Source organism: Pithys albifrons, chromosome 7 (assembly GCF_047495875.1).
Source record: "Pithys albifrons albifrons isolate INPA30051 chromosome 7, PitAlb_v1, whole genome shotgun sequence".
Taxonomy (NCBI): domain Eukaryota; kingdom Metazoa; phylum Chordata; class Aves; order Passeriformes; family Thamnophilidae; genus Pithys; species Pithys albifrons.
In genome coordinates, this window is record NC_092464.1 from 37,560,003 (window position 1) to 37,704,181 (window position 144,179).

General features: G+C 38.3%; 6 protein-coding genes and 1 long non-coding RNA gene across 11 annotated transcripts; 2 read left to right on the forward strand and 5 right to left on the reverse strand.

The window, feature by feature from the left end:
* Positions 1 to 2,790: 2,790 nt before the first annotated feature.
* Positions 2,791 to 16,506, reverse strand: EFHB (EF-hand domain family member B). The gene is made up of 13 exons (XM_071561255.1): positions 16,258 to 16,506; positions 15,982 to 16,044; positions 14,982 to 15,125; positions 12,920 to 13,100; positions 12,220 to 12,330; positions 10,334 to 10,460; positions 9,876 to 9,959; positions 8,041 to 8,108; positions 6,515 to 6,666; positions 5,489 to 5,696; positions 4,905 to 5,111; positions 4,210 to 4,391; positions 2,791 to 2,937 (listed from the first exon to the last, which is right to left on the reverse strand). Exons 1-13 carry the CDS (start codon positions 16,504 to 16,506, stop codon positions 2,791 to 2,793), a joined length of 1,923 nt encoding a protein of 640 aa, XP_071417356.1.
* A 5,556-nt stretch (positions 16,507 to 22,062) lies between these two features.
* RAB5A (RAB5A, member RAS oncogene family) lies at positions 22,063 to 38,553 on the forward strand. Of its 2 annotated transcripts, none has more exons than XM_071561068.1 (6): positions 22,063 to 22,276; positions 27,992 to 28,244; positions 31,496 to 31,647; positions 32,610 to 32,732; positions 34,584 to 34,677; positions 37,071 to 38,553. In XM_071561068.1, exons 2-6 carry the CDS (start codon positions 28,082 to 28,084, stop codon positions 37,184 to 37,186), a joined length of 648 nt encoding a protein of 215 aa, XP_071417169.1. In that variant the 5' UTR covers positions 22,063 to 22,276; positions 27,992 to 28,081; the 3' UTR covers positions 37,187 to 38,553. The 2 variants fall into 2 exon arrangements, with proteins under 2 accessions (XP_071417169.1, XP_071417170.1); XM_071561069.1 differs by lacking the exon at positions 22,063 to 22,276 and adding an exon at positions 23,357 to 23,509.
* LOC139674567 (uncharacterized) lies at positions 23,309 to 49,798 on the reverse strand. The gene is made up of 5 exons (XR_011698321.1): positions 49,562 to 49,798; positions 48,836 to 49,396; positions 48,130 to 48,264; positions 46,079 to 46,149; positions 23,309 to 23,483 (listed from the first exon to the last, which is right to left on the reverse strand). It is a non-coding gene; the product is annotated as an uncharacterized lncRNA (long non-coding RNA).
* PP2D1 (protein phosphatase 2C like domain containing 1) lies at positions 38,172 to 41,622 on the reverse strand. The gene is given in 3 exon segments (XM_071560263.1): positions 38,172 to 39,283; positions 39,286 to 39,775; positions 41,617 to 41,622. Coding segments are annotated over 3 exon segments (681 nt in total). The 3' UTR covers positions 38,172 to 39,098.
* On the reverse strand, positions 43,116 to 44,285 carry LOC139674116 (protein phosphatase 2C-like domain-containing protein 1). The gene is given in 2 exon segments (XM_071560264.1): positions 43,116 to 43,330; positions 43,333 to 44,285. Coding segments are annotated over 2 exon segments (657 nt in total). The 5' UTR covers positions 43,775 to 44,285.
* A 1,401-nt stretch (positions 49,799 to 51,199) lies between the features above and the next one.
* Positions 51,200 to 86,843, forward strand: KAT2B (lysine acetyltransferase 2B). Of its 4 annotated transcripts, XM_071561070.1 has the most exons (18): positions 51,202 to 51,601; positions 59,934 to 60,060; positions 62,647 to 62,792; positions 63,278 to 63,367; positions 65,124 to 65,305; positions 67,515 to 67,706; positions 70,170 to 70,276; positions 70,920 to 71,045; positions 72,459 to 72,595; positions 73,989 to 74,197; positions 74,963 to 75,089; positions 77,392 to 77,502; positions 79,077 to 79,220; positions 80,378 to 80,492; positions 81,231 to 81,267; positions 81,578 to 81,641; positions 81,739 to 81,823; positions 84,868 to 86,843. In XM_071561070.1, the coding sequence occupies exons 1-18, from the start codon at positions 51,380 to 51,382 to the stop codon at positions 85,059 to 85,061; spliced, it is 2,415 nt and encodes an 804-aa protein (XP_071417171.1). In that variant the 5' UTR covers positions 51,202 to 51,379; the 3' UTR covers positions 85,062 to 86,843. The 4 variants fall into 4 exon arrangements, with proteins under 4 accessions (XP_071417174.1, XP_071417172.1, XP_071417173.1 ...); XM_071561073.1 differs by lacking the exon at positions 81,739 to 81,823 and having other exon boundaries at positions 51,200 to 51,601; positions 81,582 to 81,641; positions 84,868 to 84,954; XM_071561071.1 differs by lacking the exon at positions 81,739 to 81,823 and having other exon boundaries at positions 51,201 to 51,601; positions 84,868 to 84,981.
* Positions 86,844 to 88,149: 1,306 nt separating this feature from the next.
* On the reverse strand, positions 88,150 to 93,324 carry SGO1 (shugoshin 1). Its single transcript, XM_071561075.1, has 9 exons — positions 93,029 to 93,324; positions 92,568 to 92,710; positions 92,297 to 92,484; positions 91,804 to 91,908; positions 91,296 to 91,360; positions 91,029 to 91,138; positions 89,602 to 90,453; positions 88,948 to 89,119; positions 88,150 to 88,707 (listed from the first exon to the last, which is right to left on the reverse strand). Exons 2-9 carry the CDS (start codon positions 92,701 to 92,703, stop codon positions 88,629 to 88,631), a joined length of 1,707 nt encoding a protein of 568 aa, XP_071417176.1. The 5' UTR covers positions 92,704 to 92,710; positions 93,029 to 93,324; the 3' UTR covers positions 88,150 to 88,628.
* Between the last annotated feature and the right edge of the window lie 50,855 nt (positions 93,325 to 144,179).

Consider the following 144,179-nt stretch of genomic DNA (forward strand, 5'->3'; position numbering starts at 1 on the left):
TGACTTTTATCCAGTGCTATTTTTATAAAACTCAATTGGAATAATTTTACCTAAAGTGTCCAGAAATTACTGACCTTTAACAAAATTTTTACCTTTGTTACAATTTGATGTGTATTAGTTTTGTCCACAATGTCTCGGTCAACATATTTACAATTGCTGTAGTTTTTTAAATATAACTGTGAACAGAATAAATTCTCTTAAATAATAAATTCATACATTTGCTCTTAGAACACATGGCTTTTGAGTCATAGTGAAGATTATTTTCCCAACTCTTCTTGCAAAAATTTGTCTTAGATACAGCCCACGGGTTAGTGCAAGGTAATATGTTGCCCTGGTTGAATCACCTAGAATCACACTGCAATACAGTACAAAGGAAACCTTTAATTTTCTATCAGTTGGAATATATTGAGGGAACCATAAAAATCACAGAACACAACTTGCAGCTCTAAAGCCTCAAAAAACGTCACTGAATTCACACATTGGGAAGTCAAACAGAAATGAAATATGAAAAACTGCACCAAGGCTCTGTGTACACAAAGCATTTAAACAAAAGTTAACAAAAGGATTGGAAAACTCCAGAGTTGTGTCTGTGTCACAGTGATTAAATCTTGTAGGGGCTTCCTATGAATATTGTGATGAAAACCAAGCACCTACAAGCAGAATTTACAGCTCTGCTCACTAATTAATCATCTAAAGCTTCAGAGGGATAATGAAATACTTCCAGTTAGTTAATTTCAAACCAAAACTTGAAAGAAAATCTTTAGTTAGAAATATATTGGCAAAAAACCCCTAAACCTTGATTCATCAGTCTTTTTTATTCAAGACTTATTTAGAAGACTGCCCAAGAGCAACATTAATTCCATTAATTTAACTGACAAAGGAAAATATTCTACTGAAAGTAGAGGAATGTAAGTGGGTATCTACAGTAGATTCAAAATACAGGGTACACAGTATTTCAAGCTGAACAAACATAACAGATCTCATATATATATACATATTTACACATATGCACACACAAATCCAGTAATTTTTTGATTTATCTTTTTCCCTGAATTGAGTTTAAATCTTTCATCTAAAATTTTCTATTGAAGGAGAAAAATATGGGTTTTTTTTTAAATAATTCTATCCAAAGCTTTTGTAAGTGTGCTGCAACAAAGGCAAAGGATTCTTTCCTCCCATGTTATATGAGCAGAAGAGACACTTTAGAGAATTTCATTGGAGGTAGCAAAATCCTAGCATAATAAATTCACCTGAAATTAGCCCTACATTTATCTTTCTGTCATGATTCCACTTGGGACAATCACAGTCTGCTCCCTGTGTGCTTCCAAGTGCACACGGAGAGTTCCAGAAGGATGGAGGGGTAAGGCCACAACAGTGCAGAACAACATTCAATCACAGCAGGAAAGAAGCTGCTTTCATCAAGCAGCATTTCCACCACCTGCTCCATGAAGATACAAGAAAGCAAATTCTTTCTATTTGATGTAAGACAGCTACTATTAATGCTACAATAATAATGTACAAGAGGGTCCAGTTTGCAGATTTCACATAACAAGCTAGTAAATGACAAGCTCCTAGAGCAATGGCAAAAGAGGAATCATAACAATCATGTGAGGAAAAGGTAACAATGAAATTTTAAGCTGGTATTACACATGCATTTCTAGTATTTAAGATATCAGAACTTTAATTTTAGAACTCATTAATTTGTCTGGCAACATTCTCCGACTCTTACTAGGGTATTTAAAGTGATATCCTTCCTGAAATTCTGTATGCTTAAGATGACATTAGGAAGGAACTTTCTTTTAAATTAATTTGAAAGCCTAGAAGTAATATTTCTCATTGTTAATAATGAACAATTTCCATTTGTTTTATACCAAGTTCACCATTGTAGGTGAAGAGTTAACAGATTTTAGTATTACTTGTTTTATATTGATTATTCTTTTTGGACTTCATATATATTCATTGAGATTTCCATAATGATCCTCGAGTGTTTTTCATTTATGACTCTTCCTCTTCCCAAGAAACTGCATTGGTCACAGATGAACAGTTAAGGCTCTGAAAACCCTCACAAACTTTTCTGGTTACCCAGCCTGTTTTTTTAAGTAATGAGCACATACACCTCTAGATATCTATTCTTTTTTCTTGTTGTGAAAGCTGAAAACTAGTAACTAAGTTATAAGCTTGTATAAAAAATATGAGCCCTCTGACACACAACTGGGCACTTCTTAGCCCATTGGTTTTTATGAAGTCTCTTGCATGACAACACTTTAGATCCCACACCCATGGGTATGTAGTTTCCTTACTATTTTACTGTAAAGCACTTTCTCACATGAATTTTTAAACATGTCAAATATTTTGCCACGACCAGATCTCTGTTGACAAGAACTATGGAACATTAGAAGTAAGGCAAAATGCCATTCTATTACAATAATCTTTAAAAGGTCTTGAATAGCTGAAACATTTATATTTAGTACTTCAAAAATGTCCTTCCTTTATAGGAGAAAAAAATAAATTAAAAATGTAAATTGTAATATAAGATAAATATTTCCATTCAATTTACAAACATGCTGTATCCTCTTTTATTCCTATGGATATCAGTTCCTACTAATGGTGATAATGTACATGTATGTGGTGAACTCATCATTCAAAAGACTATATCCAGTGAATTCCAGTTCAATAAAAACACATTATTGAAAATATTTATTGTATTCAGCATCAGAATTATGACTGATGTCAATTGAAATAAATGCAATGCCCAGAGACTAGAATCAGAAATGGGTTTTCATGTTTGATTCATGCTATCTTGAGCAGTATATTCCACATATTTTCTTTGCAATCACAAAGCTCTTTTATCTCATGTTTCGTACACACTTTCTTCCATATTTCTTCAAACCTTTCACCTGAAATGTCCATGCCAATGTTGTGGAGAATTTGTGCAATCTACAAAAATAATACAAAATAATATCATTCATGTAATTCTGGTCAGCATTTTGTTAAACTATATAGAGTCTGACTTTTACATATATCAGTAATCTTTATTTGAAAAAGAATATTTTCCCACCCTTAAATTAAAACTACAGACCACATCCTGTATCCTTAACCAAAGAAGTTACAATTTAAGTAAATTCAAATCTTATTGTGATGAAAACTGTACAAAACTGTCTGTAATTAATAAAGTAATGTTGGTACACTACTTCAACATTGGAAAAATCAAACACAGAAGACTCAGGAAAAAGGAAATGTTTTTTTTAAAAGCCCTAAGTCAAGTTCTGTTTATCCAATGTATTTTTCTGTTTTGTTGTTACCAACATAAATCATACTATATATTGGCTGAATTTCACGGTAAGAATGCTATACACAAGATCATCACGTGGTACAGATATCATCTTTAGGCCTTGCTATAATTTTACACTGAAGTAATTTAACAAAAGGTCTTTATTCCATATTTTCTCACTTGAATGCTTCCTGCTGCATGCCTCATTACACTCACCTGTTGACTCATTAGAGGAAGGTAACTTTAGAAGAATATGTGACTTGTGCTTCTGTTAGTATTAGCAAATATTTGGCTTCTGTTTCATATGTGTGTGTGTGCATGTGTATTATATTTATGCTATAGTGTGTTATATTTATGCGAGCTTTGATAAAGATCTTTAGTGCAGTCAAATCAACCTTGTTGGTCATCTTTCTCTAAAACTATCTTTTGTATAAATATAGGCTTGATCCCCAGTACAGCAAAACTTCAGCTTTATCTCAGCCAGTAAATCTATGAGTTTATGCCAGCTGAAATTGCAGGAGGAAAACAGGGACTGAATTTTGTTTCTTTAAGCATAAGCGTTGTTTCAGTTAAAACAGTAGTATTTAAATCAGTAGCCCATGAGTAAATCAGTAGTAGTTAAATCAGTAGCCCATGAGTAAAAAAATCAAATATCATAATTAAAACATGGCTAACTTTGCCATTAAACCATGTTGCTTGACACCTTGCTCAGAAACTGAATATTCTGGATCTCAATAAAATTAGTATCTACCGTCTTGATGAAAAATTTAGAATATGAAGAGTACATATTTTTCAGATAGTTAAAAGGATGTAAAGAAAGATGGTAATCCTGCAACAATGAATTTTACAACCTGTTTATCTGATAACTTGACTTTCTACTTCCACATGGCTAGCGGAACAATTATCTTGGAAGAACATGCTGAAGAAATTCACTATACCTCTGCCTTTGGTCTCTTTTTTAAGAGCTCTCTCTCATGCACTCCCTTTTGACTGAAGACAGAAGGGAACAATGATGCAAAACCACTGCCCTGGTCACCATAATTAGTTGTGTCACTGAGGCGGCGAATTCGAGGAGCAGGAATATCTGAACGAATAGTTGGAATACCACACATTGGATAACCTGTGGAAATCAAACAGCAGGCAGCATGGCAAAGCCTGTAGGTAAAGACAGTGCCAGGGAGGATAAAACATTTTGTTTGAAATAAAGAGAAATGTGATGCTTCTTCTCACATAGGTTCAATAATAAGTAATATATTTCCTTTCTTGTATCTTTTTTTGCATTTTTAGAAATCTTTGCTTCAGCTACATCATGAAGTATGAAAAAAACGGAATCTTGCAGGAATATTCAATTACCTATCCAGTATTTTCAGCTGAAAGTATTTTAGGTGTTTCCAAGAAGATACGATTCTCCTAAAATTACTAGCATAATTTCTTAAAGACATCTAGATTAACTTTCATGTTTTGAATGGATTAACCATTTCAACTTCCAAGCCACAACCTTAAACAAACTTAGTTTAGATAAATTAATTCACTGTTGTAGATTAGTAGAATCTATAGCAATACTTTTTAACTTTGCTCCTGATTTTGTCTTAAATAATGCCGAGAAGTGAGAAGCACAGTCCACTGTACTTACAGGACATTGGGAGACCACCTACTACAGCATTGTACTGAGATGATGTTGTTTGATAACTTGCAAATACACGGTCTGTTTCTTTTGTAAGCATTTTTGTTGTCTTTTCTGGGCTTTCTGGTTCTTTTAACATGAGATCTTCCTGCTTTGGCAGTGGCTTATCTTTTCTCTCTGTGTCTTCAGGAACAAGACAGGCACCTAATTTTTTCCCTATAAACAAAAGTTATGGTATGGCCAGGATACACTATCAACACATATAGACTAAGAGGTAAAAAACAGTGCTTGAAGAACTGTAAAGTAGGTCACATAATTCATCTGCATTTCTCATAATAATTCTAAGAAATGTTTTACTCTCTCCTGACCTATAGTATTAAGGAAACTTCCTAGTGACAATCTCAACATGCAACAAAGAACTCTAGGATTCTGAAATGCATCTGTTCCTGAGGCTCTGCTAGTGGTAAGCAAGGTAAGTGCACTCTCTAAATCCTAGCCTTCTAGAGAAGCACTTATTTTCAACACAATTACCCTTCAACAGCTAGTCTAAGAACAAGATCATCCTCACAAATTCTCAGTATTAAGGCATCTACCTTTTGTAATTATTTTTTCTTCAAACTCTTTAACAGCCATTTTGTCTTTCCAGTTCAGAAAGTTTGCAAACTCCAGGTAATTAATCAGACCATCTTTATCCAAATCACAACAGTCAAATAAGGAATCCAGGAGCTCATCATCTAAATTCAGATTAAGCTGAAAACATGACTTTCGCAGGTTGTCCTTGTCTATCACTCCATCACCATTCTATTAGAAATAAAATAAAACAGTTATTACATTCTATGATTCTATAACAGCCATGATAAAATGACCCTGCTAAAAGGAACATATACGCATGTTTATACAGATACCTATACACAAATAGCACGAGACACACCATTTCAAGGAGCATAACATTGCTGAGTACAAAAATAAACTCTGAGTAATTTAGAAATTAGAAAACTGAATATAAAAATGTCAAAAAGTAATTTTCAACTTAAATAACAAAGTGATTTGAGAGTAAAAGTATGACAGGGTATTGTGACAAGGTAACAATCTAATGACAAACACTGCAGAAAAGCCAAGATGTTTTTGAAAGTAAGATATCAATCATTCCAACCATTCTGTATACATTACAATTAATGTAACATATGAAATGTCAATTAGAATTTTTTAACAGAGAGAAAAAAAAAGGTCTGAAATTCTGATGCCTGGCAGCTCAGTCAAAAAGTACAGCTTGGAAGAAAATATGAACATAATCCCTTCACAACCGTTTTCCCTTTAAGAAGAAATGCCAAATTTTGATGTGCAAAAATTGCTAAGATTACTCCTGCTCACATGTCCCTTGCTTGCTCTAACATGGGTCTTTCAAATACTATTGTGAAATGCTTCAAATACTATTTTGTTTAATTCAATATCATCTCACAGCAGATTAAATGCAACATAATTATGAATTTAACTTGTTTTTATATGCTTCACCTATAGTTACTTTGCCATGCTTATGTTTCTTTACATCGGTATCCCCATAGCAGAGGAGCACTAATGTCATGCATTCCTTGACATTTCTAGTTTTTCAGAGTGCTAACCTTGTCATAATGTCTGAATGCTTCTAGTAACACATCAAATTTCTCAAACTTATCTTTCTTCAAACTTTGCCGAACTGCAGTCAAGACAGCTTTTTCTCTGTCCTTGCCACGGAGGAACTCACATGGAACACGGGTATGAAGAAGATCATAAACTATGAAAAATGAACAGTTCCTCAATTAGTTGTGCATACACAGAAAAGACATTTAAAAATATGTTTGCATTCTTAAGGAAAAGAATTTAAGTTTCAAGAGGCTGATTTTCAGCACAGCTAAACATCTGACACAGCCATTTCATTACAAAATCAATGATCTGCATAATGACTTCTCTAACCATATAGTTAATATCAAATATTTTGAAACATCACAATGTAGATTCATAAATCTACCCACTGCTTCCAAAATTTTCTGACAGCAGTAGGAGTTACTTAATGTCCAGATAATTGAGAAAAAAATACCAACATAAATTATTAATCTACCGCTTTCAGTCCTCCAGATATTTACAAGACACAATGTAACATTTCAGATAATTATAGTTCTGTGGTTTCTAGAAATACAATGTACTGTTTTTATGTTACTGTTCCAATTTTCTGTGTATCCTAAATTCAATAATATTTTTAATCTCTTTGGCATACTGAGCTACAATCTTTATCCAAATCCCCAAGACCCTGAGGTCACTCCCTAGAGTGCAAGTTAACGCAAAGTTTTTTAGTAACAAACATGAGTAGTTCACCTAATCCACTTCTAAAAGCAGTGTATGTGTATTATTTTCTACTTGTTAATAATGAATTATTTGGTTCAGTTCCTTCTGCTCTTATAGGACAATCACACCTACACATTTAAAATATCTAAATTTATTACACTAGATAGTAATACATGTATAAAACCTTATGTGCTCTTTGAACAAGATTTGTCTGGTCTTGAATAATTTAATAATTCTGAGCCACTTACATTTTTTTGCTTCCTAACTACTGACTGTATTCCCTATTTATTAAGCATAATGTTAAAACAACATCAATCCCAACACTATTTGAGTTGACTAGCTTTCAGAATTTTGTCATAATGATTAACTCTTTTGTCATTTATTTTAACTCTGCTTTCTGTCTCCCTGCAACCATCGGAAACTTATTATTCTTATTTATTGCTTGTTATTTTCTTTTTTTAGAGAAGTGCTGGGAAAATTGTTGAGAGGGAAGACACATCATTGATTTCAATAGTCATTTTAATTTGTCACAGTTTTCTGCCATTTACCATTTTGTTACATTCAGACAGCGAGGCTTTAAAAAGGAAAACAAAAACCACCAACATAATAATTCAAACACACTAAAGTTTCTTTATTTCTGACATTTATTTTTTTTCTCCACTAGCAGCTTCAATTCTCAAATTTTCCCTCAAAAAATTTACTTTTAATAAATTTTTGTACCTTAGCTCTAAGGCAGATAGGAAAACTATATACTACAAAACCAACAGCAATTACTTCAGCATAGTTTCATCACCAAGATAAGATTTTATTCTGTCCTTGAACTTACTATGTTCATCTGAAGAGTTTACAAGTCCAAACGTATGGTCTGGGGGAACATTCATAGTTTCTGCCATACTGTCAATAAGGACATTTCTTTGTTAATTGTCAAACAGTTTATTAATAGCCAAAATGACAGCTCTGCTACTATCATAAAAAAAAAGTGCTAATTGTTATATAATTAGGGATGATACACATAAATGCATGTGATACACCTGGAATTTGTTTATCAGTACTTTGCTTCAAAGTTACCATTCCAGAAAAGCATCCCTTTACAAAGCTGATTAGAACATTAGCTGTTTGGATATTTATGCTTATTAAAAGGAAAAAAAAATAAATTCTATGATACTTTTTTCCCTAAGACTGACAGAAATCTGCAAGAAAAGTCCCTATAGTATAGACAAATAATAGGAATGTTTAGGACAAGATCACCAACTGAAATGTCTCTGCATAAATTACTTTTGCCTAAAGAGGAAAAATTGAATCACCTCTCTGCTTTCCACGTACAATTTTGTGTCTATCAAAACCAGCAACCAAGTCAATATACATCTGTAAAACTTGCTTCACTACAATTTACCAGAAACTGAAGATGCTGTTGGTGACATTAAAAAACTGCTTGTTATATTTTTTAATTTGAAAAAGTTGCAATGTTCATTTTATGTTTAATAATTAAATAATTAAAACTGATACATTAATCAAAAATCTCCATCAAAATTGAAAAGATAATCAGTGCTTTGTTCTAGAACACAAAACAAATGAACACCAAACCCCACACAGAGATGGAAGCACTGTAATCTAAAAACCATTGTGTCTATTTTTCTTTTATCATTTTCATATCACACATAGCATGTAAAATCCACTAAATAAGATTAGGTTAGCTTGTATCTGTCCTGTAACATTACTGCTGCATTTGAGCTTGCTATGCAACTCACCCCTTACTGATTACACTGCCTCATATTGCTCATGCTCCAGGTCTGTCTCAGCTGGGACACAGTGAAGCAGAGAGGAGAAACAGACTCATATTTCTGTTACATGTAATTATGAGCACAGTTCTGCAGATCAACTTAAGCCTTGGATCTTGAGTTTAAAATTAAATTTTGCTACCCAACGCTGTTGTTTGTGAGCCTACAGACACAGTTTTGCAGAAATCTAGAGCATACAGCCTTCTGTACACTCAGGAGCCTTAGAGTTGTAGCACACCTGCATCCTGACCACACTATACCTTAAGATTTCTATGGCACTTCATAAACACTGTTCTGTAAAATTACAAAGCTGTTCCAGAGCACCTGAGGTTTATGAAGCATTCTAATGATTCAAATGAGATTGCCACCTGCTGCTAGATAATAACACAATTTAGTTCCACATCCTTTTCCAAGGAAGTAATGAAGTGAGATTATAGGTGATATAACAAAGATGACCAAATATAGTGTCAGAGTAAGCAAAATCATCAAATCTCAGAACATTAGGTGAGACATTTCAGTTCTTTCAAACCTTTCTAACTCCAAAAGACCTGGGGAGCAGGGGGCCGGGGCAGGTAGGGGACATCTTACAGTGTGCTTGTAATTTGCTTAGTATAAATTTGGTAGATTCAGATATAATTTGGTAGATTCAGATATAGACACTTAAACAGTAAGACTTAACTTCACCACACAGTCACAGCACAGACTTCATTAGTAACTTGTGTACTTAGCCTAATTAAGGCAAGTAGAAGGTCCCTTTCTCTAACTGAGGGCTGCACTGGAAGCATTGAGCACAGTTATAATTTTTCCCAAGACAAAAAAATACATTGGAGAAGTGGCAAACGTAAATGAATTCTGTTCTTGGAAAGTATCTTGGATTACTTACGGATCCAGGACTTTTCCGAGCTGAGGTTGAAATTTTTCCTTGAAATCATCACTTTGTTTTGATACAAGGTTAGCTGCTCTCTTCCTACAAATTATGAAAATAACTCCTACACATATTTGTTTAAAAATATTCTAGAATTTTTTCAATAATATTTTCTATTATTATACGTTAAAAGAAAGTGGCAACTCCTCCGCAAGACAAACTTAGTAATTGAAAAAATCTTCCTATTTAAAATCAAAGAACTTTATGTAATGCATAAGATATGCCAAGTGCTGTTATACTATGGTAAAAGTGATTTGGATAAACAGTTCTGAAAAATCACACCTTGCATTTTCTGTTGAGTTCAATACCGCTAAGTATGGGATGGTGAGATGGTGAGATGTACAATTCAAATATGAAGACTCACTCTTCTTGAGAATTCAAACCACTAATTTACTAGTTAGTTCATTGCAACTTACGACTCCAAATCAAAGACCCATTTTAAGGTCTTGGCTGTAATTCGCCCATCTTCAAAGTGAGGAGTTTCCATTCCATATACAAAAGACTTGTTGAAGTGCATATTATACTTCCTATTGACTGCTTCTCCTGCAGAAAAAGCAAGCATTTCAACCTGTATAAAACACCTCAGGAAGAAAAATGTACCAAGTAGCTTTATCCTTAAGATAAAACAATGAAGAAACAAAAGCAAATAACTAACAACCCTGTTCAATTAAAGATAATTTATGTTTATTGAGTAGTTAGGAATAAACTCATTGTCAAAAGTGAAGATAAAAGGCAAAATATAAAGCAAAAAGTGCTTCAGCGGTAAATAGTTGGATGTTCTTTTATGTCTTATTAAAGCAGAATGAATGAAACCAGGTAGCCTAAGTGGTGAGGGTCACTTTATAATGTCTGTATCTGAGCAGAGACGTGTACTGTTTGATTTACTATTTGTCTTTAAAATTGCAAAAAGTGAAAAAGTGTTTTTGAGGTGCTGCACTTTCAGATATACTCTCGCTATGTCTTTTTGTCACAGAAAAAACCTGTCATTCTATTTCTTCAAGGTCTTTTCAATCACTTTTTGAAAAGAATGACAACTGGAAGTTTTAAAAATATTATACACTGAATGCTTTCTAATAAGGGCTTCACCTGGCTGTATGGCAGGATAGAATTTTTATGCTATTGCTGGGGCACAGGGTTGACATTTTTTTCTCTTTTTGTGGCTTGGCCTTTCCATGATTTTGTAGATGGAAGGTTCAAAGGAGACAGAAACGTATAATGATTAATTCAACCAAAGCACCCAAGAAAGTCAGGGAAGAGGGGGAATAAAATTACAAGTTTGGCCAATCTATATGAATACTACTTGTAGTGGAATTTCTCAGTGATACAATACTATAATTTTGCCTCCATAACTGTCTCCACATAAAATTTACATTATTACAACTGAAAGAGCTGTATTACAGTTTCTTACATGTTTGGCCTGCACCTGCAAAACTCTGGCTACTAGCACAATAAGGAACTCTATTATAATAGTAATCTTACAGAGCAGCAATTTAAGTCTTTCAGCCTAAGTGGAAATGATGAAACTGATTAAAATAGAAGTGGCTGCAGAAGTAAAACATGTACATTGTTTTAGAGTGCTATTTGTCTCTCTGTTCCTGTGCAGACCTGTGAAATAAAGGGTAACCAGCCTTGGGCAGACAACATCACATGAGCACAGCCCCCAAAGGCCAAAGCAGTGCAGGCACAGCCCACTGGAAGGGCAGAGACAGAGGCTGTGAAACAGACTCAGGTAGGATGCTGTAGGCTGAGGAAAATTGCATTCCAGATTGACACTCAGCAGCCTGAAATTCTTTGTAACCAGAGCTTGATGCCGAGCTCCTCATCAGAAAGTCTGGCTGCTCTGAAATTCTGTTTGGATCCTAAGAAAAGAGAGGAACCAGAGCTGAAAGTACTGTAATGGTCTGGGCTCACAGTCTGTGTCTTTAAGGCTGAGATTGCTTTCAGTGGCATGGACAATGCCAAACTCGGTAAGCCACCAGAGCATCTATGAGTTTCTAGTTGGAAATATTCAGCTTTTCAAACAGCATTCAAAAGAAATCAGGCTTCCAATTCCTTCATTAAGTTCTTTACATCATTTAAAATGCCCACCATGAAGTGATCTACAGTTCTAGAAACAGATCATGCTCTCTCAGATGCATATTTTTTCATATAATTACCTTTAAAAATACTTTATATTGTATTAATACAGTGGTAAAATGAATAGTTTATGTCTCAAAAAATAGCGTATGTCTCAAAAAATAGTATGTGTTGAACACATGTAGAGGAACTTTTTATGGGGTTTCCTATTAGCCTCTGAACTTACCGACGTCATAATCCTCATGTGACACAACATACAAATCATGTCCTTCTCTGGCTTCTTTATCCACTTCCTCAAAGGTTTTTGGTGGATTTACAAGCAGTCCAGCTGGTATATCTGGAAAGAAATGAATGTATGGTTGGGGGAAGTAAGGGAGGCAGGTGTTTTGTTTGGCTGGTTCTTAATTTTACAGTATCTTGTTAGAAAAGCTGTTAATACTGTGGAAGAATTATAATTCTTACCATATTTCTAGGCAATCTATAGTCAACCTATAGTTGATCTAAAAACATAATGACATGAGACTAGGGAAAAAATCACAAAACCCAAGATGAACAAAACTTTTGCAAGAGAGCTATGTGTGCAACACGTATGACTTCCTCTAGTCCATGGAGGAAAAATGCACAGAAGTTCCTTTCATTAGACCTATTAGAATTGTTGGATAAAGGAAGGTAAATTGACAGCTACGTAAACAGTTCTCCTGGGAAATCTATAAATACAGATCAGGGAACAGCCAAAAGCCCTACCAGTTACTGTGTATTCTTGGTTGCTCGTTTCTTCATTATAACTGAAAAATACATTTTTAGGTCTTTCAATAACTGTTATAACAATTTTTCTGTTGAAATGGAATTGCTGGAAGCACAGAGTATGTACTAGATAATAAATTGCAGATCATCTTGTATTTACAAGAAATGTGTTTTAATGGTACCTTTGATGGTTTTTATTCCAAATGTAGTATTAATTATATCCAAACCCTCAGGTAACATAGAAGAATGTTCATGTGTTCTACCCAAACGTTGCTCACGATTACTATAGTAGATTGCTTCTTTCATGTCTTGTATCTTTTCTTGAAAATTAGTTTTAGGACTTGGACATATCAGTGAAGCTACCTAAAGACAGGACAAACAAGAGGCAGGAAAACCAGCAAAATTAGGTCATTCACACACCAATATGACTACCCACACACATATACAAGAACAAAAGTTTGCTCAAGTGTTCTAATGAGATCTTACAAGGTTACACCGATATAATTTTATCCACCAAGTTGCAAAACAAAACTGTATCTTGAGAGAAAGCCACTAATAATCAATGCTATGCTTGATGTCTTAAAATCTAGGATTATATAGATTTTAAGTATAAGTCTTTTAGCACTTTTAGTGTTACTTTAGCTGACTACTTTTGTATTAGATTTCTGAAATATTGTTTAATGTTCCTCATCAAGAATTCCAGTGAATAAAGACTGTAGCAAGGCAAAGAACATCTTATCTGAATAAAATGTTCTTAGAGTAATACACAAAAGGCACAAGATTCTCTCTATATAAGAGAGTCTAAACTATCAGAGAAGTCCCTGAATTCTTGAAAATGCTCCAAGCAGGACACCGAGACTTGAGGAAGACTTTCATGGGAAGGAGATATGGGGTCTTTGTGACCCTTGACTCAAATCTGAGAGTCTATGGGAGGTTCTGAGGATAGACAATTTTCAGGCAAGGTGTATCCCCATGAGGTAATAGTTAGATATTATAATGAGATTATACCAGAAGTTTGTAAAACCTGTGTGTGTTGGTATCTTTGTGCACCTAAGATGTCTTATTAAAGAGCTGTTTTTTACCTTTCTATACTAACATTGGCCAGAGAATTATTTCTTCAATTTTAGGCAACATGCTAAATCTCTAGCTAAATAAAATATTTATTTTGAACTTTTTCTTTATGCTACTTTTTCAAATTGTTAATTTATACATTTTCTGACGGCAATCTTTCTTTTCATAGCACATTTAGAAACTAGAGTCAAATTATATGAGCAAATATGACCAAAACAAGTGATTTGCTTTTTCAGGCTACCCATCAAAGTAATGGGGACTCTAGAGAAGGGTTATTATTAGACTTTCATTGAACGTTATATAAAGAAATATTGAAAAAAGTAATAGCAAATACAATTGATCCAAAAGCACACTTAGCAAACTCACCAGGGTTACAACTCTTCCTCCAGTTAATATGCAATTAATAATGCAAAGTGTTCAGCAGACAGTACAGGTTAAACGCATCAATCGTAAACATAAATATAAAACTTTTGAGGAGTGACAGCAAAACCTGGTTTTCTTTCGTTTAGGATATGCCTAATAAATGTCCTACTCAACATCCTCTAATATCAGGCCTTACTTCCTTCAAAAAAGTGCGTTTTTACTAATACAACTGTTATTTTTACAAATGTGAACACTATGTGATAAAATCACCAATGATCTCTTCAGTTGTTTGACTACAGATTACAAAAATAATCTCTGAAGAATACACACAAAATAGTCTGACATGCCCAAACCATCCTTTTTTAGCTAACAAAATAATTTTCAACCCAAAGGTAAGGAAGAATACATAATAATTACACTAAAGTTTAAGCATGTTCTCAGATAGCAGTTTTCTTGCTAGGAGCTCAACTGTTTTTTATCTCTATAATCCCTAAGAATAGAGCAGCAAAAATTGTGGGTAGACAACTGTCCATTAACTTAAATCTTAAAACAAATATTTCAACAGTCACTACAAAAATTAAGTCCCTGTAAAAAGTCACCAAACTTCAAGTGTTTTTCAGTTTCCATCAGGCTAAATAAATCATATGATTTGACTTCAGAATTCATGTAATTCGTAACAGATGTGAAATACTGCACTATAAATCACTCAGCTATGTACCTTCATCTCTTATTGTGAAGAAATAAGTTGTTCTTATTAAGAACACTCTTATGTGGTTCATTCTTAAACAAAAGTAAGAGTCACAATCTTACACTGAATGAGGAACATGACTTTATGCCGTGAGTCAAGTGAGTTGCAATGTCAGGATCATCTGCTCTGCCATAGAATATCACTTTAGCACCAGGAGCTGGATCTGTTGTATTTCGAAACTTTCGCACAGTAGTTGGAGTAATGGGCTACATATAAGGCAAAGCAAAAACAACTTTACAGAAGGTGTTCACAAAACCTTAACAAAAATAAAATGTACTTGCAGACATTTTAGTGTGATTCCACAGAGGTAAGAACAAAATATGAGGATGCTTTAGGGCTATACCACATACATATGCTCCAGCAGATGCTGATATTGTGAGCCTGAGGTCAACATACAGCCTAAATTGTATCAAACCAGTGTTTCTAAGTTTCAACCCTTCCCACAGTTAATTTGGGTAACAGCTACTTCATGCATGCTTTATAAAACATAGATGTTACACTTACCAATTTCAGAAACTTTTAACTCCATTCGCAACAATTAGACCATCAATGAAGCAATTTTGGAAATCATTTAAACCACAGTCTGGGGGGATTTTAAATTATGATTTCAAGGAAGAACTCCATTTATGGGATCCATTTGTGTCTCAGCACTCTCTGACTCTTCAGGGGCATCCTTGTAAAGAACAACCTCCATCAGAGTTCATAATAATTGCTAATAATAATTACAATTGTATTACCAGAGGAAAAAAATGTCGAAACCAATTCTATTCAGTCCCAACTGAGCATACATGGTGATTTTGTTAAACAGGTAGAGTGAAAAGGACCTGCCAGTATTGTTTTTCAATCCTGCCAGCTATTCTTTATGATCCCACGTGACAAAAACTAACACTGAAAACAAAAAATAATAGTTTCTAAAGAGAAGGGATGTAGACAAAAAATTAACAAGGCTTCACTGGTTTAGTTTTTTTAAATATTTTCTTTTTTCTGGGCTTGTCTCAAAGCACACTCGCTAATGGGAAATCATTACTAAAGTGTCATAAGGAGCGTTTAAAAGCGACTCACCCTGGGCAACACCTCGGTGAGGCAACTCGCGACCGTGTCACGCGCGGGATGCAGCGCTCCAGCCTACACAGTGCAATCAAAAAAACAAGGCATTACCAAACTCACTGTAATAATTCACACAACTAGACAAACTGCGATCTCACACTACACGCGGGATGTTGTCTAATTGTCCTCGTTTTGATAAAGGAGGAGGGGGAAGCAGCCATGCGCATTTTTGGGGGAAGAGGAAAGGGTCGCAGGGAGATGCGCCCGCTTGTTCCATTCCCGCGGCGGGACCCGGCAGAGAAGGGCGGGCGGCTCCGCGGTAGTGGTGAGACCCCTCCGCCAAAGGCACTCACGTCCGGCGTGCCCGTCCCGCCGAGGCCCGTCGGCGGCTGCCCCTCCATGGCTGCCGCTCCCCCCGCCCGCTCCGTAACGGCGGCCGTGGAGGCAGCGCTCGCGCGAGGCGAGCGGCCCGGACGCCCCTCGCAGCGCTCCTGCATCGCCCCCGGCACCCCCGTCCTGCCCCACACAGCGCTCCGCCATCGCCCCCGGCACCCCCCTCCTGCCCCGCACGGCGCTCCGCAATCGCCTCCGACATCCCACCACCGCCCTGCATCTCCCACCCCTGGGACAAATTCAGGAAATAAATTACACTGGGGCTGTTTTGTAACTGTCATGGTTCAAAAAATTAGTTAAAGCTCAGTCACAGAGATAGCACATTTCTTAAGTCCTTGAAAACCTATCAGCTTCCAGACAGATGGGCATGGTCTTCTTGGGGTTGAAATGAGGTCTTACATGGTCAAAAGTCTGATCAAATATTAAGTCTTTATTATTGTAATAAAAAATACAACCCTTTTCACAAATGTTGTCAGGTGTATAAACATACGAATAAAATATTGTGTGCTGAGACTGTTCCTCCTGAGGAAACTGCAGGTCCCACACACTCACCACCACCGAGGTGGGTGACAGCATCACCTGTGTGTGAGTGCTCATTGTTTGTCTTCAATGAGTCAACACCTCATATATCTGTATTTGCCTTTGAGGAACAGATGTGGAGTATTTCAGAAAAGCAGCTCGAGGAAGACTGAACAAGACTCACTGCTGTTTAGCAGACCCTCAGCTCTCACAAAGACTTTTATTCTCAGATGACATTTAGCAAACTCTCACTTTCTTCTTAGAGAGACATCAAAATTTAATCACATCCTGCTCCATTCTCTATAGTCCTATGACAGCAAGACCAATTTTATAGAAACATACAGGCCTTAATCATAATTAACCAACAAACATTATCAGCTCTTACCATTTTAGTCTCTGCTCTAACATTTGGTCAGGATTTTAAATGAAGGATGCCAAATTAAAATTGAAATCTCAGGACCCTTTCCTACAAAAGGAAGATGAGAGGGCTTGGGCAGTAGAGGTGCCTGACAACATGCTCTGGCTGTCAAGGCCATTGACAGCACACATCATTGCTATGATCGGCTAACTTCCAGCACACGTGAACAGAGCTTGGTCTTCTCCTGCAAGAAGCCTTGTGTTGGTATCAGCCATGATCTAGCTGTGGCCATGCTGTAGGCATGGCTGTACCACAACCCTAATAACATCCATGATCACTTGGGAACTAAAGAAGCTCTTTTAAATTCTTTATGTGTTCAGTTCATTTCCTATTTAAATCATATTTGTTGTTACTTAGAATGCTCCTGCAAAATAGTTGGTAGTTTAATAAATAAAATGCTTGGTTATGTCTTGCCTTGTGATCCATTCATCTGTAAGGTCCAATTTCTATCTAGTAAAGGCTAAACAGTGATTTGAACAAAACTGCAGGTATTAGAAATCTGGGAGGAATTTGATCTCATTAGGAGAAGCAACTGGGTAAGGATAAAGCTGTCAGAAGAAGAGGGAACTATTTATACAGAGGAAGAGCAAAAATCAGACAGCAATAATAGGGCATAGGAAACTAGGATGATTATTATCCTTGTGTTTGTTGCATTTCTAGATGACTACCTGTGTTCAAAGTATTATTGGTTTTGTACATTCTATACATTGCTGATTTATTTTTACATTGTTTTTTCCCCAGTAGGTGGCCACACTTGCTAATTGAAAGAATCCATTCAGCCCCGATGAAGTATGTTGTGTCAAAGGAAGAAAAATAGGACCCAGCCACGTACAGAGAATGCCTATTGCTGAAACAAGTAGAGCAGAAGTCCATGGCCTTCTCTTTTTGCCTCTCTATGGTTGTTTTCAGCAGAAATGGACATCCCTATAAATCATTTTGAAACTTACTAACAATATACATTCTTTCCTATAAATCTTCTCATTTTAGGAATCAGTGTCATATTCATTCTTTCTGATACTGAAAGTTATTTCATCCACAGGAAAAATATTTGTAGGGTGGGAAGGATCTGTAAATTTAAAAGATAAGCTGATGAATTAAAAAAACCCAACTAAACGCAATTTAAAAAAAAAAAAAACCTCTACTTCAGCAAGAATTTGTTATCTCCTATGTTTAAAAAGTGAGAAATCTGTCTGGAAAAAGTTGAACTAAATTTTCCATTCTACAGCAGCAGTTTTTTCCTCAACAATAACTTGACATTTCACTATTTGCTGATATCCAATTCCCACAATCTGGTGCCTTTTTCTGTCTTGTTTAGGCTAAAACTGAGGAATGGAAACTGCCTAAACCCCTGCATTTTACTTTCCTTATGAAGCACAAACACCCCATGTTCTGCAACACAATTCTCACTCTGAGTATGGTGCTGGCATGGGCGGCAGTCAAAGCACTAACTTTGTCAATTCCTTAAGGTCTCTGAAGGTCAGAGAACTCCATGTAAAACACTGCAAATTTTGTGAAACACCTAAGGACATCAGCTATGTTGATGCACTTTCCTGTCACTATTGCCTGGTCACTTTCATGGTTTTTATTGAACTTGTTTACACATATAAAATTTACTCCTTTCTATATGCTGTACCCATTTATATGCTATGATATGACAAAACCGATGTAGGTACAGAGAAAATACAGAAAAGCAGAGATAGAAGACAGAAAAAAAAAAGGATATTTGTAGCAATGCATTCTCAATACATGGAGTTCAAACAGACTAAAGAGATTCTGCACATCCCCTGAAGTCAACTTTCATTTATTATTACAGATCTAGCATTGGATTTAAACAGAAAAGGGCTGAGCAGAGAACTCTGCAGAGAAATTTTAAAATAGGTGGAAATCCGTCTGGTGAAACCAAGACCCACTAACATAAATTCATTAATATCATTCAGCATAGTTTCACTTTTGGTATTTGACATATGACCCATGATGAAATAAAATCTGATCACTGGTAGGGCTATCCATGTGATTTCAGAGCTTTCTTTAAACATCTGTTTGTCAATACTATAACAGAAGAAGCTCATCCTCACAACCAGCATTCACAGAGACTTGCCAAGCCCAAAATACAGTAATGGGAACTTGGTCATTTGATTACTGCCACAGCTCTCTTGGGTCTATTTCACACATTCAGGGTGCATCTTTGCTGTGTGCTGACCCTCTGCATAAGGGTCAACTAGCTGCAAACAATTTGTGAGCTTCACAGAGCAAGAGAAACACACTATAGCTGTTATGACTGTTGTGGTCTACCAGTAAGAAGCATGTAACACAGGCTTCCTAACAGTGCACCGGGGTTGTAGCTCCACTGTTGTAGGACCTGAGTTTCAGAGTGCATCCATCGCATAATCTGAAACAGACTGCCTATATACTTAACAGACAAAAAGCATATGAAATTTCCATTCATGCCAGCAGTTTCAGCAAAGTGGTCTACTGCAGCACATATGAAGTCTGCTCAAAGCATTTTGAAGAGAAAAATTATCTCATTTCTCATGTGAAAGTAATACATTATCCCTTTTGCCCACTTTTCTTAGTGCAGCTGTATCACATGAATAGAATTCCTTTATCAAAAATTCCACTCAGCCTTGAACTTCAGATACATCTGATAGTATGATAAGTATTCCAATTCTATAAAGTATTTATTTATAAGTGTAACTATGATCCCTACATATAGATTGTTATGGTTCTTGTTTTCTGGACATGGCTGCATTGTGTTTTGTATTTTCTCTCATTCTTGTTGTGCAAACTGAGCTCGTGGTTTCATGTTGCATCTAACTAAAGCTTACTCCCAAACAGGTGGTTCTTGGCCAGTTGTCATACTCCTTTACTCTCATCTGCACCAGATCTAGAGAGCCTGCAGACCCAGCAGAGCTAGTTCAGTCTGCTGTGATCAGACTACAAAACTATGTCTTTTGGTGAGTAATTTTTGCATGACATCATTGGTTGATCCAACTCATTCTGTAGCTGTACGATGCCATAACTTTAGAGGTTTTATCTTGTAGCTGCAAACAGAAATGGACTTCCATTTTATCAGTACTACTTCATTTGACAAGATTACTTGAAACATCAAATGTCATGTATGACATGCATTTTTTAGTGCTGCTTTAGAAATATTTCTCTGCTTGTAAAATATTATAGCCTTGAAGAATGAGAGGGAAATCAACAAATCGATATCTGTTTCTGTTTTCCTTTTTTTTTTTTGTTTTGGTTTTGTTTGTTTGTTCTTTTGTTTTCACCTTCCCTAGTATGAATCTATCAATACTTTAACATACTGAAGTGAATGGAGTAATATCAGTTTGTTGTTTTTCTTTTCATCTTCTTCAAGTCTGCTTTTACATAGACTTTTCCATTGGTACACCATTTTGGTCTCAGAGTAATAATTTCCCCATTCTGATTTACTTAGTTGAAATTAACCAGTTAAAGAATGCAGATTGTTAAAAAAGAGATAAAAGCTGTGATGTGATTGATTTAAACTTTTTTCCTCTGTAATCAGAATATTTTTAAAGTACCAGCAACAACAGGAGGAGATAAACCTGTATTGGCAAGAGAACTGACTGGATAACTAACACTAGAGGCATATTAGATGAATGAATGGCATACTGGAGTCTCACTTCTAGCTAACACTGACCACAGGCTTTCCCTAACTTAAGTTTTGCTTCATTTAAACACACATGGTTGAACTAAAACATATTTTGAGAATATGGCAGTATCAGCTCTTGATTAAGTATTTCCTGTGATGGAGTACCTAAACATGGAGTATCTGAAACTGTATCAATATCAGTTACTAAATACCATTATTGATAAACATCTTACCAGGATGGTTTTTTTATTTCCTTCAAATGCCAACCTTGTAAAATCTGACATACTGCAGAAACACTTTAGCATGACTGTTCTGCTTCCTATACAGCCAACTTACAGTCTGTGATCAGCTGATCCTCCTCCTTACTCACAAGGTCATACTTGAAGCTATGATGCAATCAAGACATTGTTTATATCCATCTACAAAAGCAACCATGGCTTTTCTATGATAGCAACCTGTCCTGTCAGGTTTCTAGCACTCTGTCAATAATGAGTCAGCCTCTAAGGCTTTATTGGTGGGTGTTCAATGTTTAAAAAAGTTAGGCACATTCCCAATTGCAATTCAGATTTTCCTATCTAGCTCCTCTTTTTCAACTCATTCAACTAACAGTTTTGGAAAACGGTTCTTTCAGGGAATTAAACCAGGACTTTTCTGTCTGTGTCATCTGATGTCACTGGGACAGCTCAGTGGCCTTCTCCAGGCAGCACTGCCCCTACAGTTCCTAAAGGATTGGCATGGAATCATGGAATGGTGTGGGCTGGAGGGTCCCTGTCCTATCACCCCTGAAATAAGGAGGAACATGAGCATGGACATTTTCCACCAGGCTAGACTGCTGAGAGCCCCATCCAGCCTGGCCTTGAACGCTTCCAGGGACGGGATATCCACAACCTCTCCTGGCAACCTGTTCCAGTGCCTCGGCAACCTCACAGTAAACGAAAGATGGAAGACGGTGGGAAAACATTTCGGTCGCTCGCAGAGACTGTTCCCGGCGGCGCTGGGGAGAAGCAGGAGGTACTGAACAGGGGTCGGGGAGCGCCGGGGCGAGAACGGGAACACAAGAAAGAAATGGGACGGGAATAGCGCCACGTGACCGAGAGAGCGAACCGGAAGAGCCCGGCGCGTGCGGGCCGTGACGTGCGGCGTCGGCGGAAGTGCGTGTGCGCGGTGCGAGCGTGTTTGGGTCGGGGCAGCGGCAGTGGCGGCGGGGCTGGCACAGCTCGGCCGCGCCCCCGCCCCTCGCCCCTCCGAGGAGCCGCCTCCGCGCTTCCCCTGCTCCGCCCGCCCTGCCCCGGCGCGCAGCCAGCCCCGCCGGACGCACTGACAGCGCTGCGCCGCCGCCCCGGCTGCCCCGCCCCGGCCAGGTGAGGAGGAGGCGGCGGCGCGGGGGGCCCGGCGGCGGGAGCGGGGCGGGGGCGCCTGTGGTGCGGGGCCGCAGCCCCGGGCACTGCGGAGCGCCTGCCGAGGGGCGGCCCGGCCCGGCGTGCGAGCAGGAGCGGCTGCGCTCTCCCTTCCCGGCTCAAAATGGCGCCCCCGGTTTTCCCACTTCCCCTTATTCCTGTGCCTGGAGGGAGCCGCGGGGGAGGGGAGGTGGCGGCGGGGGCTGGAGGGGCTGGGCCCAGGGCAGCGAGGAGCCTTCCCGGAGTGCAGGCGCTCCTGCCGGGTGGTCTCGCTCTCTGGGGCGGCGGTGAGGGTTGTTGCCCCGAGTTGCTTCTGAGATGGGAAAGGGGAGGTCGGGTGATGTGCCCCTCGCTTTCCCTTTCACCTGCGGTTGGGGCAGGGACGATGGATTAGGTGGGAAGTAAAAGTACTCCCAGTAACGCGTCGTTATCGGGGGGACCACGACAGGCCTAATGTACTGCTATGTTCTGCATCACACTGAACTGGAACTAGATATAGAGGTAGAGTATGGTGGAAGAACAAACGTGTGCGGTTTTACATTTTATAGGAGAGCTACATTGCTTAAGAACTATCAAAATATTTCAAACAATAGGGCCATAGAAGGCTGTTCTTTCAGGATTTTTGATGACTTTTGTTTTTCTGCCTTATGCCTCTTTCAGAGCTTGGGGATGGAAAATAGAGGCTGAACACCTAATTAGACAGCTGAAATTTATCAGCTTCTTCCATGTAATGTTAAGGTCAAATAAAAAGTGTGGCGTTCATGTGTTTTTCTGGTTTCATTGTGACTTTTCAGAGTTACAGTCAGGCTAGATTGCTTGTAAGTATTGTTCTTCCATAAGAAATGTCAGGACAAGGTATATGTTGGCTGAAGTGAGGTGGCTGGAGACAATGGTATTACAGTCATCATCATTGCTTGCATTTCCTGTATGATAAACCAGTTTATCTGAAAGCAATTGGTACCATTCATCATTCAGATGAGCTTATGAGGTGCCTATTACCTTTAATGGGAAGGCTGTGACTTTTTTGCAGGGACTGTGTTGATTCACTCATTGAACTTACTGTCTCATCATGTTTCAATATAAATTGGCTCGCATGTGACAAGCGTGTTGCTGGTTGTCCACATCACTACCTTGAACCCTGCAGGAAGGTGCCACCCTGGTTCTGCTGCACCTGGAGGGGAAAAAGAGAAAAACTCGGTTAGTAGGAGTGACTAATAATCAGGGTCTTTATTTACTGCTTTTGAAAATATTCAAGATAGTCCAGTATAAAGAAATTTAAAGTAGACAGAGGTTGCAATCTCAGCATTGTATGGTCTATGTCTGTTAAAGAAGAGTGAAAAAGTTTATTAGAAATTGATGCAACAATAAGTGTGTTCGTGGTGAGAAACACTATTGTTTGCTATGAAATGGAATATTCCAGTTTTAAATTTAACATTAATTTTTTGTTGTGGCCTTTGTATTTGATAATGCACTTAATCATATTAATTGTAGGAACAGTGCTTACTGTCTTAATCTCTTCAGTAGCCTGGCTTTTGTCACAAGTGTTACTTTGATACCTCAGTACTCGCTGTCTCATAGTTGAAAATAGGCGCAGGTCTGTACACTTACATGACTGAATTATGCTATTAAGTTGAGAATTTTTAGGTATTGGCTCAGGCTGTTGATATTTTGTACACAGACTCAAACATAGTAAGATTTATGTGTGTTCTATTAAAATACTCAGGACTCTTCCATAAATAAAACTCAGACTATGTAGCAGCACACAAATTTCTCCTTTAGAGTCATGAGAATACCAAGCATCTGATAAATTAGTTGGTAGCATTAGCAGGGGTACTTTGCTAATAATATACTCCAAGCTTTGTGTTCTGGCATTTCAGAACGGAGCTGCTGTGCCTTGGGGATATTCAGGAGGAGTGAAAGTTGCTACTTACTAGAAGGAGCTATGCATTTTAGTGTCTAAAACTACAAAATGGGCCTTATATTAAACTCTATAAAAGTAAGAAAATCTCATTTCTCTGCATGTGAAGACATCCATCTTAGAAACTTTTAGTAGCTTTTTAGATTAGTAGTTGCATAACTCCCAGATGTATCAGTTTAAAAGCTTGGTTCCAGTCAAAACACTTGTGTACTTGCTTTTGTGTAGGTGAATGAAAAGTTTTTGCCAGGGTTTTCTTTCTTCACATATTCCCAGTGTATCGATTACGAAGTGTGTATAACATAAAATTTTGGGCGAACAGAGAGGGAAGGCAAGGCATGTTAGTGGGTCTTTTCCAGGAAATTTTCACCAGAGTTGAAGGTAAAATATAGGTGTTGTAGGCGAGCCCTTCAGTAAGTGTCCAGAATTGTCTTGAAAGTGATCTGTCAAGAAACACTTGAATTTTCAGTGTATGTGTAGGGTGCTGCATATTGTACTCCTCTCTGGTTCTCAAGACTTGTATTTTTCTGATGAATTGAGTAACAGGAGGATGTATGAGAGTTGAGGCTTGGACCATGGTTGGTACCATTGAAATCTACTCCTCAATCCTTGTGAGGCACTGTGCTGAGCTCACGTACATGAAAGGAACAGGCCAAAAGCATTCTATGATGGCTGTGTCAAACTGCAGCGCTGCTTCCCTTCAGATTAAGGAAATACTTTCCTTGCTTTTTGTGTATGAATGCTGTGATGTTTTGAACTTCAACTACAGAGTTTCAACATCATCTGAAACTTCAAAAGATGATGATTTCCATATACACTTACAGAAGTGTTAGTGACTACCTTAACATACCGAAATCATCTGGGTGTGCTCTATCAGGTTTTCAGTCTTGCATTTATTTTATCCTGAGCTGTTAAAAAGTGGGTGGCATGACTGTAGTAGGTTTATTATTAATTTATTAGTAACATTGATGTGACTATCAAATGAATGAGGTTTGCGGGGTATGTCTCTTGGATTTTGCTACAGCTTGACAGCTGGTTATTTTTGTACATGGTATCTGACTATCTGGAATGACTTTGAGAGTGGGATGCTGTAAGGGTGTAAACTTTGAAGTTCTCCATTTGCTACAGCTTCTGTAGCTTGGGCATCTATAAAAATTGAATAGTATATTTTTCTTGACAACCTGTTTCAGCTTTGTGTTCTGAAGGAGTTTTGGTAGGGTAGTGATTACTGTTTTGTAAGTGATATAAATCTGAATAACTTGAAACTGTAAATGGCCAGTTGAAACAAATATATAGTATGAGTTAAATCAGTCTTGCCTGTTTTTCTGTCATACCTCATTTTGCTCTCACTATGGGGAACAGTAAACACTGGTCATAGCAAGTAACCAGTGTAGAGGGTTGACTGTGTGTCATCTAGGAGTCACTTGCTCCCAAGAGTACTAAGTTGCACGGTCACTGGATGTCATCCTTGATGTCTTTATGAATGTTGCAGAGTCTGGAAAAACATGGGATGTATTAATATCACAGGGGTTTTAATTATTTCATGATTGTCTGAACACACTAGAATGCTACTGCAAGCAGATTTTTTTTTCATTTTAAACCAGAAATAACTTAATTGTCTCCATTAATTTTCCAAAGGAAAAGATAAACAAATGGCTAACAGTATTCTGAGCTACCTATATTTTGGCTATGCCTTATTTCTTTCTCTATTGTAATATAATTAGGAAGAGATTAACTGTTGTCACTGATCCATTTTTATCCAAATTGCTCCACAACTTCTGATACATATTTCAGCAGCGTAGAGAGGGAAGAGTCTTGCCTGAGAACCAACACACCAGCAGTGCATGAATTGTTGTTTTTTGGTATAAGGTTAAAAGGTCTGGTATTTTTAAAATAGCTGGATATGTTCTTGTATTCTGAAATATTGCACCAAAATTAGTTTAATGAGTAAGAGTCTGAGTATGGAACTTAATTGTGGCGAGATATGCAGAGGCTTTTTTGCTTCATAGGAACATTCTTTCACTGTGGTACGCTTTCACATATTTGTAGGAACATATATCTAAAATGTGATACTTAGTAGATTATGTAGTACAACTCAAATTTAAATATGTATCTTTTGATTTTAGGATGATGTAGTACTCAGTAGGACACAAACTCAGGACAGAATACAGAATTGTAATATGCTTCTGGAAGAAGCTAAATTATTTTGAGAGATATGGGAAGAGGAGCAACATGAGCAAATAGGAGTGTTTTTAAGATATTGGAAATATTTTTTAAGACGTGTATTCAAGTTCTGTTTACACTGAGAAACAGAATAACCATTTTTCAACTGGGATGTAATTCAGTAAATAGTGCTAAGATTTTTGCTTTTGTTTATTCCATGAAAATTATTTTTTAAGGGAGTATCTAATTGAAGGATGGAGTTCTGCCAGAGTGCTGAAGCACCTTCTGAAAACAAGGTTTTTCAGGACTTGGATTGAGTTTACAAAAGGGAGAGTTAGGAAGGAGAGTGGAGGCCAGTAGTGCCTGAGCTCAGTGTATGGCAAACTGGAATGCTCAAGTGCCTGATCTGTGTACTGAGGGTGGCTAAAGGCTACTGCTTGGTTTAAAATGTAGTTGCTTTACCACAAGGAATAACGTATAAGAAGTAATTTGAAAGTGTTGTGTTTCCTTGTGTTTTTGCAACTAGGGGGATGTTTTTGCATTAGGAGAATGCACTCCAAACTAACTTGCTTGCATCCTGGATATTGGAAAAGCTGCATCCCCACAAAGTGTAAACAGTTCCAGTAAATAATCAACTAGAGTAGGACAAAGCTATAGGCTGCTTTGGGGATGCCTTTTGTTTTGTATCTGCTGTTAAGTGTGTAAAAGCATAAATATTAGGCTCAGAAGTGATACCAGCAGAGTCTAAATGGTTGTCTGCCTGTATGAATAAATACTGGAGGTGCGTGTTTTTTAAGGAGTTGGAAAGAAGAGGAGGCAGACTAAGGAATGCACTGTTCCTAGTTGTTCTTAATGAAGATATTTGTGGTGAATATTGATCTGCTAAGATACGTACTAGTATTGAAAATAGAAATCTGTTGTCATCTGTTGTCTCTGGTGGCTTTTACTGAGTGATCTGGAATTCTTATTGGTCAAGAAAAATCTGATTTTCTTCATGTGGAAAGCTTTACTGTTGCTTCTCAGTACAATTGTTAATTAGAGGAGGTATTGGTGGTTTGTATGTGAAGATCTTCTGTACTTTTATTTAAGGAAATTGCATTTGATAGAAGTGAATTAAGTACAATTGCCAAGAACTTATTGTGATATTTGAGTTTACCCAATTGGCTCAGGTTTTTAGCATCCTTTATTGGTGCAGGCTTTGGAATATTGGGTAGCAATAGCATAATTATGGGAAAAATTATTACTTCTTGTCATTGGATATTTTCCCAATCATTTGAAAGTCTAAATCTGTTGTATTATACTTGAATCTGATATCTTAAGGAATAAGATACTAAAGTCTTGCAAGAAGTAGTATAATTGAATTTTAATGTCCTAATCTGAAGCTTTAATGGGAAGACTAGGTATTAAAGAAGATAATTAGTTCATTTATCATAAATTCTGGATATAGTTGACAACTTACCAATGATAGTAGCTGTACTCTGGACTATTGAGTTTGGTAAATATTAAGTGAAGTTACATGTAGTACCTGTTTCATTAGTGAATGAGATTTTTTCGTACTTAGTTTGTAAATCTAATACCATCCACTGTCTTCTCACAAATAGGTTGTTACTGGCAGAAGAACCACTGAGGTCTGAATCCTGGAACTTGCTTTCAAAAGCTTTTGAAACAAAGGACTTTTTTCTAATTTGGACATGGCTAATCGAGGAGCAACAAGACCCAATGGGCCAAATGCTGGAAATAAAATTTGCCAATTCAAACTAGTACTTTTAGGAGAGTCTGCAGTTGGCAAATCAAGTTTGGTGCTTCGTTTTGTAAAAGGACAGTTTCATGAGTTTCAAGAAAGTACAATTGGAGGTGAGAAAATTATCTTGTTAATTTGTTTCACATTGGGTTTATATTCTGTCCTTGACTTTGACAACCTTTAATGTAATGGCACTTCTGCAGTGGGTCATTGACAGAGGGATCAAAACTCAAATCTGAGCCCTGTGTCTGTAATTGAGAATTATAACTTTCTAAGAGAAACGTAGTCAGCACATGGCTGTAGCAAAGTAAATGTGTTCTTGAGCTGCATAGTTCTGAAACCTGGACTCCATGTTATATTTTGTTTGTGAGTGGATGTGTGGCTATTTTATTTGTGATGTATGGTTAATGCATGAAACAACTGCTTAAGAGTTAAGAACTTAGTTCCTTAAAAAAAAACCAGTGCCGGATCTTCCAAAAAGTTTATTTCTGCATCCTGGCTTTGCTTTTGATTCGGGAGAACTTGCTACATTCCTGAATATACCTTTCTTTATTAGTAATCACAGATTATTAATGTGCTGGGTTTACATTTTGTGACTTCAAACAAAACAGATTCTGACTACTGAATTAATAAAAAAATCTGTGCAACTGTGAACAGATTTTATGCCACTCTTCCCCTTGACAGATATATGTTTTACTGTATTTTGAAGTTGTGTGTGCTTTGTGTGCGCTTCCTCCTTGGATAAATTTAAACTTATCCTAAAACTACCAAATGACATACAGACTTAAAAAAATATGGATTTTATGGTTTGATAACTATTCTCCAGTAGTTGCTGTTGCTGCTTGCATGAGTCAGTCTGTTCCATTGTAGTATTTATGTGAAGCCCTTTCAGTGGTCTGTTTGTCTCTTCACACACCAACAGTTGTTGAAATGTAAAAACTCTACAAAGCTTACAAAAATAAATAGAAGCTGAGTTTCATCGCATTCTTCTTTTGCCCTATTTCTAGCTGTTACACAAAATAAATACATGTATCTGTCAGCATAAATGGAGAAGCACATATTTTCTCCTTTACCGGTCTTACTAATCACACTTGTCTTTGTGCATTTTATAATAGCTTTAGGTTAGGTGTTAGTGTGAAAGGTTTCTGTATTCCCTCATACAGCTATATAATAACTTGGAGAGCATTCTCAAAGATGTATAGTGAATTAACTTTCCAGTATTAGTGAGGGGTTTTGTTTTTAAAATAATGGTTAAAATTAAGTAAAATTCATTGTTCCATTTCAGTGATCTCCAATTCATTTAACCTCCCTTCAATTTGTTCTCATTGTAGTGTTTGGGATAACCCAAAACTTGTTACATTGTTTAAAATCTATAAAGAAGTTAAATAGCCTAAGTTCAAGTTCAGGTATACAGCATTTAGTGTAATCTGTGTTAACTTGTGCCTCTTCTATATAAAACAGGAAAAACAAAATGCCATATGATACAGCTGAGAGATAGTAAGTGCAGCAATGTTGGGATTCAGAAAAAGTTGTCTGTGTAGCTTGTACTTGCCTAAGGCATAATTTTCTTTGTATACAGAAGGGCCTTTTAACAAAGAGAGGCTTATGTTCATTGTGAATATGAATAAAAACATCTGAAAGGGAGTGCAGTTAAAGGCAGACATGTTGGATGGTGCTGGTGTGTTTTTGCCACTTCAGAGTAGTGTGGCAATGCCTGTTAGTTGCTTAAGACAAAAGTCTGGCTGTTAAGGATGATAGGCTTTCAGTTAATTAACACAGCTGATTATTTGTCAATTTACTATGTCCTTGCAGGACAGAAGGAAGTTACCCTTTTTGCAAAGCTTAACTAGTGTTTTAAGGTGGTTGAAATGTTGCTTTCAACAAAAACAAGGATGCCAGACAATAAACCCCTTGTTTTAACTCTCTTCCCAAGTACCTTCATTTATGGAATGTAGGTACATTTTTCTACTAAAAGAATAATGTCTGTAAGAACTTCAAAATCCATTTGCATTTTATCTCTGCCTTGGACAAACATAATATTGAGCTGATTCTGAGGAGAAAGCCCTTAGTTTAGTGCAGGATCTTTAGGTTGTTTTCACTCTCCTTTGGTTCTAGGCTACTTAAGGAGCTGCCAGTGGAGCCTGTTTTACTGATGCTTGGATATTTAGCGTTTAGAGAGTTTCAGGAGGATTTAATATTGGAACATCCAAGCCTTTACTTTCTCCAGCCTGCCTGCTCATGTGTGATGGATGCTAATACCCCTGAAGCAGGAGCACCTGACACTTAAGGAGTCAGCTTCTTGTCAGGGTTTAACCCCAGGTGGCAACTAAGTTGCAGCTGCTCACTCACAGCTGAAACAGGGACATTTCTCTTTCCTAGTTACAGTGTCCCTTACAAAACAAGGTTAGCTTGGCTTTTCTGTAATGAGTTGAAGGGTGCAGCCATTTTGGAATGATTCATAGGCTATGATGTCTTGGAGTATGTAGGACAGGATAACATCCCAGGTATGCAAGTGGATCATTGTCTCTTCAGACCTTTGATTTAAATTGGCCACAATCTGTCAGTATGCCCAGTGATGAAAGTCCCCATTTCAGCCAAGTAGTGGGCTTTCCTTAGTTTTTTAATACTAATTTCTATATTGTATGGGTACTTGCCTCCATATTTTTAATATATGCCTTAATCTGAATGAAAAATCTTTACTAGGAGTGATTGTTTGAAAACAGGTACTTACTATTTTCTGTAACTGGAAGAACATTATTTATGCTAATGCATTTGGCTGTAGTGGCAATGGATACAAGTTGCCCTGAAACTGCAGGCTGTCGAAATTGTGCTGAAATAACTCATGAGATCACTTGCAGAGTCACGCTGCCTTAAGAACAAGAACTTCTGAGAAGCACTTTTCTTCCATACCTGTTAGCTAAGATGAAGTTGTCAGGAGCTGAAAATCGAAGCTTTAAGATAGTATTGGAGTGATGTCAATGTGTAGAACTGAAAATGTCTGAACTGTTGGATTATAGCATGATGGGATACTGTTACTGGTACTCTATAATACAGTCTGTTGAAGCAGGATGAAAGATATCTAGAAGGTTTAGGAGAAGGCTTATGGTTACTCAGATTCACTATTACAGGAAAAAAAGGGAATCTTTTCCACTTCTTCTTTCCTTATGTCTTTAACCTGAGGGAAGTCTGTTTGTTTAAATAACTCCTCTGTGTTGATCAGTTACAGTCTGTCAGCTCATGCTTGCATCAAATCTGCTATATTTTATTAGGAGGAAATCATATTTGCATCTCTCTGAAGATAATTTTATATGAATATAGAGATATAAACAGAATTCTGGTTTCAGCACCTCTGTCTTTTTTGTAGCTGCTTTTCTAACCCAGACTGTATGTCTGGATGATACAACAGTAAAATTTGAAATTTGGGATACAGCTGGGCAAGAGCGGTACCACAGTTTAGCACCCATGTACTACAGAGGAGCACAAGCAGCTATAGTGGTATACGACATTACAAATGAGGTAAGTACTACTATATTAGGGAGGCACAAGGGGGATTTGGAAGTTAGTCTTGCAATGAGTCTTAATTTTCCTCACTGACTTGTGTGAATCAGTTCATGATTTTGTAGACTCATAAAATGGTTTGGCTTGGAAGAAATCTTTAAAGGTCATCTGCCGTGTGCAGGGACATCCGCTAGACCAGGTTGCTCATTTCATATTGGATGTATAATGTTAATTTGTGTCTGTAAACTTTTCTTGTCAAAGGACCATTTCTAGGTTGTTTTGTTTTTTGGGTTTTTTTGTATTAAAAAGCAAAAAGGGAGAAAGTAAATTCCATTGTAAAAATGTTCCAAACTCACCTTTAAATCAGTTCACCAAGTTTGAGCCACATTGTGGGTGGCAATTTTATTTCTCATAGTGAAAGACATTATTTTAATATTGTATTACTGCAAGTATGAGTTGGAAAGCTGGCACAAGCTGTTGAGACCAAAACCTAAGGTTACATAATTTCTTTTTATTTTAACTTAGATCAGATAAGCTTCACTTGTTTTAAATGAAATGAGACTTAAAACCCCAAAGTCTCACAAACCCCAGAAATCATGTACCATAATGAACAGTGCTCCGTAATTAGAATGTAATTTTGAGACCCTCTCAGTATAGCTGTTTATGCACTTGGTTCTTCTAGAGAAATTAAAAGTCCCATCTTCTCTCTTAACTACTTCTCTTTCCCTACTCTGTCTGCATAAAGGTCTTCCTATCTTTACTTACCTTTTCAGCATTATCCCAACTAAGCACAGTTGAGAACTAAGGTAGGAATGTTTTATTTTAAAAGGTCAGTTGGCAAGTTGGAGTGTGCCTTTGGACTAAGGTATCAGTCTTGCATTGGTCTTTTGTTCTTGAAGTGTAGATAACAGAGATGGGGATAATAGGTCAGTACAAAAGGATGACAAAACTCAGTTGCATCATTTTGCAATCATTAACAGGAGTCCTTTGCCAGAGCGAAAAATTGGGTCAAAGAACTTCAGCGACAAGCAAGTCCTAACATTGTAATAGCTTTAGCAGGAAACAAAGCTGATCTAGCTAACAAGAGAGCTGTGGATTTCCAGGTATGTACAAAAACTTCTGTTCATAGAAATATAATTTTGTTTCAATAGATAGTAAATAAATCTGGGAGGAGTTTATGTGCACAGCCTGACTAGTTGTTATGGAGGTCATGCTGTTAAATATAAATGTCAGCTGAGACTAATTAAATTACATATATGTTACTGAAAAACCTATTTCTGCACAAGTGATACGTAGCAACAGACTTTTTTGAATAGTTAAATTTGAATTTGAGGAATAACTCACTTGAGTATCTTTAAGGCTAATTTAATATCTGTTCTTCAGTGTGACCTCTGTCTTCAACCCAAAATTTACTTGTATCTCGAGTTTCAGTGGAGGAGATAGCAGTCACTCAGTGCAAACAGTTCTATCTGACTTGTAAGCTGGAGAATTTTGATTATCATGATACAAAGCTAATTGATATGCCTAACTTGCTTAGACTGTACTGTTGAAGCAGGGTTCAAATTGTCATTGTGCTTTTTATGGCATTCTTTTTGGTTTAGTGGTTATAGCTGTGCTCTCACTGCTGTATTGTATCTTCTAGAAAGTTTAGCCAAGTCCTCAGAAAAGAGATTCCAAAGTGAATAAAAATCTTACTGCACATAATTTTGGTCCATTCATGATTGACTGAATTTGAATTAAGATAGTATTTATTAGTCATTAATTGTCTTACGGTTTTTAACCTGTATTTGGTGGCACTGTGTGAGATAATGCTGTATATAGTAATGAATCTTTGTAACTGTAGAGAGTTGAATTACGAGGTTAGCAGGGGTGCAGATGTTTTTCTGCCAGAATTCAACAACTCGGTTTTCTAATTTCATGTCAGTTGTAACATGAAGCTGTTTGTCAGAAGACCTTTGTGTTTTGTGAAAAAGTGTGGTATTAAACAAAAACATCATATATGATTGCAGTCAAAAATGTAATCAAATTTAACTACCAAAGTAGGCGTACCTTTACTATTTTTTGAACAATTAAAATTTTAATATTTTTCAAATGTTAAGGTTTTTGCTAATGTGGATTTTTGGGCTTCTTGCAGACTTGGCAGTCCTTTGTTGTTGCAAATCACAGATTTCTAGGTATTTGTTAATGTGGTATTTCAGGTATAGTAACATAGATCTTAGGTGTCACTTAAATAATCATAGAATGTTGTAAATTCTTCTTTCCATCATAGGTCTTTTGTAGGTTGGCTTCTTTGTAGATTTTTTTAATTGAATGTAAAGCCAGTTACATACTCAGAAGAAGATGAGGATTCTCAGCTGAATTGACTAATAGGATATGGCAAAAATGGTAAATTTCTTAAAAGCAGTGTATCAGATGGAAATTCATACTGAAAAGGGAGATAACATGACAAAATACTTAATGCTGCTTATGTGTTATAATTGTGAATTTCTATCAGGATAATGAAATGGTTCTGATCCATCTGCCTCAGTGCTTGAAACACTTGAGATAGTTGCAACCTGCCTTCTTTCCAGGGTAATAAAGGACTTGCTGACATTTGATGGCACTTCTGGAGCTCATTTGTTCTTGCTGTCAGAGCTAGTGTTCCTGGATTGGGGTTGTCCCTTTCATAAATATTTTCATGTATTACTTAGTTTTACCTGCCATGTTTCCATCTGGATATTTTTAAGATTAGTAAGAATTTTAAAGATTGTATTTCTAATTGTTTAGCTACTTGATGGAGTTGTAACTTCTCAATAGCTAATGAATAACGTATTGTCACATGAGTGTTTCAACAAACTGTCTTTAAAAATGGTATAGAAATTGTTCCTTAGTAGCAATAGAAGTACTACGTGTAGTGATTGTGTGATTTTTAATTTTTTTAAAATGAAGTAATGTTTTCTTATTTTAACCTGCAGGAAGCACAGGCTTATGCAGATGACAACAGCTTATTGTTCATGGAGACATCTGCCAAAACATCTATGAACGTAAATGAAATATTCATGGCAATTGGTGAGTGTATGAACAAACTGAGAACATTAAGGGAATTGTTTTCATGAGATTTAGGCCATTGCAATCTTCCTAGCCCAAGATTTTTGGGTTTGACCTTAGTTAGTTCTGGCACTGAAGTTTTGTTTTTATTTGTTTCATTTTGTTAAGTCAGATATCTGAAATCCTAAATGCAGGTCTCTAAAATCCAAAAGTTGTGCCAAAAATGGCAATGTGTGCTTAAATTCAGATTCCAGGTTACAAGTAAAGGATGCTGCATGTGAAAAGTAAATTGACTAATATATTTTTAGACCTTATATAGTCTTAGGAATTTCTGTAAAGTTGGTAACGTGTAATACTAGAGTATAAATTATTAAGAAATTTTATGTATTCCATTGATATACCCAAAATTGTATTTAATTATTGATAAACTTTTGAAAGGGGAGAAAAAAGAAAGAATGCATTTTTTAGGCTGGTCACTAATCTATGAAATAATAATCTTAATCACAGTAGGAGCTCTGCTACTGTAAAATAGTAATGTGTAGCATCAAATAACCTCATTAGATCTGTGTTGCATGTTGCACCACAGTGACCTCTCCTTTTTTGTGGAAAAAGGCACTGCTATTAAAATTAAATGTTTCTAAAGAGCTCTTATCCTCTGCTTTTCCAGTCAGGAAAGTGGAAGGTAATTTGTGGTGTGCTTCAAACTTCCAGCAGATGCAAATTAAATTATCACTATAGCAACACTTTATAACTTCCTTCATATTAACTATAAATACTTGGGGAGAAGGGATGGACACAAACATATAACTCTATGACAGGAAAGTATATTTTTCTCTTAAATGTTCAGGATAGGCCTACATTTAATGATAAAGAAATGCTTAATTGCACTGTTGGTGAAGTTGCAAAACTGATGTGTTTAATAATGCAGTTTGCATCCTGTTTAAAAAAAAAAGAAAAAGAAAATTTAATCACCAAAATATGTTGGCATTTTTTTGTAATTTGACATCTCAACAATGATTCTTACCTGTCCATGTTTTAATTAAGTATACAATATAAATTTGAGGAAAACAATACCCAGTTAATAAGAATACCCAGGTATTTTGTCTGCAACATTGGCTATGGGAGTATTCTTTTACATGGCTGGGGCGAAATTCAGCTTTGTCAGTGCGTCAGAACAAGATCTGTGCAGCACTGGATTCTGAAAGGAAATCTTGATGAGGATATAAGTATTGCATGGAATTTGGAATGGCCTGCATAGTGTGGGTGCAATTCTCAGGACCATGTGTAAGTATCTTAAAAACTTGGAGAAAATGAAAAAAGAGAACACTTACAATTGTGGGATGCAAGCTACAGCTGCTTGTAAATTGACTGCATTGGAGTTCATTCAGAACTTCCAGTAAAAAAATAATAATAATTGAGTTCTAGATACAGTTCTAGAATTCAAAATGATAGCGCTTTGAAGGCATTTTTCTGCTGGTGCTTTGTTTCTTTGTACTGTCTCAGCAGCTGAGTACAATGTGAATTCTTGGGTTTTATCACAGATCTGGAGAACGCTCAAGTTGGAAGGGAGCTCAAATGATCCCTCTGGTCCACCCTTTTGTGGGAAAGGGTATCTAGATGAGGTTACCTAGCACTGCAACACCTTGTTGATGTGTGCTCTGCTGGTCTTCTGGTGCATTTTGTTCCTTTCAGGGAAAGCTGTTCTTTAAAAGGCTGTCCAAAGTAATTACTTTGGAATGAAAGCATGCATGTGCAAGACAGACCCATGGAAGTCTTTATGGACTTCTATCGTTAAGCAATTTTCTGATTGAAGAAATCTAGGAGAAGCTACCTGCTCAGAAAGGTTACCGTTGTCACCCTTATTTTTCATGTCAGGACTGGAGAGGTACCTTGGAGCTACAGAGGCAACATAGAAATTACTGGTCAATTGACTCATAAGAGCTGGAGAGAAGACACAGCTTGAAAAAAAAAATAGGAGAGGCTTGATCTGGTGCTCAGGGCCATTTTATATTTTGTGTGGAAATACTTATTCTGGCTAGGAATCTGGGAACTAGTTTGACCTATTTCTGTCTGTGTCAGGCCTTTTCAATGTTTCTGTATCTTTTCGCACAAACATCCTGATCTTAAAGCCTGTTCTGTGTGGGTGGATTCCCACAAGAGCTGTCATTTGCCAGCATAGTACACCTGTGTGCTCAAGTTACTAATGCATTTCACTCTTGGAAATCATAGATAAGGCAGTTAATCTTTAAGAAGTTAAGTGTTTTAACTTCTTTCATAACCAGTGCACTGAATCAAATGAGATTATAGAATGAGTATACTGATATGCTTATAGAATAATAATGTGTTGACTTTTGTGTACTCAGGTGAATTAATAAAACCTCAGTTTTAACTCTTACTTCCTGTTCATTTTACAGCAAAAAAATTGCCCAAGAATGAACCACAGAATGCAGGAGCCAGCTCTGCCAGAGGAAGAGGAGTAGACCTTACTGAACCCACACAATCACCCAAGAGTCAATGTTGTAGTAACTAAAAGATCGATTGCTTTAAACTGTTCTGAATATTCTTCTGCTTTCTAACTGTTAATAACCATGGAATTGGAGTGCTTAACCTGGTCCAGTACATCTTCCAAACAGCGAAGAGACTTATGATAAGTCAAGTTCATGATACAGAATTTTCTTTTGACCTAAAATTATAACATGCATGTATCCACCACTGGCTGTAATGTTTCAGCAGTAGAGGAGAGATGGAAGCAGAATAAACTTCCTTCAGTTGAAAGGTTTTAAAAATCAGTTGTTATTAGGGGTGTAGAAGAACTATTCTCTGTGGACCTAATTGGCCAGTTCCTGTAGCCTCAATATTGATCACTGTTACAATAAATAGAATTGGGTCTTTTCATAATTCTCAATTGTGCTTTAAAACCATTTTAGAAACAGGGTCTAAAAATGAATTACTTATCTGAAGTATTGATGCAACCAGTTGTTTCTGCAGGTATCCACTGTTTAGTTTATACATTCCATAGTTTAATAATTTAATTACAAATACTTGCATTAACAATTTTATGGATCCTATGCTTGCCAGAAAGTGGAGTTTTAGTTGGTACACTGTATGTAAATTATATCAACCTGGTTAGTTATCTTAATGAATTAGTGATGAATCAAGTTTAACTTCATTTCTAATCTCTTCAGAGGATACAGACCAGTAAATTCAACGCTACAAGTTAGGATGATATGGGTTTTTTGTCCTCTACAAACTGTAAGAGCTCTTCAAGTAAAACCACAACAAACTCGGTGTCTGTGACTTTTCTTGTTTCTGATCATTGCTGGCCATTACAGTTTGTTTTTCCCCTAAGGAAAAAAATAGTGCACTAACAATTATGTTCATCCAACTTGATTTTAAATTTGGATATTAATGTACTGTAAATAGGTACTCTGCATTGTAGTCTACATTTGTTTAATACTTTCTGTAATATTTAAGAGTTGCTTAAAGGTATACAGAATGTACAGTTACTTAAAGCTAACTTCTTTTCTCTCTAATCAAAGGGGGTTCTGAGTTCTTCCTTTATGGCTAGAACAGTAATAAATGATGCTCCTGTATCTGTAACATAAGTACTGCTATCTGTCAGTAATGAACTTCGCAACTTTGTTTTCCAAAGTACATTTTATTTTGATCAGTCCAGTATATTGCACTAATTCTTTTAGTTATTTTCATTATATGAAATCTACAAAGTGTGTCAGAAGAGATGAATTAGTCTATTTAAATGTTGAACTGATAGAAACTTACTTGTGCAGATTTAAAATTTGCAGTAATCTGGGTTTAGCAAGGAAAATGACAGTTCACCAGTGTTTAGTTTTATATTGAGGTGCTCAGGTTTGAATAAAGTGGTTTAAAATAATTTGATTACTGTTTCTTATTGAGAGTTTCTCTTTTATTGTATTTGTACAGTTCCAGACAAGATGTCTGATTTCCTTTATGGGTCAGCATTTAAGATGATTACAAGTAGATTCATGACACAGCTAAATATAAGCCTGTCCTGTGTATACTCTGGCACTCCACCTATCCTATGGTAAATTTTTACATTTTGAGGTAATTTGGTCTCTTACCACATTCATATAGAAATACAATCAAAATAGTACTATTATCTCTTTAACTTGAAGCTAATGCAGTCTTTGCCAGTTGTTCACTAATGTACCTTGTTGCATTGTTGCAGTGTCTCAGAGTTGACTGTGCCTTTTCCTGCAGCTTGTGACTTGCAATTTGTCACAGAATACATTGGAGGCCATTTTTTCTGCCAGCTGTGGACTTGAGTCACAATTAGATTGTGTGGTTTGTATCTGTTTCATGTCTTTGGACCCTATTGCCAGTACATCTTGTTGCAGGTGTTTATGGCTGTGAGTTGGACCTATCACACAGAAAGTGACAGTTTCTTCTTGCTCTGAAGTCTGTCACTGTGAATGAAAAGTCTTAGTTAAAATTTTCTGTCCTAAAACGGAGTTTTTCAGAACCATGTTGTGTGCTAGAATTTGAGTGGTTTCTCTCTTCTTTGAGTTTATTTCATGGTTACTGAAAGACAGTTCTGGTTTAGCTTGATTTTTGTGGTCATCAGTTTCCTTAGAAACTCCATCTTTACTTGTGTATAGTTCCTCCTAGAACATTTTCACCTTTTTTTTTTCTGGTTGCCTTTTGAGTCACTGTGGAAAATATTGTAATACAATATCTATATTCCATCTTGAAGAACATTAATAGCATTTGAGTCCTTTCAGTTGTCTTCAATGAGGGACATCAAATACCGACACACAAAGTCCTGTTTTGTTCAACACCATTCATGCTTTCTCAAATAACAAGTGAATGTTCTTAGAGCTGGTGCAAGTATTTAATTGTAATACAAAACCTCCCAAAGGCCATTAGAAGCAAAAATAAGAAACTGGTGGGTAACACTGATGATAGGGACAGATATAATATGAGGTACAGGTATAATGGATCTTCGTTTTACTGCATCTTGATGATGTCCACGAGCTCTTGTAGTTCCTGGGTACCCCTCTAGTAATTCATGTGGTGTATTAGTGCTGGTGTTTCCACCATTCTGAAGTATGTGTTTTCTCTCACTTAAAAGTGCTGTTCTCTTTTGAGAGCATTTTTACATAAGACTGCATGTACATCATCTACAACTGAAATATTTTTCATTAAAGCATACTGTTGGGGTTTTTTTTAAGGTACTACTGTTGCAGTAACAGCCTTTTGTTAAGGACTGGGAAAAACCCCTCAGATTGTAGTTGAATAATCTACTGCCATAGGCAACAATATGTCCATCAGTAAATCCGGTTGTATTTTACATCAAAATTTTCTATGGTGTTTTTTTTTTTTTAATTTCATTATTAGAAGACTGTTTCAGAACCTTATTCTCCTGACTGCAGATAAACTGAGGACTCTTATGTGACATTTCATTCAGGTTAAAGTGAAGTCTGCTAAAAATGTTACACCTTGACTGGTTTTTAAGTAAGATTTTTTTCTCAAATACTTTTTCACTCATATGAGAGTTGTGCTTTTCAAAATTATGGCTGCATAAACTCATCAAGAAGTTTCAGGTTCACACTGTTTCTAGCAACATGTAATTTTTAGTACCTGAAAATAATTTGGACACAGTGTAGGATTTTGTTTACTAACATGATGCCTTACATCTCTTCCTTGGTTAAAGCACCCAAAGGAACAAGAGTTCTTACAGTCATCATGGGAGGTCCAGGACTAACTTCTTTCCTTTAGGAGGAATAGGTATTTTACTTATCTGAACAGTTCTGAAATCTTGAGAATTAAAAGTGTTAGAAATAGCAACACTGCAGGGGACTGGTCTTGTCAGACTTGAATGCAGAGCATAAAGGAAAGTACAACAGTGCTGTATTGTTTGAGATCCTCTATGGCTGTCCTGGGAGACCATTTGTTGTGTTACAGGAGGTTACTGGTCTGCTCCTGTGTGTTAGCATAAGGGCAAAAGTGATGGATGTCTTACAGAAGGAACTTAAGTGAGGTATGTGGTAGCTCTCTAGACATGAAGCTGGCTGCAGTGTGTTCATTTATATTGTATTTTTAATATCATCTGCCTAGACTAGGGGCACAGACCTCTGAGAAGTGTGTGTAAGTCAGCATTGCTTTTCCAGTAGTGTTTCTTGGGCAGTATTGGCAGTCTGGTGTAGGAGACGGCTAAGTGTAGGGGGTGTGAAGGCAGATTTCTCTTGAAGGTGATTCAGAATATCAAAGTGAAGGACACAACTTTTTAATTAATTACAGAACATAGATGCCTTAAGTTGTGCTCTATGAATGTTTCTTTGTACTTGCTCCCCACTCCTTCCACTGATTTCCAGGGAAAGCTACAAGAATGTGTAAAATACCCTTTGAACCCTTGGAGTGAGACAATCATCTGTAAGCCTAACAAAGGGCATAATATAACCTTTGTGGAACAATTTGACTTCAAGAAAGAGTAAACTCTGGTCGCTTTTGCATACAAGTCTGTACAAACCAGAGACAGAGCAAAAGAATCAACAAAACTTAACTGGCCTCTCAGTATAGGACTAAACGAAGAATGAGCTGGCCAGTGTCACTCTGCTGCTCCATGTATCTGTCCATCCTCTTCAGTTGCTTATCTGGAGCTGAAGGAACATGTCTCTGCTTATGTAAGAACACACTCCTGGGGGGAAAATGAGAGTTGATGTGCAAATCTTTTTCTTTGATGTGATATATTTGGTGAAAAATTAAGTGTACTAAATTAATGTGGTTCAAAAATGTGTATTTTAATTATAAGAGCTTTAAAGTATCTCAGGTCGACTTCACACTTTAACTCATTAGGAAAGCTTGAGTTTATGATATCTTTGAGTGCAGCCAGCAATTCAATTATCAGGGAAGGATGGAGAGAGGCGTATAGCAAGAACCAGAAGAAATTCAGTAGAGAATTCACCCAGCCCAAGTTCTTACCTTCATTAATCTCTTTGGAATAAAATTACTTTCTTTCACAATAAGGTGAAAGCAAATGCATTTGAAAACATTGCAGCCTTTATGTGAGTTAATGCTGTGTTCCATTAGAGGTGTGTGCCTCCATCTCCTGAAAGAGTAACAGACTAGGGATAAACTACCAGTTTTGATACCTTTAACAGTAAAGTTTGAATACTTGCAAAAAGCTTGTTTGAGGTACAGTATGACATCAGGAGAAGGGAGGTGGAGGGATACACCACAGTTACCTAGTTCAGTGTCAGTGCATGATCAGGTTGGTTTACAGACTTGGTGTTTTTCAGACTAGCAGAGGAATCCAATTACTGTTAAGCCAAAATATTTTTTTAAATATTGAATTAGTTTTTCCAAATGTGGAATATGATAATTTACTTTATTATTTTGCCTTATAAAAGCAAGCCTCTCAAATGGTTCTCCCTTTTTCTATTCATCTTTGACCCTCTTGATTAACTTCAGTAGAATTTCATATGCAGAAATATGAAGAAGTCTTACAAGGAAGAGAGAGAGTGCCTCTGTTATGTCAGTTGCAGTATCAGCCCACTCCTTACTAATGCCAGGGAGAGTGATAGAAAAGTAGTATGGTGTTGGGCATGAGCTTCAAGCAGAGACTGGAAGACACTACAGAATGTGAACTGTAGATACAAATCCATTTGAAACTATTCACCCACTAGGTTTTTTATATAATTCTGCATGTGCACTCCTTCGAGGGAAAGCGAGCATCTTGCTTGTAATCTTAGAGCTGTCTTATGACCACAAGAGGACTTAAATGGTAACAAATGTCACCAGGTGGGAAAGATGTAATGACTGGAGTTGCTCATCTCCAAGAGCTTTGTCTAGTGTTCCCTGGAGCAGGGGTAGGTGGAGAAGCATTAGGGATGTATCAGTGTTTCTGACTGTAATTAATAATTGATTTTCTATACTAAAGAAAGGCAAAACAATGTTCTACTTCACAAGGAAATAGGTCTGAATAGATCTTCTGTAACAACAGTAAAAGCCAACCAATTCCTATTTCAGAAACTAATAATTCAGATGATTCCCACAAATCATGTTTTCAGTTTGCTGGTAGCAAGGTGTGGTGGCACTTAGTCCAATGAAACAAATTAATAAAAAGAATATTTTAAGCATGTTTCACTGACACAAGGAATTATCATCTAAAATCAGAAGATTTGTGATTGCCTGCCCTAAAATGATGACAACCTCAACCCCTTAATATGAAAAAAGTGCGCGTACTACTCTTACAGAGGTCACTTGTCTATTATGAAATGCTTCCTAACTCTTTCACATTAGTCATTTGATTTCACTGCTTTAATCCAAATATCATGCTCAGGCTACTTATCTAATAAGCTGAATACTGTTGTCTGATAGCAGTATCAGTTGCAAGGAAATTTATCATGTCTCCTTCACATTGTCAAGCTAAAGGTATTGCTGCTTTTTATCTCCAGACACTGACTGCCAACAAACAGTGTCTAGATTAGTTTATTATTTCTTTTATTGGATGAATGAAAAAAAAAATCCTGGTGTGTAATGTACATACCTATAATAGCAATGTGCAGTAGTCCAGCAACACCTTTGGTGGTCTTGCCAAATGGCCTATGCGTGTTATTTGCAGAATGTTTCCTTTCTTCTACCACAGTGCTCTCTGTCTCTTCGCTGGGAACTCTTTCCACCAAACAGGTAACACTGAACAGTCACTCCAGTGCATGTTGGAAACCTCATTCCTTCCCAGTTGTAAAAATCTATGCATTCTCCAAAAGGACTTGCCATACGCTTTGCAAATCCATTCGTAAGGGTTGATCTTGTTGGTCTCTTAGTTGCCTGGTTTGTCAGGGAAAATTTTCTTTTCCCTCCAATCTGCCTTCATTACTGTGTGGGGGGAAAAGTCTAGAATTTGCTCTTTGTCCTTACTATTTTTGTAGGAGGAATCTATTTGAGAAAGCTGTTCAAGAAATAAAAGTTGGAGCTTTGCTGCAACTGTCACACTGTGACAGCCATCAAGAATCTTCAGAGAACACGTATCTGACCTGTTTCCACAGTTGTCCAGCACAATAAACCTATTCTGTGTAATTTGAATTTGAGACTGGAAGGCAGCAAAAGCCTTTTCACTGCTGTCATTATGATGATGCATTCAGGCCCATGAAAAATTAGGACTAATATATTGTGAAAATCTGGTAAGCTGGTTTTTTTGACAGTCTTTTAAATATTAATCAATTTTACATTTAGTGTATACAAAACCCCCTTGGATTATAGACTGGAAATGGAAAACTTTCAGCAAAATGTTGGTTTGACCTCAGTAAACTTAATTCTTAACCCTCACATACATTTTATAGATGTTTATATCTCTGTGAATGAGTGTAAGTGCTAATAAATCACAAATTTCAAAGCACTGAAACAGTTACAGTTAATTACAATGTGTAAGTAACCAGGATAATGTACATAATAATTCATGTAGCAAGATCCACTACAACTCTTCAGTTGTAATAACTCTTCTTATAATTATTAAAAGGGTAGCCCTGATGTTAATTTTTTAGAGTAGGCATAATAGATTAATAGCTGAAAACCTTGTAAAATAGAATAAAAAATTAAACATTTCCTTTGTTGATCTCTTATGAAGTAAAAAGATTAGTCTGTGTTTCCTTCTTTCCTTGCATTTCCCTCATCAGGAATGGACACAGACTCAGACATTTTTTCTGTCAGGTTAAAGGATAACAGTGAGATACTGACAAGCACAATACCTGAAGCTAAAGCACTCTCACCCTCAGAGTGCGAAAGATAAAATTCAGCTTTCTAACTCACTGCAGTGAGCCTATTTAGGGAGCCAAACCCCAACACACTTTAATGTTCTGAGATGAAAATAGAAGCAGATAAAAATTTAGACGTACAAGAAAGGGGAGCAAACCACAGTTTGAGACTGTACATATTTTCAAGGGCAAAAAATCATATTTACTGTTTCTGTCATAACAAAGAGCCTCTTGGTCAGTGCTTAATCCTGCTACTTGGAAAGGAAGGCTGCTCCACCTCTGTCATACATTGGTCTGTATATAGGGACAGAACTAAGGCAGAGCATGAGCCTCATACGGCAGAGGATACCATTTTCCTAGTAAATCATGTATTTCTGGAAAACCTTTCTAGCTATAACACTTGGAACTGCTTGCTGTAAATATAGTAAGGGAAGATTATTTTCTGTTTCTGAAGTTTGGCACTACAATCTCATTTTTTAATTATGAAAATGGAAAATGTCTCTGAGCTTTGAGGATCCAGGACCTAATTTGTATCCAAACAGAAAAGTTCCATATGCAGTTCTCTCTCTGTGACACATGTCATTCCCATCTCCACCCAGAGCATCCTTCTTCCTCACTTACCTTTGGCACCATCAGAACTTAACTTGCACAATCTAGTCCTGAATTCCTTCCTCTGTGAGATTTGTGTTTTTTATTATTTGCTACACACTTGTGGTCTTAGAAAAGGGCGACTGCTATTGATGCTGAAACCAGCACTGGAACGATGCCTGCCTGTGGGTGACAGGAAGAGGCAGAGAAGGGCTGTGTGATGTAAAATGGAGGTCACAGTCTCCCTGAGTTTCTAATCACAATATTATCAACTAATATGCATAAGCAGGCCTCACTGCTGCAAATTCTTGATGAATGAACACCATCTTCTTTGCCTGTTTTTAGCTTCTTCCCTGCTTTACTTGCTCATGCCTCAGCCAGCACTTCCTTCTCATTCCTGTTTTTCCCATGTGCCTGTGATGTCAGGACATGGCTTCATTGCCTCCATGTGTTCAGCCCACGTCCTGTCCTCCTGACTGACCTCCCTTCCCTCTGCCCTGTCACACAGTTTGGCAGAAGCACCCCCCCATGGAAAACTGTTTGCAAATGCATCACACCCACTTACAGAAACGATGACAGTGCTGTCCCTGAATTGCAGCATGTCTGATGCCATCAGCACCTGCCAAGGGGTCACCGCGGGTGGTCAGTGGGGCGGTAGCCTTTGTCTGGTTGACTGTGCTGTGCAGTGCATGCCTGGCAGCACAGTCAGAGCCAGCCTCTGCTGTGCAGCTGCTGCCCTAGGAGGTCCCAGCTTTACATGGTCACCTTTGGCAAAAGCAGCAAAGGGCAAATACCTTAGGTAAAACCCTTACGTAGCCTTTCTTAAACTCACATAAGACCTCTGAAAAACTCTACACCTGAAAAGACTAATTCATTTGCTAACTCAGCAGCCATTCCCTATACCTTTCAAAACTTGTAGGAGAGCTGGCACTCTTGTTCTCTAAAACCATCTGCAGAGGCAATGATGCAGAAGAAATAAGATATCTCCCAAGTAAGTCAACTTAGGTATGCATAGTATAGCCTACTTACTGCATTCCCAGAAGCAATGATGCAGTTTCAAGAAAGTCTGGTTATGAAAGGTGTAGGAAGAGATAAAGACTAACCTGGTGAGTCATGGAACCAAGCTGGGGGCAGAGCCCACATTCAGGACTTGGGAACACTCCTGCGTCTAGATCTGATGATAGCCAAGAAAGAAGGAAGTGATTAATAATTAAAATAATTATGGAATAAATTAATATAATTAGTCTCCTTATTTATCTTCCTAATTGTCCAAAACTTTAATCTTGGGATTCCAGGCCCACTGGTTTTGTGTCATCCTACAAAATAAGACTCCCCATCATTACCTCTTCTTGGGCAAGAGTTACAGTTTGTGACACTGACTACTTGGGAAGAGGTGCAGGTCCTCAACTGGGAGGAAACATCAAACTGGGAAACGGGAGCAGCAAAAAAATTACAAACCTAGCTCTTTTTACATTACAGATACTTTGCACTTGTTCTTGGTAGACAGGTCAGTCTTGGTGGGCAGAGGTAGCAGCCCACCAAGTGCTTATGTGAGGCAGAGAGGCAGGAAAGCATTGAGTGGGGATGACAAATCTGCTGGCCTTGGCACGGAAGGGGAGGTACAAGAGCCCCCTTCCCTCCCATGCCTGCCAGCAGAGCCTGTGCCAGTCTCCCAGCGGTCTGTCAGGCTTCCAACAGCAAATGACCTGCCCTACATGGGGATGAGGTGGTTTACAAACCTATCAAAGCACAGGCGGTCAAGGATGCTAGGTGGGGTCCTAGTGATTTGTGGGGATCTCTGCCACAAATTAAGGAGCAGGAAGAGCAAAAAAATATGTTAGAGAAAGGAATGAACAAAAGAATTGTGGGGAGTCAGAAAAAAAAGAGAACGTAAGGAGAAAATGGATAGTACATGCCATATTTGTATGAAGCAATCCACAGCTCTCACTACCACAAAATAACAGTGTAAGCCCATGTAGTGACTGCTGATGACTAAATAACAAACAGCTTCTGAACTTCACATTTTGTAAAGGTACAAGTGAATGTCCTGTGCTGCACGACTCCAGTCTTTAATTTTCTCACTTGGTTTGTGTTAAATCAAAACTCTGACTACAGTCAAGAAGAGCATCTTCTGGGTAGGAAGCATTATAAAAACTTCTAAATGCTCTATCACTAACTAGATGTTTGTGTGACCGAAACAGCTATGAATGTTGCATGACAGTTTTTTCACATCTTTTTCCTTCAAAAACTGCGTAATTGGGGTGTGAAGTATCCTATAGCAGACAAAAAGCTAATGGGAAGGTTTGCTACTTGCATTATTAAAGTCACATGCAAGCGCCATGAGAAGCAGATGAGATGCTAGAGTACAATGAACAAAACTTGAGCGCTGCTAATACTTCCAGTAATTCATAAAATATTGATAGCAGTCCAGAATGCATGGTGACCAAGAGGAAGGCCACTTCACCCACAAATAATATGCTAACTAAAGGGACACAATAGGATTTTTTACTCACAGAAATTCCCTGGAGGAACAAGAGCTACGCTTTTCATTCTTGCATTGAATGGAAAGAGTAAAAACAGGTGGGAACACTGGAAAAAAGACACATCTTGAATAAAAAGAGGTAGACTAGGTTGGGTTGGGCATGATGGATCTGACTAGGCTGACAGACAGGGATGAGGGGTAGTCTCCCAGAGCTCAGCTGTCAGCTGGGTGGTCCCTGTCAGAGAGGTAGCATTCAGCATTAAGCTGCTATTAGTTCAGTCATTCTTTAATTTATGTGAGGAAGATAGGCTCCAAAAGCCCTAAATCACAACTAGATAATAACCAGGAGTCCAGCACACCCTAAACTGCATTTTAATTTCCTCTTGTGACTCAAGAATGCAACCACCTCCTTTACTGGAATAATAATAATGTACACACTCTTGCACTTAAGCCTGTCAGGTGTTCACAGTGAATTTGTGCGGGAGCAGCAAATGTGAGATGCATGTCTGATCTGCTGGGAGCAAGGGCGCTGAGCGGGTACCTCCTCAGGGCTGTCAGCAGTCTGAGAGAGACCTGAAACCCCCAAGAACTGGCATTCATGTCTCACCCAGCTCCTGCATTGCTTAATTTGATGCAGATGAGTTGTCTTCCTGAAGTCACCTGGCTACTCACCTGAGTTTGCGAGCTGAGCAATACAGGCTGTCTGCAGGCAGCCAGGATCATCCGCTCCCACCAGTACTTCCTAACGTGGGTTTCCAAGTCAGCTTTCCTTGTTGAAATGCACTGACATGCCCTGAAGGACAGAAACTGAAAAATGTGGTGAGGGTTTTTCAGACAAGGCTTTGAGTTTTAATCCAATTTAGTATCTTCATTGTGCATGTTTCATGATGAAAAACAAGCAACAGGGGGATCGTGTGGTTTTCAGATTTATGCTTGTATTATAATTAGAAAATTAGTATGTGCTTTACTTGGGAATTCAGCCACCAGAAGAAGTCAGCTTGGATATATGCAATTGACAATGACATGTATCCACTCGTATGTCAAAGCATAGGGAAGGGTTTTTTTTGTCTTTTTTTTCCTACTGTAGTGCAACCTGTCATGACCTAATTGCATTCAGTGAAGCCACAAGTCAACACAACCCATGTTACAGTCCTGTGTTTCCACATGGCAAATGGTCTTTTCACAACTTATTCTTATCAAAATTGTGAATGTAATATTCACCTTTCACTGGAGCAGTTTAAGACAAAATCAAGGTTTTTTTTCTTTTTGATTTAAAAATATATTTGCACAAAGGTAGAATGTGAGCAATTATTTAAATCAGGGTTAAAGTTAAAAACAAACAAACAAATAAACAAAAAAATCAAAAAGAGAGACTTACCTATTTGCAATTAGAGTGATTTCTTTCTAAGCTGCTCCTAGCAGGCAGCAGTGCTGCAAGTGTAGTGAAATTAGTGTTTACAAATGTTACTATAGTAACTGTATCTGTAGTCACCGGCTGGTAGACTTACTGTTCTGGTTATCTACTAAGCAGCAAGGTATAATGGAAAAAATATAAGAAAATATTGGAAGACATCTGTGCTCTTGAGGATTCAAGAAGGAACTGCAGTAAAATTATTTTAATTTTTTTTTGTCTTTATACCAACCAGTGCCTCATTCTGTGTATTACAACAGAGTTTTTCCCATTAGGCCCTCATAAACACACCATGAAACATAAAGAAACATTCAGGTATTTAAATCAAAGTCAGTATCTGCTTCCTAAGAACTTTCACATTTAATTTTACTTTAATGGAAATAATAAGTTTTCTGGCTTTCAAGGACCCTGAAGGTGAGGTTAAAGAATAAGGTTATTCACTTAGTGATCCTGTGACCATTTGCCTTTGCAGTTTCAGACACCATTGCCTGCCGAGTGGCCTTAATGAATACCGGCGGAGTTACCTACCTGTATGGAAACAGTAAAGGTATTTTCAGCATCAGAACTTATAATTTATTATATCAAGTGTGCAAATTTAATGTTGGGTTAAATAGCATTAACTAATAGGTTAAAGGAGAAGCTGGTAAATTGGGAAAAACAACCCCACCAAAACAACAGCAATAAAAAACGTACGGGTGGATTTAAAGGCTGCAGCAACTCCCAGGAAAACAAGGAGTCTTCGTTCAGGAGTGGATATTAAGTTGTCCATCGGAGACAGCATGTTGTTACAGATGCGCTTTTTGCTCGTAACATTTGCTGCCGAGGAGGTGTCGTGGGAAAGCTGAAAGTGAAACTAAGCGAGAACAGTTTCATTTTCAACTCGAAAAAAGAAACCTAGCCGCAATAAAAAAATGCAAAGAATTTCTTAGGTGGCTGCTACCATACAGCGGCTGTTATTTTAAAACATGATTTGGACACTTTAAAAAATGACAAAGAAAATTCTTTCTTAAATTTCAGAAAACATGGATTGTCTTAATCACGTTTAATTTGCTGACAAAGCTTGAGGCAGCTGCCGGCACGGGCAGCTGCTCCTCCACCTTAAAGAGTCCGCCTGAAAGCCGTGGGGATGGCAGCAGCCATCTTACGGGTCGCTGTCACATCTCTGCAAGGGGAACCCGAAGTCAGCCCCGTCCCCCGCCGCGGGCTGACCGGGATACCCCCGCTCCAAGGAGGAGCGGTGGAGCCGGGGAGCAGGTCCCGACCCCCATCAGCACTCTGTCGATTTTAAAACTTCACCAAAATTAAAATAGAAATAAGTAAATAAACCAACAGACCCCCTTGTTTCATGAAATACTCTAGCGTTTTATTCCATTGTTTGCCTGTCATTTAAGGAATGTGCAAGCTGGCCGTATAACCCCTGGACCTCAGAAGGGGAGGAAAGAAGGAGACCAGAAAAGAAAGGGCTTTGGCGCCCATCTTTCCACCCCACCTAATGCTACCGCTAACTCTGCACAAGTCTGGAGTCATCTTTGCTTGCCTCAAGCAAGGTGGCACGGTCCTGTGCCTGCCAGAGCACTCTGTGCTGGGATTGCCTTCCAAACTCATGCTGCTACTTTAGGTTTACACATCAAAGAGCCGTAGATCCCACGCAAACGCCCAGCCGCAATCCCAACCTTCTAAACCGTGGTGCCGTACTACAGAATTGCACTTTGTGGTTTCTCCCGACTCAGCCACGTTTTTACATACGTGCAACGGGGCAGAACCGCCTCAAACCCAATGCACTTGCTCCTGCATAAAAAGGTAAACCCTTTAAGACATAAACTAACCTACTGTCAACACTTGTTTCCGGATACAAAACAAAAATAATCCAAACAAACAAAAACAAGAAAAGCCCCAGAACCATGACACGAAGAACTGAGCAGAGAGTTTTGAATTATCCAGTGTTTCAAACTGACCCGTATTTATATTTTGAATTAGAAATAGTCGGGGGGGGTGGGAAGTGGAAAGAGCCCCTTAAAGGCGGTCTCAAAGTGCACGATGTGGAAACGCAATGGTTAAGGCAAACAAAGTAGGGGAACTCTGAGGGGCCACAGAGGCTGCAGCGGCAGCACCGCGGACTCCCCGCGCTTCGGGACCGCTCGGCATCGCCAGCGATGTCGCCTCTTATTAGGGCAACTTTCCGCGCAGCCTCCCGCAGGGCCGGGATGGCTCCGTAGAGGCTCCGCAAGCCGCGGGTGCCGCCACCGCCCCTCCCGCGGGGGCGCCTCCGCCCCGCGCAGCCCCCGCGCAGGAGGCGGGCGCGCCCTTGCGGTGCGCAGCGGCGGGAGGCGAGTGCCGCTCCCCCCGCCACCGCCGCCGGCGGGGCAGGAGCCGCCCGCGGAGCGGCGGGTGCCTCCTCCCGCCCCCCGGGGAGCGGCCGGCGGCGGCGGAGCGGCGAAGGGGAGGGTCTAAGGCCGGTCGCGCCGCACCGCGCCGGCTGGCCGGACGGGCGGCTGCCGCCGCGCCGCGGGCATGGCGGAGCCTGGCGGCGCCGGGGCCGGGGCCGGGGCCGCGGGCGGGCCGCAACAGGGCTCCCCGGCCGCCGCGGGGGCGACCGCCGGGGGGCCGGGCCGCGGCACCGCCGAGAGCCCCGGGGGACCCGGCTCGGCGCGCACCGCGGGGAAGAAGGCGCAGCTGCGCGGCGCGCCGCGGGCCAAGAAGCTGGAGAAGCTGGGAGTCTATTCCGCCTGCAAGGTACCCGGCCGGGCCGCCGCGAGCGCCCACCCGCCCACGGAGGGTGGGGATTGACAGGAGAGGAAGGAGGGAGGCGGCGGGGAAGGGCCGTGCCCTGCCGGGTGCGGAGGCGGCCCGGCCGCCGTCCGGCGCTCCCCGCGGAAGTGGCGGTGCCGGTGGATCCTTTTCCCCCCAGAGCTTTCCGGCTGGCAGTCGCAAAACAAACCCCACGCGTACCTAATACGGGACCGCGCGGGCAGTGCCGCTTCCCTGCGGTCCGACCCCAGCGCCCGCCTGTCCCTCCCTCCGTCCGTCCGTCCGTCCTTCCGCGGGAGGCGGCGGCGGGCGGGGCAGCTCTCGGTGCCGGCGGTGAGCGCGGGGTTAACAGCTCTGCCGCAGCATCTCACTTGTAAACATCCCGGCGGGGAGTGGGAACGGCCGCGGGGGGCGCGGCCCCGGCCTGCTGACCCGTAGAAGCCGCTGCCCTGAGCCGGCACCGTCGCCACCGCTCTGGCAGAGGAGCGAAGGGGCGCGGCCTCCGCGCTTGGGAAAGTTGTGTCCCCGCCGGTCACGTAGCGCCGGGCCCGTGCCCGTGCGCGGTGCCCGGGCGGACGGCGAGTTCCCCCGGCCATCCGCACCCCGCAGCAGCGGCGGGCTCTTTTCCGTTGTCTGCCTGGCTCGCATTCAGGAGAGCTGTCCCGGTTTTCCCTCCGCAAGCACCTTCTGTGCACCTGCGATTTTCTTCTTGGGAGAAGCAGAACTCGCCTGTTAATTGCAGAGGGAGAGAGCTCGGCCACAGCAGTGGCTCCCGCCTTCGGAGTTCTGTGGCCGCGGGCATTGTTGCCTGTGCGCACATGCGGGGCAAAGGGATGAAGCGTTGTGCTCAGAGCACGGGCCGCTGGCTGCACTGCTGCTGTCAGGGCAATTCCTGGATGCACACCAGGGCTGACATGTTGAGATTGGCAGTGCTGATGTCAAATCCCCTACTAATGCTTTCAGAGTTGAGAATAGCTGTTTGTGAGAAATGTGCTTTTTATTTTCTCGGTTCTATTACGTGGGCGGATGTTAAGATGTAAAGGCCAAACTAAATGCAAACATACAAGAGGAAGCATCTTTGTAGGGCTCTGTAGTCCTCTGGTGGTGAGAGAAGCTTTAACTGTTATGCTGAAGGCAATGCACAGTGCTGTCATAGGAGGGCAAATTACACGTTGCAATTTCTTAGCTCTTTCTAAGTGTTCAGGCACCTACACTTCAACTTTGGTGCATAGATGGGACATTGCAAGATTACACCGGTGTCAGTAAAGAGCAGTTGGTGTACTTGAACCTAGTGGCCCTTGCTGTGGGCTGGGTGGCATGATTTGAAGCTTTCCCTGTGCTGAACTCCCTTTGGACCCCCATATTTTAGTTACCAAGATTTGCTGTTAATGGGTTGTGAAGTGGGTACATTTTTCATGGGCTGTTAGAGAAGTCCATGTGTGTTTGAATTACTTTTCTTCCCTGGTTGGTGCTGTTTTCTTTCCTCTGATGTACCTCCAGATGATGTTTTTGAGGATAAAAGCCACCTTCCATTGTACTTTGCCCCACAGAGGTAGATGTGCTATCAGGAAGTGCAGGCAGCCTTGTCTCTCCTCCCAAACTCTTTTTGCTTTTTCAGGGACTCACCGGCCTCACAGGTGTCATGTTGTAATGTGTTCATGTGTAAACGAACCTACTATTTGGGAAGGGAGGAGGGTCGACCCCTCTTTCCTCTTGCAGGACTTGCTAGGGTGCAGATCAGGGACAGCTCATACTGTCGATGCTCTGCTGGGGTATTCTTGCTGCTCCTTGTCTGTGACAAGACCTGGATGCATATCCCGTTGGCATTGCACTGATGAACAGAGCAGGACCCATGGCCAGGAGCACCCCAGGGCCTCTTCCTCCTGCCAGGATGTAGGCGCAGCTCCAGCTTAGCACTGTTCATATTCAGATTAAAATGCAAACCCTACCTTTGCTATTTGACTTCTCTTCAGTACTTCAGTGGCAGGCAGCTTGCTTTCAGGTCTCATTACAGAGATGAGTAGGCACATGGGAAGCTTTTTGTAAACTAACCAAGCAGCTTCTCTTGTGGGATAAAGGGGGATGAATGAAGCAGGGTGGAAGGATGTTTTATTTTTCTTCCTGAAGACCTGGCAGGTGCTCTAGAATGACACTTTTTGGCTTGTAACATTAGTGGTTTCCCAGAAACTGTAGCAGTGCAGAGCATAACTTTGACTTTTTCTTCCTTTGGGTTGCAACTTCCATTTATTTTGCATTTCTGTGTGAGTGCGAAAGAGTGAGAGAAGGCAAAGAGTTACACCATCTCCACAGGGGACATCTTCTTTATTCAAGTAATGACCATACGTGGATCTTGTGTAAATCTACATGGAACTGTACAAACTGGAGTGCTAAAATATGTAGTGGCATCCCTCAGCATCAATCACCTTCTCCCACATAAACTTCATTACAAAATTCAGCATGCAGATTTATTAGGAGCTTAATCATAGAGATGTTGAGAGTAACAAAGTCAGGGAGTGTCTGTTCACTAGGGATGAAGGTGGAGAGGTCAGTGACCATGCAGAGGGTACGTCTTAGTGACAACAGCAGAAATGCTGAGCAGAAGAGAGTGAAAGGCACTGCTCTAGATCAGGGTACTTAGTCCCCAAGAGGGACTTCCTGGTGCTTTTTCAAGTCACCCCTTCTCTTCACAGGAAATAAGGGCAAAGACTGCTAGTAAAGACATCTTCAGCATGCATGTATCTTGAGCAGAGCAAGACAAGTTTAGGGAGCTGCAGCCAAGGTTAGACAAATGTGGGCTTTGTTTCTTTGATAAAAGAACTGAACAGGAGCATTGTAGCTGTTGGGCCGCTCCACTTTACTTGTTCCCCTGTGAGAAAAGGTCTGGGTGGAAGGGAGAAAAACCCTTCTTAAAAGGCCCAAGTTTGAAGGAGGAGGGTGGCATTCTGAACAAGAAGATATATATTAGGAGTTGGCACAGTTTTCATGACTTCTGGAGGTGCACAGTAGTGTTCCATAAGCAGTTTTGTATTTGGCACTTGGAATATCTGTGCACCTATGAATGCCTGCATACATCGTTTTGGTTTTGTCCAATGTGAAACTGAGCATTAAGCATGCAAACTTGCAGCACTTTATATAAAAGCAGCACTATGTGACTTACAGACACAAATATATCTAATAAAGATGTAGCAGGAAATCTGCATTTTTTCCCCTATTGCTTTACAGTATGTGCAAATACAACTCGAGTTCCAGTCTCACTGGGAGTTTTTCTTATGAACAAAGTGAAACGTGCTCATTTAGTACACTAAGTTTTCTGTAAAATTGGTAATTTCTCATTGTATGTATCTTGCAGTAGTGCCTGGATGTTTGTAAATATAATTAGAACCCAGCAGCCTAAGGCATTTGCACAAGTAACAGGGAACAATACCTCTCTGATGAACGACTTTGTGCTTTAGATAAGCAAAGCAGACAGAGTGAGAAGGGTTGTGATGAGATGCCATGGCCAAAGACTTATAGCAGGTGAGCAACTGGCAGAGGTGGTTCCAGGTTCCATGCTCTAGACCGTCTACTAACCCTTGCTAGAGGCACTTCTCACTTCTTATCCTTGAGTGACCTCTGTGGAGTCTTTCCACACATATGAAAAGAGTTCATAAGGTAAACTTGTACCGCCTTTGCAGTAATGATTTTTCCCCCTGATTTTTACAAGGCAGATTAAGGGGAGGCAGACTTAGCTGTTTTACTGCTGGGCTCTGTATAGTGTAAATACAACTCCTTGAAGCTTAACTTGAAATATATTAATGTTGTTTTCTATAGAAATGTATAAGAGATATACAAGACATCTAAAGCTTTTTAGGATCGTTTTTGTAGTGGGGTAAATCTGTTTTATAACCCCTTACAGGCCCAATTAATGTGTCTTCTGTTAAATTAAATAGGAAATCTACTATTAACTTTATAATGTAGGAACTGGGTGCCTATTATTAGTAAAAGCTTTATATTGCAGCCTAATTTTTTTCTGTAAGTGAGTCTGGAAAATACATGGAATGAAATAATTGGATTGATCAGTAAATGAAGAACATGTCCTTAGAGCTGCCCATTGAACTGATTATTTTGTATCGTTAAAGATAAATGGGTCAGCTAATTTCCTGATACATATGAGTGGCTCTCCAAGCACTGTCTAGCTGTCCAGTTGCTGAGTACTGGACATTCGAGTAGGAAAAATATGTATTTTAAATTCACCAATGTATTTGTTACAATTTGTGTGATGTTCTTTGAAATCATCAATTTGAGCTTGTTGCTTGCAGGAAAAAGCTTATAGGGTATTTTGTGTGGCTTTTGTGTTGAGAGGATGAATATTTTTTCTAGAGTAATTATACTTGCTGGAAATAGAAAAGATCTGTGATGTTGTATGTGTATAATCTGTTGAGTCTACTTTGCATCTCAGTTACCAAACAGGGCAACCTGTATGATTTTGAGTTGCCAAGAAAAGTCCAGCACAACAGCTATTTGAAACTCTGTTTAAAAATTGGTGGGGTATTTTACTGTATAATTAAGTTAGCTTGAAGTTTCCATGTTCTTAGTTCATTTCACTGTCTGAAAAGGGAAGGAATGTTTAAGTCCGTGAGTTACTGTAACATTCTTCATATACTCATTATTATTTGGATACGTGGAATCTACTAAAAAGGGGCTGAAATATGCAATGTTGTAACTTTCATGCGTTTCCTTTTGAAATAAAAATACTAGCAAGTTTTGTTAAAATGTACTGTATATTTTCACTGTACATTTTGACCTGTTATCGATATCTTCAATATATGGAAGGAAATGGTAACTTTAGTTTGCCTAGTGCTGTAGTTTTCACTGCCTGGGGCTACCAGACAGTTTGATTTCCCACATTGTAACACTCCACCAAACATGGGAGGGGGGAAAAAAGAGAAAATATTAAAATTATATCAAGCAGTGCAAAATCTAAGTAATTTCTGCCTTTTTTTTTTTTTTGTAGTTGTTAATATTTGTTTGGGGGTTTTTGTACGTGTGTTTTTTGTTTGGTATGTTGTTTTTGGTTTTGTTTTGTTTTGTTTTTTAGAGGGGGCATGCAGGCTACAGTGTGTAATTGTTGTGTTTTATTATATTGTACTCACCCAATTGTATTAAAAACCACCAATGAAGGTGCAGTGTTCAAGCTCCCTGTTTGCCGAGATGACAGTCTTGTTGCAGAAGTAATTAAGGAAGAAGTCCCCAGCTCTCTTCAGTGGATTTGTCAAAGCTCTACAAATGTCCCAGAAAAAAAAGCTTCGAGGACTTGATGTGCTAGTCAAATGCTTCTTTTCCTTCCTCCCATAAAACTCTTTTAATTTTAAATTAAGTTTTTGCAGAGGTGAAGTCGTACTTCATTTGTTAATGAAAAGCAGATGCGTGACATTAAAAAAAAAAGGAATAAAGAAAAAAGCTGAAGATAGTCAAAGAAAGTATTGAATTAACAAAATGCTGTGAAAGATTTAAAACAACTCAGCAATTTAAGCCATTGAGGAATGTGCATTGCATATTCACCGCAAAATACTTGCACTGTCAACAACTACAATGAAAGCTAAGTTTTAAAGAGGACCTTTTGGGTTGTTTCCCCTTAGTTAACAGAACATTTATGCTGATTTTGGTGTTTTATAGCGAGATTAACAAAAAAACCCCCAAACAAAACAAACCCCAACACCCTAGTGCTTGTTTGAGAATGGTCTCGAGTAATTTTAACAATACAAATTAACAGCTGCTGCAGAAAGATCTCACGAGGAGATACCAACGAGGGCAGAAAAAAAATTGCCAGTTGAACACACTGGTTTTATTCTTCTGTGGGTGGGTTTGATATTTATTTTTGGCAGTTTAACTGAGCTGTTATCACGATTCGTACATCTGTTTGTTTGCATCTTTGCTGCTAATTATTGTGTGAGACTAAAGTTTGGGTAGTTACTGTTTATAGTTTTTGACTTGATAGTAAACATTGTTTGTTGAGCTTCTGTGAAATACACTCAGAGAAAAACTCTCAAAAAGCTTGTGCCTTGTTTGAGGACATGTTTCATTGTGGCATGATTTAAGACAATTAATAATAAGCATTATATTATGCCAGTAATTTACAATGTTGAGCATTTGTCTGGACAGCTGCATGGAAGAATAAAACCTTACTTCCCTGAAATAATAATAAATCATTTTTTTGTTTGACAACTCCTTCACGATTGTCTCTTGTGTTATCTTTGCCAATAATCTCATTTTCAGATTTTTTGTTTGTTTATTTGGGGTTTTTTTTTGGCGAGTTTTTCTATCCTTGTCTTAAATGCAAAAACTTTCATGGCAATGTTGCCTTCGTACAAACAAATGTGTATAGTTTGTTTGGCATCAGTTTAGTCTGCCTTGAGGTGCTAATTGAAATTTGGGTGTCAGGTCATCTCACAGATGTCCAAAGTCCTTGCACCAGGGGAATCTGTGGTAGGAAGGTATCACTCAGTCACTGATTTCTCTAGTCATTAAAGAGGTCCTGTAGGGCTGGTAGACAAACAAAAGTAAAACTGACAATGCCTGGGAAATGGCAAGAGATGGTTTCTGCTGCAAAAAATAACACTGGACTGCCTTCAGTTCTCTGCCAATCATATTATTCACAGAAAACACGATAGAAAAAGAACATAAACTTCACCATAAGTCTTTTCAGATTGTATTTTAGGAGACTTAAAAGAATTTTTAAAAATATTCCCCTCATTTCATTCTGAAACCTCCCTGCTTTCACATTATAAATACATGGAATGGCAGGTGGTCTGCACCCATGCAGTGAGTTTGGAGAGCCAGGAAGTTCAGGTAATGCAGACTGTCCCTTTTTCAAGGGAAATGTGTGGAAGTGGATTTCTGAGTCATCCTGGGGCTCTCGCTGCTGAAAATGCCACTCATGATCCTTGATACCTGCCAGACCGGCCCAGGGTGCAGGCAGAAGCTGTAGCACCCAGTGCCAAGAGCTCAGCTGGATAAATGCTTAAGCATTAGAGATGGTAAAAACATCACGTGGTGCTCAGCAAACTGCAGGCAGCAGTTTTTTTGGTGCTCAGGTTGCTGAATATTGAAATTAATTGAGAGGAACAATTTATCAGCCATCTACAAAGCTGTCATTGTTGAGGGCTGTCAGGCTGTGATCCTTTCTGCTTCTTCTGGATGCTTCTTCCTTAGGTAGGATGGGATTTGGAAACTTAAAAGAAAAATTAAAGAGGTTCCTGAAATAGATTGCATTAAATGTATGCAGAATTGATTTTGAAAAATGACACAGTGCTGGATATATTAACATCACAATTTTTGCTACTGAGATTGTTTCAACCATAAGTATTATGCACCAGTTGGCATACTTTCCGCACTGAGGTCTTGGCAGTGCAATTTCCTGGGTGTCTTTTTACAACCCAGTGCACAGACATCTCTGAACAGTAGAAAAACAGACTTTCCTTCCAATTGGAGCTTCAAATAGGAGTATGAATGATGTTACAAGTACTTTGCCATCAAAGTAACTGCAATCTTTTGGATTCGCAGAAGAAAATCTGCTTTTGTAGAGCTGCTCTTTGGATAACTGGAATCATTGCTTTGAACTTCTGAGTGATATGAGACACAATTACCAAAGTTGCAACCCCTCCCTTCACGGTTTTACCTTTTAGCTGCAGTGGTGTTTTACACTCAGTAAGCATAAGTAAACTTTGAAGGAAAAGCAGCAGATTACAGTGGAAGTGTTACTGTCTTTGACATCTGTTGCTTTTGTGGCCAAGCGTTGCGTTAGCATTCTCCGTAGTGCGGTTATTGCTTGATTATTTCAGCACTGGTTAACCTTGCTTGGGTTGTCATGGGCATGATTCCTTCTTGCAGGTGTAGCTGATGAGGTAGTCATAAATGTTTTGCCTGTTAGGTAACCTGTTTGTGTTTAAGTCATTAAAACTGTCTCAGTGGTAGGATCTGTACATGTTGATATACTAGTAAATGCTTGAATACTTTCACTAGAGTGAGGGCTTTCTGTAAATGAATTAGACAGGATTTGTGTGTGTGTTCTTCTTACCAGAACTGTGTTAACATCTCTGTTCGGGGTACTATTCTATTTCCAATTATTTCTAGAAAATAAGGGCTAGTAATGAGGTCAATAAAAATGCAAACCCAAGCAAAACAACAGCAAAACACCTCAAGGCCCCCTCCCCTCAACAGCAAGCCCCTTCTCTGCTAAAAAAGCGAGTTGACAACTTTTACTTCTTTTTATTGCTTTGAAAAAACGGTTTCAGTAAGTTTTACAGTGTTGGTCGATATCCATTTGCTTTGATTTCAGGCCGAGGAATCCTGTAAGTGCAATGGCTGGAAGAACCCCAACCCGCCGCCCACGCCGCCGCGGGCCGAGCTGCAGCAGGCGGGGGTGAGCCTGGCCGAGCCGTGCCGCAGCTGCAGCCACGCCCTGGGTAAGCGGCTCCGCCCGCCTGCGCCCGCACCCGTGCCCCAAACTGCTGCTCCTGCGGGATGGAAGGTGCCATGGCAAGATGTAGAAATGGGGATTACGATTAGACGTAAATGTCAATAATTTAGATTAAAATACGTTTAATAAAACGTGTTTAATGTGGAAATGCCCTAAAATTAGTTTTGGATAAATTCAAACATGGTGCAGCTTCTAACAACACAGACATTCAAAGTTCTTAAAGTGCAAAAGCACTATTAAGCTACACAGCACTTTTAATACTTTGTGTTACATATGCGTTAACCTCATGTAGATTGATCTGTCAGCTGCCTTAGTTACAATGTGAATGATTCTCTCCTGTAAGCTGTATTAGGTTTCCTTATATTAGAATAAATTTAAAGTAGTCTTGAAAGCAGTTACTCCTACCTACCATAAAACTGTGTCTTTTCCATGTCGCATAAGATAATACTGAGGCTGTACATCTTGGCATTGTCTAAGTTATTGTGCAGACAGCTTGCGTATCTTGGAAGCAACTGCTCAAAATTCACTGTTTTCACTGTATTATTTTAAAAATTTATGCTTATCCAAAATAAAAGCTGATGACTTTTTCTGTATTATATTACAATCATAAAGTAGTGTGAGTTGGAAGGGATGTTTTAAAGGTCATCTGGTCTAACCTCCCTGCACTAAGCAGGGACACCTGCTAGATCAGGTTACTCAGAGCCCCATCCAACCCGACCTGGAATGTTTCCAGGCATGAGGCATCTGCCAGCTCTCTGGGCAACCTGTTCTGGTATTCTACCACCCTCTTTGTAAAAAAACCTTTTCTTATTTCTAATCTAAACCTAGTATTTTTCAGTTTAAAGCCATTGTCCCTTGTCCTGTTACAACATGTCCTTGTAAAAGTCCCTTTCTGGCTTTCTTGTAGGCCCCTGTAGGTATAGAAAGGCTGCTCAGAGGTGTCCCTGAAGCCTTCTGTTCTCCGTACTGAAAAACTCCAACTCCCCTCAGTCTGTCTTCATAGGAGAAATGCTCCAGGTTGCTGATCACCTTTGTCACTCTCCTCTAGACTTGCTCCAAGAGATATGTGACCTTCTTAGCAAATACTGAATAAAAATTGAGCTAAAATAAAATTCAGAAGTAATTGAAAAGAAGCAGCTGCTATCTAATTTTTGTTGCTGTCCAAAACTTGAGACAGTGAAATAAGAAAAAGAAAATTTAAAACCTTCACAATAGATAATTTATTTTTTTTTACTTTTGAAAATAATATTGTTTGTATGGAATACTTTTTTTTAAATTGAGATTTATTTTCTCTATTCTTTTTATGCTTTCATTCCATGCAATTTATTTCTAGGCTTTTCAGCAGAGTTCTTTCCTTTCCTGATATTCCCAGTCTCTGGGTTTGCTTGCAGAAGATTAAGAAATGCATAGTATTGCAGAAAATTCAGTCACTGTAGCCAAGGTAGTTTCAGCTTTGCGTCACGCACCTTCTCTGTGCTGCATCTGTTTATGCAGTTAGGATGGCTTGTGTTACCTGTCCCTTTAATTCCAATTGCCAATAAATATGATTGTTTTTGAGCCAAGCGTTATTTTTCCTCGCTGCCTCCCTAACTGAGGAGTCAGATTTGTGTTAAAAAGATATGTTCATTTAAAAAAGTAAATATTGATAAAATTTATTAAAATATAGAAAAGCTTGTATGCCCAAACTTTAAAGTAATTTTCCATTTCTCTGAAATGGTATTTTGTTGTCCTTTCAGAGGAAAGGAAAAGCATACTTTGGCCTGGAGTCAGTGAAGATCGTTGCTTTTTGTAATGCAAATATCTTCTTTCTGGGAATTGACTTCTTGTTTTACATTGCCTTCTCCCTTCCTGGGGCCAGTTGTTCAAACCAGCTTGAAATGAATGCTTCGCTTTATATGTAGAAACCTCAAGCTTTTGAAAATTACAGATGTGGAACTGTATTTACCTTTGCAGATGATAAAAGGGACTTTATCACTTGGAAATTGCAATACATGTAAAGATGCTTTTTTGTAAACTTCTGAATAAAAGAGCATGCACTCTCTGCAAAATCTCTGTTAATATAGTGTGCACAAAGCATAGCTTGATCTTACATGATATGAAAGTAAGAGACTTAGCCAATTATTTTGCTTTCCAGGCCAATTTTCAGAGCTGATGTTTTTTTTCACTTTTAACAGAATATGCTATTTGCACCTGGATTGCCTAATTTATGGGAATTATGGATTTATTTTCTTTAGTCAAGAAACCTTATCTCAAATGGACAAAAATATATGTAGTTACATAATGCAACATATTAACACAAGCGGGATTTGGGTGGTCTGCTTTAAGTCTTAGATGGTATGATTCAAAGCAGCTGTCATTCCTCTGCTGTGGAAATTACGCCCCTGGACAAGCTTTACAAATTGCTGTGATGTGACAGGTTTCAGTTTCCTCTGATAAGATGTTCTCTTTTATTAGGTTATTACAAGATCAGTGGCTTTACAGTTATGGTTTAGTTGGAGATCTCCCGGGGTATACTTTTGCTATAGGTTCTCTCAGTAGGCTTTTTACAAGTTTAAATTTTTATTTCATTTAGCTGCGCATGTTTCTCACCTGGAGAATGTGTCTGAAGAAGAAATGAATAGGCTTCTGGGGATTGTATTGGATGTGGAGTATCTGTTCACCTGTGTCCACAAAGAAGAAGATGCAGACACCAAGCAAGTTTATTTCTACCTGTTTAAAGTAAGCTGAACTTGCTTGGGTTTTTCGCTCTCTCACACATAAGCCAATTTCACTGCCTCTCATGCATGGAGGGACTTCATCTGGTGGGATATTTTTAGTCTAGGATGATGCTCTACTGAGTAGAGCAGTGTGGGCTGGACGTTCTGGTACTTGCAGTGTACTGATTTTTATTCCAAACGTCACGCAGATGATTGAGGAACTGACCCTGAGTCCCATCTATAAACTGTGCAGCCTTCTTCACTTATGTGTAATAAAGTCAGTTGACATCAGTGCTAACTCAGCTGCCATTGTTTCTTCAGCTAAGTCTCTTGTATGCATTTCAAGGAAGGTGAATTTATAGTGAAGGCTAGTATTACAAATTCAGATGACTAAACAAGCAGATACAGAGCCAGGAGATTTTCAACACTGCTCGCTGTGTGTTGTGCACTTGTGACTCTATGTATGGAAATATACTAATTTTTTTAAAAATTCCATGTTTTTAACAGCTTTTGAGGAAGTGCATTTTACAGATGGGAAAACCTGTAGTAGAAGGATCTTTGGAAAGTCCCCCATTTGAGAAACCTAGCATTGAACAGGTAAAGAGTCGAAATGTGGATTTGGTTGGTCTGGTGGTTTTCTTTTTGATTTTTGTTTGGCTGTGTTTTTTTCTTCTTTAATGTTTGGGTTTTTAAAATTTTATTTACTTTTTATTAATATTTAGTTAGGGGTTGGGAGTTTTGTTTGTTTGGGGATTTTTTTGGTGAATTTTCTTTTTGGTAAATGTATGTGCTGTTTTTGAAAATGGCATTTTATGCATTTTTCAGGTATTTCTGTGTATTGTTTAGGACAAAGTAGGGGCTAGGAGACTTCTGCTGTGGCTTCTCCTTTAGTGCTGGTACAATAGTTACATTATTTGGCTTGTCTCATCATTCATCTTATGCTTTAATGAAACTGACTTTTTTGTGGGTTTAGAGAATTAGCTTGAAATGCTACTTTCATGTGGGCACTTCTAATCTTTCTTTGTTACCAGTGATGAAAAATGCTGTTGAAGTTTTGAAATCCAATATTAAAATGACACTTGCCTTCTGTAAATCAAGGAAAATGTTGCAATCCAGTTCAGTGAGATCATAGCCTTCTGTTTCAAAGGGTACACAACAAAAACCAAAGCCACAACCAAAGAATAACCGAGGCTTTTGTAACTCTCAATGGATAAAGAACATATGACAAACTCAGTTTTTGTTTAAGCAAGCTCCCAAGAATGCACTTTTGGCAGACAAGTGGGTCCATTAGCTCCAGTGGAACTATGAAGAGACTCACATACCTCACTGAATCAGGAGCTCAAAGTTTTCCCATCAGCGGATGAATGGATGCTGTAAATAGAGTATTTTAAATGTGAAGGCTGTTATGTATAGTAATTATTTCTTGTAACTGATGTGTTACAATTTAGAAAATCAAACCACTTTATTGCTGAATTTCTGAGAAGTCTTCACCTGGAGTTCTCCTTTAGTTTGAGTATAAACAAAAAATAAGTGTATGTAATCTCCATATATTCCTAGTCCTTAAAATACACTATAAAAAGGTATATATCATTACAATATAATTTTTTGTCACATTCTTTGTACTGTTTGTTCAATTTGCTTAAGAAAATAAAGCATGGAGGTGAAAGAGTAATTCTTCTTACAGTTTATTTTGAAATAATTTTAGCTTTTAAATAGACCAATATTTTCAATTCTGTTTTTAGCTGCTCGGCGACTCAATCAAACAAAATTATTTGCTAAAGACAAGTGTTATAATTGATTTATAATATATATGTAATGCAGCAGTTTTAGTCACATATTTTAACTATGATGATTTTTCTTTAAAGTGTACAGTACCCAAAGTGCAATGAGGAGACATACTTCTGAAGTACTGATGCCTCTTGAAGAAATAATATGATGTGTAGGCACAAACTTAACTAGGAATCCACAAGCCCTCTCTAATAAAAAGTAGCCAGAGAGTTTTGTAGGTGATACTTGATTTATAGAACATATAGAAGAAAGCCCACCAGAACTTTCTCTGTTGCCTGACTTTGAGAAGCGAAGAAAAATAAAAAACTTTTCTTCTCTACCTTTATGTCAGTTGCTGGAGGTGGATTACATAAAAATGTCATATCTGGATGTACCTGCTGCTGTGTACACAGGAACCAGCCAGTGGCAGCTACATGAGTAGCTGACCAAGGAGTTCATTGTCTCCAATATTTTTTCCCCATGTAATGCAAGTTCAGGGTTGATAAACATAAACTGAGGCGTGTTTGAGGGTGCTCCTGCAAAAATTATGACTAAATAGTTAAACAGGATTTTCTTCCTTCTTAAGGGTGTGAATAATTTCGTGCAGTACAAATTTAGCCACTTACCCTCGAAGGAAAGGCAAACAATAGTGGAACTGGCTAAAATGTTTCTGAACCGCATTAACTACTGGCACCTGGAGACACCTTCTCAGCGAAGACTACGATCACCCAATGATGATATTGCAGGGTATAAAGTGAATTATACCAGGTAACACTGCTTTTGCTTGTTACAAGTCTTCCTTACAAATAGGGCATGTACAAACTTCAGGAATATACCAATACCTTTGTGCTATAGATGTACCTTGTGAATTTTTGCAGTCATGGAGTTAACATAGAAACCTGAGGATTTTAGTGAGACTTCATCAGTTTCACACACAACCTTGTGTTTTGAGAGGTGTGCTTTATCAGCCAACAACAGGGAGTAGGGGCCACAACCATCTCTATCTAACAACACTTTTGCTCATTCTGTGTTTGCAAAATGGTCTCCATCTTCATAAGATATGAGCTTTACTTAAGATCCTTGTTATTCAGCTCAAAAAAAGAAAAAGAAGGTAACATTAAGCATTGTAAAGGATAGCTGTTTGAAACAAAATCATAGAAGAATTGAAAAATCAAAATAATTTTGCAAGTGCTTGAAAGCTAATTGGGAATAGATAAAATGATAGTTCGTGTTGTAATAAGTTGTTAGAATTCAAAGGAATAACATAGTTACTGGGGGAAGAAGAGCTAGGATGAACACTGTGTGTCTTTCAATTTTCTTTTTCTCAAATGGTAGTGCAGTGCCTTCTTTAGTTAACGCAGCAACAGCAGCTAAGTGCAGGCAGCTGATAGCTAACCTCTGTTGTCAGCGCCCTGTTTCCCAGGAACTGCCAGGGACACTTTCCCTGGCTGAGGCTGAGCATCGCCTTCTGGGCGCATTCCTGGTGGCCTTTCCTCAGACACAGAGCTCTGTGAAGGTGAACAGCAAGCCCTGGTGTAATTTGAGGCTGTGGCTAGTTAAACAGCAGACTCTGCTGTCTGAGTCCAACTGGGATGTTCTCATGACCTGTCACGCTGGGGCTCCTAAGACCATGCTTGGTGCATGTTTCAACTTCATTTGTTTGTGACAAGAGATTTCAGCCAGGGTTGGTAGAAACTAACTTTTATTAGGAATCAACTGCTAATTGGCTCTGGTTGGTGGCTCTTGTTGTTAATTATTTTGTCCCTTGTGGCTTCTCAAACCCTCCTGCTCACAGTCCCTAAGGTTTCCTCTGACCCAAGGTGCTGTGTCTTACCATCAGATCTAACATGTCATTGTGAACCTTTTTCCTTTGTGCTGTTTGAGACGTTGCTCAGGGTGCTGCTCTGCACCATGCACTTCCTGAATTTTTGCAGTCACTGACTTAATTTGAAAACCTACAGATTTGAATGAAACTGTATCCGAGTTTCACTTGCATCCTTGTGTTTTGAGAGGTGTTCTTCATCAGCCAAGAACATGGAGTAGGGCTCTGTGAACACTCTGTCTCACAACTCTTTTGCAACTTGTGTTTGCAAAGATTAAGGCACAAGAGTTCAGACGGCCATTTTCAGACAGGCTGGACTTTGGATCTGGATGAGGAAACGCAAGTAGGATCCAACACAGTCTGTTTGCATCCAATTCTTAACATTTTCCTTCCATTGCTGAAGCTTTCATAATGGTTGTGATCTGATTCTGCTAAAGCTCCAGATAAAAATGACTGTTCATTTACACACAGATACTGAAATCCTGTTTGTAGTATGAACAGATATTGTGACCTACATAGGCAGTGTACTCCTGTATTATCTCTGCAGTACCATAATCCCTTTTCCAAAAAGAGAAACATTACATGTTTTAACTTTCATATGTACTTCTTAATTCAAACTCATTATGGAGGGAGATACTGATTATGAAAGAGTAACAAGTCAGGGTGCAATGCGAAAAAGCCAGCTGGTGGGAGACTAGGATGGGAGTCCAGTCAGACTGGGATGGAGCTAGTTAAAAGTGTCACCCCTTTTTCCTCTATGTGGGGAAATGTAGAAGTTTAAAGAGGGAAAAACAGGCCATACCGAGGGTCTTTGGAACCAGAGGCAGGAGATTTGTGAGGCTAAATAAATAAGATGTGGAGAGAATCCCTGACATCAACATGAATTTTCGGTAATCTGCAATTATTTTCTGGAACAAGAGCACTTTGTGGAAACTAGACTGCAGGGAAAAAGAATATATGGAGACTTATTGACTGGCATTTCTTCAAAAAACTAGGCAATATGCATGCTGCTTAACTCTGTCCAGGCTTGTTGTGGAGCTGATTTATACGGTCATATAGCTCTAAGCTGTGTTATAAATGCTGTGGGTAGTGGTTTTATTGCACCAAATCATATGTTAGATGGTGATAATTATCTGTCTTTTTTCCTCTTTGCAGGTGGCTTTGTTACTGCAATGTCCCTCAGTTCTGTGACAGTCTACCTCGGTATGAAACCACACAGGTTTTTGGTAGGACATTGCTTCGCTCTGTTTTTACTGTGATGAGACGGCAACTTCTGGAACAAGCCAGGCAAGAGAAAGACAAGCTTCCTCAAGAGAAACGGACACTAATACTCACCCATTTTCCAAAGTAAGGAGTCACAGTGTGCCTGTGTTCGAAGTTAACCAGTAACTTTGTTGTGGAAAGAGGGAAATTACCCACCGCTTAAAATAGTTTCTCTTTGTATTCAGTGACAGGTAGATACTGCAGCTTCATTTACTGACACAGCTTGAACTAGTGTATTTTGTGTACACAGCCACTTGCTTTCCTTTGTCATAGAGTTTCATCTTGCTAGAGGATTGTGCTTTTTGCCTATAAGCAAGTACTGTTTGTTATTTACTTTCTTTTTCTGTAGTTCTTGGAAACAATTTAGGTACAGACCTCCAAAAACATATGTTCACTTCTGATTTGGTGATGCAGCAGTAAAAAAGGGAGCGTTGTACAGGAGTTTATATGCACCTAAGAATTTCAGTTTAATTCAACATTGTAATAGGGCACAAACTAATCATCCTATCTCCAGGATTATTCAATAAAGAAGAGAGAAGTCAGAATAAAACTGCACCAGTGAATCCTAAACTCATTAATTTCATACTGACTACCTGTTCCAGTACTGGAATGTTGATGATGATCTCTCACAATTAAACAACAATAATTACACATTGGGGTATGTGGGAGAATGACTTGTCTTGAAACATGATCATCTTTGACAGTCATTAATTTCAAGTATTTTACTGGTGAAAGGGGAGGTAGTGGTGACAGGATCATTCACTGTAATCTTCCTGTTAAAATACTGTATCCTTATATCCTTAATTTGTGAGGATGGCTTGGCTGTCTTAAGTCATACCATAAAAACCTGTCCCTCTTAACAACAAATGAACTGAACCTCAGGAGACCTGGTGGCACTGTTGCTGTGCAAGCTACTGTGTTGGGCTAGAGGTTGGGTTAGTGCTCAGGGGAATGAAAAACAACATGAGCTTTCCAAAGCTGACTAGAATCAGGATTTGTTTCTTCTACTGTTCCTAATAGTGTATTGTACCAATTTGAAGGATGTACACTGTCTCTGGGGTAGGCTATTATGGATATAGCAATGCTTGTACACATCTGGGAATAGGATTGTGACCTGACCCTGAAATAGGTATAAAGTAGTATTGTAAACCATGCTGGTGCAAGGAGCAGATTTCTGGAGGAAGCAGGTGTGCATATGCCCTTGTTTTCACTCCCTTTTACAGCAACTTGAAATCCATTATTATTCACTGCAGTTTCTTTTGATATTCTACTGGGGAAAAAAAGGAAGACAAACACTGTTTGCAGATGATCTGTGGGAAATATGAATAACATTTTAAATATTTTATGGTCTGTACTTGTTTGAAGCATTTGTCTCTCCCCTGGCATTATGCTGAGTGAACCCTGCAGAGGAGCCGTGTCTCAGAGCATGGAGCCTTGCATTGGCACAGGGCTCCCATTGGCCCCTGACTATCCTTTCTGGGCAATGGGAGTACCCACCAGTTATGCCTGTGTGTACCTAGGAAGTAGTCACTAATGGGGCTGAATGCAGAGCCTCTGTGCTGCTACCTGTAAACACATCTTTGGCTAAAGTTAGATTTGTCCTTCTGCTCTGTCACAGATGGTCAGGTCACTGTTCAAACTTTTTAGCCATTATCAGCTGTATAGACAGCAGCAAACACAGCACATTGCTGAGGTACACCTATCCTGTATATACAATACAAGAGCCTGACTGGATCCTGAAAATCCTTATCCTGTTCAAGAAAGTCTTGAACTCAACAGTCCTTTTGGTTTCAGCTAGATAGTTCTAGACATATAGATGACTCTGGAGAGTAAAGATTTGTCATGTCAACTTCTGGTCTGAAAACCCCTTTTGTGGAACATAGGATAAGCTGCTGTCTTGCTTCTGAGAGGGAATTGAGGTATTAGCCCTGAGAAGGCGAGCATACTGGATCATCTGAACTGTGGAATTTCTCTCATATAATAATGCTGAGAGAGGTTTAAAATCACACAGTTTCTGTAACTGTACCAAAGTAAGGTTAGAAATACTGTTATGCAAGCACAAATGTGCAATTAAATGCTACAGTAGAACAGTTAAAGGAATGAAAATATCTTCCTAAGAGCATTGTTAATAACTAACACTGGGATTTTTTAAATCTGTAAGAGGCAGAAAGCAAATGCATCACAAAAACAGTGGTTTATTCAAGCAGACATATTTTGTCATTGTTGTATAACATCAGTCAGCTTATAGCTTTCTTATTAGTGCAGTTTTGTACTGTAAAAGTAGTTTGTTACTCTTTCTGCATTTTCAAATTAGAAAAATATTGCTTATAATCAAAGATAAGTTCATGTAAGTGAAAGCACTCTATCAAATCAAGGTATTTAATGTCTCCTCTGGCTTGTGGTTTTGTGTGTGTTCTTTTTTTATAAAGAATTGGCAAATGGCATTTTCATTCAGTAAATATTTTTAATTCTAAAATGTAGCAAGTTCTTACTTTGAAAAAGAGCCAGGTTTTGTTGATCCTATATTTCACTTGGTTTTGTGCCTAGGTTTCTGTCTATGCTGGAAGAAGAAGTGTACAGCCAGAATTCTCCCATTTGGGATCAGGATTTCATGGTGTCTAGTTCCCGAACTGGCCAGCTGGGAATCCAGACAGGTAATTTTCTTTTAGTGGTGGGCAACGCAAATGAAACCTGGATGATTTAGGATTATGTAGGTGTTGTGGGTTTTGCGTTATTGTGGTTTTTTGAGGTTTGATTGGTTGGTTTTGTTTTGTGGGTCTTTTTTAATATTAGAGAGAGATACATTAGTCTGTGGCCTTTTAAAATAATAGTTTCATCCTCTCAGCTGGTGAAACAACTCCCTTTATTGAGTGTGATTTGTCCAACCAGTGTTTGAGCACTGATAAAGTGCACAGCTGAAGCTGAATCATGAGATTTTGCTTTTCAGTAGACCCCTACAAAAAGCCCTTTCATGAAGCTAAATAACAGCAGGCTTGCCAGGTACATGAAGGAAGTTTGTTTTCTTAGCTTCTGCTCAGCACTGCAAAATAATAGAGCCTGATCTTTGCAATCTCTGTTACCCAGCAGTCCCTCATTAGGTAGAAGTTGGTTCAGAAAAACACATTGAGATAAAGCTTTAATGTCTCTGCTTGCGAACTGGTGGCATTACTCTGGTGCACAATGTTAGCTGTTGCTTTTTAGGTGAAGATGGGTCCATCTTTGTAACAATCCCTCAGTCAGCACCATAATGGGTTCCATGTCCTGTATTTTTTGTGTTTGTCTTTTATGTCACTGCAGTTATCAGTCCACCTCCTGTTGCAAGATCTGTTGCATACAGTGCAAGTCCTTCATCGCTGGAGCAACCTAACACTGGGAATATGAGTCCAGCTTGCAAAGTTTCTTCTGCCCTTGACCCAAACTTAGGTAATAGAGGGAGACTTGCTTTTTTTGGCTTCTGTTGATATTATCAGTAGTTGCAGGATATGGTAACCTTTGCCTTCACTCTGCAGTAGCAAACTTGGTGTGTTTTTTGCTGAAAGCCGTGCACACAGATACTTTTTCTCCAGTATGATAATGTTTAACTAGCAGAAAAGGCAACTGTATTTGGAAAAAAAATTAATTTGCTTAAATTAAATTAAAATGGGGAAAGGTCTGCTTGTGTCAGAGGTTTTTGAAAAAGACTTTACTTGGAGTACATCTATTATAAGCCCTGAAAAAAGGTTTCATTTAAATAATGGCAGAGAAGAAGGAGGCATCATGTTTGATTTTTTCAATCTTTCAAGGTACTTAAAGTGCATCCATTTGAGCGGTAAAGAAAAGCACTAACACACCAACAAGGCTAATTTTAAAACCTGAATCAGGTCAGGTTAAAAAAAAAAGGCTTGGAAGAAAAAAAGTTGGTGAATGCATAAATTCTCCTAATAAATCCTTTTTCCAACACCTCAGGATCAATGAGCCTGTCAAGAGACTTTGTAGGTCAGAGAGATGATCCCAAGCTTATGTAATGTGAGTCCTCAAGGAAGTGGAAAAACATAAATGAATTCTTAGCCTATGTTCACTACAGAGGAACTTAAGGCGTCTCCTAAGCTGCAGCTTCCTTTAAGGCCATTTTTCAATTTGTCCCTCAAAAGTGGGAATGAGTAGCATATTGAGGGGGATAATCCTGGGCTAGAAGCTGGCTCTGTTCCTGTACGTCTGCTAGTCCTTGGTGGACTTTTCTTTCATGAATTTAACTAGTTGCTTTTCCTATATTACATGATTCTCTGCAACTAGTGGGGCGGTTAATAATTAACATGATATATTGTTATTTGAAAACTTTATATGGATTTCTAAAGTTAAAAAATATGATGCATCAGACTGTACGTGCTGCTTGGTTTACAAAAAGGGTGAAAGAAATACATAATGGATACTTCGTTCCCTTGAATCCTAAAATGGGGATTTCACGTGATGCAGAAATACGCACTACAATTTGTATATTGAGCACTGGCCTTCCAAGACAGCAGCACAGAGATTCCATGAAGATGATTTTGAAGAAAAAAGAAAAAGCAAATAGTTTCACTATGAATTTACAGAGGTATGTATAGGAGAAGGAGAGGTGTACTCATCCTGCTTCATGCTAATATCCCAATGCCAAGACAAAACTGAGCAGTGATAAATATTGTTCAGATTTCATTTATTTCTTATTCTGCCTTTCTATTGGGGATTAAAGAAAAAACCAAAAAATACAATCCCAAAACCTGTCATACAAACTAAAAAGTGCAACCAAATTTCTAGACTTCATAGTGCTAGTCTGTGACAATTTGGTTGTTTCTAATTTGTCCTAGTTTTGTTTTATAGGGGAAAAGAGAAAAAATAATGAACCCTTTTCTCTGGAGGATTCCAAAAGACCAAGGGTTGTAGGAGATATTCCTATTGAGTTAATCAACGAAGTAATGTCAACAATTACAGATCCTGCTGCAATGCTTGGGCCTGAGGTGAGAAATGCATAGACTTGATGTTGAAAATGGCATGTTAGTAAATGATCTGTTTTTTGTAAATGTTCCACATGGATAGCTTATGATAAGCGCCAAGTCCTGTCAAGAAAAATAGACTTTGAAAAAATATGATTAGGTGAACAAAAACTATTTGTGAAATGCATCATTAGTGTGAAGAATAGTTCTATAGCTTTTTTTAATGCATTGTGTACAATTAGCAAAGAGACTTGGAAACTCTTGATAGTAAAAAGTAGATCCTAGCTTATCTTGCAAGGTACTTTTGTTACAGAATGGGTCAAGAGCGTGCTTTTAATTGTTAATCATAGATGTAGCTCAGGTTAAATGGGGTTCAAATATTGCAGCAGAATGAAAGATCCAAACAAAACCTGTAGTTAAAACCAGTAGTTAGCTAGTGAAGAAACTAATCTAAAGAGTTGTTTGCTCTGTCGTCCCCAGTTGCTCTTTTCTCTGCTGGAAGAGAAAAACAAACAGAATTGCAGAATTCTGCCATGGTACACAATTGCACACTTTTTTTTTCTTGGCTGGCTTTTCCTCCTTCTGTTCCCTCTGCCAGGCTATGTTTTGCCAGCAACTCATTTGCCAAGGTTTAGCTAGAAATTGCTGAAGATTTGGAACCACCTACATTTCTTATTCAAACTATGTACTGTGAGTGATAGCTCTGCATTATTATAATTGCTGTGCCAGCCTGGCTGTTGAGGCTGGCAGTGACTAGAAAACCAGCAGCCAAACTTTGCTCTAAAAAGTAAACAATATGTGCATGCAGAGATGTTTTGGTATTGTAAAATGATCTTGAAAAAAAGAAGTTAAATACTTTTTCTGTATTAATTTAGTCTGTTTTCAAATATATGGATGCAATTGCTACATATGTAACAGCAAATTCTCTAGGGGTTAAAGTGTTCCTTTTAGGCTCTTACAATAGTGGAAGATATAGTAAAAAGCAGTACTAAAATGAAAAAATATGAATTTTTCTGCACCGGCATTAAAATGTGTGATTTGCAGTATGTGTAGACGAATCCACTACTCTTCTCCAAGCTGGCTAAGGCTAAAGAAAATATGATGACTTAGTGGAATAGGCTTCAAATGGATGAGTGCTGTCCTTCAAGAGGCTTTGGAACTTATTGACTCCTAACCATTGCAGTTTTTACCTAATCTTTACCAATATAAGTTTAAATAGGCCCTTATACACTGTAGTATAGATTTGTATCTGGCTTATTTGGTGGTGGCACTTCTGCAAAAGTTCATTACAAAGGCAATCATTGGTAGCGCTCTCAGAAAAAAAGAGTGAATTTTATTTGTTTGTTCATTAAGGCTGTTCTGTCAGAGGATGTGAAATCTCAAAAGTTTAATTTTGTTTCACTTTTGTGTGGTATAGACCAACTTCCTCTCAGCACACTCGGCCCGGGACGAGGCGGCGCGGCTGGAGGAACGCAGAGGGGTGATTGAATTCCATGTGGTCGGCAACTCCTTGAACCAGAAGCCCAACAAGAAGATCATGATGTGGCTGGTTGGTTTGCAGAACGTGTTTTCCCATCAGCTGCCTCGAATGCCGAAGGAATACATCACACGTTTGGTCTTTGATCCGTGAGTATCCTTGGAGAGGGGTTTGGCAGGTGAGTCAGAGAGAACCTGGTGCTGTGTGCGGGCAGTGGTGTAGGAAAGGACCAGCAGAGGTGGACAGACCCATGAAAAAGAAACCATTTGCCATTAATACAACCACCAAGATGGTATTTGGGTACAATTCAATTAGGCTGACCAGGAGCTATGAGGACTTAAAAAGATGGAAAAAGTGTAGCACAGGCAGAGCTATCCTCTGTGCCACCTCTGGGCAACAGAAAAGGATGTTTGTTCTGGTCTTGATTTTGCTAGAAGCAGGTGATTAGAAATAAGAAATAAGAAATGTCATCTCTTGCTTCATCAGCTGCACTTGAAACTGATAGTTTATGTGTAGAGAATGCATGCAAGGAAACAGGAATCCCATAGAAAGGACATGCTTTCCTGTAACTCCATTACTTTCTAGTTTACTCAGGGTAAAATCATTGTGAGAACTACACAATGGCATAACTGTCATCAGTGGATTCAGTAAAAGCAATACAACTTTTATTTATTTGGTATTACTCCAGTATCTCAGAGGACTCGGCAAGGCCAGGACCTTGCTTCATGATGGTGATATTTATGGTAAATTCAAAGCGTAATGTTAAAATAGCAAGTCTTCTGTAGATACTGAGACATATACAATTGCACTAGCATCATGGAAAGAAGTGGTTCAAGTTTCTGAAAAAAGGAAGGTAATGGTATTTCTTCTACCGTATACATGAATTAAAGTGATTGTTATTTTTGTCTACTCAGGAAACACAAAACCCTTGCATTAATAAAAGATGGTCGTGTTATTGGTGGTATCTGCTTCCGCATGTTCCCCTCCCAAGGATTTACGGAGATTGTTTTCTGTGCTGTGACTTCCAATGAGCAAGTCAAGGTAAAAATAATTCTCTGCTGGAATTTAATAAATGCTTTCAGTTCTGCATGTCCTCCTAATTTGTTCGTTGTGTTGCATATACTGTTGAGTTGCCAGACAGAGTTTGAAAGAGACAGTGATTCTGAATATAATACACAAAAACTAAACAAATGTGCAGATTTAGAATCATTGTCATAATAGTAGGAGTACCCGTAATTAATTCATTAAATTAAATTTTTCTCGGCACAGCAGTAGTTGGCCAGTCATCCACCATTCTTGAACTGTTCACTCTGTCTCCAGTAGTTATGTCTCTATGTAGTGTAACAAGCTCATGGTTGACTGAAATAGGTATTGCTCGTATGTGACATTATTGTGTTCAGTCACATTGTGATATTACATAATTTCAATCAAAATGAAATATAATTTAAAAAATTTAGCATCTCAAAATAAGCACAGGGTCTACTCTGTAGATGCTTTTTTGAGTTAATTTCACTGAATGTTCTCAGAATGTTGAGATTTGGCATCTGTGTTGGAAGAACAGAGCGCTATGAATACGGGAGATTCCTCCAGTTTTTTGGGTATTTACAGGTAGATTGATCAACTGTGACCATTTGATTCATTTTTTTGCCTTTAGATGGTGCTGTAGCTTCATGATTTTCAGGAGAAGCAGTGAAAGCTGAGATGTGGGTTAATTCGGAATTTGTAGCAGTTAATATGCAGAAATTGTGCACCCTGGTGTGAAAGGGTAACACAGTGGGATTGAAAACCTGTAACAACTGTTGGTACTGGGGTTATATTTGCTTTTACTCAGCTCTGGTGTTAAAGAGGAACATTCCCCTACACTTACAGTGGCCTGTCATAAAAATATCCAAAGTGTTTTAGTAAATGCAAACCCTGATAGTATGTGCTTAAGTTATGCTTAACTGCACTAGACAGATGAATCTGCCAAAGGTGTGTTCTGATTTTCTAGGAATAATCTTTCAAAATAATAGAGTAGGTAATTCTGACCCATCACCAGAGTGCCCCTGAGGTTGCATAACGCACAGTTTATTCTTTTACCCTGTCCGTGTCTTGCTGTATCAATTGACTGTTTCTGGAAATGGGCCTTCTGATGTGTCTATCTAAGGTGATCCCTGTCAGCAGGTAAATGAGAAAAAAAATGTTCACACATAGGTGACCTGCCTAATCTTGGGAAAAATAAATTCCTATTTTAATTCAGTTTGAGACTGAAGTAAAATATAGGAACTGTTTTTCCCATGTAAGTTGAATTGTTTTTGAAGTAGTTTGATCCCATGTTGAAAAATTACTTTAAATTTTACTGTACATGGCTTAGTTTCCTTTTAGGATTTTTTTATTCAGCTGTTCTCATGTCTCGAGACACTAGATTGTAAATTAAATCAGTAGTTTGTACTTTCTAATTTATTTTTCTGACTTATGTACATAAGTTAAAATTTCCCCAGTTGTGAAGAACAGAGTACCCAAAACAAATCCATGTATATTTCTTTGTGTCAAGGTAGTCTCCATGATGATAAAATTAGAACACGTGCAGGAACAAAACATTATTATGGGCTTTTCTGTCTATTTCACATTTCTTCATTTCACAGCAGAAGGGGAATACTATAGCTTGCTAGGTAATGTGAATAAATGGAACCTTTTGTTTACTTTGGGGTTGAATGAAAATGGAAATCTTGCCTGTGTGTAGTTAGGAGGCATAGCTATTTATTTGATTGTGGACTCAGTAATTTTCTGCTGCTTGTTATGGTAATTGTTTCACTGTTCCCTTTTGTGCCTTATGATAAGTTTAGATTATAAATCCTTTGAGTCAGAGGCTGTTTCTGATACAGGTGTGCAGAACACTGGAATAATTTCAGTATTGCTACTGCTTTGCAGTTTTGAAATAATATGGCTAAGAAAGAATGCCTGTTGTTATATGTAGTTTTGTTATTGGTGAAATAATTAATAGTTATCTAATTTAAAAGAGAAGAAAAAAAGGTGAGCACCTTGAATTACAATTTCTGGGAAAATGTACCTCTTTACCCCTAGAAAGAGTCTAGATTTCAGTCTCCTTTAGTTTAAAAGTGAATCAGACACCAGAAACTGGTATTTTGTGTTCCATGCTGGGTCACAAGGATCACCCTTACAAGGCTGAAAAGAGTTGGCTCTGGAGTATGCCTCACCACTTCATTACGAGAAAATCTTTAAAACAGGATCTAGAGGAAAGACTGCATTTTGGAAAACAGCCTGTAATGACCCTCGCTCCAGTTACCAATGCGTGCAGTCCATGGAGGCTTTTTCATGATTTTTCCTCATACCTCTCACACAGGGTTATGGGACTCACCTAATGAACCATCTTAAGGAGTACCACATCAAACACAACATTCTCAATTTTCTCACGTATGCAGATGAATATGCTATTGGCTACTTCAAAAAACAAGTAAGTCAATGCAAGATATTACTTGGTGAAAGAAGTTTAGTGTCTAGCAGTGATAGACTAAACAACTAGACATGACAAAGCAGTTGGATAAAATGTACAGTTCAATTTTAGATGGGGATTTTTTTATCTATAAAATGTGTTCTGTGTTCATCTTGTGTAATGTTACTAGCTTCTAATGCATTTTAGTTTGATAGAATCTTATAGGTGTATAATATAGCTTGTTATTTCTCAAGTCTAAAAACATAGTCAAATATGTTGGCGGCTTCTTCATTCATTCAGTTCCTCCACTGATTCTATATAAAGTATAAAGAAGCCCTAGAGATACCTGTGACAGAATAGAACTTACATGACCTACACTCACAATTCCTCCTGATTTGAAGCATAAATTTCAAGTTCAGCATGGATTTCAAGTTCAGGAAAGATTCCAGTGTCTATCAAATAGATTTGATGAACAGGTATCAACTATCTGGTCAGACGATAAAGCAAAAATAGAGTCAGATTTTTCTCAGAGGTGTGCAGCATTATGACTAAAGACAGTAGTCATGGGTTGGGTAGTGGGAAATTGCAACTAGACAGAAGAAAAATGTTTTGGTTTTGTTTTTTCCTTCCTGTTCTAAGGGTAGTGAAATACTGAAAAATGTTGCCCAAGGAGATGGTGGAATCTCTGTCCTTTACAGTTTTCAGGACTGGTCATGGCCTTGAGCAACCAGATGTGATAAGACCTGCTCTGAGTGAATATGAGGCTACATGACCTCCTTAAGTTCCTTCCAACCTCAGCTGTTCCATGATTCTGTGTATAAAACTGATACAATTTACTCTTCACACATTCGAAATTAATACAAGCTGGGTTTGTGACACACCTCTTGGATCTGTGCAGATAGACCCTTCTCATGTCTGCAATATTCCTTCCCCAGTTTGGAAATGCTCAGCCTCCATCTAAGTCTGAAGTCTTTGATGGTAAATTGTGACACAGAAGTCCTGTTTGGGTTTCTGCTTATTACTGATGTTTCACAGGTACCACTGTAACAGAAGAATAAAATGCATCCCAAGTGAGAGTCCTACACTGCCTTTTATTGTCTTGATTAATTGTTTTGTGGGTTTGTTTTTCAATTAACTTTTGAACTGTATGAAGACTATAGCATAACTTTGGAACTTTTATTAGGATTTGTTAACTTATTTTTTTACTTGATATACACAAGTAAAACAACCAAAATTTTCCAGCTGTAAAATTGCTATCATCCCATCAGCTTCAACAGCAACTTTCCTTGACCTAAGACTACAGTACTGGTATTCTTTAATATTAAATCTAGGAAATTTGTCCACATAAAAAATATTTGCCTTGATATTTTTATCTCTCCTGTCTCCCTTGTCAGCAATTCCTTCATCTTGTATCTTAGCAATTCTTATGCCTCCTGTAAGCAGGTGTTTGCAACACTGAACCATGGTCTGTAACTCATTCCATTGTATTGTTTGTATTTTAACATTGTGATGAATTTTGTCCTAAATCCTCATAGTATTTAAGTTAAAACAACTGTAAATGGCATTATGACAGTGTAAGGTTTTTTCTCTGTCAGGGTTTCTCCAAAGATATTAAAGTACCAAAAGCAAAATATGTTGGCTACATCAAGGATTATGAGGGTGCCACGTTAATGGGATGTGAATTAAATCCAAGGATCCCCTACACGGAATTTTCCGTCATCATCAAGAAGCAGAAGGAGGTAAACGCTGAATGTTGTCAGACTGATTTATTTTATGCCTTTGTCAATTTTCCCCATCATGAACAGTAAGCTTTCCATAGAGTGACATTTGAATTGAATGCTTGTACTATATAGTCTATATTTTTCTTGAAAGAAAGATAAGTATTTTTTCTACCACTGTTTTAATATATAAATCAGGGGTGTACTGTCCTAGTTTCTAGTCTGACCCTTTTTGCAGTTTATTCAGGATAGTCTTTTTTTAGTTCTTAATAGTATTCTATGTGCCAGTTTATTAGCAAAATAATTAAGATGTTTCCAGTTGTGTTTAATTACCTTCCTGGGTTTTTAAAGAAATACGAATATTAAGGATAATTTGTTCCTTTAAGGTTGTTCAAACCTGACCTTTTATTTTGTTAAAAAACTTCTTTATGGGACAATAATTTTTCTTCCAATAGAGCTTTTTGGCCCATGCTTGCAGAAAGAAAGGCAGAATCTCATTGCTATACATTTAATTTACAAGAGTTCTTAATTTCACTCACTGGGAAAGTTTTCCTATGTCCATACAACACAGACTGTAATTTTTTCCCCTTTCATTTCTTTTTGGTTACGTTACTCTTCAGATTCCAGTCTACTACTTCCAGTCTCAGAGATAAGGTGTTGTCAGTGTGTGTACGAATCGTGGACATGTCTCTTGCAGCCTGTTACATCTCAGATATACTTGACTTCAGTAGTAGAGTTCTGGGCCCAAACCATCAACATAACATGTCACTTCCAAAAACTTGTTATTTTTAAGATTTTGGCCCTGGAGTTGCTTTATGAGTGTTTTTCACTCTCTCATTTTGTTGGGATGTCCATTTTATTCTAGAGAACTTGGAGACATTCCACTTGCAGATAAGGTGCTCACGTATAACATTATTAGAAAGAAAGCTGCTGTTATGCAGTGATCTGTGCTGTTGATAATCCCTGAGAATAATTATACACACCTTTTGATGTGCATATGGTAGGTAACAACCCAGGTTGGCTAGGTAACTCAGTCCCATTACCAGCTTCAGTGGATGGAAAAGGACCATAAGATTAGGAAATGAGAATGTTTCTGTTCATCACAGTTTTGCATTAATCTTCTGGGTTACTTTAGAGAAAAGAAATTATTTTTTGTTTTCTCTGTTGCTTTATTACAGATCATTAAAAAGCTCATAGAAAGGAAACAAGCTCAAATACGAAAAGTTTATCCTGGCCTTTCTTGCTTCAAAGATGGAGTGCGGCAGATTCCTATAGAAAGCATTCCTGGAATTAGTATGTATCAGCCTCTTTTAATGTAGAAAAGAAGCAGGATATCCCAAGAAAGATCCAAGACTAGAAATACTAATGTAGTCACATGTTTCTTTTGATTAGAATGTAATTGTTTTGCTCTGCTGATTTGATTTCTGTGAAGATTGTTTTGTTTTCATTGCAATTGCTGTCTTAGAGATTTCCCCAAGGCATCCCAGGCTGATCCTCTTTTATGTACGTGTGTGTAATTTTATTTATATGTGATTCTTCTTTGATTTGCATTGCAGTGTAGGCGGCAATTTCCTTTTGGCACCATTGTTAATGCACTGCACTTCTGAACAATTTCTGTGCCAGACATGACCTTACAGGACAAAATAGAATTAAAAAATTCATGTATCATCTTTTGCGAGATTTTCTTCAGTTGTGCTTTTCTGCAATTCTCTGTCTTTAGGGAATCAAATTGGATATCTTTGTCATCATTATTCTTTACAGAGGTTGTGGTAAAATATATACTGAATTATTGAAAAAAAAGTGTGTTTCACATAGAAATATTTTGAAAGAATCTTTTCAGTATTCTGGAGGAAGAGCATGTAGGAAATTGAATGGGGCTGTAGGCTAGACGCTTGTGTTATTTATTAGGAGTAGCTTTTATTAAAACAAACTCAGTGCTGAAATGGCTTTTCTTTTTAGAGTTGCAATAGCTCATTTAATATTGTGACCTACTGTAGTTCCCATGTAATATCTCATGTTGTTGGTGTACAGGAGAGACTGGCTGGAAACCAAGTGGAAAAGAAAGAGGGTAAGTGCTGCACAAAGTAAAAACCTATAAACAATATCCTTTGGTATTTCCTTCTATCCATTGGAAAAGAGTTAATCTGCAAGGCATGAGTTTTTAAGTGGTTTTGTTTGGGTTTTTTGTGGGCAGGTGCAGTTTGGGTGGTGGAGTTTTTTTGAGGGTTTTTGTTTGTGTTTGCTACTTTGCTTGTTTTACATTTTATTTCTTCTGTAAAACGCTTGAAACTTCAGAGTTGCTTTTAGGTAAGATACAAATTGTAGGAATGAAGATAAGAGATTCAAGCTAATCTTTTTGTATTAATGTTTTCTTCAAGTAAGGAGTCCAAGGATCCAGATCAACTTTACAGCACATTAAAAACCATTCTGCAGCAAGTGAAGGTGAGTGCTAGTTCTAGTTTATCTTCTGTAAAGATTTTTAAATTATTTCCAATATAGAGTTTCCATATTAGATACCTTACTCTTTTCTTTACCAAAGAGCCATCAAAGCGCTTGGCCCTTCATGGAACCTGTGAAGAGAACAGAAGCTCCTGGATATTATGAAGTTATAAGGTTTCCCATGGGTAATGCCATTAACATTTTTTAAGTATAGAGTTTAAAAATCATTATAGCTGAAGACATAGCAGATAAATTTTAATCTTGATTTTTTATGGTAAAAGATATATGTTAATTGCAGCTGAATACCTTGCAGCTCTGAAGCATCAAAGTATGATGTTGTAATTTGAAATTGATGACTGCTCTGTGACCTTTGCAAAACATCTACAGTGTATACGTCTGAAATCTTAGCATGCCCTAGAGAGCCCTAACAAGCTCTTAAATGATGCAGTCAGCTAGAAACTTGCAGGACTGAGCTGGTGTAGATGTGCTGTAGGAATACTTTCTTGTGTGTGGTAACTGGTCATTGCAGATCCTACTGGTATATTAAAAAAAAATCTCTCAAGGAAAACTTCCAGGAACATCTGAGCATTTGCGTTACTTTGAAATACAGATATAAGCTTTGTAAATCATGTAGTAGAAAACTTTTTCAAAAATACTAGTGTTTTCTAATTAAGTCTTAATACTTTGCTCCTATTTAGGTTTAGGAAAATACTTCAGGCAACTGATTGTAAACTATCTTTCTCTTTTAGATCTGCCACAGTTGTGTGAGGTGGTTTACTTATTTATTTTTATTTATTTATAAGCCATTGTTTATGTAGGATTATTTGCAAAGGGAAGTACACAACTGCTAATAATGTATTTCTTTTGACTGCTTTTCTTATGACCCAGCTTTTTACTGCTGGGACATATAACTTCAGTGGTAATTCAGTGATGCTCTAAACAGATGCTGGTTTTGATTTGTACTGCAGTAGTTTTAAAAATTAATCCTGCTAGTCCTTCCTTGTTTTTGCAATACATGCCTCTATCTTTCTGATTACAGTTTCTGAACCTTTTAATATTGTTAGAGAATGAAATACAGGTTCATGGCAGGCTACTAGCAATCTGTTTCTCAGAGAATGGAAGTGTTCAGGTTGCTTTGCATAGGCTCCAAGCCCATGTATACCAATTTAGTGTAGTGACTTTTTTTTTTTATATTCAACTTATCATTTCCAAATAGCAGATAGACATATACTTTGTAAACCACTAGCTGGCTTCCTGTATCCCTGACACAAATGTTTTTGTAGAAAAAAAAAAAGAATGTTGACTCACTCCTGTGGCAGTTTTCTGCACCTGCTTTTCTGAGCAGAGACTAGGTCTAAGTGGCTGTTTAATTTGAACAGGGGATACAAAGAACTGACAGGCTGAGTTGGCAAACTCAAAGTGGGAACGTTGTCTGTCCATCCCTCGTTCAGATACATTACATTAGGGGGTGGACAGCAGCTCTCCTTTGAGAGGACTAAACTGAGGTCTTCAGTTTAGTTTTGCTCTGATTTTTCGCTAAGGAGTGTAGCATGACTAAACTATGTCTTGATCTGTGAACAACTTCAGATTTCTTTCTGCTCTCCCTGCCAGCATGCTGCTACTGTAAGAAGTTGCTCATACAAGATATAACAATTACCTTTATGTTTGTGTAGAGACTAAATTGTACAGTATTTGTGGGGTATGGCTGTAGAGTTTTCTGACTACCTCCTAAGGTCAGTTCTCATGTATGAATGTTTTTCTGCCCCTGGTTTAAGTGCTCTTCAGGTGCTCTTTCAAGCAATACTCTGGAGTTTTCTTCCTTTTCATCTGCCATACATCAGCTGTATGGCTGAGTGACAGATGGAACCAAACATTCACTGTAGCTAGAGGAACACATCTTAACTCACCAGCTAGGCAATGTTTGTTTTAGTTTGAGCTGAACAGCCTTCTCATCTGGCTCAACTATAATTAAGACTACGGATATCCAGCTTATGTGTAGGGACTTGAATTTCAGACTTAATGGGAGCTGAATGAGCCTTTACTTCTGCAAAATGTTGTGCAAAGCTAGTGAATGGCAAATTCTATATCAAGGTATTTGAGAGCAGCCATCAAACTTTTCCTAAATACTCCCATTTTGGCAATTGCATGGGGCTTTCCTCTCCTTAACAAATTCAAATTTCCCTTAAAGAACCCAAAAATAACCATCAAACTTGCCCAAAACATATCCAAACAAAATTACAACCATATTTTTAAATATGATTTTTAAAAGTTTGCTTCCTTTGCATTGGAGGTCTTTGGTCTCTGCTGTCCTTGCAATACTTGTTGACCCGTTTGGGCTGCTTCTGTTACAGTTTCACAAAGATGCTGCTGAAGCCTGGCTCAAGCATTGCTAAAAAAATAGTTGTTAGAGCACCTGAGGTGAGAAAAGCCAAGGCATCCAGCACACCTCCTATTACTTCTATTCCTGTACTCACTCCTAGAACACTTGTAATGTAGACAGAATTTTTAAATGCCTGATGAGAATTACTGGGAAAGCGACTATCTGGAGGACATTGACATGATTTACATATTTTATGGATGACTGATTTTCGTGTAAAGGAAAACACTTCTTAAAGAATGTTCTGTAAGGCAATGTTTTGCATGATGCTCTGAAAGCAGGAGAGATCAGTTCTCACATGACTCTTGAAAAGAATATATAACTGTGAACTCTGAAGAGGTAATAAAAATATATGTAGAACATAGAACAAATTTAATCTTTTTTTTTCCAAAGCTGAAAGTACTACTTATAAGATAGACCAATGCCTCTTCTCTGCTGTGTTTGCACAGCAGGGAAGATTTTAGGTTAACATACATGTTCTGTGATGTTTGCATTGTTTGCCTATACACTCCTAAGGCCTCTCCAGCAGAGCTGAGAACAGAGCACTTAGAAGAGCATAATACCCATGGAAAACTCAGAGCTCTGAGAATTGAAAAAAAAAATGACGCTTTAATGTTTTAAAGAATTAAAAATAAACTCTACATAAATTCATCCTTACAGTGAAATATGGCTTAGTTCCAGTGGCTCAGTTGCTTTTGAAGCTAAAAGATGGACCATATCTCAGATGAAGGCAATTTTCATTCCAAATCCTAGCTTTGCCAGTTCATGTTAAATGGCAAATCAGTCTAAAGGGATATTGCATACAAAAAGTATTTGAATCAAACGCTGTTAATCTATTTTTCTTCTGTGCAGATCTCAAAACAATGAGTGAGCGACTCAAGAACAGGTACTACGTGTCTAAGAAATTATTCATGGCAGACTTGCAGCGAGTCTTTACAAACTGCAGAGAGTACAACCCCCCTGAGAGTGAATACTACAAATGTGCCAATATACTGGAGAAATTCTTCTACACAAAAATTAAAGAAGCTGGATTAATTGACAAGTGACACTGTCTTTTACAACCAAATAGTGTGCCTACGTTATGGGCAGGGGAAGCTGTTCTATATATGAGTTTTGGGACTTTCAAGAAACTTCTGTTTAATACTTAGCACTTTTTAAAACCCTTTTAGTTTTGCAAATGTGTATTATACTGAAGTTACAAAAATTATTTTATTAAAATGCTTTATAATGTATTTAATTACGGCAAATTTCTTTTGTGTGCCGATTACCATATGTTCCTAATAAGTTTATCAGCTACAGCCTCAGAAACCCCATGAACATGGGGGAAGTTGCACATGTTTGGGAAGCTGAAGAAAATTCCCAGACAACAGATGTTATAGCTTACCTAATGCAGTACCTATTTGATATAGTTTTATTATTTTTTTTTCAGTAAAAAAGAAATTCATAAGGGAAAACAACAGTTGTGGCAGGAGTTCTGAAACACTTGTTTCTTTGTAGAACCTTTTTATAAGATATTATTTTTTAAAAGAAGCAGCTGGTTGAAAAGCTGAGAGAAGAACAGTCAGTTCTGAAAAAAGACTGCCTGTAATCTATGATAGATGCAAGTTTTTCTATCCATTTTCAGTTTTGATACATATTTTACCTGCAAACTGTAATCTCATAACCACTCTTTTTAAAAAGAAAAAAAAACTTGGCTAGATGTGTAATGTCATAGTGACTTGGCTTATGCAGGACATAAGTACCCAAAATAACTTTAGAGACTACTTCTCATCTACTAGACAATTTAAATTGGTTTAGTAGAGTTAAGATTTTAATGCACTTCATGATCCACCCTACTTACTATTCTTCACTGTTAAATTCTTCAAATTATTTAGCAGAGGTTAAGACAATTGTACATGAAAGAAGTCCGCATAGGACAGCTTTGAGCTTAGATACTTGGCTCCATGGTAAACTGGATTTTCTACCAAGCTTTATTGTAAATGCTTACTAACTGAGATTATTTAGACCCAGGAATATAGTAACATTTTACAATTCATGTTTGTTTATCTTCAAATAGAGCACACATATATATATACAATATATATTGCTGCTTACACTACATTTAAGAGGTACACCTAACTCTTTAATGGAGATCAGTACTGGCCAAAAAGCTGTCCCTTGACATTTTCTAATTAGAGTTTGTAACTGTAAATTATAATTACTTTTATGAAAAATAGATTTAATTTACATTCTTGATGTTTTATATTTACAGATGTTACACTGGTAAAATTCAATAGTTAAAAGACTGAAAAAAACCCAATCCTGTGCTGTGTCAAAGAGTCTGTTCCTGCAAAATGCCTGTGCAGTGTTAGATCACAAGTTAATTCAGGAACTACCTGGTAGTAGTAAATGTGGTACCCAAGGTATTCAAGATGTTAATGCTGGATTTGCCAACCTGTTTTGTATGAGATTAGTCTGATCTACATTGGGATCTATAACAAAGGTACAGTGAGTACTTTTTTTTATTTTGAGTAGCCGAACAGGATGCTATAACCCTGTTCTGTAGATTGGGCCTACAGATGCACATGTTAATAAGCTTGGTATCCTGTGAATTTTTTTTTATTTTCAGAGTAGATTTTCTTACTGTCTTTCAATCAGATTGTCTCTTCTATACTGAAACATGTGTTTTCTAATTTAAGAATTAATATTTTCCTAGATACTGTGCAATAAAGTTATGGTAGGATATGTGGTTTTGCAAATGCTTTAACAGCTGATGAACTTTACATCTGTCAAATTAATATATTGTACTGGTACAGAATAGTTTTAAATTATATATGTACAAAACCCTACTTATTTTGGTCTTTTTTTTTCATTGAGTACTTACACAGTAAAGCAGTTTCACAACAGAGCACAACAGATCTGCAAGATAAGCTACAAGTCTTCAGGATAAGCTGAGCTGTGACCAGTCCAAGTAGCATTCCCAGCTCCATGCTGAGATACAGTGCTGTTACTTCCATCTCCCCTCTACTTCCAACAGTTCCTTTACTCAGCTGTTCCAGAGTTTTGATTTTTTCACCTCAAAGCATGCTTATGCTATTTGCTGGTATTTGCCTACCAGAGCCCTTTACTTACAAGACACAATACATGCAGCAGCAAACTAACTCCATCTTGTCTTTGTACCATCACAATGATGGTACTGAGGGGGTCACTTACTTTGCATACCATGAACAAACCTTGCACCTGTCAAATAACTACTAAATATTTGTTTGCTGAAAGCACACCTGAAGTTCAATCATTCTGCTTAAGTTCCTCTAGTACTAGAATTCCAGACTTAAGATGGTAATGCCCAGGGCTAGAATTTTAAGATACAAAGGTAAAGTTTCAGTACCAACATCCAAAGGCTTTGTTGTGAACAACTATTTTCAAACACTCAGTAGTTGTAGCTAGTATTACTAGTGCTGAGTCATGAAAGAACTTACAAGTAAAACAGTAAATAACACTATGTATTTCTTATTACAGAAAGAGAGACACCTGTTTAAGTGGGACAGGTGAGAAAGGCACTCTTGCAAAACAAGTGTATTTTGTACTTTCCCATTATTTGTTTGGAATGTTGCTTAATTTTCTTGGGGTATTCATGTATCCATAAATACTTAAGTGTTTCTCAAACAAACAAAAAGTAGTTTGTGTGCTGGGCAGTTGAGAACAGTGTTCTCACATGTGGCCTCTAGTGTAGCACCATGTAGCTCCAGCTCCCATGCGGTGGCTCTTCCTCTGCAAAATGCCCTTAGCAAAGCAAGGACAAAATTGTTATAAATTAATAAATTATTGTGATAGTCCCATAACAGATGGGACTAATAGTTTACACTCCACCAGAGTGCAGCCCTCTTTACCAGCCTTCACGAAGAAATTTGCTTTGTTGCTGTCTGGTTAAGTTGATTCTAACTTGCACTCAGAGCAGGACCAACCACATTGAAATTGCTGCTTTTGAAAGCTGCAGCTACAGAATCAAATTACAACTGACAATCTTGCTTCTAAATGGTGCTTATGCCAACACCTGAGACGGGGACAGAGTACATAGGCCTATTATGCCTACTGCTGATATTACTGCCCTTGAATCCCATAGGGAAACTGCAAAAACACCAACCCCCTCTGAGCTGCTTCCAAACACTAAGACATTTATTATAAGATTCAATATGAAACCACAACCATTACATAAACAACAACTGCACAAACATTGTTATTAAAATTACTCCCTGCCCAAAACATTTCAAGTGCCTGAAGTTAAACCTTATGACTACAAGTCATAAAATGACATTCAGCATCTTGTCCATCAGATTTCTCATACACTCAAAGATCCAGTCAAAAGGAGCTTGAATGGAATCACTGCAGTTATAACAAGTCAATCCATATCATTAAAAACAAGTCACTATATTAAATTCATGCCCCCTTAAACTGATACCTTAATATTAGATACACAAACATTCACATATTTATATAAGATATTGTGTAACTAACTTTCTGGATGAAAGATTTCCTTTCTTCATGGCATGAGCATGGTTTTTCTGAAAATCTCAATGACAGGTAACCCAATTTCTCATCATATTGTTTCAGATTCTTTCTTAAGAGATTGTTGTTCAGGGGTTTTTTTGTTTCTTGAAAATTGGAGACCTCAGGAATTTTGTATCTGTAAATGGATCTCCTCTCCTGAGCTTCCTGTTTGGGGAAGAAAAAAAAAGGCAAAAACTGAGTTCTGTTCCCTACATCACTTAAAACAATAACTATTAGCTAGTAAGTTCCTTTTCACATGAACTAGGCTGTATTACTAACTCCAGATCTCTTCAAATGAGCTCTTTTGTTAAAGACTAATTTTCAAGATTTAAGTAATCCTCTCAAATCCTCCAGTGGATAGAACATCATGAACTTTATGTCAAATTGGAAAGTAAAGACGCCTACCTGGAAATACTTGGTTCTTTATAGTTCACAGGAAGAGAACACTTTCGCCTGCATTTTGGAGACCATGCTCCTTCACTTTGTGGGGCAGTTGCTGCATCCCCTGTGCTGGGGAGCAACGCAGCAGTATTGGTAACATCACAGAGATGCCCATGAGATGGCTCAGAAGGCTGCCCTGTGAAGATATTAGGCACACTTCATTCAGGTAAGTCAGCTTAAAAGAAAATGTCAGTGAATATATGAGATGTGAAGTAACTCAGCTCTAATGATCATCTCCATTTCTGCACTTTAAAAAACATCAGAAGATAAATATATGCAGGATTTTCATCTTGAAAATTCACACTAAGCAGGGCCAGGCAAAATGTGATTTGTTATTCCACATTTCATTTAATTTATATCTTGCTTACTTTCCCCACCAGCTTTAATGCATCATTAACATAGCCAGAGCACAATATTAATTTGCAGATCAATTTCTTAAAAACACATCTTTAATTCCAGTATCTGCCAAGTGAAAATAAAAGGCAGACAGATGAATGAATCTAACCATTCTTATACTATTATGCTGTTTGTTGTTATTAAATAAAAACTCCTAAACCCCCTAAACAATGTTATCTTTCAAGGAAACAAAACCAATTACAGAACACTTTCTGCACTTACCAGTAGACTTATCACTTGATTTGCTGTTTTCAGTCTCTTCTTCATGACGGAGATGCTGCTCACGCTGTGCCAAGCATCTTTTAGACTTTGGCCTTTCATGGATTGGCGACGCAGCATTATTTTCCTCTGAACGCTGCCTTTTCTTTGATATTTTCTTGTAAGGCTCATAGAGGTTGTCGTCTAAATCATCTTCAGTATTGCTTGACTCAGTGCTATCAGTTTCAGCTGAGTCTTCTGTGTCATCCAGAGCAGTATCTCTGTTGTTCACCTTGCTTTGTCGAAAAGGTGTAACATGGACCCTCTCTTCCAAATTAAAGTCATAAGCATCACTGATGCCACCCAGGAAATTCAGATTTTTTTTGGAAGCCTCTTTACCCGGTTTTCCTGGTCCTTGTTGGGAAGTATTTTTAGGCTGTTTCAGTTCTCCCTTCTGGTTCTTCTCTTTCCTTCCTTGAGAGTTTTTTCTGCTTTTACACTTAGGTTGTTTAAGGTCAGAATTATGTTTTAAGTTGAACTGTGAAGTTTCAGAATTTTTCTGCCTCCACACCTGCTCTGAATCTACCTTGCTTTCATTCAAGTGAGAAATAGCTGCATTTAGGTTTTCTGTAGCACACTTCTCTAGACTTTCCTCAAGCCTAATTTTGTTCTCTTCAGAAAGTTCTTCTACTGAATCAGGTGCTTCTAAATGGTCCAAGACACCAGTGTGCATTACATTGAAGTTTCTTATCTTTGAAAAGGAACATCTCGGGGATGAATTTTTTGGTAACACTCTACCAAATCCAGGCTTTCCACTTAGAAGAGTGTTTTCCAGCTCTGACCCTGTGTTGTTCACATGAATATCAGATGTCTGTCCTTGTAATCAAAGAGAAATCATATTAAAGCCAAACAGTAACACCATGTTAAAGTTTTGTGCAAAAAAATTCAAACCTGTCAAAAATTCAGACTACTCTTTGGGTTTTCTCCAAAGATTTGTATAAACTATGATTGGAAGTTAAGATAAGCTTGGTTTAATACAGCTTCCATACTGAAAGCAATTAGGTATATGACATTAGTATTTTCCTCTAGACTGTTCCTTTTAGAAAGTTTTTTTTCCCCTGAATATTTTGCTTTGTTAACAAATTTTACTGATTTCATAAATGCTAATGCATGTCTAAAGGTGATTTTTTTCAGTTGGACTGTTTGGTAGATAATGAAACTGGATTGGAGGCATAGAGAAGACAAAACCATTTTGAATTCCTCCCAGTTTTGCTGGGTGTCTTGATTCAAACATTTTACTGGTTGCCAGCATTAATATCTCTCCCTTATGACAGTAAGTAAAAAATTACCTGTCACTTCCTTCAAAAACAGCAGTTGCATTTTAAACTTGTATTCATGGTTTTTTTCCTAATTCAGAACAGAGCAGCGTTTGACTTTGTTAATTTAGTTACCTTCGTGTGAAATTATTTTGGTTAAGGAAATGTCACTGTCAGATTCCACACCAGGGTCTGTCCCACTTGGAAGTACAGGACCATCTCCATTAGCACACTGTAGTGGCTCTCTAAAGAAAATACCAAAGGCAGTATTTACTGAACAGTAATATATTTTATGACAAGGAACAATTTAATTACATTGGGCTTCTCTTTTTCCAGACAGAAAATTAAATTTACTGTAACAGAGTTTTCAAATATAAATTGGCATTGATAAAAAATACTTACGTTGAACCTGCTGGTCCTGTGACACTGCAACTGTTTCGAGGACCTGAAGAAACCACTTTTTGATTCTGTCAACAAAACAAATCTTACTATGACTAAACAAGCTTGCACCATCTACAAATTTTAGACAGCAGCCAAGTTATCCATGGAAGGACAAAAGAGACCCTTGTGTCTTTTTCTTTCTGGCTGGCTAACTCCAAGTGCTGTGGGATCTCACATACTGAGCTTCTACACATCACCAGCCCAATCCTACAGAGAGCAGACAGGAAAAGGAACTGTGCACAAAACCCCAGAAAATCAGGGTGCCCCAACCACCTCCTAGCAGTGCTTCAGTCCCACTTACAGTGTACTGACACACACTCTCAGTGTGCATCCCATGGTATACTGGGAACTGTGGGAGTAGTCCTTCCTCTAAACTAAGGCTTGAATCTCAAAATCAATGTGCATCTATGTTAGAAGTGAGAGGAATAACTAACAGAAGTTCTGCTTCTCAAAAGTAAAAGGTACTTACTATGTCTATGGAACACAAACTCTTTGCCAGGCCGAGGAGATCAACTAACTCCAGTAGATTCCGAGAAACTTTGGAAATTACCTCTTTCAAGTCTAACAGTCGTTTCTAATGAACAAAAGGACAGTAACTGTTACTGTGATACTCTACTATCAACTACCAATCAACTACAAATTTCTTATTAGCATTACAACATAACTAAAATCTGAGGAAACCTGTGTCAGGTGCCTTCATGTGTGATAAAAACCCCCTAAGTTTCACAGAAGATGAATTTTAAGTAAATAAGAAAGCACCGAGAAAAAAAAAATTAATTACCCTGTCTCATGGTGTCCAAACCAGCACATCAGCTTAGGTGAAAATATAAAAAAACCCCGTTGTACATATTGAGGTAATTTTTAATGAAACACTTAAGATCATAAAGATATCTATCTGTGGATGGGTGCAGATTCTGATGCTTAGCTTCAGCAACTCATGAAGTTATTATTATTAGAAATACCTCCACAAGTCCTTCTTCTTGCTGGAACCTGTGATTTCTTTTCAAGGCAAACATCTGAGCCTTCAAATCATGATAATCTCTTTTTAATTGAAGAATGGTAGCTTCAGCTTGTTTAAGTTTGAGCTTTTCTTCTTGCAAAGACAGAGCTAGATCTCTGTTGTTTGCTTGAATGATCTTCATTTTACTGGCTGCAACACAAGAGTGAATGTTTTAACTGGGTTTTAAAAGAAAACAAATAAATTATAAATATGATGATATTTAAGATTCTTACTTGGTGTTTTGGCCTTTAAGGTGGAGAACTGGGTAGTTTTACCCAGCACTACCCACTTGCGATTCCTTTTCTCTTTCATACATTGTTTTATGCCATTCAGACTGTCTTGGAAAGACTTTCTCAAGCATTCTGCCATTTGCTACCTTTAAAAACAGGAAGGGAAGAACCCGTGAATCTGGGGTTGCGCCATGCTCCCCAAACGCCAAAGCAAAAGGGACAGGGGTCTCGAGCGAAGTCTGTGGAAGTGTTAGGGGAACAATGCACGCACAGGCCCGACTGGGACAGGCCGCTGTGCCCCTTCCCAGCACACCTCCCGCCTGAGCTGCAGAACGCTCGGTGGCCGCGGCGAGGCCGGGCCGAGGCTTTGAACAGCGGCACCGCGTGGAATTCGGGGACGTGGGGGTTTCTCCCGGCTCCCCTCAACACCGCAGAGGGAGCGCCCCGGCACCGACTGGCCCTACCTCCTCGGGAAGGCGAGTGCGCCGCCGGGCACCGACCGGCTGTGGCGGCACCGACCGGCTGCAGCAGCACCCAGATATCTCTGTCTGCCCGCACTCCGGCTCGGCTCGGCTCGGCTCGGCTCGGCTCGGCTCGGCTCGGCTCGGCTCGACCCGGCGGCGCAGCTCGGTTTGGCCCAGCGGTTCGGTGCGGTTCGGTGCGGTTCGGTTCGGCTGGGCTCGGCTCGGCTCGGCTCGGCTCAGCTCGGCGCTTGGGTTCCGCCCGGCTCGGGCAGCGTGGCAGCACCCGCGCCGTTCAAACTGCGCCACTGCTGCCCATTGGCGTGTCCGGGAGTGCGTCACAGTGCGGGCGCCGCTCGCGCCTGGCCCCGCCCCCGAGGAGGGCGCGGAGCGGCAGGGGCGGCAGGATGTTAGTTCATGTTTGTGGCAGCAGGGCAGGATCAGCTTTTGTCGCTCCTCGTGGAGCGCTCCTGACTCCTGCTGTTGCATCTTGAAATGAAAGTACTGTAAAAGCCGTAGAGTTAAAACTTGTTTCAAGCGCTTAGTGCATAAAAACACCTGTTCCACAATCCCGTGGGTGAGCGCAGTTGCGGCGCTGCGAGCGTTATCCAGGCAAGGCCGTGAAGCGTAGGAGGTCATGTGGGGGACTGATCTCAGACTTGAGGAATTCTCATGGATCACGGCAGAAACTGTAGCCTGTGGAGTGTAACTTTTGTTTCTCGGAATAGCTGGCCTCGCTGTCTAGTTTTTACAGTAGCGTAAAAAAGTATTTAACTTATTTCCTTACTCCATCAAAGGACATTGTTAAAGTTGGGGTTGTATTCCTGTCAGCAAATAAGCTGCCCTGCTAACAGAGCTCTTAGTGCAGTCTGACAATCCCCTTTTGAGACATGAGATAATGTCAATTCACACCCTCCATATTTTCCTTAAGATTCAGCATCAAAATTTTAAGCAAATTAAACACATTAGACCCTCTTATTTAGTAGTGTCACACAAGACCAGAGCAACACACAATTTTAGTTTCTCGTTGCATGTTTTTGCATCTTTCTGCTTGCTTAGTCTACAAGCACCTACTAGCTCATCCTTCCAGCCTGCAAAAAACTATCCCAAAACCAACCAAAAAAAAACCCAAAAAAACCAACCCACAGGCATTGGGGAGGAAAAAAAAAGGACAAAATTAAAAGAAACATTCCTCCCCCAACCCCCACTCACCAACAACATCAAAAGTACCAAAAAACCCAAAGAAACAAACCAAACAAAAAAAGCCCAAACCCAAACCTCAAGAAATACTGTTTTTCTGGTATTGTACATTTAACTTCACATCCACTCCCTACAGGCCTCTCACTGTTTTAAAGGCAATAATTTGATATAGTCCTCCACTCAGCTGCAGCGAACAGCATCACCTGGACCCTTGCAAACAGCTCTCTCTAAACATTTCCGTAGATGATCTTGTTAAACTCCTTTTCTGGGGGCTTGGACAGTTGTTTTTCCACCTTTTTTCTTTTTCTTTTCATCTAAGCACCAGCTATTCTTTCCCTACAAACTTTGTCTCACTTAAAGCCAACAGGTGTTTTGCATTTGACCAAGTACCAATTGGTAGTTTTCAGCAATGCTGGTGAAGTCTTTTATCCATTAGTCATGCATTAGCTTGACATAAATACACTGGTTGCAATTAAATGAACTATGTTTTGATTAAAACATTATGTTTTTCTTATCACTATCTAAGTGCTACTCTTAATTATTTTGTTGTTGTTGTTGTCCTGAGTATATCCATATCAAGATTAAAAATCCTCTCTTCATCTTTTTTCTTTCTATTGTTTCCATCAATTTTGTTACACCTCTTTCAGAAACACGTTGTGATCTTTCTGCAAATTATCTTTGTGTTTTAATGTTGAATGTCTATATCCTGATAATCACGTTGTTGCTGTTACCAAGGTGTGCTCATTTCTGCATAATTCTCATCTCAAGACAGCTGTGTTTCTATTAGATAATTTGTGGGTGTTGTAGTTTGGGATTATTATGTAAATTCTCTCCCCTGCCACTTAACTGCCCAGGCCAGGGGTTAACAAAAGAGCAGTTAACTGTTGGTCGCTTGGGTGGGGGCAGGTTTGTCTCTTTTGGGTTTTTTTTGGATATGTTTTGGCAGTCTTGGCTCGGCGGAACGCAGGAGTGGGGGCTCCGAGGAGGCAGGCTGCCCTGCTGGCTACTGCTGGGGCTTTCCTGGTTGTCATGCTGACCTGGACTGCCTTTTCTGACCGCGTTGCTGCTGCTGCCTGCCTTGGATTTGCTTCTGGTTGCTCGTACTTTTCTGCTTCTTGGACGGGGAACACAGGGGGAAGAGACGGAGTCCAACTGAAAGCTCACTGCTCGTCTGTCTCGCTGGAGAGGGACTGAAACTCACTCTGCAGCCAGCCGGGCTGTGACAAGGACACTTAAGTATAACCTTTCCTTCCGGAGGAAAACCTGCTGGGTTTTTTTGTTGTTGTTTGTTTGTTTTTTTCCTTTCTCTTGTGGTGTTGGGGAAGTGGGTTGCACTAGTCTGTGTGTATATATATATATATATATATATATATATATATATATAAGTTATCCTTCTTGTATTAAAATTCCTTTTCTTAAATTTGATAAAGAGTGGTGTGATTATCGTGGAGGAGGCCTCTCCCCTGCTTGTGGGTAAAACATTTTGTTTTTTTCCCCTCAAACCGAGACAGTGGGTTACATCCTCTGTATTGTTTTATTTATTTGTAATGTAGAATTCCAAAAGTAGTAATTTTTTCTATCTTGATGAACTTTTTGCTGTAAGCAATTTCACATTTTCCTGTATAAAAATTGATGCTGTCATTGATGCCAGAGCTGCTCTGCAGTAGTTTGTTTCTAGCAAGTGTACTCACTTGGCAAAACAGCTGCTGCAGTGACTGGAGTTGGTGTATGAAAAAATTTGCTCTCATCTTAGATTTATTGCCTTGCATTACAAGGAAAGAGTTGCTTCATATAATTACAGCAAATTGCAGGAATCAGAGCTGTGATTCTGAGACCATTCCAGATACTTCCCATCAGAGTTCACATCTGAGTGTGGCGTTACATGCTGATGTCCAATGCATTCTGTTAGTCTTTTATGTCAAGGGCTCAAAGTTAGAAAGTTGTTATTTTTCACAACTAAATAAGCATTCAGGTATGAAATATCCTGTGCAATGCCAGTTACTTATATTACTACCAACATAAAAGTCTTCAAATAAGTTGAATTTTAACTTTTTTAGTGGATGTTTATGAGAGGTATTGATAATCCAGTCCTTGCTGGAAAATAGTTTTAAAACTTCTACTGGCTTCAATGACAGGATAATGTATGGCTTTATGAGAACAGACATTTAGACTTACTCTATCTACTTTTCACTCATTTTTGGTGATCAGCAGTAGGGGACAGAAGAGCAGCCTCAATATTGTGACTAATGTCAAGTGTTAGTTGATACTGGCAGCTGGATAACCTCCAGATACCCAGCTTAAATACCCCACCCATCTTTGCGACTACTCAACGTCCAGCCCCACATCAGGCAACCACAGTGATGATGTTTATACTGTCTGTTAACCACCAGAATAGCTCAGTTAGGATAGTAGATATGACTCCTATTTTACTACCTCTACCAAAAAAAGATACAGAGTTGTAAACTACAATGTATGTAATGCAGTGCATACTGTGAGGACAAATGAAAAAGTATATACAATATACTCTTATGTGTAATACCAAATTAATGAATACCGCAAAATATTCTCTGCTAGCAGACATCCTTAGAAGCAGCTCTTATATACTACCAGCATTTTCTTCCTTTAGCTAGAGAGAGATTGATTAGTGGCACACAGGGCTGTGTTGCTTTCCATTATCTTTGGGGTTTGGGAAGATCATTTATGGCTTGCTGAGTCAGCTCTGTTCTCATTTCTTGTGACTCGCATGTGGATACTGCCTTGCAGTGCTTTTCTCCTTGACCATTGGATGGCTTATTTGTGAACTTCCTTCAAACTGTTCAGTTCTAATCAGTTTTGAATAGGATATTTGTAGCTATTCTCATCTTGGAAATGTCATGTCAGAAGTCTAAGAATATTTGGTACATGAGAGCTGTGGGGATTGCAAGATGCTGATGCTCCTGCTTTTTCTCTGAAAACAGAAAAGAAGCAAACATTTTTTGAAGAAGCTGGCACAGACTTACCTGAGCAGAAAGGTCTCGTACTAACTCGACTAAGTTTGGCTGAAAATCCTGTAGAAATAATGAGCTGAAAAGATTATGACAACCAAACAATTGATACTTGTCCTTCAGCAAGGTTAAAAAGAAATGTGAGGATTGTTTGGGTGTCATTTTTATTTATGTCCATATGTGCTATTTCCTTCATATTTCAGAAAGATTTATCCAATTAGAGTGGTAAGATGCCAAAGTTCAAACTACTTCTAATTTGTAATATGTTATTAGTATTATATTTTCTATTCTAAGTTATCCATAACCACTTTCTAATTATAATTTCAGTATTTTTATTTCTCAAAAATAACTTTGATCTGACCACTTGTCAGATCCAGAGGAGAACTAGAACCTCAACAGGACTATGACTACCACTCTCGACCAGACTGTGATCATTACTTCAACAGAACTATGACCATCATCCTCACCAACAGGTTTCTTTTCCTTTTCCTTTGCACTCAGGGGGACCATGTGGCACTCACCACAGGGGCTAACAAACACCATTCTGTTCTTGTCCCAGGGTGTTGGGCTATGCATCTAGTTTTATGGGTTAAAACCAGTTTATATCATTGTATTTATTATAATCTTTTTAGTAAATTGTAACTCTGATTTGTAATCTCTCTTGAGTTGTGTTCATTTCTCCTGCCAGTTTACCTTTAAACTGGCACAGATAATAAGTGCAGAAACCCTGGATCTTGATGGGCCAGAGTGCCACCAGCTTCCCACTCTTATATACCTTCTTTTTATGGTACTGTGACACCAGTGAAGAAGGTCTTGGTTTATGTGGGTAAACCTGGAGTTAAAACTGATATCTTTGCTTTTATCTTTCTCTTTCAATACAACTATTCTATATATACACATTAAATACAAGTATTGATTTGAGGTTTTGTAGCAGTAGGTACTGTACACCCTTTACTGACTCTTAAAGCCATGGGTAAAACGTGTTTAAAGATGGAAGTGTTGCAGCCCCTGATTCAGGTGGGTCTGAATGACCACCTGACAAGTTTCGTTTTCACCTTAAAAGGACATGTTTCCAGCCTCAACCAATTGGAGTCAGACCTCCGCACCTGGGGCGGGGTCACATGAGGTCATATATTACCTGTGTTTTTGAATAAACTTGGGATTTGCTTGAACATCACATTGGTGTGTGCAGTCTCACTGGGCCTGGTTTGCAACATGGAAGGCTGAAGAAATTAATAGCAGCATTTGGCATGCACATTGACTATAGCACACTGGCACTGGGGAGGGAGAAAAATGTCTGGACCCTCTAGATCAGAATATTTAGTTAAGCATGATTTTTATGAAGTGTGGAAAAGCAATTTTCCTTCCCGCTGGGGTTATATTGCTGCAGTCAGCTCTAAGAGGTTTGGGTCATGGGTGAATGACTTTCAAAGAGCTAATAATTGTTCAAAGATAGAGGAGATAGTAGAGATTGACACCTTTTTCTGTCACAAGAGGTCCTGTGCAAACACGCTTTAATGACTTCAGTCCACCACAGAGAACAATGTAGGGAAGATAGGGTATAATTTATAACCAAGGACATACAAAGAAGCAAACATCATTACCCCATAGTGGTCCAGGTTTTTTCTGCTCTGCGTATGTTGCCCATAATAAAATAAGCGGGATTATTTTATTACTTAACACTTTGTGAGAAATGCTGTGGGTAATACCAAGCAGAAGACAGAGGCAAAAAGGGATTGGTCAGTTCTATAAAAAAGCAATACACTTCAGTCATCATGCTGATAATGTATCTACTCACACTAAGGCTGCTGTTTCTTTTTAAGAAATGAGGAGCTTGAATGACTAGCCCTCATGAGGATCAACAAAAATAATAGCTGTATGGCCAAAATCACTTTATAACATTTGAAGTTAAAATGGCTTATATAGTTTGAGGTTGTTTTGCTTTTGTAGCTTAACATGCCACTAACATCCTGATGTTTATTTGAACAGCTGAAGCACCTCTGTCACCAGCAAAAGCTATAAAGTGGCATGACAGTGTGCCCTAGTTCAGCAGGTGGGACCAGTTATCACTGTGTGGGGGTGATCAAAACTGTGTATTCTACCCCCTCTGTTCTTTTCCCAAGGACAATAGACAATTAGCAGCAGCTGCCCAGGGAGCCATTCGCACCTTCACACCCAGCCTGGGGTGGCATGGCTGCTAATGGGCCATCAACAGTTCAGGAATACCCCATGACTCCCAGAGTTAATCACCCATTGTGTGAGTCCCCACCCTGGGGGAGGAACTGGGTGCTCCCTGAGGGTACATAAGTGGTGGGTAAGAAGACCTCAGGAACATCTTGTCGGATCCAGAGGAGCAGCAGGACCTTGACAGGAGGAGATCACCATTCTCAACCAGACTACAGCCATTACCTGCACCAACAGGTTTTTCACTTCCTTTTGCTTTGGACTTGGGGGGACCACGTGGGTCTCAGTACAAGGGCTAACAAACCCCTTTGGGTTTGTGTCCCAGGACAATGGTTTATATTGCTAGGTTTTGTGAGTTGAAAGCAATATCCCATTGTGTCAGTGTATTTATTGTAATATTATCATTAAATTTTAGCTCTGACTTATAATCTCTCTTGTGTTGAGTTTGTTTCTCCTGCTGGTTTACCTTTAAACCAGCACACAGTGGTAAAGAGTTATGGAAAGACAACTGAACTACAGCAGATGTAAACTTCAAACATGACAAGATTTTTGACTGACGGAAACAGAACAGTGGCAGAGTTCTTCAACCTTTGTTATCTTTGCACTTTTCTCAACTTATGCTTCTCTGTATCTTGATACCTTTTATCATTGTAGTATCCTACTTTGCAACTGTATTATAGTGTCCAATGTTACAGCTTTTCATTCCCCTGATTTCATCTGGTTTTCTGTCCTTTCAGAATATGTTTTCTCAGTTTTATTGGAGGAATCAGAGTAAAAAGATACAACTATTGGCATTTTATGTTCATATGCAGATAAAATAGGTACAGTAAGAACTAGAGATTGCATTAAGAAAAAGGAAGCACAATATGAGTATGCTGCAAAAGTCTATATTTTATTGGATGTTCCATGGTTCTTTTAGTTTATTTTGTGTGATTCAAATATTTAAAAAATTAAGGACACTTGAAAAATGAGATACTTTGACCAAATTTCCTTCAACCTTAACTATTGAAATCAACAGAAATAGAACGTAGCATTTGTCATTATAAAATAATTGTAAAATGTTTGCATATTACTGAAAAGAAAGCTATTATGTACAAATTTTAATGTAATCAATATGTTCCCCTAAAATTTTTCACTGTAGTTTAGCCAATATTTTCTGAAATAAAAGGTTGGATGGAGACCTAATAGAAAAGATTCACAATGCATTAGTACAGAGCACTTTTATAGAAATTTCAAACTGCAGAGACTGAGCCCACTGAACATGCCATCACCTTCCTACACATCTCTCCTACCATTTTTGTCTTGGAAAGGGTAGATACAGACTGCTGCAAAAGATTCTCTCTTGGCTCCTCTTTTGTACGTTTAGATAAAATGACTCCATCAGGTATGCTGGCTGCTGTCCCGGTTAGCAAAGGAAATAAAAAGACACACACACGCACAGACACACACATGCACATACTCTTGGATGACTTAGGCCAGCTAAGAAATCATAAGGAACCAAGGACTCTTTTTTTTTTCTTGTAAAATTGGTCTAGAACACAGAAGTTGTAGAAATAGGAGGAAGACACTGCTATGCATAAAGCAGAAGCTCAGTGTGCACATCTTATCTGGTTTCCTGATGGCTGAACAATCATGCCTGGTTGCCAACCCATTTTAATTCCATTATGTTTGTTTAATTTATCAGACTGTGCATTATTTGATAGTAAAGAGACTTAGTCGTAGCACGTGGTCTTCTGTAGTCAGCTAGAAAGTACTTACTGGTGAGGAAGCAATGAGGAAGTTGCATTTGCCATAATCCCTTTGTCAAAGATGATGTGTTTTTGTGGCTGCCTTGGTACTTGTTAAATTATCTGTTGCCTCATGAAAAGTCATTTTGGCACTTTTTTTTTAGTCCTGAAATCTTACACCACAGAACAATTTAAATGCAAAATTACCAGATGTTTCAACTATTTATTTTCTTCAGTGTGGCCTTCAGCACAGAATTCCCCAGTATCTGCACTTTCTTCTTTTAATTTGGATTGTATTCTACTTACATATTCCTCTCTGTTTTCTGATTAAGCTGCTACTTGCTGGACAGTCAGTTTACAGTTTGGGATAAATATGATTTTAACCTTAGAGTGGTATCATCTTCTGGGCCAGTGGAATTTGGTATTGCTAGCGTTTGTTAGAGACAATAACACTACCACTAATTGTTCAGGATTGCTTTTCCCAGTAATTGATACTTAAGTCTGTAACTCCAAAGGAATAAAGTCCCATAATGCTAAGAGCAGAATCCTGGTCAAAATCTAGGAAAAAACCCAAAGATTTTTTATTTCCCCCTCATCTTTAGCAAGGAGAGTGTGATTTCCCCCTCATTTTATGTACAGTGTTGGACTAACAAAAAATCTAAGCAGAAATTTGGCTTTAAGAAGCATCTCAATAAGTTCTTAAAAAAGAATGAGTTCAGATCCAAAGGTGATTTTCCTTTTTATTTTATTCAAAACCCCCTGCCCTTTCTCAGAATAGCAGCAGAATTTAGGACACTAGCAGCTTCCATTGGTCTGCAAGGTTGTCTGTTCCCTCCTGTGATGAGATGCAGAGTGGAGTACAGCTTTGATGTAGAAATGCCTCAGGCTTTCATCTCATAATGAGCTCCCCCAAAAGATCCAGGGACAATAGCAGAGAGAACTGTAATGCCAAAGGTATAACTTTCTAATAGTCTGTACGCCCTGTGTGTTTGTGTGAACATGCATATCTATGTGCATGGGTTTATGATTCTTTCCAGTGGCTACTGAGCCCTTTTATTGGTTTCTTTGCTAATAATTAATCAAAGTAGAATTCTGAGGTAACAAAAGACAGCTTGCTCAGCCTTTCCATAGTCTTCATCCCCTAAAATAACAAAACTGCAAGTAACAATGATGATAAAGGAAATCTTGCTGTTTATGGCAAAATTTAAAATTGACTAACAGTGATATTTTTAACATGTCAACTGTGTCATGGTAGTTTCAAATTTCAGCAGATCTACTTTTACATGCCCCTGTGAGCTTGCAAAAGCTAAGCTCAGGGTCTTTGAGTGGGTTCAGAGAACCAATGCAGGCAGCATCTCACGCAACATCAGTTTCGCTGTCTGCCCTTCCATGGTATCTCCCTGCCCTTCAGTCTCCTCAGTCTGGAGTGCTTTAAAAATTTTTCCTTTCAGAAAATGCTGTTATTCAAAAATAGTATTGCAGAATACATTTTAGAATAACCTTCCTTATGCCTGTGTTTTTCATCCACTTTTTTGGACCTTCCAAAGCATGTTCTTTTAGACCTTATATTAAAGACAGCTTAGCAAGCTCCTTCATACAAATTCCTCATATTCTGGCTGACTTTCTCTAGTTATTTAGCTGTACAGCACCTGGCTCCTGCCTCCTTCCTACCTTACTAGAATTACTCTCATAAGTGTTATTGTTGGAGTTACTAATAGAACAGGTACTTCTGTGAGACAAAATTTCATCATCATCCAGCAGGGCAAGTAAGTTCTTTACCTTGCTTCAATGCTTACTCTTGCCAACTACACTTCAAGGTAATCTGTTTAAAATTTATGAATTACCAAAGTTCAAAGCTATCCGACAAAATCCCAGTGTTACTGAATTATTTTAAAATTGAGTATTCATTTGTTTTATCTTAGGTCCAGGTGCAATCACAGCAACCATCACTTGGTGGAGCCAGATTACTCTGCAAATGAATGTGCTTTACAAATAGCTTGCAGAAAAGCTTTCAAAGGCAGGATTTATAAATAGTACTTGGGAGAAAGATAATAAAAAAAACCCCATGGGATTTCAATAAACTCTTGGAGGAATTAGAAGTTTTATATCTTTGCTTTTAATTACTCTAGCATAGGAGAAGTAAAGGACTTGCTGGCTGAAGAAAAGGCTGTCTCCTTTTGCTGGAATAAAATTGGAATATGGTGTAGGTATATTTGGCAATGTACATGCAAACCTGTGAGGATGAATAGTTGTCAACCTTTGTACAATTTTTTAAAATTAAATTTGTTAATGCTAAGGTTATTAACAGTTTATACATTTTTATTGTTATTTTCTTGCTAATATTTTAAATTTATGCCATTCTTGTATCTGTCTTTTAAAAATTCTTCATGAAATCCAGAAGGGCATCTATCTAATTTATGTCTATTGCAGAGAATAGATTGTACTTAGAGGAAGAAAAGGGGAGGATAACAAACTGTAAAGACCTCTTCTATACTCTGCAAGATGTAGAGAACTCTCAGGAACTTTTCCTCACAGGTATTTTCTTTTCTATCCATATACATGGGACAATATTTAAAGAAGTGTCAACAGCAGAAGCCCCAACTCATTCCTATTCTGTGTTGTATGTGCTGTGCACATTGGAACAAAGATCTTGGGGAATTCATGGCGCTCTCTGCCATTGTGATACTCAGCAATCAGAGACTACCTCTGAGAGTGTGTGTATATTCTAGCATTTTTGTGGTTTTGTGTTTTTTGTTCTCATTTTTTAGTGTTTGTGTGCATTGAATTCCTCTGAGACAGTTGGATAAGGATAGACACTTTTGAGGAGTTGTTCTGATGAGCATATGAATAAAGTACACTCTTTAGACTTGTCAGATCCCATTTACTCATCATTTGAGCTCCAGCTTCATATTTGATTTCATAATATATCAAGTACATGGCTCTTTCTTGGTTTGTGACCCCATGTGCCAAAAGAAGATGGTTATTCCAATCAGCCATCTGTTGACAGATATATCTGGCAACTAGGGTAAGGCATAGGAGAGAAGCCACAACACTGGGGGAGTCGAGTTTAAGATTAGCAACATAGAGAGGTCTGTGCTTTAAAAAACAAGTTAAAAGGCAAAAATGCCAGCAACGTAATGGCATCCCAGCCCCATACATTTTATGTGTTCACTCACAGCTCTCCTGTGTGTGTTTAGAAGTACATCTGCTTCTATGACCCACTGAGTCAGATGATGAGATTGTCAAGCCTTCGAGGTACTGATAAAGCTGGCTCAGATTCTTCTTATAACTTTTCCTATCTTAGAATGAAAAAGTGAAAAAGTATGTGAAAATCTGATGTTACAACATCCTATACTTTACATAAAATCATATTGACATTATTCAGAACTACTAAGATTTTCTTTGCTCAATTATTTTTGTGTAGAACCCATTCTTTCCCAGTTAATGAAAACATTCCTCATGAAAACAAACCATGTTTGTTGCTGCTATGGGCAGCAACAAGACATGTCGTATGGAGAATTAAAAGTTACTGTATTTCTCCCCTGCCAGAGGGGAAAGAAAAAGAAAAAGAAGAGTATATTAAATGTGTGTGAAGAACAGATCACAGTTTATGGAAAGACAGCAATGAAATTAGTGGTGAAAAAAAGGAAAGATCAAACAGAAGAAAATACCTGAAATACAAAAGTGACTTTCCCACCTACAGAAGGGCAGGATGTGCTCTGTTTATGCTGGAAGGTAAAAAGGGGGCTGGATGAATGTGGAGCATTGGTTTTGCAAATCCGGAATAGTTGGGAAGAGCTTCTGTAGTTGACTCTTTCTGGATGATAATCCGCAACTTCCATTCAGGCAAAATGATGACAGGTATTAAGTTTTGCAGTGTTTTTCCAGATAATGAAGGCTATGGAGGTTTGGGGGATGTTTTTTTGTTTGTTTTGTTTTGTTTCTAACTGGATGGCTTTAATTTTTTTTATATACTTTTGATGGCACCCTGGTGATTTGCATTTAGTTTCACCCTTCTCCCTTAGGCTAAGCAGTAGTTATGTCAGCTCACAAAAGATGTTTGATGTGGTTGAGCAGGGGAGAAAATATTTTTAGTTTCTTTCCTTTTCTGATTTTCTGCTTTTTGTCTCAGCTGAAGGGTTTTAGAAGTTCATTAATTTAATTTTTTCTGCCTCTCCAAAGGAGACTGGCATTGTCATTGGAATAGTAGCTTTTATTCTTTTTTTTTGGTCGGATTTTTTTTGGTTGGATTTTTTTTGTGTGTTGTTTTTTTCCCCCCTCTTTCTTCCTCCCTGATTGAGTTGGAGATTTACAAACAAAATCACTAATTTAATGCATTTTCTAACTGATATATCTAGTTTCATTCCTTTTATAAAAGCTTCTTTATTTTAAGTGCTCTTATTTTCATTCAGTTTAATGCTGTTATCTTTTTTACTATTTTCCCCATGGTTTTGTATCGTCAGGAAATATCAGTTCTTACTGAATGCATCTTCATCCAGGTTAAAAGGGAGAGACAGTCAATCAGTCAGTAAATCCCTACTCTCTGAAAACACAGTCAGCACCAGCTGTAGCTCAATTAAACTCAACACTTGAATAGTTCACAAGAGAACCCACACTTGAATACACAAATTAATCAAATAAATCCATTTTAATCTGTAGTTGTATTCCAAATTTTCAGTTAATAGCTTGGACAGTAAAGTGTGGGCTAGAGATATGTGATGGAAGCAGCAGGTAATTAAACCTTCTCAGTATATATTTAAACTTACAGTGTCCTGACATGCACACTAAACAAGGTATGCTGAAGGAACCTAAAATATATGTCGTTTACATGCTTAAATGTTGATGAGCACTTCTCCTGAATAATTCAAGCAACTCAGCTGTTCAGAACTGCTCGATGTATTTCTAGTTTGAAAATAGAGAAAAATATTTTAGTTTATAATTTTTTTTTCTTAGGATAGCGAGTGGAACAGTTTGTAGAATGTTATTTCTGTACATTTTCCTAAGTCAGCTTAAAAACTTTGTAAGTAGTTATATTTACATTATTTAGACCCCACAGAACATCTGCTTGCATTTCTTAGTTTTGCACCTATTAAGAATAATTCCCAATGATCAATGATTTCATAATCTATATTTAGGACAACTTGTATATAACATCACATGCTTAAGTCCCACTGACTTGCTGTTAATGACACAATTAAGTGCTGCCCTGACCATGGGACTGTACTGTATGGGCATCAGACCCCTACTAAAGAGCACTAGCCAAAACAAAACAGTCTGTGGAGAATACAGGCCATGTCAGACTCTATTCTAGCTTTCCAGTCATGTTAATTGAATCTGTTCTGAACAGATTTCAGGCAAGGTCAGTCTGGTCATGCTGATTGCTGCTTAGAATGTGTTCTAAAAGGAGCATTACTGCTACTGTTTGGGAATATTTTACTGAAATTATTTTTGTCATAAAATGACTAGTTGTCAAACTGAAGTATATTAAACTTAGTGTGGGACAGCTATCTAGACCTGGTCCTGGAGAAGGATAAAGATGGATGAGCACATGTAGTCCCAAAACACAACAATCAAGTTCACAGACTCTACTGAGATCAAGTCCTGGTTGCAGTAAAATGCAACAATTCTAATGGCAGGGAGTAAAATCCACCCCAAGACAGCCTGGTGCTCGTGATATGTTAGAAAAAGCCTTAAACTTACATCCCTTGTTTAGATCAGGTTTTACAACACATTGAACTTGATCTGGGAGTGTCAGGGAAAGCATGGTTTCTCTTTGTGACAACCTTCAAGAAGTTTTGGGTTCACACTAACAGGGAGTGAAAAATGTTTCAAATGTGGAATTAAATGAGAAAATACTTCTTTTACAACTGCAGTTGAAATACTTTTTTCTTTGCAGTGTTGGGGAACATTTTTTGGTGATAGACTAGTAGACACAGCCATGACAATGTTTTGCTTGTCACAGGCCATCAGCAATGATCGTCCTTTGGGCTGACAGCAATGATACACACAGATCACTTCCCACACCCTCTGCAGTAATTGAGTTGGATTGCTTGAAAATTAAATCATGTGCCCTTTGGTTGGCTGTTTCACCTTGTACCTAAACATTCTCAGTTTCAAGTAGAAAAGATTCTAATGATGTCACCCTTCCTTCTTTTGTGTTGTGGCCTGAATGTACTGGCACTAAGAGAGACACAGAAGTTTGCTCCAAGGCTAACTTAAATGAGTGGGATCATTTAGAATGGCTTTAATGTCTATGGGTCAAGTCTTAGCACAAGTCTGAAAATAAAACTTTGGCACTTTATGAAATATTATTAATGTAGTGATGGAAATACTTGCTATATAATTGGCAAAGAGCAAAAAAAATGTCTAACACTATTTTAAAATCTTTACCTCACTGATGCTTTGTGGTGTGCTCTTCCTAGCTCCAAAATTGTTTTTATGGATCATTATAGTAGTGCTCTAGGTTCTGAAATCACTGGTGTATTCTTTCAGGCCATCCTAGGTATCTGTTTGCATTTGAAAGGAATAGACAATTCTGAACTCTGATTAACTCATGATTTATAGTATGAAAAGCTTGAACATCCTTTGGTATAGGGGAAAAACTGTATGAAATCTGGCTTCAAAAGCTGTACCTCCAATTCTGGAACTTTAATAGATATATTACCCCTTTTTATTCAGTTTAATTCTAAATAGAAGCACTGAAAACAGTGCCATAGGGCACTGCTTTAAGGTGACAATTGAAATTACTTGTGGATATTTAGAAGTGCTCAATAAAGAATAAATTACAACAAGGATCGGAAGACAGGAAAAATTCAGATGCCTACAAATAACTGAATGTTTCCCTAGGGCATAAATATTAATGACTTTAATTAGATTATAATTGCTCATGGAAGCATAGTCTTGCACAAGATAAAAATACCTGACATTACATTTGCAACTAGGCAACTGCATCAGAAACACAAGGAGGTTTAATGTTAAACAGAAGTTATTTACTAAATATAAGGTGTCTGTGTGAAGAGTATATGCTCTGTTCTCAGAACATACTCCTATTTTTGTAAGATGGCAGCACTGCTTCAAGTATTTGATACTGAGTTGTAGTTGTTGAAGTTGAGAATTGAATTAACTAGAAGGATAACAGATGGTGACGGTGTATGTTTAACTGAGGGTCTTCAGGACCCTGTGTTTGTTTTTTACTTTCATCTGTACACATGTGAAAAGACATCTCAGTGGTGACGCTTAGAATACTCTACCCTTGTGTTGAGTGAAAATTTAGATATTCACTCAAGATTTATAGCTCCACACATTAAAATCCTGATTTAGATTAATGAATTGCATTTCAGCTAAGACAGTCCTGTCACATTCCAGGATGTTTGATATACCAGGTTATCAGGCATGCATGCTACATGGCCACATGATGAGTATGTCCTTTAGGCCCTTCTGGAAGCCTGCTGGTTGCCAACCTGTAGAAGTGACAGTGGGGAAGTAAAGGTGATAAAAAAATTGTCTTTCTTCATCAAGTGGAAAATGAGAAGTTTTAACCCTCAGCAACCGTCTTGCTGAAACATTGCCTCTGATGGAATCTTTGTTCTCCTGGCTATGCAGTAGCACAACCACACCAAGAAAGTGCAGAGCATCTCCTGCCCCCTTAACTTAGAGTTACTTAAATTTCCTGGCAAAATAAATTTTAAGCCTCTGAGGTATGTGGGAAAATGAGTTCTGCTCTCTTCCATGCTATTTAAGCACATTAGCCACTAAGCAATTACTGATAGAAGAATAGGGCCATAACAAAACCTCTAAAACTGAAAAGACACAGCTGCTGCATATTGGTTCAAAATCCAGTGCAAATCAGAGAATCCCTGCTATCTTTCCATGAGGAAGATATATGTCTGGTGTCCTACTCCTAGTTTATCATATAGCAGATGGATTGTCAGTCCAGTAATGTCTGCTCTGTTAAATGTAGAAGGATCCACCATTACTGGCATCTGTTAACGATCTTAACAAGATGAAAAATTTTTCTTGGTATTGATTTTCACAGGAAGTAGTTACATGATACCTTCAAAATGGTGAAAAATTATGAAAAAATAAAAATGGTTAAATTGTGTTAATGTCTCTGTTATGTGTTTATATTGATATTTAAACCTTTCAGGAAAAGAGTAAAAATGTAATACCAATATATGTGTGTGTATGGTTAGACTCCGCGAACGAAGATTTGGGAAGGGCTCTCCCCAGGTGGGGGTGTGCCCTTCCAGCCTGTGCAGTGGATTTTTTAGGTGAGGCACAGCGTGCGCAGAACTGGCCCCAGCGTTTAAGTCCTGAGGGTCCATCTTCTACGGCTGAGTGAGCTTGGACAGTGACAGTGAAGTCCTTGGGACTGTCACAGCACCCAGTACTAACCGGGGGCTGACCCTGCTGAGCACCCGAGATCTGACAGGATCGGATGTCAGGGAGGCATTGAACTGCCGGGGAGACAGTCCACACTGAGACTGGAACTCAGGACCTTGGGATTCGGAGTCCGGAGTGCTCTCCTTTACAGCACGGGACTGCTCCCAATACCAATATATAGTGTATAAAAATATAGCACTGGATCTGACTAACTTTTCTGAAGCACAGCCTGAGGCAGCAGACATTTGCTCATTGAGGAACATTTTGTGATTGACTAACATCAAAGTATTAGCTCTGTAGCATACAGACTCAATTCACAACTGAGATCCATCATTACATGGATTGTTTCAAAAGCATTTTGACACTGTTCATGAGAGAGAGAAACTGTGCTGTGGTCAGATCCAACAGACCTGTGAACAGACTTGTCTGGACAGGTCCCTGAGCACTGCCTGAATGTAAACATTGAGCAGTGAAACACCTGGATATTTAGTGCATTTGAACACATGCAACTCTGCTGAACAACGGAAATATAAAGGGATAAATGTAGGTGATAATGCACCATGGGAGGTACTGATCCCATGACACTGATTCTACAGTGACTAAATAGTTATTTATAAGTTAATACTTATGCTAGAATATTATTTTAGGGTGGTGTTTTTGTTTTGTGGATATTCTTTGTTTTGTACTGGTTTGGGGTTTTTTTGTAAGTTCTCATCTTTAAAAAGAATGAGATTATTTCTCTGATAAGATCATTACTTTCAGATCATTGCATCCCAGATTAGGTTAGTGACATTGACCATCAGGTCTCAGGAGTACCTGCAAGTGTTTTCAGCTAGGACAAGCACTGCTACAACTAATTTACTTCTGCAAGACTTTGATCTTGCTCTTACAGCAAATAAAGTGTTTCAAACAATTTTAAGAACATTAGTGAGAACACTATTGACTACAATTACACAGATGCTTTACCTTTTTAACATAAATCTGTAGCTTGCTAGTGATGATGTAAAAAATAGGTCAGGTGAAAATACTAGAGGCCAAATTCTAAGATCCTTCTTTCATTCTTATGCATTTTTTTCTCCTTTTAATTCTAGATGGATCGAGCTTTCAGCAGAGAGATCAGTTAGGAAACTGGGAGAGAAAAAGTCTTTATCTCAATACTCTCCACTGATTTGCATTTTAGTTAGTGGTATTTCCTTAAAGGATTGTAGGTCTTTTTATCTTCTCATATATTCTTCACCATAGCTCTTTTCATTTGCTTCATCTCAGTATTTTCAATGTACTTTCTTTTTTTAGTACTTTGACTGTTTTAACCCTATACCTGCCATAATTCCTGACTTTACCTCCCCAGACATCAAATAAAATATATCCAAGAGGACAGGCACTGTCACACCTTTACTGATCCACTTACATGATACCTTGCTTTTACTTGCCCTCAATTATCTTCAAAGCTGAAAGCTCTTAAAGTGGGATTTGTTCCTTTTGATTCTATGGTGTGCCAAGGAATTTCTGTCTCCTGCACTGTATGAGCAAATGCCATTTTACTGGGGAGGGGCCCAAAGGCTCAAGGCTTCTTCCCCTTTTCTCTGTAATCAGTGCCTCACAAGCTTGGTATACTCTGACTTGTAGGTAATATGATCCTGTTGACTATACATCCCTTCTTTCTCCCTCCCTGTTAAGACTGGAGGTATCCCTGATACATATTCAGTAACATAATTTTGTTTTAGTCACAATTCTTTCCATGTATTTTATGCAATATGACAGTTTAAATAACAGAAAAAATAGTTCATGAAGATTTACACAGTGCTGGGCAGTCAGTGTAAGTACTGAGTGTGTTGAGTAAGGTAGAGCTGATAGTGGAGGAAGAATGTGTTTCTGGGGATATCTTAAAATCATAGATCTTGATTCATTAATGTTGTGTCAGCACTAGTTGTTGTATCTGTTTTTAAGAAAAAAAATGTAGTTAAAAATGTGATACACCCACACTTTTATTGTATGCTAAAATAGACTTCACCACAGAGCATTACTTCTAATTGATTAGCTTTAAACTCCAGCAGCATTAACTCATCTCTTATTTCAGGGAAAATTTAAACAAATGTGTGACTTTAAATGCTCATAAGTTTACAGTTACTGAACCATGTTTCATTAGCCATGAATAATTTTTCCTTCCTCTGTGAGGATTTATAAAACAACCTGGAATGACGTGTGGAGAATTAGCCATTTTTAAGATTTCCATGCTTGAAAATTTCAATTGGGGCATATAGCAAAAGTGCAGTTTATTTTTCATGCTTGGCTTAACTCAAGTGTCTGAATTGATTTTACTTATGCTTTCCAAAATAATTCATCACTGGACTGAGAACAGGTGCAGACATTTTTGGCTTGACAGAATTTGCATGAGAAAGTTAGGAGGCACTGATGAAGGGAAGGGCTGAGCAGTGGTTGTAATTCCTCTTTAATGGCAGTGGTCACTACCAGCTGGGTCCTGAAGAAGCTTAGGCTGCACACTCAAGTGAGCAATAATGGAGGATTCCAATTAATAGGCTGACAAATACTATTTGTGCTTGATGACCTCTAATTTCACAGGAAGGCCAAATGCTTATGGTAAAACATAGCCTAACAAAAAAAGATTTATGCCATGGTTATGGGAATCATTATTTGACTGTCTTCTCAAAGTAGTGGTCATAACTGGGGAAAAAAACTCTCTATCAGTCCCTACCAAAAAAAAAAAAAAGTACCAAGAATTAAAAGCTAACTACTGCTCATGTTCTATTTGACTTTTGTCACAAACTGTAGTCAACTACAAAGAGAAAATCACAACTAGTAAAAGTAAAGCAAGGAAAACATTGGGAATTTCATTTCTGAACAGAATTCCTAACTTGAAACAGTGGACAATGCAATCCTCAGTATGTCAAATGGTATAAAAGTATCTTGGCTTATCTGTGTTTAATATCTGCTCCTATTCTGTCCTTTAAACAGTTTCACAGGTATTTGATGTTTTTCCTGATGGATCAGTTAGCCAAATTAGACTTTTGGCAAGCTTTGTGGAAATTACATCATACAAAAGGAAACTAGGGACATCCTGGCACATCCCAGAAACAGCCAGAACAAAATGGTCTGTCACAGCAATGTGCAGTCATGATCCCAAAGGCAGTGTCAGCACTAGCTTGAGGCTGTTCATTGCCATAGACTAAATTTATTTTGTCACTTGAAGACTGAGCTTTTGCTGCAGAAATGCCAGCTAGAGGAGGGAAAGGCAGAGGAACAGCCAAGCTAATTTGACTTACTGGATCAACCAGTAGTCTATATATCCCAAATGTTCCATCAGAAGACGTAGTCAGCTTGATCCTTCAGATGCCTGGCATAAACAAAGTAGGTAGAGGACCATGCCTGTTTAACAGCTCTCAGTATCTGCCTACTCTGCCAGTTCTCAGAGACTGTCTTGGGCAGCACAGGTGTGTTAACTGAGTCCCTGGGCTAATGAATGGCCTTTCTCAGCAGGGCTAAATGGCTGCAGCTGTAATACCATCTTGATGCATTCACATTATTTATGGCCAGCTCTTGCCAAAGTAATGATTTCTGTATTTCAGAGAACCTGTTGTTCTAGTTTAGTAAAACAAACAAGAGGTGGAGACAAAGCTTCCGAGTCCAGGTACACCACAAAAGAGGGGAAAGAAAAGGGGAAAAGAATGGCAAGTGCTTGATATAAAGGGAATAAGTAAAATCTGTCTACAAGGAAGTACTCTTAGACTTTCCAAAAGCTTCTAACTATTGTTACAAGTAGTTTTTAGGACAGAATGCTTATGATGATGAGGTAAACAAAACTGCAGATGCCTTGAAGTGGAGCTCCTTAGAGCTAAAAAAAAATAATTGTATGATGCTATCTGTGAATCTAAGCATCTACACTTTAAGGATCTAGTGCAGAAAACCTCCCTAAAATTTTGTAATACTTCTCTAGGAGTGGGTAAGGCAATCAGTTGTAATTCAGACAATTTTTCTTGCTTTCTATTCCCCACAGCTTTTCACTAGCTGATAGATATTCCGGGCCTTGCTTAATTTTTTCCTTTCTTCTTGAAGAGCAGTTAATTTAGTTTCATACCTTCTGCTTGTTTGTATAGGAAATGAAGCAAGACTCATGCTGGTTTGCACTGCAAAAAATCTCCCTGAATTTCAATTAATGAACAGGTTCATTGAAACTATTCACTGCCTACTGAAATGTAATTATTCCTGGAATAGTTAGGGCCAGTTCACCTTGCCCCTGAATGCGATAGTGTCTCTCTCTTCCAAAGCCTTCTGAATTGAGCTCTTGGCTATATCATTACAGGATATACAAATTAGAGGAGACTGAGAAATGAGTAATATAGGTAAAGTATATTGTCATTTCTATGTTATGGATTGTTCTTCTGTATCCTGTGTTTTTCTTTCCTAATCCACCATAAATGTGCCAAAGTATATGAAATGGTATGTTTTTTTCCTTTTCTGAGAGCAGTGAAGCCTACTTTAGTTAATACGTGAATCAAAGGAAAATGAACTCTGAAAGTGAATAATGAGAAAAATCTCCAGATAACAAGCCTTTTTATGTGCCCATCCAGAAGACCTGCAACTTTTAAATTAATTACCTTTAAATGAATACAATGTGTGAAAGAAATTTCAACACCTACTGCATGCCTTAAAACACTTTAGTGCCTCATTTATACCCTTCAGATCAGCCAGGCTGTTAAGTGTCCATCACCAAACAGTGATAGAGTGGAAGAAATAGCCATCTATGCCAGTAATGTGTCACCTGAATCTAGTTAGGAACTTGTCTGTTAAGGTTATATTAGCAAGACAGAAATTGTCAAAGAAAGTCTGCTTTTATTAAATGCTGTTAATATTTATTCTTTCTGAGCTCTAGAAGTTTTTCAAGTGTTTAACACAACTCAGATTAGATGTCCAAAACAGTGCCTAGCCTAAGTATTTCCTTCTCTCTTCTGAAAGAAAACTTGGCATTTTTAGAAGCATTCTTAAAACTTAATTTACATATATTTTCTGTACAGTTATAAAACATGCAAGTTGTAGCTGGTTTCCAAGCACCATGACAAGTGTTTTGAGTTTGTCTGGGTAAACAGGACCAAAACAAGTTATACTGCCACATGGGCAGCCATGTCAACAAGAGTTTCCTTTGAGCTGATTAAATAGCCTGTTTGGTTAGGCTTGCAAACTTTGACCCACTCAACAAATGATCTGTGCCAACTCAAAGCAAGAGAGCAACGGAATCAGTACTAAAGCATGGGGTTTTTTCCCAGGGTTTCTGAGAAAAGATTTTTGGCATCAGGTTAGAAACTGGACCTTATATTAGAAATTCCATCTGAATTGCATACTCCAAGAAATAGGCAGACTTTAGTGTTGGTAGAATTCATGACCTCATAGAAAGAATGTGTTTTATCATGACTCATAACTTGAAATAATTTCTGTGCTATATAAATTGTGTTCTAATTGTTGTGACATGAGATATTTAATTATAGAATTGAATGCTGGTAATTTCCCTGTGGTTGAACTGTACTCTGGTGATTCTTTAATATTTTTCAGTTCTAGCTGGTAACTTATTTCCTAAGTGTGCTTTGTATTTTTTCAGTGTGGTAATAGGGTGTTTCAGTTCCACTGCCAACAACTTGGGAAGTCAAAATCTGCATCATGAGATTTTTTTAATAATTCTCCAATTTTGTATGCCTCTACTTTATATTGCCCTTCAATTTCAAGCATCTTACCTTTACTCGAGTGAAAAGAACATATGTTTCAGATGTTTGATTGGCAGCTGAGGAGTTTATTTTTTAATGACAGCTTTTCTTTGATCAATTTTTACTCATATTAGTAGATCATTGCTACACAAAGTGATTCTGGGATCAGTCTTCTCACTGCTGTTAAGAAACAGGACATTAATTAGAAGAGGCATTGTGATCATGCCCATGGTTGATGCTTGAGGTACTGTGGGCAGACTGTAGTCTGAGGGTGTGATATGTGATTTCATATTCATTTGGATGGGTGATACTTGTCTTGCTATAAGGTTAAATATGTGTTCGAACGTGAAAGGAGACTGGGAGGAAAGACTTGACTAGTCTGTTAACTCTGGTGCTCAGCTACTCTACTTAGAGAATCAGGTTCTGAAAACTGTTTTACAAGTCTTTCCTGTTAAATTAATTTTTCACTTGTTTTCCTTGAAGACTTGCATTTTAATAGACTTGATCAAATATTTCATAGTGATTGTATTGGACAGGGATGCTTATGATCTTTATGCTGTGTTCCCATTCTGTTTACTATTAACAGACTGTGTCCACTTGGAAAAAAACCCTACAGTAGCATTTGGTCGTAACAGCCTTCAAACTCAGATCTTTGGTGAAGAGACCCAAAATATCTTTAATGTCTCCATTATTTTGTGTCTTCTGCTTCCTGGCCATAGCATAAGGAACAAAAATGACTTTCAGAGACCACTTGCATCTCCTAATTACCTCCATGCTCTGCATTAAAGATATTAGACAATCTGGCCTGAGCTAAAGGTATTCCTTTGCATGGCAGAGGAAACTGTTGTGTGTTTGTTTGTTTGTTTGCTTGTTTTCTCTATTATACCAGGACTATATTGATGTTTATAGATGGTTGCTACATCAATCCATGTAATGCAAAAAAGAGCACAATAGGACTGGAACAAAGATGAGTAAATTAACCATACAGTGTCATTCTGGAAATGGCAGATTTACCAGGGACAGCTTAATTCATCTAATTATGCTTTATGAAAAGCCTGCTGTAAGAGAACTTTTCTCCTCAGGCAGATATTGTACAAGTGTCATCAGCATAGTGGTTACTGATGACCACACATGAGGATGGGTATGAGGTGTGTAATAGCAAAAAAAAAAATCAATCTTTCCTGAATCTTTTCACTGTTTTCAAAATCCGGGATAGGAATCTAGGGACAAATTGGCCTATTACACACAAATCTCTTAGGAAGACACTCTTGGCACTTCATGCACTCAGGACTTATATAATTGTATATCTTAATTATAAAGCGGTGAACTTGCTTTAATAAAAACAGAGTAGCTTCCATTCCTCAATATTTACCTACTTTTAAAGCAAAGTTTTAACTTCTAGAGGATCTATGGAGGTTATGTTCCTAAGGACTAGATAACTTAGCAGAATAAGGTGCTGAGAATTCGTATGTCTAAACCTTGTGACAAGTTGAGGACTAATTAAAACTGGAGTCAGAGTGGGAGGTTAAATGGCAGTTCCCCAGAGGCTCAGTCCAAGCAGGGAGAGTGCAAGCCAGCGGCACTTTGCTAACAACGTAAGCCATTGTGTTCTTGGTTCTTGGTCAGCTAACACCAGTGTGAGCTTGCTCCATGCATTGCCCTGATGGAATGTGAACTCTTCTTACTACATGCTATTTAGAGGAGTGAGGGCAGAAATATACTGAGGCTGATAAATCCTTCTTCTCCAGAAGAGCTTCTTCACTGCTTTCTTCCCCATTTCGACCTGTTGATATAACCTTATTGGGGTATCCACATGGCCTGCCATCTAACCAAGAAACTTTTGAAATAATGGATGAGTCAACTTGCAAAGAAGTGTAAAAGAAGCATGTAAATTTGTGGCAGGAGGTGAGATGGAAGTGGAAAGAGAGCAGCAGTCAAAACATATTTTGATACTTCCCAAAGTCACCCCGTTGGCATGACAACTTCTGTTTAGGCCTAACAGAGTATCCTCCACATTGCAGTGGTCCAACCAGTGCACTGACAGGACATGGAGAAAAAGTAAGGATCTGTGTCTGTGAACTTGTAGTGTGCTTTCTCAGCCATGTATGGACTTTAGAGGGTACCATGGATACAAAAAAATCAAGAGAACCCACATTTCCAGCAATATGGGAGTGCAAATAGGAGAAACTGCGTTTCCAGAAGAGTGATGAGGACTCGTTATTCTCCAGCTCTGTGAGAGAATGGGGGGTGTGTGTGTGTAACTGTGAATGTGAGGCATGTTGCAAGTCTTGAGATTAGTTACAGTGTGTTTAGTAATTTATAAGTATCTATTAACTTTTCAGAATCTTCTTATATTGTGGTTTATGTGTTGTATTCCTGATACTGAAGGGATAATTTACTGATTGCCAATTCATCACATAAGTATTAAATAATGGTTTCTTTGTCTATGGTTTGATTTAAACCAGGTGAACTGAGCAGTTTTTTTCTGGTAATGTACGCTAACAAGAGACCCCTGTGATTGCTCCTCAGTCACTGCCTTCAGCCAGGTGTCTCTAGCTTTGAGTAGGGAGTAGCTGTCTTAAAATGTTCAGGTTCTGAGGAAAAAAGACAAGCCCCCTTGCTGTTTTCCTGTGGTAGTTTTCTATTTATGTGTGAATGGCGCACCCTTAAGTGAACTCAAGATAGGTCTTGCAAATAGTTCTTTATGCAATCATCAGTTTTGGATTTTAGTGTTCCAGACATCTTCTCCTTCAAGCAGACTAGAATAGCAAACAAAGCAATTTTTAAAGTGACAGTCTTAGTCAAGTAGATTTAAAATCCCCCAAAAGCCCCCACCACACTTCCCTGTGTAAAATGTCTTCCCCTAACCTATGTTGACCAGAAAAGTCCAGTAAATTAATCTTTCCATGATACGAAATATTATTTTATTCTGAACCTTGTTATTACTTTTAGAGGTTCTTGGAGGTAAATAAAATTGTGTGGGGTTTAAAATTATTTTTTTAATCTTCTACAGAACCCCTTTCCACAATAAACAAGTGCAGAAAGTTAGTATTGCAGGTACAGATGATGAAAGCTCCTGTGTAGGTATAAAATGGGATGCAAGGAGTGTCAGTAATTGTCCTGTTTGGTTTTGCGGTTTTCCCCTTTGCATGCTCTCCAGGCTGATGCCTGGCTTTCAGGACGGTCGGTGGCAAAACAGTCAAATTCATGGCTCATAACTGTAATAGCAGGTGGAGGACATCTAATTAAAATAAGCCAGGCAGGTCTTGTGATACTGTCTCTATTTTCAGGCCTAATATTAGCATGAGATGAATCGTCTAATTACATACTCCCTAATGTTCTTCCAAAATACTGTTTCATCCCACACAACAATGTAGTTGCAAGTACCTCCTTTTTAAAATAGGTAAATGGAAGTAATCTTTGTGAAAATGCTAGTTGGAGCAATTACTTCTTTGCTATGACAGCTTGGTTGTCAGCTGCTGAATTTATTCAAATCCATATGCCTAACATGGGTAAGAGGTCTCACAGATGGGGAGGAGGTGTGAATGAACTGATTTCTAATGGTAGCAGCACCACATGTGATGAAAAGGTAAAGCTTGAAAATATTGACAAGGGGAAACCTGCATTGTGCTGCATGTTTTTGTTCTTCTGAGTTTCAGCCAACCTACTGATTAATCAACACATACTTAATGTTTACACTCCATTAAGTGTAGCAGTAGTCAGTGCTTTTATTTTGTGTAGACCCTGACATATCATTTGGTGGAAGTCTAATGTAACTCACTTCATGGTTCTTTTCTTTTCCTTTTTAAATTTCCAATGGAATTTCTACTGAATAAATTAGTAAATTTGTCATTTTCTCTATAATAGTGTCACATGGACAGTTTGATGAAATAGCTCATTACAGTCAATGAAGTGAAATATGAGTTCCATCAGCACATTTTCATCAAACGGAGTTACAGAAATTAGCTTGCTGTTATCAAGGACTGTGGAATACAAAAATAAAATTAAGCAAGCTATTAGAGGTTAGATTTAGGGAGGGTCCCAATTGAGTTGGAACATGACTGCCACTGTGAAAAACAGAGGGCTGCTCTATGCTAAAATGAATTGAGAAGCATCAGTATTAATTGTTAATTATTTTCTTTAGGGACAAAATTAGATTCGGAACCACCTGGGTGTACATGAACATCACACACTGTGAAACGACTCAACCATGAATGAATGAAAAGTGTGTGCTTGGTGTTCTGCAGTCACTATCAAAGTTTGTAACTCAAGTAACCTGTCCCCAGCATCGTTACTTCTGTGACCCAACAACAGAGCCTAAATAGATGGAAATTCTCCTTTGTTGAAATTATCCTTTCTCTCAGTGCTTTCCAAAGTCAGAAAGAATCTGACTCTGTTGTGCTCAACCTGGGAGAATTAAGTACTGAAATATATCGTCACAGAGTGGGGTGCAGCTATCTCCTGCCAAACTAAGGAGCTGTTGACAGACAATGATTTGATTATTTAAATGCTATTTTTTATGTCAGCAACAGTCAATAATCTGTGATCAAGGGTGATGTACTCAAGCCTTCTCATTCTTGAAATAATACCCCCAATATTTAACTTTAGCCTTGGATCTACAGCTGACATTTAACATTTAGTTTTAATAAATTATTATTAGACTTAATTTGCTGTGTGCAGAGGGAATTATTTCAGCTGTGTTCACTTATTCATGTTATTTTTGTATTTTGTCCCTTTCTAATTTTACCCCTTAACTAGACTGGGAATGAATTCTTAGTGTCTTGATAATGATGTGATACAGACTAAACGCTCCAGGCAGCCAAATGCCAGTTTCATGTGACATTTTTTTGCAGGTGTCATATGTGGTAAAATTCTTATATATGAAAGTAGAGAAGACAGCCTAAATCCTGCCAGACAGAAACTTGAAGGGATTACCACAGTTAAGAAAGCTTGGAAGCTGCCTCACTTCTTGTTGAATTGAGAACTGGCTCACTGTCATACTTATTTTCACTTGAAGGTTATTGTCCCAAGTAAATTCAGTTTCACAATTATGACTCAGTCTCTAATGAATTCTAATAGACTAAACTGCCCACCCCATTTAGAAGCATGCATGTGTAACATTCTCTCCCCCACTGAGTCATAGGACTTGCCTAATTTTGGAGACTAAAATTAAGTTTAATTTTGGGATGGCATTTCCCAAAAGGGACATGGAGCTATAAATAATGGAAAACCGTAACCAGTAAAAACTGATTGCATTTTTATTGCTCTGTCATTTCTATTACATAATTGTTTCAAAGTGCACAAACTTGAGCAGCATTGTGGTTGGAGAATATTGCATGCTGCCAAATTTAGCAAAAGACCAAATTTACCTGCAAATGTAGCATCACTTGCTTACAAATGTAGGATGGTTTTCTGTCATTTTTGCATTTCTGCTTTAACCATCCAAAGAAAGTGTTGCCACAGCCATTTCTCAAATGTCTCTTTCCATCCTAATGATGGACTAGAAAAGTGAGAGAGGATTTGGGAGATATGAGTTTTGCTCTTCCTCAACCACAACCCACATCAAAGGAAATGTTACTATCCCTTTCAAAGAGATCTGATTTCATCCTGGAAGGCAAGCCTGGAAGGAGTTGAGATAGAGGAGGATTAAGAAATGCAGTCATTAGGCTAAGGTGTAGGATGGCAAGAGGTCCAAATACTTCTACTTAGAAACCTTTTTTACCATATGATTTCATGCCAAGCTTTTAGAATCAGCTGAAGTAAAGGTGAGAGATAAAAGTTGAGAAGAAGATTTTAGTAGTCTGTTGCTAGCAAAAGGCCTAGAAAACAGAGATTTCTGACAGGCCATAGGATTGGTCAGGAAGTAAAGATAGGCTCAGGCAAGGGAGAAATCAGTAGCAAAGCGTGACTGATACTTGGAAGATATAGATGATTAAGTGAGACTGTCACGGTTACTATCTCTTGGGTACCCTGTAACGGGAAATGGCAGAGGAGCCTTACACTGCAGCTGCTGCTCTCTTGTCTGCAAAACCATTTATATATATTTATATTTGTCACTTTCGCCCACTTACATGTAACATGAGATAAAGTTAATGTCTTTCTGTGTAAGAAGATACAGAGAATGTATACTTTTGTGTAGGCAAAATGCAATGTACTGTTGAAAAATTTTGAGAATATCTGTCACTGTAGAATCATAGAGTGGCTTGGGTTTGAGCTACCTTAAAGATCATTTAGTTCCAAACCCTCCTGCCATGGGCAGGGACACCTTACAGTAAACTAGATTCTTCAAAGTCCCACCCAGCCTGACCTTGAACAATTTTAGGCATGAGGCATCCATGACTTCTCTGGGCAACCTGTTCCAGTGCCTCACCAGCTGCACAGTAAAGAATTTCTTCCTAATATCTAATATAAACCCACCCTCTTTCAGTCTGAAGCTATCACCTCTTTTCCTGTCACTACATGTCCTTGTAAAAAGTCCCCCTCCAGCTTTTTTTATGCATTTTTTTGGTACTGGAAGGTGCTCTAAGGTGCCCCTCGAGCCTTCTCTTCTCCAGCCTGAACAACCCAAACTCTTTCAGCCCATCTTTGTAGGAGAGGTGCTCCAGCCTTCTGATAAGCTTCATAGTGCTCTTCCAAACAAATTCACATTTTTGTTCCTATTAAAACTGCTGATGTTGTGAATCTGCATTGTAGTTCCCTGAAGGTTACTCTAATGAACAAATCTAGATTCAGTTATTCAAAAGTGCTGGAATTCTGCCTGTACAATTTTCATTTCACTAATGGACTGGGCAGATTCTGATTTTTCTCAAACAGTTCACAAATGAAGCTTAACATCATGTTGTTAACTGCTTTTATTACATTTCCCATAACATGAAACAAAACATAAATTTTAAATGCACAAAAATGAGAAAATCGAATGAATGCAAGTCTGAGGTTTTGTTCAAAATATTCTTGTGTCATTATTGACTTTCTTCTGAAAATATAAGTTTATGTCTCTTTAACAGCCTTACATTCTGTCTGTCTGTCTGTCTGACTGATGGTAGGAGAATACAGGGTAGGAGTTAATCTGATTGACTTCTATTTACCTTCAGATAGCCAGGCTCTGGTGAGTTTCATTTAATCATAAACAAGCTCTGGTTCTCAATTAATTATATCTCATGTTGCTATGTCTATCAAAGCATAGTATGTGCAAAGACACAACAACATATCAGTATTATTTTGTATTTCCATTTCATGGGTATCAGTATATTTTCAGAGTTGGGCCCAAGTGGTGTGTTCTGTATATGGAAGACTTCTACGCTCTGCTCCACCACTTTTTTGTTCCAGCTCAAACTCTCCACCAGGTTAGGGGAACTTTAAAGATGGATGCCTGAACTTACACATTTCTCTTCAGTCTGTATAGCCTCAATTTATGATTTCATTCTCACATGTTTCAGACCAACTGTTCCACTCTTGTCCTGTGTGATAGAGGATCTTTGACAACCTGTCAGGAAACTGAAATTGTAGCAGACCTTCAGCCTTGAGCCTGCAGCCTGAGATCTGAGTTCAGTAAGACCTCTTTTGGATAAATCCACTTACCCGCTGCAATAATACTTCAGGACCTGAGGCAAGCTTTAGAAGCAAGCTGATCTATCAAGTGCAGAAGGTCCTAGTAAAACTGAAAAGCAGCCTTTTTTAAAGGCCTATGGTAAATTGTTTCAGTCTCACTAGCTTAATCCCTCAAGTATTAAGCAAACAGTTATGAATTGGGACTTGTGGAGGAATCTGAACAAGCTGAGGAGTAGGGTAAATGTTCATAAAATTAGAGTGGTAAAATTAGAATAATAAAACAAATCCAAACTGTTATGTGGGCTGATTAAACAGTAAGCTTATTTTCCCCTTTGCTATTCTAGTAATGTAATGTCCATTTTAATGACATTCTTATATCTTTCAAGTCTGTAAAAAGTTCTGTACATCTTTGTGACAGTGATAAGAAGCTAAGACCATGGATCAGAGTACTAAATGACTCTCTCATAAATTGAAGAAAGTCTGGATCTGCTAAGCTGGTAAGGCATGAGTCAGAACTGGGATGGGAAGCCAGTGTCACTGCTGGAGAATGACAGCCAGGATAGGTACTTTATTGCTCTTCCTCTGTGTGGTCTTCCTCTGGAAAAAAGGATGATAACAGGATTATGCAAAATCACAGTTCAAACTGCAAGTTCATTTTGTATGTTGTGGATTTCTCCCCTTGTAGGAACTTGTCTGTCCCCATTGACTTGTAGAAAGCCAATGATATCCATTGCTTAAATGTGGTGCCTAGGACTGATTAATGCAAATGTGTTTGTTGAGTGACATATGATCATAGTTCCAGAGTGGGTTTTAAAGGTTTGGAGAACCCAGCCAAGTATTCTGGTTTACCTTTATCATAGTAAAATTTAAAGGTCATTACACTAACCAGCCACATACACTAATCTATGGAGGGACACATCATGTGTTCGTATTGTGCAGGTTTAAAGCAAGCCAGGGTATTTGGTACTTCTGTGGTGAGAAATTTGTGCTACTGCCACAGGAGTCTGGTTTACAACTATCATGCATTTCTTGATCTATCATTTCAAGGCAATAATTTTGGAAATGTCTAAAAAGTATGACTAATGTCTGGACTGGATCTAATCTTGTACAGTTTGGATCTGTGCCTATCCAAATAGAATTTGCAGGCTGGTTGTCAGGCTCAGGACTATCTTTGGGTTTTCGTGTCAGTAGAGATGATCTCTGCACAGAATAAAGGCTAAACCATCTTTGCCATCATTGTATGAAGTCTCTGCTTGGCCTTATTCTAATTCTGATGAGTCTTCGTTCTCATCCCAAATTTATGTGTCTCTAAATATACCTGTTTGCAGTACTATCTGTGTATCCCAAGTCAGAAGTGTTATCATGGAATCATAGAATGGCTTGGATTGGAAGGGATCTTAAAGATCATCTAGCCATGGACAGGGACACTTTTCACTAGACCAGATTACTCAGAGTTCCATCCAACCTGGCCTTAAACACTTCCAGACATGAGGCATCCACAGCTTCTCTAGGCAACTTGTTTCAGTGCCTCACCTCCCTTTCAGTAAAGAATTTTTTGCCAATATCTAATCTAAACCTACAGTCTTTCAGTTTGAAACCATTCCCTCTTGTCCTGTCACTGCGTGTCCTTGTAAAAAGTCCCTCTATCTTTCTTGTATGTTCCCTTCAGATGCTGAAAAACCACATTAAGGTCCCCAGAAGTCCTCTCTTTTCCAGGCTGAACAATCCCAAATCTCTAAGCCTGTCTTCACAGGAGAGGTGCTCCATCCTGCTAATTAACTTGGTGGCCCTCCTCTGTACTTATTCCAACAGACCCATGTCTTTCCTGTGCTGAGGATCCCAGGCATCCCATCCTTCAGGTGTGTCAACAGTACCACTCAGCTTGGTGACAAAGCTTGCAAACTTGCTGAGAGTGCACTCAATCACTTAATTGTAATAAGGTCTTCTGTGCAAGACTGCTGAAGACATTTGCTGTGGTGTCCTTAAATCTCAGCTGTTCTTTAAATTATGAAAGTTATGTGACTGTTCATCTTATAGTAATGATTTGTGATCCTGATAATCAAATACCACAGTTTTTCCTCCTGTAACTTCAGAAGCTAATTTCAATTTCCTTTCCTTTAAATCATCCTTGACCACTTGAATTGCTCTATACATATTGTAACAATATGTTTAGTGAATTTACCTTGTTAATTAACTCAACAGCATGGTTATTCAACCTGTTAATTTTGTAGTGTAATTGTTAAAAAAAATGCCTATGGCCAGAGAAATAGCCAAGGACTAATCCAGCATAATGAATGGCAATCTTATTTATTTATTGAGAGTTATGGCTCAACCTCCCCACCCCCCAAAAATCCCCATCAATTCCCCCACAGCCCTAAGTAGTGTCACAATGTTGACTTACAGAAACCTTATTTTTTCAGAGAACTGTCCTCAGAACACTAACATGACTACAAAACTATATGGAAAATAAGAGAGAGAATCATTCAGTAATGAAGCTCTATTGAGCAGAGGTGGGTAAGAGTGAGCAACAGGAATGTAAAAGAATATTAAGAGAATGAAAGGTACTTCATACCTGAGAAGCTGTAACATGCACAATGGCTAAACTCCTTTTTCTTTTTTTTTTTTTCTTTTTTTTTTTTTTTTTTCTGAGAGTGAGAAGAATACATGTTTGGGAAGACAGATGTGAAAAAGTCCTGGAGAACCTATGGAAAACCTGTTAGATTTCATTAGCAGGCTTGGATCTCAAAATCGTAACTTCCTCAATATCTTTAAAATGAAACATCATAGGAAATTGTTTGAAACAAAGCTGTTGTGGTCAACTGATTTTTGCCTTGGAGATACTACTTATTCCTCCAAGAAACTCTTCCTTTATACCTGAGATTATTTTGTCTTTTGTGTAGGTCTTGTGCAGTAATGCTCTTGGCTTTTCTGAATTTTGCCTTCTCTTTTAGCAAACCACAAAAGTTTTGTTTTCCTAAAACCAAATAGATGTGTTTGTCTGAGTTGCTGTTTCCTTAAGAAAGGTCCTTGAAATACTAAACAACCAGGTGGAACTTTGACCTAGAGGGGACTCAATTATGTATTTATGTATAGTCTTTTTTTTTTTTTTTACAGGTTAGGACCTAACAAATACCAGGTTTCCACCAGAAACAAAGTTAAAGCCACAGCAGATAATTCTGTGTAAATTTGGTCAATACAAAAATAGGCAGATCATGAACTGGTCTGTTTAGGAATCAAATTATCTTATAACTGCTTTTGTCAATCTTCTGCTCTGGTCCACTTTGCATTTAGATGGTCTTACTTTTGAAATATGTGCAAACATAAAAAAAGACACAAAAGAGAGAAAGAACTTGTTATGTATGACACTTGGGATTGATTCTTAAATTTCTTTGGGACATAAATAATTAAGTACTTGCTGTATCAGGGAGGGTAGGGATGACAGCATATTCTTTCAGAGGATATAGGAGTATTGCTGTCCCATTTGCATATGATATTAAGTAATATTAAGTGTAACACAACAGGAGAAGATGGATAACTGTTTACATGATCAGGTAATTAAGGCCAGTGGTAGATATGGTTGCCTTGATTAAGATACCTGCTATGATTTGGGCAGCTGAGAGAAGAGAATTTAGTTTAATCTCTCAAGAAATAATCATTCAGAAAATTGAGTTACAGAGTCTCCCAGAAAGTACAAAGGCAAGAGGAAGAGACGGAAATGGATAGATGTATTTTCTATGCAAATAATTTTTTAACTTAACTAGTAGTATTTGCCAGCTCCTAAGCATTTCCATCAATAATGCCAGGTCAACTGAATAAGCATGTTGGGGAAAGAAATTAGTTACTAAAAAAACCTAGTTGCTCTGGTATACAAAACAGCCCAAGTTTGCTGACATCATTGTAAGTAGTCTGGTCTCATTCTATATATAAAATTGCTTTTTCAGAAAGTCTGAAGAAGTTTTATTTTCATAATCTCATGTGATGTCACTGGTTTTTATTAATTACTTTTTATTACAAAGAAACCTTTTTAAGCTTCTCATGATGTGGCCCTGCAACTAAACACCAAATATCACAGCTTTTACGTAAATGTCAGTAAGCAGAACAGAAAACATCAGGATAGGTTGGATTCATTAAACAGAAGCTTTTACCTCTCTCTGTTTTCTCTGATATGTTTTTAAGTAATCCTTTGGGTTGTGGTTCATTACTCATTTCTGTTTGTAGATAAGGATAAAGGCTAACATGCAAGATATTTGTGCAAAAACAGTTGTGCTCTTGCCATGTACATTCAGTTCTTTGGAGGATTTACAAAATGTTTAGGTACAGTGCCCATTTAAACACATTACACATTTAAACAGCATCGTGCAAGGTGCCATTCAAACCATTAGTGAATGATAGTTTTTGCCTCAGCTCACAACAAAATGTGGCTTTTAAGCTTCATCTTTCTTTTTAAAGCTGTCTGAAACATACTAATATACATTGCTATGCTGTACTTGAAAAAGAAACACGTGAAGATAGTAGCATGTAGTGATTTCCTTTTTTAAACAAATTTTAAAAATAATTAATTATTTAGAATCTTGGAGTGATGGAAAATTTTAGGTTGGAAAGGCCCTCTGGAATTCAGGTGGTGCAAACTCCAGCTGAAAACAGGGCACTGGACTGGATTAACCAGGGCTCTGTCAAGCCCAGTCTTGACTATCTCCAGCAAAGGAGATGCCACCACTTCTCTGGGGATGTCTTTCAATGTTTAGGTGTTCTCACAGTAAATAACTGTAACAGGGTGGGTTCTACAGTCGATAGAAAAAGTGAGGCTGAGTACCGTTAAGAGTAGCAAACACATATCTTTATTAACAGAAGTGACCCCTGCCTTTGGGGGACTACATCTTCCAGACATTGGCAGACAGCAGGCGTCCCCTCTGTCTTTTCTGGGAAACAAACCACACCCAGAGCACAAGTTCTCTCCCCTTTATTCAGCTTGCTGGTGACATCTACCTAGGGAGGTGTGGCCAGCACTGCCCAGGTAGAGGTCTCAGACTCTGCCCTCTTTCCTCCTCCTCTCTCTCCTTCAGCCATTCTCCAAAGGCTGTCAACAAATAGAAGAGACCCAAATAACTTTAGTTTATGCAAATTCTGTCTTCAAGGATGAAGCCTTCACTCGATCAGCTTTTGTTCCTTAGCACTTTGCAGGAAAAGAATAAGTCTTTCACAGGTGGCATGAGCAAAAACACAGACCAAAATGTCAATGCTATGAATTCCCAATACAATAACTTTTATGTAATTTCCTGAGTTCTGCATGTTGCTTCTTGCTCTGTCATTTTCCTTCCTTCTGGACAGAGTACTTCTATCCTCTCTATAACTACCTCTTAGGTACTGGAAGGGTAATTTATCCTGATACCATTTCAGTCCCATTTCAGATGCTGGCTTTTTAACATTTTGCTTGAACATCTGTCATAATTTAGTTTAATCTTAATAGAGTAGATTATTAATGATTACAATGCCTACTAAAAACAAATCTATTAAGTAGACGAGAGACTCAGTATCCCGTTTGCTATTTTTGGGAATAAAACTTCAGGGGATCAGAAGGATGTGCTCCATTGTATCATCTGCTTTCCAGAAAGCAAAGGAAAAGTTCACTGTAAGAGACCCTTACTCTACTTCTGAATTGAAGCAAATTCTTGCTCATACAAATTCTTATTGCAGACACAACAGCATTACAGGTGACTCTGACTTAGTGCTGCCCATGTCACTTTGCATTAGAAAATACAGTGTGACTGACATGATTGATGTAAACTGTCAAGAAAGACACTTGTCAAAAGTGGTACCTTTTCTGTTTAAATGTAGTAAAAGAAACTGTGGCTTAAAACTAAGTCAGGTGGCTTGGATTTTGTTTGGTTCTCCTTTCCTGGCCCCCTTCCCCCTCAAAGTGACCTGGGAATATTAACTTCTAAATAGTTGCAAAGGCTTTTATGAATTTATGCTGACAAGCTGTCTCAGTGATGATCAGGAGCAGTCTTCCTCTGGAGGCAATTAATAAGGGGACCGTCACTCACATTTCCTGCTCTGTGCACACCTGAAGTTGCACTCTCTTGCTCTGACAGTAACAATTCCTGCATTCCAAATGCCATCTTGCAGATTGTCTCCAGCTCTCCAATACTTCATTCCCATGTGGACTGTCATGGGAAAGGAATAGAATTGTGCAGCTGCCTTAACTTCCAACTCTTGTGTCCCATCCCTACTGTTCCCATCAGCAGGAATACTTCCAGCACTTGGATAGGTTGCATAACAGAGCTTCTATGCCTTACACTGGGATTCTCTGTTTAAACCCTTAGACCAGTTTCAGCTCTGTAAGGTGATAAGGATGCTCAACGAGTGACAGCGTTTGATCTTACATAGTGCCGTAGTCATAGTTTACAGTATCAGGTCCCAGTCCCATCAGATGAACTTTTATCCCTGTAGGAGAAAAATTGTGTCCTAGACTTTAGGGTATATAGCAAGTAGATGATGTAAAAATAAATTGAAATCATAGTTATAAAATACAAGTAAAATAAAGGATTTGAAGTAATTCACAAATAAGATTTTTATTATATGGAAAATATGTACTGGCTAAACAGCTCTTACAGAGTTTTCCTATTGTCTTTGGGGACAGTAGACTATGGCACAGGTGCATGTCTATAGGGAACATTCTCTTCAGATATTCTGACTTCCTCTACAAACTCTGGTGTTGGTGGATTCAGGGACACAGTTGTTGAGTTCCAAATCAGTGGTAGAAATAGTTGCTGTGCATTACACCACATACAGTCACACTTCTCTTTATGTGAAATCACTTTTCACCATTTTAATTTGTGAATAATTTTAATACTACATAAAATGAAGACTGGACCCTGAACTTTTGAAAGGTATATTTTGTTTGTTAGCTGAGGGCAAATAAAAATAGTGATTTGAAAAAGAGCCACCTGCTTCTCCCTGGTACTTATGAACATAAATGCATTTAATTTCTGGAATGCTTTCTAGGTAGTAAAATCTTTGTGCTACATAGATGGCTACATAGATTTGTATCTAAAATTTAGTGGGAGGGAAGGTGATCTGTGACAATAAGGCTATAATGTGGCTTGTGAACTAATTTAGGTAAATCTGCAGCAGATACGCTGATGGGATATGATAATGGGAAATACTTACAGATCTTGACTTTTCCTCTGGGTATTTCTTCTGCTTGCTAAGGACTCATCTCAAAAAATAATGGGATGCCAGAATTCTCAAAGTCACTAAAATAGGACATTATATTAACTATGCTGCCATTCCAAAGCTTATTACTAGGACAACACAGGCTGGCTCGTTGCGTTTAAAGAGAAAATGGACAAGTACAAATTAGGGGAAGACATGGCCAAGAGTGATCTAGGTTAGGAGGCAGAACTCTTTCAGCAGTGAAATACAAACTGCATTATCAAAGGACTTTTTACTTCTGGTTCAAAAAAGAAAAAGAAAAAAGAAAAAATCTTGGGGGAAGGAGAATGTTTTGAAAATACAAACATTGCTACCTCCCTCATTTGAGCTGGCAGCTGTTGACTGACATCAACATCTTTATCCATTTAATATACTAGATGTTGAAGCTTGATTCTTTATTGCAGTTCCTTTCTTTGTGTTTTTTACATCTTGATTATAATATTCATCAAGAATTTACTTATATTTTTTGCTCTTCCCTACTTCCTCTGTGCAAGGATTCTTTTATAGGTCAAACAACATAATGTATTGCAGTGCTTCAGCAAACCCAGCTGTGGCTCCATGTGTTACATACCCTAAATAAAATATGTAAGACAAGTCCTCAGGTCATGCAGTTGAATATCTGCAATCAATCTTTACCATGCTGGGGTGTATCAGTCATATATAGAGTTACAGACCATGGTAATAGCCAGCATCTTTCAGCTAGGATTATGCAACAAGAATAATAAAATGTAGAAATACATAATTTTTACAATTTTGGCCACAAACACATAAATCTTTTAAAGGCACTAACATAGCATTTGCACAACCTGATATATGGAGTAACTTGTGAAGTATGATATTTAGGAAGGGAAAAACCCATTATTTTTCTCTTAACACATGAATGGATTCTGTTGCTAACAATTTTACAGAAAGATGACAAATCTGCTCAGCACTGGGGCAAAAAGACCCAGTGTTCTGGGCGGCAAGATTTTCGTTCTGTGTAAAGATATCTTATCAAAAGATTGTGAGATGGTGAAGGGGATGACAATGAAAATGTTATTTAGGGAAAGGGGAGGAAAATGTAAGTTATTTCCATTATATCATAAAATAAGCTTTACAAACAGCTGCTTTATAGCTACAAGAGTTCAAGAAATTAAACAGTGCTATGCAATCAGATTTATCAACTTGCATTAACTGCACTAATCCATGAATGAAAAAGAGAAAGATATTAAGGTGAAGAAAAATACTATCAAATTTCTCGGTCACTTCAGTTCTTAAATAATTACATGTTTCTGCAACATGTGTTCCTATGACCCTTATTGCATGGATTGAGAGATATTTTCATAGAATGTCATAGGTTCCTCATAAAGGAAGAAACTATCTATTTCCAGCCTACCCACCTTCTGAGTTATGAAGCTAACAACTCATTGTAGGGCTAACAGCACAGGCTGTACCCTATACATAACAGAAGTACAAATCCTATTTGTCATGAGCCTCTTCACTATGGAAAATAGGTCATCCTTAAGCATTAGGATTAGGGTTCTGTAGATCTAATTTTATCCTTGATTCTGCATCTGACTTAGTTCTTAACTTTTCAGCAACTCATTTTTATTTCTCTGTGATCAGAAGTCTACAGCCATGCTGTTTGTTCATCCCTGATATATTTCAAACCTGAGTTCATCTTCTGCTGTTTGGAAAGGATCTAGCATGGTGTGTCCCTGATTCTGTTTGGGTCATATACATGCTACAGTAACTATTATCATACATTATTATTTCTGGGCCTGTCTTTGCTAGAAGGACAGGCATTAGCTTAAGGCACACATGTTAAGCTTATGTATATAGAAAAGTGAGGACCTTCTTCCATAGATGTGAAAATAATTACGCAATTATGTGTGAAAGATGAGGAAGATACAAGAGAATGAATAAAAAAGGCAGGGGCTTGAGGGCACAAATGCATGAGTTGTTCTTAACCAGTATCCATGGCTGAATTTCAGTAGCTAATCACATATATGCCGTTGCCTCTTGGCACTGGAGAGGTAAATCCTTCTTTTGGCTTTCAGGGTTCTCTCTATCAGTACAATGGAGTTATGCATGATCCTGAATAGCAATATTTAACTTATGAAAGCTGAAGCAACAAAGAAGTATAGAAATGCTCTCCTTTTTTTTAGGCTTTAGAATTCAGAACTGAAGACTCTCAAACCAAAACTGTGTTTTAAATTAATAACCATTGGGAAAGTTTTGCTAAACTTGAACTCTGGTGCATGCTACACTTAGCACGTGGAAGCATTAGCCACATATCTATACACTAAACAAGAGCATCTTCCGTGTCATTCCAGTAAAGAAAATGAAAAGCACATATTCTGTGGAAGAATAAAAGAAGAAATTTTGAACTTGACTAAATGAATACTTTTTCTAATATCAACATAAAGAAAAATAATATTCTCATGCAAGCAGGAGAAACAGGAAGTGTTCAGTGCTTTACTTCTGATAATAGCTTCTGAATATCCCACTTAAGATGATATAACTTTTGCTTATGTCTTCAGAATTGGGCTGACAGTAAGCTGTGATTAATATACCTTCAGTGTCCCATCCAGGAAGTCAAGACTAATTCTGTACTTTGAAAACTACGGACTTACATTTGGTCTGACCATCTGAAATGCAAGTCTCCTCACAATTCTCTCTTTTGCTTAAGTTTTCTGGTTTATACTTTTTTCTTTAATGACATGAGGTTTTAATTTAATTTGTAATCATATAAAGTAGCATGGAGAAAGAGAAAAAGGTAAAAAGTAAGATGACGTATGAAGGAAATTTTTGAAAATTCTCAGATTAAAAAAAATTTCTGGCTCAGCTTGTGGCTACATAACTACATTCTTTAAAGAACTCTATATGTTCAACTTCTTAAAATAGAGTAAAACATCTTGCTGTTTTCTGATGAGATATGCTTGTATGTACTTGTTGATAAAGTAACACATTTCAAGGAACCCATCAAAGTTAGATTCATATCATCATTGATACTGTTGAAGTGCATCACCTTGTTATATAGTGAAATTCAACTACATGCTGTTCAGGGGCAACATTTGAAAAAAAAACCCAAACAAACACAAACCCTATGAGAATAAATTGTGTATATTTTCTCAGGAGCTGTTAGTAGAGTAGCTTGGATGATCTCCAGTAAGTGTAGGACATGTCTTCAGATAGAGTTCTTATTTACTTTTCTTTCATGATAGACGAAGGCAAAAAACTGACTTTTTAAAAAATTATTTCTCACAATGTCCTAACAGTTTATCCTAGCCTTTTCCCTGTATCTGTGGATAATATACAAAAAACTGTAATGGCTGGGAAAATTTCTTCATCACCTGAGTGTTATTCAGAAGCTAAGCAAGCTGCAAATTTAATTTTGAATTATCTTGCAATGTTTCATTTTGGAGTAAAGTTACTGGGGTTTTTTACATGGTAGTTAATTTGGAAATTAATCTCAAATGTAACAGGACTTGCCTAGATGTCACTTAGATAAAGTCTTGTATAAGGGTGTGAAATTGTGTTGTTGGTCACTTTTGTAAATGGGAATGTTCTATTATCCAGTTGAATATTAAAGCTAACTTGAATATTTTAGTCCTAGTCTGGACTCTACTAGAATTACCTTTTGTAGTCACTTTCTATTAAAATCAAGTGGATGTGGTTTTCCAGACAGCTTCTGGGCCCAATTGCTTCTTTCCTTTTTTAGACTGACTGAGCAGGTGGATATCTGTAGGGTTGGAGTCCAGAATCAGTATATTTTCTGTGTTACTTTCCAAAAGATGTGGTTTCTGATAAAAATGATGAACATATTCTTATAGTATTTTTATTGGTGCCTCCGAGGTTCTAATGAAAATTATTTTACCAGTGTTCCACGATTGTAGATAATTTTTACCCTTAAAGAGTGATTGCCACTGTATGTGAGGTAGCACTTACAGACTGCTCAAGGAGTTGTTGTTTGTGTTTTCATTTTGTTTTTGAAAACAAGCAAACAAGCAAAAAACCCAAAGCAAATCCTCAGCCTTATTTTAAACTGTGTGTAGCAAAAAACCACAATATGATTGATCTTCAATTTTTATGCACGTCTGGGACACTGACACTTTGCGCCAATATCAAAATTAGATCTGTGAATGAGAGGGATTTATGCCCAGTATGAAATGATAAGTTTCTACAGTCTTTACAAGATTAATTTTGCACTTCATAATTTCTTGTGGAAGAGTTGTCCAGAAAAGGCTGAATCAATGCAGTGAGATAGGTTCTTACCCTGGACGAATATGAACAAACATCTGCTTTGGTCTAGTCTTGCTGACTTCAACAGTTTGTGTAACTCCCCATGAAAATAGATGGGAGAGAAGATGGCCTTTACAGGGTTTCTATGTAGAAGGTATGCACCTTCCTACATCTAAAAAAATTGTGCAGAAGTCCATCTTCTTAACTCCTGGCATTAGCCATCCAAGTCATTACCTAATTTTAAAATAACAACTAAACAGATAAAAAAACCTGGTAGTAACTTGTGCACTAATGTAGGGAGAAAGTACTTTCAATAGTAAAACTGCATGAGAGACATCTATGTTCCTTTTCTCACCAGCTATGATTGTCATTGGTTTTCCCTGTTTTTTACAGCTGTCACACTAAATCTATGATTTCTGTTTGAGGATCTATCATGGTAAGAGACCAGGCAATAGCTGGCAAACAGGTATGATGTGACTACTCTGTTGTCTTATGAAAACCTTACTCAGCTTCCTCCATTGGCAGACATATCCACAGGCTACTCCATGTGTTGTCTGTGTAATAGAGTAGGAGTGCCATAAGCATCCAGTGAAGAGAACATGCTAAAGGCTGGGAACTTTTAGGAGTGAGGGAAGACCCTTTCATGATCATTAGTGAAAACAGACATTGAACTTCTTTCTCAGTTTTTTTGTTCTTTATGATTTTTTCCCCCTTAGTGTCTTCAAAACCCAGTTCAGTCATGCTATGATTCCCAGTCTGGTGCTGCACAATCTTGCTTATATCTGAGGCAATATAATGATAATAATGCAATGCTCTGCCCCAGCTAATTAACTCTGAGCTAGCTCACGTTTCTCAAAATAGTGCAGTATAGCATCTGAAAATTTACTTGGGAGGAAGAATCTAGTGTACTGGAGTGCCATGATCCCACTTTCCACTTTTCCCATTAGCTGCATCCAATTTACTCATGTTTGCTTGGTCACCTAACAGGGTTGCAGCTTCATGGCTGGCTTTGTTCACTTGGAAATGTGAGGAGGACGTTTGGGTTAGCACTATGCAAACAGTGAGCTAGAGATAATTTGCAATGTAGATAGGCATGTACCATATGGATAGACAAAACAGATGGTGAGTGAGGGAGGAGGAGAGTTATGAACAGAAGCACAGAACAGTGAACAGATTTCCTCCCAGTTGTCCTGGAGTCTAGTACAGGGTCAAAATAAGAGCCCAAATTCCTTGGCCTGGAGGTTCATTTCTTAACAGGGTTGCCTTAAGTCAGAGAGTACTTTTTTTGTTGTTCCCTTAACTAATCTGCTCACTTTAAGTATACCTATTACCTTTCAGAGGATTTGAACTGGAGTTTGTCTTTACGTCCGAACAGTTTAGTGATTTTTTTAATCGCAGTGGTTCTCATCAGGAAAGGTCAGTAGAAATGACATTTTTCATAGTCAGTCTAGTTTAAAACCTGGCTATGGTTCATGCATAACAACAGCAACAGTTTGCATTTATATAGCACCTTTCATCCCTTAGGATCTCAGAGTGCTTTATAAACCATATGTGGGAATAACTTTACTGAAATAACAGTTAAAAATCCTCCTTGAAGTTTTGCAGCCTGGGGGATAGCTGAGGGGCAGAATATAGTCCAGCACTGTTACACAGCCCATAGAGGAAAGCTTTGGAAAGGTGCTGTTTCTCACTAAACAAAGCTGGTAGATAAAGGGAAAACAGACTTGTATTGCATAGGAGAAAATTTGGTTTGAATGGACTTGGGAGGGTGTTATCTGTACAGAAAGAATAGTGATAAAACTTCCAGATCGCTACTAATTATGATCAGGGCTTTGTTTTAATGCTGCTTGGAGGATGATACCTCTGACAGTACAACACATTATTGTACTGGCTCAGGACAAATATGTCCATATACTTCCCTGTTCACACTATCCACAGTCAGTATGTATATGTGGGTTAGATGTTTCACAGTGAACCATGTTTGGTAATACCTATGTTCCAAACGTCAGACGAATTTGTCCCTGCTTCAATCTGACCATATTAGTATGGAGTTTTGTAGTTTCCTAGTGCATTCTCAAAAAAAAAACTCCTCAACCAAACTTGTATAATCATACATATTTTGCTTTCTTAGAGAACCACGTTAAGGTACTTTATTAGCACAGGATGAGATGAAAGTGTTATCTACCTGAAGATTTAGAATAAATGGAGAGAATCTTGTAAGTGAGTTTGACTTAATCAAATAAAAATGTTCATTGTTCCCATGACTAAAATTAATCCCTTCAGTTACTGAAAAGTAAGTTCAATACATCCCTATACTGTCCTTTGGAAGTAAAAGAGCAGTGGGGGAGCAAAGAATCCAATGTTAGAGAGGATTTCTGAGACCTCAACTTACCAAAGTGCTTTCCAATCTAAGGTGAACATGAGGGTATCCTTTTTTAAAAAAAAAATTCACTGTGTCATAGGAAAAAAAAATAGTTTAGAATTGAGTGTAGCTTACCAAATATGTCATTAGGATTGCCATTGTCCTAATCACTGGTCATATAATTTGTATTAGGGAGCAGACAGAGGTTAGTGTATGGCTTGAAACAGAAGGCAGCTTGTACCCTACAGCACAGTGTAACTAGCAGTAGTACAGCTCTTTTCAAACATCTTAATAATTTCTGAGGGATGCTTCTCCCACTGTCCTCAAGGACATCTGTGACAGTGTCTAACTGGCTTCAGCAGGAGCTGATGGTACTTACACTTGTCTACCCTCAGTACAGTATGGGCCACCCAGTCAGAGCCTATTCATCACTGCCACCTTTGTTGTGGCACTCATAAAGGTGAGGACCAATATTTCTGCAGGGAACTATGGAATTATTAAAACTCATAGTGATGATGTAAAAATAATATTCCCCCAAGGACATAATTTGTCTTTCATGAAAGGAAAGCTGACAAATGCTACTAATAAAGTCCATTATTGTTACTGTTAAAGTGCAAAATGTAATAACACTCTGAGAGGAAACTGACTGCTCAAATGACAGGTTACCTCAAACCTTCCCCCAATCATAAAGTGGCTTCTTTTTTCCTAATATTTTATATTTTATTCCTAGGACAAAGGGAACTCTTTGTAATAATGTATTTAGGTTTTGTGACTAATTTTTTCAAAGAAACAAATGCATGTAATCTATAGTTATTCAGCACTGCTTTACTTAAACCATATTTCACTCAAAAAACACCTTAAAAGCCTTTTTTTCTCCCAGACCTGCCTTTAAATAAGTGGGTTTTTTTTAGCAGAGGTGTGTGTTTAGTTCTCCGAGTCATGCGGGATTGTTTCAGTTACTTGGCTGGATGATTGAAAATGAGTAAAGTACAAAAGGAGAAGACTTCAGTCTGTAAGGGGAGATAAAGGAGAAGATACATGTCTATAAAATTGTAAGTGGCAGAGAGAAAAATACAGAATAAAGTAGTGGAACTCTGTGCCACGGGGAGTTGCATAAACTGAAAGTTCCTATGGGTCCCTAAAGTAAATATGCAAGAACATGGGAGTAAAACACTAAAACAACAGAAGAGGCTATCCCTATGCATAGGTATGTTTCCCTTGGTTCTGAGGTTCCTGAGCTGCAGATTGCTAGGGGGGAAAGGGAGCAGTCTGAATGGCTGTCTCTACAAACTTGCATTCATCTTGTTCCCTTCCCTTGACTTTGCTGCTGGTCAGCTGGAGACAGGTTACTGGTCTAACTGGAGCTGTGGTGTGGCCAAGTGCATTGCTCTTCATTTACTGGATTTCAAGTTGTCCAGTCAAATCATTCCTGCCTGTCAAATTTGCAGGTGCATGTTTCATGAAGAAGTGTAAGACTGGAGCATTACAGAAATATTAAAAGTAAAGTAAAACAAAAAACCCAAAACCCAGAAAGAGATTTTTCTTTATGTTTCACAGGAGGAGACTGAAAGATGAGGGAATTCTTCATGTTCTGGTCTAACTGCATCATCTTGTGCTGCCTTTAGTGCAGGTGAGCTGAGTTTGATGTGAATTATGGATGGCACAAGAGTCCTCCCACAGTGAACTGACTTTCTGCAAAAATTAGAGTCAGAATGGGAGGAGTGGGTGTCCCCAGGCTGGATCCTGGCCTGGAAAACACCTCTGCTGCTATTTATGGCTGTGGAATAGAGGCAAAGACCTGAGACAAACCAGTGCTTTGGAATCTGATTAGGAAGAAACTTCTCTTCTGCTTCCTTGCCACTTACCCAAGGGATCTAAATGCTTTGACTAGCTCGAGGGATACCTTGGGGCAAAGCATTGTTTCTGATTCTTGGACTTGGTGGGACAGACTTCTAGATTTCTCTGGGTTTGGAGGTATTTTGATTGCTATTTATAATGAAATTCTTCATATCTGCCTCTTTCTTTCTCCCTTTTCTCCCCTGCCTCTCTCTGCTTAGCAAACTGAGCCTGTGGGGACCCTGAAGCTCTCTGTGGCTGTTTTATTCATAGATTTAGCCCCTTTCTTAGTGCAGCAGCTTCATCAAATATTTTTCAAGGACAACTTGTCTCCCTAAAGGTTTGCTTAGCAGCAATGACTGTCTCATCTAGGTAATCTATTCTGATTAATTTGACTTTAGCTTTCTTACTGCTCCAGTGGAGTCCAAATTTGTCAAGGACTTAAATATATATATACACACACACACTGGGGAAATTTCATAGAAAACCAGAACACAATGAACTGCCTCCTAATTTTATTAAAAGGCTCACTGTTTAGAAAGGACTGCTGTTATCAGCCTGACCGGAGCGGAATGCAGCAAAAATTAGGATATGATGCTGCAAACATCACTAGCTAGTTTCTGGCATAACTGCAGTGCATCCAGGGTCACTATTTATACGCACAGCCAGATGTATTTCCTGTTCGGATTGTGCGTGTAGCGGGCGCAGTGCGAACGCGCAGCCCGCAGGGGGCGGTGGCCGCCCGGGCAGAATGAAATTTATATAGAAGAGAGCTAAAAGCTTGTCTCTTATCATAGGCCAATAGAGATATTACTTTTTTGCAGAACTAAGTTGAGCTAAAAAAAAAAAAAGGAGAGAGAAGACAGAGGACCCTTTAAGATGCTGATTGGGTCTTGGATGGTACCAGAAACTGAAGCTTAATGTGACTGTAAAAAAATGATGAATTCCTAGCCCTCCAAGAAAATAAATTAGTTGTCCATTCAGCTGTGGTTTTCCTGCCTCTCCTCCCATAGTGAAAGCATGTTTAAGAGCCCATTTTACAAAAGGAACATAAAAGGGGAGGTGGAAGTAAGCCTGGCCTTCTTCATCCCCCATATGGAATTAATGTTGAAATGACTGTAAATTAACTACAGCACTTAGAGGCATCTTTTTGAAACTCTTGAGCTGGCAGTGAAAACAAATTTCTCTACCCATCCCTTCACTGGTAGATGTGAAGCTCTTTGTACAACATTCAGAGAAAATGACTATAAATTACCTTTTTTCCCCCTACCCCTCATATTATCTGTCTCTATAGACACATGTATGCCTGACCACACTGTGTGTGCCTCAGTTGACCCTGTGATTCAGATCCCTTCTATGGGATAATTTCACCTGACCAGCTGCCTTTGCCACAAAAGTTGTTAAATGGTGTACTGTTGGTCAGCAGGCAAATACCTTCCCCTGTTAAGTGCCACTGTTCAATCCATGTAGGACTGAAAACATCCTTTACACAATCCCTGATGGTGTCCAGGCTTAGAAACATGAGCTGCAATGTGTGACTCAAGAAGGATCTCAAAGCTAGGTTTAGAACAACTCACTGAAATCAGGCCAATTCCCCAGAGCTCAGGAGGGCTGAACCTCTGTGGTATTTTTCATCTCGGCTAGCACAGAAAGGCAGATGAGTTCCCCAGCGGTCTGATTTACAGAGATTTCCTAATTTACCATTTGGGTTGCTTCCCTCCCCTTTATTTCAGGCCTGCCTAAAGCTTTGGAGTGTCTCTCTCCAGGACTCTGTCTCATTCCCAAGGGCATACCAGAGATGGGATTGCCATGCCTTTTAGGTCTCTTGGTGCTTTTGGTATTAGCGCTTTTCTGCAAACAAGATCATGAGAATTGATTCCAGCTAGTATGGGATAAGTAGACAGGGGCTGTTCAGATAGGCAGACTCCACATGCTTGTCTGTGTGGTGCATGACATTTCCTTACTTGTGTAAGGGCACTATTGAAAGGTGAATGCATTTAGAAGCATTAGGATTCCTCCATGCATTCTGAATAATTTTACTATTTAATAGGAGTTAATTTTGTTTGAATTTCTTCCTGTTGTTTTCCTTCCCTATCCTCACCACTTAGGAGGTCAGCAGAATGCTACAGCTTGCCTCATATTTATTCAGTGACTTATTCAGATCAGCATCTGTCTCTTCAGACTTCTCACATTGAACCCCTTACTTTGGGTAGACCTTTTCTTCTAGGCTTGGAGATAATTCACTAAGTGTCCTCTGTAGTCTGAGTATGACATTGAATTTGGAAAAAGAGTTCTGCGTCACAGGGTTGAAAATTATTCAAGGGAATATTATGTAGTTGTTTTCTTGTTAGACATTTTGTACTTCCCACAGAAGTATAACTTTAAAAGAACTTTAAAAGAAATATGTTCTGTGTATATCTATAAGTAAAGGCATTAAAAATACCTATGCCAGAGCACTGGCAGATTAAACCCAGGTTGCTGCTCCAGGAATCAAATACTCAAATCAATACTTCTTTCCAGGCCAGCTTTATTATTTTTAAGTGGCTTTTTATTGTTTAAAGAATGTGTATCTGGTAGCAATTACCAGCCAGAACTGTGTCTTAGTTAATAAACTAATGTTATACAGAAAGTTGCCCAACAGCTCTACCTCTTTTTTTTTTTTTTTTTATTTTGTGGGACAGAGAGATTTGCTTTTACTTCCTACTTGAACATAGTCTTTTAATAAGACTTTCCTGCTATTTGGCATATACTTTTGCCTCCACAAAGTAACTCATGGGTGGGAGAGGGACAGACTTGAGGCAACTTTCTAGGGTGCATCTAGCTCTAAATACCTGCTCTCTGCGCTTAGGCTGTGAGTAAAAACCATTCCCTGTCATTCTTGGCTTCCCGTGATGCTAAATGGAAGCAAAAATGATAAGAGACGTATAGCCAAGATGCTGAGTCTCATGGGATCTGAGATCCTTGTGAGCCATAGGGTTCCTGCGCTGTGTCACTGTGTCTGGTGGCTTCAGGAGGAGGAGGAAGCAGCCAGTCCTCAGTGCAAACACATGATCAGAAAGAAGCCATGCAATGGGAATTCTCTGTAGCATCTTCCCCTTCCTCTTTGTCTAAACAGACCTGATAAAGCCTTTACACTTCAGTTGTGTGATCAGGAGAGAGGACAGATATAGAACTGCAGATGCGGCTACTATTTTTGAGCCCAAACACTTTTTCCCACTGAAGAACAAATCTTGCATTTATCAAAGATTTCAGTGAAGGGGTTACTGGTTTGTCTTCCAGAAAAAAAATGATGATGTGAATATTTAATTTTAACATTTTTCTGTCAATTCTCTTTTCTAAAACAATGCTTCAGTTGGAATTTGCCTAATTTTTTAAATAAAACAATATAAACATTGGAATTACATGAAACATTTCTTGTTACTCCCAAAAATGTTATTCTCTTCTTCCTAACCATTAAAAAAGGCCTTATGAACAAAAATTCACCAAACTTAAATTTCTTTAAGAATTCACCCACAGTGGATCTTTTAATACACACCAAAATTGTAAATTAAGAGGAGCCAAGTTTTATTTGTTCTAGTGCTTCTGTAGAGTGATTGTCCACAACTGAGACAAAACTTAAATATTATTTGTAAAATTATTAATTTGAAAGTTTAATTCAGATGATCATCTTTCCTGGACTATACTAAAATATTTGTATTATTTTTCATGATCATTTCCTTCCAAGGATCACATCTAATATATTCACTTGCAAAAATGCTGCTTTGGCTAGAAAAACAGCAACTTCCTTTCATAGTTTCCATCTTCATTGGTAATGACGCACATGTTTTGGTTTAAGAATTATTGCTACTAAATGATAGTGAGGGAAAATTTACTGACATCATCACCATGTCTGGAATTGCCTAGAGAAAAATATGCTGTGCCCTGACATTCAGCAGAGACCCAAGAAAAGCAATGCTGGCTCAGGATGAGAGTTGGGGTGGGCACAGCCAAGGTCTCTGCACTCAAGGAGTGCAGAGGAGGTGCTCTGCAGATGCCTTCACACCTTCCCAGTGGAAACATGCTCTACAATAGGCAAAGCTAACAAGTGGGTCACAATCCCTATAGATATCTTAATAAATCTCTACCAAAAAGGAAAAATTCAGGAGCATCTTTGCCCGAGTTGCTAATCTTGGAGAAACTGGCCTCAATAAAGACCAACTATTACTGGTTTTGACCTTCTGCAAGTAGTACACTGTAACTGTATGGGTGTACTGTTGGAGCAGAGGTTGCCATGACCTGGCAAGCTCTGCCACACTCCTCAAATGCTGCTGTTAGAATTAGATGTCACAAAGCCAGCAGCTATATTAACCTGAGAAATACTGTTTTTAAAAAGAGTCTAATCTATCTTTTGTATCTTCATTTTGATCCTCATGTTACCCTGAAAGTTTTATACAGACTTCAGCAAATATCTGATTTTTATCTTAAACTTGCTGTATCAGTCATTTTAGTTCTGCAAAATTAGTTCTGAACATGCTGCTATTGTTCCTTTGGTCTCAAAGTGAAACATATTTTTTATGACTGCTCAGTGAAGGTAAATTTCTCTCTTTGTAGATTTTTAGAGACCAAATCTTGAAATACACAGAAAATAGCAGTCAGACAGCTAATTCAGAGCCTGAGCATGAAACTGAATGTGAGCTGAAGTACTTGACTTCTCCATATTTCAATTTTTCTAAATAATATTTTTCCATGTGGTTTTTAGGTTTCCTTAAAAAATAAAAAATAAATAACCACACCTAAACACCATATGTACCATTTAGACAAGAGGAGGGGGGTTTGGTTTTGTATGTATGTATGTATTTATATGTATCTATATATATATATGATTGATTGATTGGTTGATTTATTAAAGTACTGACCTCTAAATATTCTTTGTAGCTCTGCATTTATCCAAGTCTGGTCTTGAACCTTATTAGATGATTTTCACAGATGGGAAATTTGGTACTTCATTTGAAAAAAGTCATGCCCAAAGAAAAGGATAACTCTGTGAAGAAAAGCAGAAATGACTGCTTCTGATTAATGGTATGTTCACTCTAGGGTTTCAGGTAGACTAGAAAGATTAGCAGAGACATTTCGGCCTTGTTTTGTCTTCACAAAATTGCTTCAGGAAGCACCAGTGAAACTGAAATACTCTGGTAACCCAAAGAGGAGACTGATGTAATTGGTTATTTTGACTTGAAGTATTTTTGTCTGCCTGGAACCATGTTGTGCACCAAACACTTGCTACAAATGCTAAAAGCTTGAATCTAGAACAGTCTAGAGAGCAGATTGCCAAGAGGGATGCTCATATATCATGAATGAAGTCAGTATAAAAATCCAAAAGAAATAAACGAAACCCTATTATGCAAATTTTATATTGTCACAGCTGAGCTGTTACAGTTGGCATTACTTCTTAAGTACCCCAAATAAATGAGAGCAAACTCAGTGGCAGAATTTGTATATAATTTGTGAAATTTCTCAGCCAAAAGAAGTTTCTGTGCTGCTTTAAGTTGTTTCTTCCTGCAGCTGCCTGCATCTGCAGAATTGGTTGAGATTTTGTATGGCCCTATGTTTTTTGTTTTGTTTTTTAACAAGCATACCTTAAACCCTTACTAACAACCTTGTTGGCTTTTGAAGAGAGAATTTTCTGCCACTCAAAGACAGGGTAAGACAGGAGTTTGTTCCTGAGAAAGTGACATTTGACATGAAGACAGGACCACACTTTTCTGAAGATAATATAATCTCAGGTCTATGTGCCTGGTGCAT

Bases quoted from the DNA above. Each gene is read 5' to 3' on its own strand.
- EFHB (XM_071561255.1), bottom strand. From the start codon at position 16,506: ATGGCGGAGCGCTGTGTGGGGCAGGACGGGGGTGCCGGGGGCGATGCA. The intron at 12,331-12,919 runs GTACCATTAAAA...ATTTCTTTCCAG, and splicing joins TGGAATAAAAACCATCAAAG to ATATACCAGCTGGACTGCTT. The intron at 6,667-8,040 runs GTAAGTTCAAGG...CATTTTTCATAG, and splicing joins AAACTCTTCAGATGAACATA to TTTATGATCTTCTTCATACC.
- RAB5A (XM_071561068.1), top strand. From the start codon at position 28,082: ATGGCTAATCGAGGAGCAACAAGACCCAATGGGCCAAATGCTGGAAAT. The intron at 32,733-34,583 runs GTATGTACAAAA...TTTAACCTGCAG, and splicing joins AGAGAGCTGTGGATTTCCAG to GAAGCACAGGCTTATGCAGA. The intron at 34,678-37,070 runs GTGAGTGTATGA...TTCATTTTACAG, and splicing joins TGAAATATTCATGGCAATTG to CAAAAAAATTGCCCAAGAAT.
- KAT2B (XM_071561070.1), top strand. From the start codon at position 51,380: ATGGCGGAGCCTGGCGGCGCCGGGGCCGGGGCCGGGGCCGCGGGCGGG. The intron at 51,602-59,933 runs GTACCCGGCCGG...CTTTGATTTCAG, and splicing joins GAGTCTATTCCGCCTGCAAG to GCCGAGGAATCCTGTAAGTG. The intron at 72,596-73,988 runs GTGAGAAATGCA...TGTGTGGTATAG, and splicing joins CTGCAATGCTTGGGCCTGAG to ACCAACTTCCTCTCAGCACA.
- SGO1 (XM_071561075.1), bottom strand. From the start codon at position 92,703: ATGGCAGAATGCTTGAGAAAGTCTTTCCAAGACAGTCTGAATGGCATA. The intron at 91,361-91,803 runs GTAAGTACCTTT...TTTTGTTGACAG, and splicing joins GTTTGTGTTCCATAGACATA to AATCAAAAAGTGGTTTCTTC. The intron at 88,708-88,947 runs GTAGGCGTCTTT...TTCCCCAAACAG, and splicing joins AAAGAACCAAGTATTTCCAG to GAAGCTCAGGAGAGGAGATC.